At 49.7% G+C, this 102,699-nt stretch overlaps 3 protein-coding genes across 6 annotated transcripts; 1 reads left to right on the top strand and 2 right to left on the bottom strand.

Moving 5' to 3' along the window:
• Nucleotides 1-10,313: 10,313 nt before the first annotated feature.
• L3MBTL2 (L3MBTL histone methyl-lysine binding protein 2) lies at nucleotides 10,314-35,535 on the top strand. Its single transcript, XM_066257115.1, has 17 exons — nucleotides 10,314-10,415; nucleotides 15,953-16,193; nucleotides 18,094-18,227; nucleotides 20,760-20,883; nucleotides 21,687-21,766; nucleotides 24,363-24,480; nucleotides 24,888-25,022; nucleotides 25,306-25,394; nucleotides 28,893-29,124; nucleotides 29,562-29,638; nucleotides 29,753-29,857; nucleotides 30,496-30,643; nucleotides 30,765-30,847; nucleotides 31,183-31,417; nucleotides 31,872-31,937; nucleotides 32,715-32,831; nucleotides 33,317-35,535. The coding sequence occupies exons 1-17, from the start codon at nucleotides 10,392-10,394 to the stop codon at nucleotides 33,427-33,429; spliced, it is 2,121 nt and encodes a 706-aa protein (XP_066113212.1). The 5' UTR covers nucleotides 10,314-10,391; the 3' UTR covers nucleotides 33,430-35,535.
• A 2,000-nt stretch (nucleotides 35,536-37,535) lies between these two features.
• CHADL (chondroadherin like) lies at nucleotides 37,536-46,741 on the bottom strand. The gene is made up of 6 exons (XM_066253075.1): nucleotides 46,653-46,741; nucleotides 44,966-45,134; nucleotides 42,143-43,837; nucleotides 40,149-40,315; nucleotides 39,247-39,433; nucleotides 37,536-37,693 (listed from the first exon to the last, which is right to left on the bottom strand). Exons 1-6 carry the CDS (start codon nucleotides 46,658-46,660, stop codon nucleotides 37,583-37,585), a joined length of 2,337 nt encoding a protein of 778 aa, XP_066109172.1. The 5' UTR covers nucleotides 46,661-46,741; the 3' UTR covers nucleotides 37,536-37,582.
• Nucleotides 46,742-59,960: 13,219 nt separating this feature from the next.
• On the bottom strand, nucleotides 59,961-94,314 carry RANGAP1 (Ran GTPase activating protein 1). 4 transcript variants are annotated; one of them, XM_066257066.1, is made up of 16 exons: nucleotides 94,219-94,314; nucleotides 88,799-88,948; nucleotides 81,529-81,656; nucleotides 80,020-80,079; nucleotides 77,835-78,014; nucleotides 74,472-74,606; nucleotides 72,524-72,682; nucleotides 71,297-71,410; nucleotides 70,832-70,931; nucleotides 70,662-70,746; nucleotides 68,901-69,093; nucleotides 66,545-66,664; nucleotides 63,757-63,859; nucleotides 62,515-62,603; nucleotides 62,130-62,251; nucleotides 59,961-60,988 (listed from the first exon to the last, which is right to left on the bottom strand). In XM_066257066.1, the coding sequence occupies exons 2-16, from the start codon at nucleotides 88,908-88,910 to the stop codon at nucleotides 60,919-60,921; spliced, it is 1,770 nt and encodes a 589-aa protein (XP_066113163.1). In that variant the 5' UTR covers nucleotides 88,911-88,948; nucleotides 94,219-94,314; the 3' UTR covers nucleotides 59,961-60,918. The 4 variants fall into 4 exon arrangements, with proteins under 4 accessions (XP_066113163.1, XP_066113157.1, XP_066113180.1 ...); XM_066257060.1 differs by having other exon boundaries at nucleotides 94,035-94,277; XM_066257083.1 differs by lacking the exon at nucleotides 88,799-88,948 and having other exon boundaries at nucleotides 94,035-94,278.
• Between the last annotated feature and the right edge of the window lie 8,385 nt (nucleotides 94,315-102,699).

Raw genomic sequence — 102,699 nt, 5'->3', positions numbered from 1 at the left:
AAAATTAATCTCTTTTTTTATGTGTACGAGTCAATAATTTTTAGTAAATATACAGAGTTGTGCAACCATCATCACTAACCAGTTTTAGATTTCATCAGTCTGGAAAGATCCCTCCTGTCTGCTTGCATTCAATACCTTTTCCCACCTACACCCTAGGCAACCCCCGGCTGTGCAAATGCCTTTCCACCAAATGCAGGAGAGGGGGAGGACATGATCAGATTTTTTTAAACAATTTTTTTTATTCATTTTAGAGGAGAGAGAGAGAGAGAGAGAGAGAGAGAAGGGGAAAGGAGCAGGAAGCTTCAACTCCCATATGTGCCTTGACCAGGCAAGCCCAGGGTTTTGAACCGGCAACCTCAGCATTCCAGGTCGACGCTTTATCCACTATGCCACCACAGGTCAGGCTGATCAGATTTTTTTTAATCGCTCAGAGTTGTGGCGATCAGTTGGAGAAAGGGGTTCAGACTGAAGGCAGCCTCTGTCATTATTTCCCTTAGTGCCCAGATTTAAACAACACTCTACAAATCCCCTTTCTTACTAGCCATGTTAACATATCCACATGGTTATTTTTTTATTAGTTACACCTAATTTGTCCAAGAATCAGATCAATAGTTAATTCCATTAGTCAATACTGTGTGCATTTAGCACAGGAAACCAATGGCATTTTCAGATTTAATTGTAATCAGTGAAAGAAAACACTCTTCTTGCAATTCACTTTGTAACCTAATGCCCACATTTTTGTTTTGCGCCATTCTTTTTGAGATGTCAGGAGTGTATTAAAGGAATTGATGCTGTTGATACCCCCACAGCACCACATCATATTTAGAAAGGCGGCTCTAACATAATAATGGATTTGCAAATGCTTATCTCCTGTGCTATGTAGGTTATTGTGTGTGTGTGTGTGTGTGTGTGTGTGTGTGTGTGTGTGTGTGACTGAGACAGAGAAAGAGACAGATAGGGACAGAGACAGGAAGGGAGAGAGATCAGAAGCATCAATTCTTTGTTGCAGCACCTTAGTTGTTCATTAATTGCATTCTCATATGTGCCTTGACGAGGGTGGGGAGTACAGCAGAGCGAGTGACACCTTGCTCAAGCCAGCGAGCTTGGGCTCAAACCAGGGACTATGGGGTCATGTCTATGATCCCAAGCTCAAGCCAGTGACCCCCCACGCTCAAGCTGGTGAGCCTACACTCAACCCAGATGAGACTGCGCTCAAGCCGGCGACCTAGGATTTCAAACCTGGGTCCTCTGCGTTCCTTTTCGACACTCTATCCACTGGGCCACCACCTGGCCAGGCTTTATTTTAAGGCTCATTAATTGGTTTCAAGGTGATCAGCTGAAATGAGCAAAAGGCATGGTGGGTTGTCGTGAGGACTAAATAAAACACTCTAAAGCACCTGTCATAAATCAATGTTCATTAAATATCTGTGGACTCTGAACCTGGACCAACATTGTGAAAAGTATTGTTTAGTGACAAGGTTTTTCCGGCACCAACATGGGCTGGTTTACTTAACTTTCCTAAACTCAGTCTGATAAGAACTCCTCCAGTGTTTTAAGTTTGTTTTGAGAATAAACGAGCTTACATATGGATAGGTGAAAATCCAGGAAACACCTGGCACACATCACACACATGAGGAAACACTTGGCCTCTCTTCCCGTTCACAGGCCTATAGGGACTAGAAATCATGGCATCTAGTGTATTTGTCAATGTTTGTGGTGACAAGCAGCTACCTGTGTAATCTCTCTGCCTGTATTATGAGTAAATATACTCAAAAAATGGGTATTTGATAGGCACTTGCCTATTAACTTTATACACCCAAAAACAGTATCACCAAATTAAATACTACTCTATAAATAAACAATTTTGGTTCCTTTAACTGATACTTCAAAATCCCTACTTACATGTCTCATGATCCTTCCAATAATTTGCTAGAAGATGAACCTATCAATAGAAAGGACAAAAATTATTATTCACCACCAATGCCCTCAAAATAATTATTTCTCAGAAAACCCAAAACACTTAGTTGGAACTTTCTGAATTCAATCAACTCCCCCACCCAACTACCTCCCAGTTTGACTTTGCCTAAAGGACTCTTCATAGTTGGTCCAGCCCAAATCACAAAGAAACATTTGAAAATATTAAGCCTTACCTGTGGCAGTACAGCAATAAAGCATCAACCTGGAATACTGAGATCGCAGGTTCAAAATCCTGGTCAAGACACATATGAGAAGCAACTTTGATGCTTTCCACCCCTGCCCCCCTTTTTTCTGTCCTCTCTAAAATCAATAAATAATCAATCTTAAAAAATAATATTGCCTGACTGGGTGGTGGCTCAGTGGATAGAGCGTCGGACTGGGATGCGGAGGACCCAGGTTCGAGACCCCCAGGTTGCCAGCTTGAGCGCGGGCTCATCTGGTTTGAGCACAGCTCACCAGCTTGAGCCCAAGGTCGCTGGCTCGAGCAAGGGGTCACTCAGTCTGCTGTAGCCACCCCTCTGCCCCGGTCAAGGCACATATGAGAAAGCAATCAACAAAGAACTAAGGTGTCCCAACGAAAAACTGATAATTGATGCTTCTCATCTCTCTCCGTTCCTGTCTGTCCCTATCTGTTCCTCTTTCTGACTCTCTCTTTGTCTCTGTAAAAAAAAAAATAATAATAATATCAAAACTTCTGCAGTCTGGTAATCTGGGTTGCTGGGCTACAGTTGTTGGTAGTTGGGGAGGGGCAAACAGATCCAGCAAAGCATTGTTTTAAATTGGTAGCTAGGAACTCAGATAATGAGGTCACAGGGAGGTTGTGTTTTAGAACTTCATGTTCATCCAAGGCATTTATCCTGAAAAATCTTTGAATTGTTCGATAGTACTGCTCCATCATTGCTCCCTGATCTAATAAACCTTGTAGTACATAATTTCTTCAACTGTAAAAGGCAGCTAATAAAAACATTTACTTGGTGAGTTGTGTGAAGCATTATCTATGACGTCATTGAAAGTGCTTTATACACCATAAAACACTACTTATATTATTAGTTCTTAGTTTTCCTAAGTCTCCAGCCATTCTTACGGAGGAGGGAAGCACGGCCTATAAAGACCAAACGTCTTCCCAAGGTCCTAGGGCAGAGCTCGCTCAGTTATCTCCACCCATCAAACCCTTCCCAATTCTCAAAGTACTACGTTTTTCTCAGCCTAGCACTGTGGGTCAAGAGCCAAATGTCCCAGGCTCGCGTCCCAAGTCTGCGTCTTTCACCATCCTAGGGCACTGGGAACTTAACTTAATAACGGCAGTTACCCTTGGGCAGCCCAGTTATCGAACACTCCCTTTCCTGGTTTCTGCCCGGGCTGCGTTTGCAAAGCCAGGATACTTTGAGGGCTCGCTCCGTGCCAGGCACTGTGCCAATTACTCTGGCCGAGCGCTGCCCCTCACCTCAGTGTAAGACAAAGTCGGGGGGATGTTTCGCCGTCCATTCAACAGCTCTCGGGTCTTGCTGCCTGCTCCGCCCCCCAGCGCCTCCCTCCTACACGGCTATCTCTGACCCGCAGACGGGACCCAGCTCTTCAGCAGTCCGAGCGAGACCACGCCGCGCTCCAACCCGTTCTGGCTGAGCGGGCAGGGGCAGGGTCTGCCTTCCATACGGTGGTGGGGGTGGGTGAAGCGCGCGGCGCGGGCTCGCGCTCGGGGCGGGGCGGAACGGCTGGCGGTTGGAATTAGGAACCCTCGAGCACCGCCAGGCACTGCACGGTCGACCCGGCGCCGTGGGAACAGGGGGTTGGCAGAAGTGGGAGTGGCAATAGGATGGGGTGCGGGGGGGGGGGGCTGGGTGGCACAACCACCTCTGATTTAGGCCTGCATCCACCCCCTACTAAGGGGGCGCTGGACTCTGGAGCTGCCGGTGATCAGCCCTTTTTGCAGATGCGGCGAACTGAGGCCTGCTCAGGGTAACAGGTGGCGGGCCGGCTGTCAAAGCGGTCAGCACCATGCGGGCCCATTGTTTGGACCTGAAAGCGTTGGTCTCCTTTCCTTTGGATAACATTGGAATGGAAACTCCGTGAGAGTAGAAACTGTACAGGCCTCTCGTTCACTGCTCCCTCCCTAAGGTCTTATAAAATGATTGGGGGAAGGCCAGACAGAAGTGAGTGATGTGATAAAGCAAACCCAGCAGGCTCTGACCGGTAGCTCAGTTGGTCAGAGCATCCTCCTGATACACCAAAGCTGTATGTGTCCCTAGTCATGGCACATACAAGAATCAATGAACGAATGCATAAATAAGTAGAACAACAAAATGATGTTTCTGTGGCTCTTCCTCTCTCTAAAAATCAATAATACATTTTAAAAAGATTTTTAAAATTAAAAACAAACAAAAGAACACCTGCCTGCAAATTGTTGATGCAGGGGAGTTCATTGATCCAATTTATGAAACAGGGTAGGAGAGGAGACCAGCTAAGAGTCTTCAGTGGAATCCAGAGGAGGAATGATGGTAGTCTGGATTGAAGTGGTGGCAGTAGGCATAGAAAGAATGGAAAGTATTCGTTGAGGATGGTTTCGGAGAAATAAAGGGATTTGCTGATGGACCAAAAGTGAGGGATGGAGATGGAAGAATCAAGAGGAAGTATCTGCCTGACCCGTGGTGGTGCAGTGGATAAATTTTATTAATTTATTCACAGAGAGAGGGACAGATAGGGATTGAAGGACTGGAAGAGAGAGAGATGAGAAGCATCAACTCTTCTTTGCGGCACCTTAGTTGTTCATTGATTGCTTTCTCATATGTGTCTTGATGGGGGGGAGGCTACAGCAGAGTAAGTGATCCCTTTCTCAAGCCAGCGACCTTTGGGCTCAAGCCAGGGACCATAGGGTCATGTCTGTGATCCCATGCTCAAGCCAGCGACCCCATGCTCAAGCTGGTGAGCTAGTACTCAATTTGGATGAGCCGGTGCTCAAGCCTGCGACCTCAGGGTTTCAAACCTGGACCCTCCACGTCCCAGCCCCATGCTCTATCCACTGTGCCACCACCTAGTCAGGCATAATAAAATATTGACCTGGAACACTGAGGTTGCTGGTTTGAAACTCTGGGCTTGACCAGTCAAGACACATGTGGGAATTTATGCTCCCTGCTCCTCTCTCTCTCTCTCTCTCTCTCTCCACCTCTCTAAAATTAATGAATTAAAACATTTTTTAAAAGAAAAGAAAAAAAAATCCCTGCTTTGGTGTGAATATACAATGCAATATACAGATGGTGTATTGTAGAATTGTGAAACAACAAAATGATGTTTCTGTGTCTCTTTCTCTCTCTAAATATCAATGCATTTATAAAAGATTTTTAAAATTAAAAACAAACAAACAAATAAACACCCTGCCTGCAAATCACTGATGCAGGGGAGTTCATTGATCCAATTTCTGGGACAGGGTAGGAGATGAGGCTTTGCCATGAACCTGTATAATTTTTTTTTAAAGATTTTATTTATAGCCTGACCAGGTGGTGGCACAGTGGATAGAGCATCGGACTGGGATGCTGAAGACCCAGGTTCGAGACCCCGAGGTCGCCAGCTTGAGCGCGGGCTCATCTGGTTTGAGCAAAAGCTCACCAGCTTGGCCCTGGCCGGTTGGCTCAGCGGTAGAGCGTTGGCCTAGCGTGCGGAGGACCCGGGTTTGATTCCCGGCCAGGGCACACAGGAGAAGTGCCCATTTGCTTCTCCACCCCTCCGCCGCGCTTTCCTCTCTGTCTCTCTCTTCCCCTCCCGCAGCCGAGGCTCCATTGGAGCAAAGATGGCCCGGGCGCTGAGGATGGCTCTGTGGCCTCTGCCTCAGGCGCTAGAGTGGCTCTGGTCGCAACATGGCAACGCCCAGGATGGGCAGAGCATCGCCCCCTGGTGGGCAGAGTGTCGCCCCATGGTGGGCGTTCCGGGTGGATCCCGGTCGGGCGCATGCGGGAGTCTGTCTGACTGTCTCTCCCTGTTTCCAGCTTCAGAAAAATGAAAAGAAAAAAAAAAAAAAAAAGCTCACCAGCTTGGACCCAAGGTCGCTGGCTTGAGCAAGGGGTTACTTGGTCTGCTGAAGGACCGCGGTCAAGGCACATATGAGAAAGCAAACAATGAACAACTAAGGTGTCGCAATGCACAACAAAAAACTAATGATTGATGCTTCTCATCTCTCCATTCCTGTCTGTCTATCCCTCTCTCTGACTTTCTCTCTGTCTCTGTAATATATATATTTTAGAGAGGAGAGAGAGAGAGAGAGAAGGGTGAAGGAGCTGAAAACACAACTCATAGTAGTTGCTTCCCATACATGCCTCGACTGGGCAAGCCCAGGGTTTCAAACTAGTGACCTCAGCATTCCAGGTCGACGCTCTATCCACTGCGCCACCACAGGTCAGGCTGAAACCTGTATAATTTTATTAACCAATGTCACCCCAACAAACTCAATAAAAAATTTAAATAAATAAATAAGTCCCTGAGGAGGTGGGATTGAGCTGAAATCTGAAAAATGAAGAGCCATGGAAAGAATGTCTCACTCAAATGGAATAGCAAGTGCTAAGGCCCTGAGGTCAACTCAAGCGGACAAGTCAAGAACAGGAAGAAGAAGTGAGTGAATAGATACAGTGGAAAGGTGAAGAGAATGGTTCAGAAGGAGGTTGGAGAGAAAGCTGGGGCCAACGTCGTTCAGGGTCTTGTGGAGTGTTTGGAGTTTACTCAAGTGCAAAAGGAAGTTATTAGGAGCTTTAAACAAGTGAATAAACACGACCCAGTTTATGATTTTAAAAGATCATATGTATGGCCTGACCAGGCAGTGGCACAATGAATAAAGCGTCGGACTGGGATGCAGAAGACCCAGGTTCAAAATCTCAAGGTCGCCGGCTTGAGCACAGGCTCATCCAACTTGAGCGCAGGGTCGCTGGCTTGAGCGTGGAATTATAGGCATGACCCCATGGTCACTAGCTTGAGCCAAAAGTCGCTGGCTTGAGCCCAAGGTCACTGGTTTGAGCAAAGGGTCACTCACTCTGCTGTAGCCCCCCCAGTCAAGGCATATTGGAGAAAGCAATCAATGGACAACTAAGGAGACTAAGGAGCCGCAATGAAGAATTGATGCTTCTAATCTCTTTCTTTCCTGTCTGTCCCTATCTGTCCCTCTCTCAAAGAAGAAGACCAGTTGAAGGGCTGTTGCAGTGCACTGGTGGCTTGTATTAGGATAGTAGTAGTGGGGGGATAAGGATATATTTTGGAGGCAGAAAATCAACAGTACTTACTGATAGCATGGATATGGGGTTGCAGGTAAAAAGATTGAAGGAAAGAGTTCAAGGAGGATTTCACATCTATGTGGTGGACCTCAAATCTGGAAATATATTTAACACATATTTGGTCTCCATTTACTACATTTAGATTCTCAATTAACCAGAGCACAGCATAACATAGGTAAAGAATAAGGAATAATTCTTTTTTTAGAGAGAGAGAGACATGAGGGGAGAGAGATGAGAAGTATCCACTTGTAGTTGTGGCACTTTAGTTGTTCATTAATTGCTTCTTATACATATCTTGAGGGTGGGGGGACGGCTCTAGACATGTCAATGATCCTATGCTCAAGCCAGCGACCCAGTGCTCAAGCTGGTGAGCCTGCACTCAAGCCAACAACCTCAGGATTTCAAACCTGGAACCTCAAGTGTCCCACGCTGATGCTCTATCCACTGCATTACCTCCAATCAGGCCAATCCAGTGTGATCTTATAAAGTGTCTAAACCCAAAGAGCCACTCTTTCTTAATTTTTCATAGGGTTATGAGCGTCTTGGGTTTGAGATGTTTGTAAAAGACAGCACCCAGCCTGACCAGGTGGTGGCGCAGTGGATAGAGCGTCGGACTGGGATGCGGAAGGACCCAGGTTCGAGACCCCGAGGTCGCCAGCTTGAGCGCGGGCTCATCTGGCTTGAGCAAAGAGCTCACCAGCTTGGACCCAGGGTCGCTGGCTCCAGCAGGGGGTTACTCGGTCTGCTGAAGGCCCACGGTCAAGGCACATGTGAGAAAGCAATCAATGAACAACTAAGAAGTCGCAACGCGCACAACGAGAAACTGATGATTGATGCTTCTCATCTCTCTCCGTTCCTGTCTGTCTGTCCCTGTCTATCTCTGCCTCTGTAAAAAAAAAAAAAAAAAAAAAAAAAGACAGCACCCAGAACTTGGAGTGTGTAATGAGGCTGTGGGAAATCCAAACGGAAAGAGGCAGAGAGCCTCATACTGGAGGTTTTATTTGGGAGATAGAGGTAGGGCCAGTGTTGCAGGGTTATTTTTTATTTTATTTTATTTTTTATTTTTAGAGAGAAAGAGACAGAGAAAGGAAGGGGAGGGAGGGAAAGAGGGAGAGAGAGAGAGAGAGAGAGAGGGAGGGAGAGAGAGAGAAGCATTCATTTTGTTGTTCCATTTAGTTGTGTATTCATTAGTTACTTTCCCTAAGTGCCTTAACCAGGTATCCAACCAACAGCAGCCTTGGCATTTGGGGGTGACGTTCTAACCGACTGAGCTACTGGCCAGGGCCAGTGTTGCAGGATTTTAAACATGCGGGACATTTATAACATTGGATATAAGAAAATTCCAGTTTCTACCTGACTTGGAAATAAGTCTCTCTGCTAGGTAGCTGGGCCCAAGAGCGCCTTAAATTTCTAATCAGGAAGAATGAGAGATTATTACCCAAAGCAGTATACAAATTTAATGCAATCCCGTTAAAATCCCAATTTTATTTTCTAAAGAAATAGAATAGCCTGACCAGGCTGCGGCGCAGTGGATAGAGCTTCAGACTGGGATGCCGAGGACCCAGATTCGAGACCTCAAGCTTGCCAGCTTGAGCGCAGGCTCATAGGTCTTAAGCAAAAAAAGCTCACCAGCTTGGGACCCAAAGTCGCTGGCTCAAGCAAGGGGTTACTCAGTCTGCTGAAGACCCGCAGTCAAGACACATATGAGAAAGCAATCAATGAACAACTAGGGTGTCACAACGAAAAACTGATGATTGATGCTTCTCATCTCTCTCCATTCTTGTCTGTCTGTCCCTGTCTATCCCAGTCTCTGACTCTCTCTCTGTCTCTGAATAAAAAATAAAAAATAAGAAATAAAAAAAAGAAATAGGGGAGGGGGAGAGGCACAAAGAAAACTAGATAAAAAGTGACAGAGGACAATCTGACTTTGGGTGATGGGTATGTAACATAATTGAATGACAAGATAACCTGGACATGTTATCTTTGAATATATGTATCCTGATTTATTGATGTCACCCCATTAAAAATAAAATTATTTTTTAAAAAAACAAGATAGAATCAACATGACAACAAGGAACAGGGTAGTGCAGAGCTAAAGCACTGTAATTTCTATTTCTTCAGTATGCTTTTGTCTTTTTGAAATATCCTATTCCTATATGTGCATTGTTTTTGTGATCAAAATAAACTAAAAATGCTGGGGGGGGGGGGGAAGAAATAGAACAAAAAATCACCAGATTTGTATGGAACCATAAAAAACCCCAAATAGCCAAAACAATCCTGAGAAAAAAGAATGAAGTCTCAGGGGAGTAAAGAGGACAAATATACAGTGATGGAAAATGATTTGACTTTGGGTGATGAACACACAACGCAATCAACAGTCATATATTATAGAAATAAATGTTTATCTGAAACCTCTGTACTCATTGATTAATGTCACCCCATTAAATTTAATTTATTGTTAAAAAAAAACAGAAAAACAAAAAAAATGAGAGATTATACCTATCGCAGGTACTCGATAATTGATTTAATGCGAATGGGATCTGAGTGATGGAAAGAGGTTGTCTTAGAGAAATAAAAACCGGATGTCCCGGATTGGATTCCCCATCAGGGCACACAGAAGAATCTCTCTCTCTCTCTCTCTTTCTCTCTCCCTCAGCCATGGCTTGATTGGAGCCAGCCAGCTGGGCGCTGAGGAGGGCTCCAGGCCTCTGCCTCAGGAGCCAAGAACCCAGTTGCTGAGCAAGGGAGCAACGCCCCAGAAGGGCAGAGCTCCGCCTCATTGTGGGCTTGCTGGGTGGATCCTGGTTGGGGCGCATGCGCGAGTCTTTCTGCCTCCCTTCCTCTCACTGAATTAAAAGAAAAAAATAGAGAAATAAAAACAGACTAAGGGAGCCCAGACAAAAGCAGCGCCCATTATTTTCACGTCGCTATAATAACACCCCGGTCATATGCACCCAACGGAACTACAAGTCCCAGAAAGCCTATGGCTTCCCCGCCCCTGAGGGACGGAGGGGCCTAGGCAAGGACGGCACCAGTTTTCCTTTTTACTGAGGCGTGATTGGCTCGAGGCTCTGGAAGACAGCCAATGAGCGCACTTGGGGAAAGCGGCGAGGCTAATATGGCTTCTTGCACCTGGTGACGGTTGAAGAAATTGTATTAGGTCTCATGGAGAATTCCCGGGGTGTCGAGGTGAGAGGGAGAGGACTTATGGTGTCTGGAAAAAGGAACTCCGAGAGCCTAGCTTGGGGGACCTTTCTTTAGGCCTTTTTAGAGACGCTTTGAGAGTGGAGGGTGGAAGCATGGATAAACTGAAGCAGAGCTGGGCCAGAAGAGATTGTTGTTCCCTTTTGGTCCGATACTGCTGGAGCCGATGCCTGGCGAGTAGTTCGGGGAAGAACAGCCCCGCTGGTCTGGAAGAAGGGGAACTGGGATCGGGTTCTGAGAGCTCCTCAATCTTCTTCGTCCTTCCTGTCGCGTGGTTGTGTTCGTGGTCGTGGTAGTGTTTGTTAGGGCTTGCGAGGCCTGTCACATCCTAGTGTGATGTGGACATTAACGTTTAATAAACACTCCATGTGTAGAGCGTCCACGTGCACGGTCTCCCAGTATACTTCACAACAATTCTGTGTTGTTGTTTCGTTTTTATGGTTAAAGTTGCTGAGGCTTAGAGAGGTGGTGAGACTCTCCAGGAAGTTCACACAGCTGTGAGGTGGAGGAGGCGGGCTCCCAAACTTTACCTGTCATGCGGTACCCGTTCTCCTGCAGCCTGTACGTTCACTCGTTAATCATTTGGATTCTGGTCACCTTGTATTTGAATTCGGCTTCCTTTCTGGCACAGTTGCATGTGTAGTTGTACATATAAAATGGAATAGTTCAAAAATTCTACAAGAGTAAAGGAGAATAATGGAAAAGTAGAGAAGAAGAATAATAGCTCACACTTTTAGAGCTGTCACTAACTACTGGAAACAGATCTAGGCTTTACATGTCTCAGTCTTCATAACAAAGTTCTAAAGCAGGCTTATTGTTATCTCCACTGTACTGATGAAACTGAGAGTCCCAAGGTTACCAATCTTGCACAAAAGCACACAGTTAGTAAGTGGCAGAGCCAGGATTCAAACCCAGGCAAATTGGGTTTGAAATGCCATGCTGTTTATTATGATGATGATGATTTTAGAGAGGAAAGGAGAAAGAAACATCATTTTGTTGTTCCATTTATTTGTGCACTCCTTGGCTGATTCTTGTATGTGCCCCACCTGGGGATCAAACCCAGAACCTTGGCGTATTGGGACAACTCTCTGATGGAGTTAAATGGTTAGGGCTGAAATGTCATGCTTTTAAATTATTTATTTATTCATTCATTCATTTTTATTTTTTGTATTCTTCTGAAGCTGGAAACGGGGAGAGACAGACAGACTCCCGCATGCGCCCGACCGGGATCCACCAGGCACGCCCACCAGGGGCGACGCTCTGCCCACCAGGGGGCGATGTTCTGCCCGTCCCGGGCGTCGCTCTGCCGCAACCAGAGCCACTCTAGCGCCTGGGGCAGAGGCCAAGGAGCCATCCCCAGCGCCCGGGCCATCTCTGCTCCAATGGAGCCTTGGCTGCGGGAGGGGAAGAGAGAGACGGAGAGGAAGGAGAGAGGGAGGGGTGGAGAAGCAGATGGGCGCTTCTCCTGTGTGCCCTGGCCGGGAATCGAACCCGGGTCCCCCGCACGCCAGGCCGATGCTCTACCGCTGAGCCAACCGGCCAGGGCCCATTCATTTATTTTTGAGAGAGAGACAGGAACATGGAGCTGCTCCTGTATGTGCCCTGACTGGGGAATTGAACCAGCAACCTCTGCACTCTGGAAGGAGGCTCCAACTGACCGAGCTATCTGGCCAGAGATTTTAAATGCCATGCTTTTAACCAGGAGTAATTGCCAATGTTTATTGAACACTTACAATGTACAAGTCACTGTTCCCAGTGCTTTACATGAATTGACCCTTACTTTTCCCCCAAAGCCTCTTAAATAAGTGGTATTATCCTTATTTATGGATGGGGAAACTGAGGCACTGAAAGACTGGGTAGCTGCAGATCATACAGCTAGTGAAAACTAGAGATAATATTTGAGCCCTGGCCTAGAGCCCAAACTCTTCACACCTTTTCTACTATGTGCCAGACAGATTTATATACACTAGCTCATTCACATCTCACACTCTGTGAGCCAAACATTTTTATTATTTTATAGATGAGAAAATTGAGGCCTAGAGAGGTTAAATGACTTCCTTCAGGACCCCCAGCTAGTGAGTATTAGAACTAAGTTCAAAGCTGTGGTACATACCACTATGCTATAGTTAGTGTGTCTTCTGCCTTCCAAATCCTTCTTACAGCAGTCTGGGTCTCAAATTTGATTTTACAGAGAGGGAGGTGGGATGAGAAGTAGTTACTTCACTCTAGCTGTTCATTGGTTGCTTGTCATGTGCCTTGACCCGGCAAACACAGGGTTTCAAACCAGCAACCTCAGCATTCTAGGTCGATGCTTTATCCACTGTGCCACCATAGGCCAGGCATCTCTGACTTAAAATTTGAAGTTATTTTGGCGTACATATGCTGAAGGGGGAAGAATGAATTTCTAGTGATTCGGTTCCAGACCACCGCAATAATGCAAGCCACAATCTTTTTGCTGGGTGAAGGTCTTGCCTTCAGTTTGTAAAAACTGCAATATCTATGAAGTGCAATAAAGTACAATAAAACTAGGTATACCTGTACAGTTGTTTCTCTGTATCCTTGGGGGATTTGTTCCAGGACCCCCTCACAGACACCAAAATCTGTAGATGCTTAAGTCCCTTATATAAAATAGCATAGTATTTGCATATAACCTACATACATCCTCCCATATACTTTAAATTATCTCCAGGGCATTGGCTGGTTTGCTCAGTAGATAGAGCATCAGCCTCGCATGCTGATGTCCTGGGTTCAATCCCCAGCTAGGACACACGTAAGAAGTGTCCATCCTCTTTTTTTTTTTTTTAATTTAATTTAATTTTATTTTTACAGAGACAGAGAGAGGGATAGACAGGGACAGACAGACAGGAATGGAGAGATGAGAAGCATCAATCATTAGTTTCTCGTTGCACATTGCGACACCTTAGTTGTTCATTGATTGCTTTCTCATATGTGCCTTGACCACGGGCCTTCAGCAGACCGAGTGACCCCTTGCTTAAGCCAGCGACCTTGGGTCTAAGCTGGTGAGCTTCGCTCAAACCAAATGAGCCAGCTGCTCAAGCTGGCAACCTCGGGGTCTCGTACCTGGGTCCTCGGCATCCCAGTCCAACACTCTATCCTGTGCCACCGCCTGGTCAGGTGACCATCTGCTTTTCTTCCCCTCTCTCCCTCCTCTCTCTTCCCTCACAGCCAGTGGCTTGATTGGTTCAAGCATTGGCCCTGGGCTCTAAGGATAGCTCAGTTGATTCAAGCATCGGTTCCAGATGGGGGTTGTTGGATGGATCCCTGTTGGGGCACAATCAGGAGTCTGTCTATCTCTCCTCCTCTCATTTAAAAAAAAAAATTGGTCCTGGCCACTTGGCTCAGCAGTAGAGCATTGGCCTGCTGTGTGGAAGTCCCAGGCTCAATTCCTGGTCAGGGCACACAGGAGAAGAGACCATCTGCTTCTCTACCCCTCCCCCTCCCTGGCCCTTCCTCTCCCACGTCTCTCTCTCTCTCTCTCTCTCTCTCTCTCTCTCTTTCTCTTCTCCTCCCACAGCCATAGCTCGAATGGTTTGAGCAAGTTGGCCCCAGGCACTGAGGATGGCACCATTGCCTTGCATCAGGTGCTAAAAATAAAAACTCAGTTGCCATGCAATGGAACAGCAGCCCCAGATGGGCAGAGCATTGCCTGGTAAGGGGTTTGTTAGGTAGATCCCCATTGGGGCACATTCAGGAATCTGTCTCTCTGTCCCTCCCTGCTTCTTTTTTTTTTTTTTTTTTTTGTATTTTTCTGAAGCTGGAAACGGGGAGGCAGTCAGGCTGACTCCCGCATGCGCCTGACCGGGATCCACCCGCACGCCCACCAGGGGGCAATGCTCTGCCCATTGGAGGGGGTCGCTCTGTTGCGACCAGAGCCACTCTAGCCCCTGAGGCAGAGGCCATGGAGCCATCCCCAGCGCCCGGGCCATCTTTGCTCCAATGGAGCCTTGGCTGCAGGAGGGGAAGAGAGAGACAGAGAGGAAGGAGAGGGAGAGGGGTGGAGAAGCAGATGGGCGCTTCTCCTGTGTGCCCTGCCTGGGAATCGAACCCGGGACTTCCGCATGTGAGGCCAACGCTCTACCAATGAGCCAACCGGCCTGCTTCTTACTTAGTTTAAAAAAATATATCGCCAGATTACTTATAATACCTATACAATGTAAATGCTCTGTGAACAGTTGTTATACTCTATTGTGTAAGGAATAATGAAAAGAAAATAAAGTATCTCCTGACCTATGTTAGCGCAGTGGATAAAACATCAACATGGAATGCTGAGGTTGCAGGTTCAAAACCCTGGGCTTGCCTGGTCAAGGGACATTTTGGAGTTGATGCATCCTGCTTTTCCCCTCCCCTCTCTCTCCTCACTAAAAGGAATAAAGTCTTAAGAAATAAAGAAAAGAAAGCCTCATGCGGTTAAGTATAGCTGCAGCCATCATAGGCCTAACTATATAGTACATGTCAGCAACAATGTAACATTTTTTTTGGCATTTTCTTTCCACAAATGTGGAACCCATGGCTTAGGGCTGACTCTGTTCATCTTTCCCAGAAAGTCATCATGAGGCACCTCACTTAAGATATTTTCAGCCTGACCAGGCGGTGATGCAGTGGGTAGAACATTGGACTGGGATGCAGAAGACCCAGGTTCGAGACCCTGAGGTCGCCAGCTTGAGCGTGAGCTCATCTGGCTTGAGCAAAAAGCTCACCAGCTTGGACCCAAGGTCGCTGGCTCCAGCAAGGGGTTACTCGGTTTGCTGAAGGCCCGCGGTCAAGGCACATGTGAGAAAGCAATCAATGAACAAAGTGTGGCAACAAAAAACTGATGATTGATGCTTTTCATCTCTCTCCATTCCTGTCTGTCCTTATCTATCCCTCTCTCTGACTCTCTCTCTGTCCCTGTAAATAAATAAATAAATAGAAATTAATATATATATATTAAAAAAAGATATTTTCATATCATTGTATTCTATTTGAATCATATTAAGGCCTGACCTGTGGTAGCGCAGTGGATAAAGCATCGACCTGGAATTGCTGAGGTCGCCGGTTCGAAACCCTGGGCTTGCCTGGTCAAGGCACATATGGGAGTTGATGTTTCCAGCTCCTCCCCCCTTCTCTCTCTCTGTCTCTCTCTGTCTCTCCTCTCTGTCTCTCCCTCTCCTGAAATGAATAAATAAAAAATTTTAAAAAAATTAAAAAAAGAAAAAAAAAGAATCATGTTAAAATATCATCACTTACAAATCCACAGGAGGAACTTGGTTAATTCCTAAAACATGTTTTTTTTCTGTCTTTGTTAAGCTGTTCTGTTGAATTGTGGTTGAGAAATGTATGAACAAGAGTAATGATTTCTGGTGTTTGCAAAGGAGTATTTGATTTTGCCTGCCATTTTGCGCAAAAGTGTTTACTGGACCAAGAACTGGAAAGGGAGCTGATAGCAGATCTGCAGCCACCCTTCCTAAACACTAAGCCAACCATGATTCCTGTCTGTTTTGTGTCATTCTTTTGTGCACTAGGAGATTCCTTCTTCAGAACCAATGGAGGAAGAAGAGGAAGATGATGACTTGGAGCTCTTTGGTGGCTATGACAGTTTCCGGAGTTATAACAGCAGTGTGGGCAGTGAAAGCAGCTCCTATCTAGAGGAGTCAAGTGAAGCAGAAAATGAGGAGCGGGAAGCAGGGGAGCTGCCCACCTCTCCACTGCAATTGCTTAGCCCTGGGACTCCTCGCTCCTTGGACGGCAGTGGTTCTGAGCCAGGTGCCTTCAGAGTGTCCTTGAAGATGGGGAGGTTTTAGGAGACTGTGGAGAGGAGGGGGATATAGGCCATGTGGGTCGAGGCATCCAGGTATAAAGGGCTGTTTGATCTTAAGTGTAAGGGATCAGATGTCTAAGGACCTGTGAGAGAGACAGAAGTATCCCAGGTATCCCCAAGGATCATTTCTTCTTCTGCAGTCTGATTTCAAATTGTGCTTTCATTCATTATTTCATACAACTAATTTTATTTAGCACAAACCAGATGCTAATCATTAACATGGCTACTTTTTCATTTGTGTGAATAGCTGTTGAATTTTTTTTTTTTTACAGAGACAGAGAGAGAGTCAGAGACAGGGACAGACAGACAGGAACGGAGAGAGGAGAAGCATCAATCGTTACTTTTTTGTTGCGCATTATGACATATTAGTTGTTCATTGATTGCTTTCTCATATATGCCTTGACCGCGGGCCTTCAGCAGACCGAGTAACCCCTTGCTCGAGCCAGCGACCCCTTGGGTCCAAGCTGGTGAGCTTTTGCTCAAACCAGATGAGCCCGCGCTCAAGCTGGCGACCTCGGGGTCTCGAACCTGGGTCCTCTGCATCCCAGTCCAACGCTCTATCCACTGCGCCACCGCCTCCTCAGGCAATAGCTGTTGAATTTTTAAGCCTGGATGTTGAGAAGATAAGACACCTAAAGTATTCTGATTAATATCCCAGAAGCAACAAGAAATAACTTGTGGGTGAGAAGTGACAAGCAGGGAAATACAGAATAAAGTGACCCCTGGGTAAGAGGGTTAGAGTGGGGCTGGGCAGATAAGAATCCTTATGGAATATCTGGAAGCTAGATGGCTTTCAGAGATATGATGCTTGGACAGCTGCTAGACCTATGTCAGGGTCTCTAGCCGGTGCACTGTCTGTGAAAAGAGGCAGGCTAGATGGTCTGTGAGGATGCTCCTGTTTGGTGCCTAAACTCTTTAAAGAATTATCTAAGATCCTTTGTCAGTTGAATCTTATTTCCTTTCTATTCATCCTGTTTTCTGTTCCTCTCTTCCCTTTATTCTATTTTTCTCCCTTCTGCCTTCTCATTGTTCTCTTAGAATTGTAGAACTTTAGAAATAGAAAGACCCAAGAGAAACCATCTAGTCCAGGGGTGTTCTCTATCATGGCTATACATTAGAATCTCAGGCTTGGGCATTTTTAAAAGTTCCCCAAGTTATTATTATTATTTTTTATGACAGAGACAGAGAGAGGGACAGATAGGGACAGACAGACAGGAAGGGAGAAATGAGAAGTATTAATTCTTCATTATGGCTCCTTAGTTGTTCATTGATTGCTTTCTCATATGTGCCTTGATGGGGGGGGCACTACAGCAGAGTGAGTGACCCCTTTCTCAAGCCAGTGACCTTTGGGCTCAAGCCAGCAACATGGGGTCATGTCTATGATCCCATACTCAAGCCAGCAACCCCACACTCAAGCCAGATGAGCCCGTGCTCAAGCCGGCAATCTTGGGGTTTTGAACCTGGGTCCTCTGTGTCCCAATCTGACGCTCTACCCACTGCGCCACCGCCTGGTCAGGCTCTTCAAATTATTCTAATGTGAAATTAGGATTGAAACACTGATTTAGTTCAGTCTCTTTATAGATGAGAAGAAAATAGAATCATAGAAGTGACTTCGGTACTTTTTTTCTTCTCCTTTTCCTCTCTGCAAACTTTCCAACTCATGTTTCCTCGTGTATTTTCCTTAGCCCTACTGTTGACACATAGCCGAGGGAGAGCAAGCAGTGTATTTTAGGCAAAATAGATTGAGGACTTACCTGGTTAAAGCAGTGATTTTGAAGGGCTCATCATTTTATTTGATTTGGGGTGACCATAGCAGGTGAATCATATGCTAAGTTCTTTTCTCAGCTGTCTGTGAGATGTGTGGTATCGTGGGTACAAGAGAAGCCTTCTTCTCCAAAACCAAGAGATTCTGCAGTGTCTCCTGTTCCAGGAGCTACTCTTCCAACTCCAAGAAAGCCAGTATCTTGGCTAGATTACAGGTGAGAGGCAGTCACTTGGGAAGACCCTTCCTGGGGCCCAGGGTGCTGAGACAGGAATAACCAACTGATGGCAAGGGGCCAAGAGGGCTTGGCAAGGACCCTGCTTGTATCCATCCAAGGTTGTAAATTTCTTGGTATTTATTATGATCTCAAACTCTAGAGCAGGGGTCTCAAACTCAACTCAGCATGTGGGCCGTAGAGCAAGATCACAGCTGTTGGGCGGGCCGCACTAGGTCTACAAAAGGCAACTGTTACGCAACACTTTTCTCACTGCAGTTGAAAACAAAAAAAAATCAGTACAACAAGCATAATCGTACATGCAGTTTACTCAGTGTCACAAAACGACCAGAAACTGTAGTTCGCATCACAACTGTTAACTAAGCTAATATCTAGCTAGGATGCTAGAGAAATGAAAAATACAAGTAGGCCCCTAGGCTTACTTAATTTTATCCAAAATATTTTGAACTTCGTGGATTAGTCTGCGGGCCGCACAAAATTGTTCAGCGGGCTGCATGTGGTCCGCGGGCCGCGAGTTTGAGACCCCTGCTCTAGAGGGCAGAGGCATGCATCTATTGGGGTTTGTTAAATTGCAGAGTCCTGGAGCTTCATTCCCTTCCTTCCCCACCATCACACCTCAAAGTCTGATGTGTTCAGTAAGTTTTAAACAAGAACCTCTGGGGAATCAGATGCCCTTGATCTTTGCACCACACTTTTATAAATATTCTGAAAGGAAGCTAACAAGCTTCATTAACCACACTGGGTTTAGATAGTTGATGCCTCATCTCTGACTCAGTATCACAGGCAGCTACCCAGAAAGTCTTACCAGTCTCTAGTTAATTATTGACATTCATAGAGTTTTTTTAAATGGAAGCATTCTTGTGTGTTGTCTAACCCATACATTATTGATAAGTGTGCTGAGGTCTAAAGAGGAAGAATGACTCACCTAGGGTAGCTCTGTGGGACAAAGGCAGCACAATGAGGCTGGAAGCCAGTCTCGGATGCCTGGCATTGTGTAATTTCACTGTAATCATGGCCACTGTCCACAATACTGGTTCTCAAACTTGACTTACATTGGGATTACCTAGAAGGTTTTAAAAATATCGATACTTGGGTCTTACTCCCAAAGATTCTGATTTAATTGGGATGAACTGTGGTGTGGACCCAGGCTTGAAAGAGCTCCTTGGGTGATGCTAATGTGCAGAAAGCCTGAGGCCTCTGCCCTGGGGTTTACTGGGAGTTAGTGAGCCAGGTCCTCTGCTCAGTGCCTCATATACTTTCTCCCCTTCATGACATGGTTACTGTTGTTTCTCTCATTATGTGAGCTGTAGTCAAGACATAGAAAAATCTTTCCTCAGTGAGCTGATAATATTGTTAATAGCTACAGTGTAGGGGTACTTACTAAGGGCTTAGCACTCTTGGTTTAACCAATGCATTTAAAAAATTTTTTATTTTAAAGGGTATAAAATTTTTGGTAACTTGCTCGAAGGTACACAAATAAAAGGAGAAGCCAGGATTTGGTGCCAGGTCTGTGTGGGTTCTAAACCCACATTTCTGAGTCATTGATCTAAAACATTTTCTGGGCCTTTCTTTTTTCTTTTTTTGTATTTTTCCAAAGCTAGAAACGGGGAGGCAGTCAGACAGACTCCCGCATGCACCTGACCGGGATCCACCCGGCATGCCCACCAGGCGGCGATGCTCTGCCCATCTGGGGCGTTGCTCTGTTACAACCAGAGCCATTCTAGTGCCTGAGGCAGAGGCCATAGAGCCATCCTCAGCGCCCGGGCCAACTTTGCTCCAATGGAGCCCTGGCTGCTGGAGGGGAAGAGAGAGACAGAGAGGAAGGAGAGGGGGAGGAGGAGTGGAGAAGCAGACGGACGCCTCTCCTGTGTGCCCTGGCCGGGAATCGAACCCGGGACTCCTGCATGCCAGACCGACGCTCTACCACTGAGCCAACCGGCCAGGGCCAATTCTGGGCCTTTTTGATCAGTGCTTAAGTTACAAATTACAGATCAGATCAGTATCTTTCAACTTTGGGGGAGGACCCCTTTGAGCACCTAATGAAAGCCAAGGACTGTCTCCAGAACATTCATGTGTATACAGAATGTTGCCTCCTGGTTCGGTTCACATATCCCACAGAAGCCCATTCTCTGCCGTGAATCTGTAGAGGTATAGGGGTAAGGAATGGCTGAGAGTTCAAGCCACTAGGAAAAGGTTCCTGAAGAAAGCAAAAGATTTAAAAGATGGAACAGGTGTCCTTCCCTACCCTACTGCTCTGCCACCTGCCCCCCAGTTTCTCCCCAATGAACTATAGCTAAGCCCTTAATGAGTTCCAGGCTCATACAGTAACTCACATCCTTGCAACCTCCCTCCGAGGTAGGCATTGTTATTAGTATTGCCTGATTTACAAATGAAGAGGCTGAAGCCCCATAGAGCTTAAGTAACTGGACCCATGCCAAGATTTAAACCTAGGCGGTCCAAATCTAGAGCTAGGTTCTTAGCCAATAGGCCACATACATCCTGTCTTCCCTGCAGGGAAAACCACCTACCAAGAAAGCCAAAGTCCTGCACAAAGCAGCCTGGTCTGCCAAAATTGGAGCCTTTCTCCACTCACAAGGGACGGGACAGTTAGCAGATGGGACACCAACAGGGCAAGACGGTAAGATGGCAGAGGACTGTGCTCAGGAAGCTGCAGGGCATGGGTGTGGGGCGCCGGGACTGGGTGACCCTCCCAAGGAGCAAGAAGTGGAAAAGATGGCCAACCAGAAAGTGCTCTGACCCAGGCTTACTGTGGATTGCATCTCCTCACCCGGAAGGTATTGTGGGAAATTACTCCAGAAAATTCCTTTAATCACTGTGATATGGCAGGACCCCTACTGATCATTCAAAAGTCAAGAACTAGCCTCTGTTTTGCATTGATGAGTCTCCCTCCAAAGGTCTCCCTCCCTTTGGCTTCTCTTTCCTGGGGGCAATGGAAAACCAGATCTAGTTGGGAGTGATGGGATACAAATAGGAAACTTTCTGAGTATGTGTAGCACTTTCTGAGCAAATTAAAGTAGGCACAAATCAACTGCTCTAGGTGGTCTGAGTGCCTGATGGAAATTGAGCTCCACAGGCACCAGAATGGGGAGGCCTAGTTGCGTTACCTCCCACCTGTTTAGTTGGCTATAGCCAATGACAAGTCAGAAGAGATCTGAGAAATTTAAGCTCAAGGGTCTTTTTTTCTTTGGGGGAAGAAAGGTCAGACTTTTCGTTCTTAATGGTACCTCTGCCAAGGGTGACAGCCTTTGGATAAGGTCCTAATGGCCACTAGTGGGGCAGGTATGGGGAAAGGTAACATCAAGATTTTGATGTGGTGGGAAAGGAACTGCTTCTCCAGGTCCTTAGGGGCCAGGTTCCTGTGTGGCTGCTGCTTGAACTACCAGCCTGCGTTGTCTTCACTGCCTCCTCTTTGCTCTGCAGCATTGGTGTTGGGTTTCGACTGGGGAAAGTTCCTGAAGGATCACAGTTACAAGGCTGCTCCTGTTAGCTGTTTTAAACACGTGAGTGCCCTGGAGGTGAGGGAAGGGAGAGAGGGAACCTAGGTGCCCACCACCCATCTCACCCAGCTGTTTCACAAGCGCTGTTCCAGGCTCTACATTACATTGGCACTAGGAGAGAACAGGGGTGGGTCTGGGTGGTAGAAGTCCAGCTTTGCCTTTCCTGTTTACCTTTCTGTTCACTGCTTTTCAGAAGCCCTCCCTCTCCCCTACTTAAAAAAATACTTATTCGATTCCCGGCCAGGGCACACAGGAGAAGCACCCGTCTGCTTCTCCACCCCTCCCCCTCTTCCTCTCTTTCCTCTCTGTCTCTCTCTTCCCCTCCCACAGCCGAGGCTCCATTGAAGCAAAGATGGCCCCGGGCGCTGAGGATGGCTCTGTGGCCTCTGCCTCAGGCGCTAGAATGGCTCTGGATGCCGCAGAGTGACGCCCCAGATGGGCAGAGCATCGCCCCCTGGTGGGCATGCTGGGTGGATCCCTGTCGGGTGCATGCGGGAGTCTGTCTGACTGCCTCCCCGTTTCCAGCTTCAGTCAAAATATTATTTAAAAAATAAAAAAAAAATTTTAATTTATTGATTTTTTTTTTTCAGAGACAGTCAGAGGGACAGACAGGAACGGAGAGATGAGGAGCATCAATCATTAGTTTTTCGTTGTGCATTGCTACGCCTTAGTTGTTCATTGATTGCTTTCTCATATGTGCCTTGACAGCGGGCCTTCAGCAGACTGAGTAACCCCTTGCTCAAGCCAGCGGCCTTGGGCTCAAGCTGGTGAGCTTTTTGCTCAAACCAGATGAGCCCGTGCTCAAGCTGGCGACCTTGGGGTCCCAAACCTGGGTCCTCGGCATCCCAGTCCAACGCTCTATCCACTGCGCCACCATCTGGTCAGGCTATTTATTGATTTATTTATTTTTTTTTTTTAGAGAAAGGAGAGAGAGCAGGAAAGGGGAAGAGGAGCAGAAAGCATCAATTCATAGTAGTTGCTTCTCGTATGTGCCTTAGCCGGGCAAGCCTGGGTTCTGAACCAAGGACCTCAGCATTCCAGATTGACACTTTATCTGCTGTGCCACCACAGGCCCGGCTCACACTTGCATTTAACATATCTGATACATATACTCTGTGAAAAGCCCAACCCTGTGTGTCTGGGTAGCATGACCATTTCTCGGTTCTGTGATGAACCCAATCTCTGTGGCCAGGGAAATGGAACAGGATACCCCGATTGGCTTAAGCTAGTGCTAAGAATGAAGAAAAAATGAATTTCCGCCTGACCAGGCGGTGGTGCAGTGGATAGAGCGTTGGACTGGGATGCGGAGGACCCTGGTTCGAGACCCCAAGGTCGCCAGCTTGAGTGTGGGCTCATCTGGTTTGAGCAAAACTCACCAGCTTGGACCCAAGGGCACTGGCTTGAGCAAGGGGTCACTCGGTCTGCTGAAGGCCCACGGTCAAGGCACATATGAGAAAGCAATCAATGAACAACTAAGGTGTCGCAACGAAAAACTGATGATTGATGCTTCTCATCTCTCTTCGTTTCTGTCTGTCTGTTCCTATCTATCCCTCTCTCTGACTCTCTTTGTCTCTGTAAAAAAAAAAAAAAAAAAGAGAGAGAATTTCCTCAAAGGAGAATCAAGGGGCCATTGGCAGCAAAGTGATGATTAGTTATTGGGAAGCCACCTTAAAAATGGTCCATTTCTTGGCCCTGGCTGGCTGGCTCAGTGGTAGAGCGTCAGCCTGGCGTGCAGAAGTCCCGGGTTCGATTCCCGGCCAGGGCACACAGGAGAAGCGCCCATCTGCTTCTCCACCCCTCCCCCTCTCCTTCCTCTCTGTCTCTCTCTTCCCCTCCCGCAGCGAGGCTCTATTGGAGCAAAGATGGCCCCTGCGCTCGGGATGGCTCCTTGGCCTCTGCCCCAGGCGCTAGAGTGGCTCTGGTCGTGGCAGAGCATCGCCTCCTGGTGGGCGTGCTGGGTGGATCCCGGTCGGGTGCATGCAGGAGTCTGTCTGACTGTCTCTTCCCGTTTCCAGCTTCAGAAAAATACAAAAAAAAAAAAACCCAACAACAACAACAAAAAAAGTCCATTTCTGTCAGGGTATTTTAACAGGAGAGGACCAGTTAGTGAGGTGGAGAGAAAGGATGCCAGGAGTAATGTGTGGGTGGACAGCTCTGTGACAGATGGCATGGTGATGACTGAGAGACCAGGGGATCGTGATCCTTACTGCCCAGGTTTGAGTGATGATTGAAGAAGGTGATATTTCTGCCAAGAACAGTACTTGGCACGTGGTAAAAACTAGCAACTTTTGTGTGTCACACAGGCTAGCACAGGTGATACAGTTCAGAGCTGGTCCTATAAAGATTAGTGCCTAGGGCTGTCTGGTAGATATCTGACCATTGCCCCTGCCCACCCCCATCTTCATCCTGACTCCACTCTTTAGGTCACCAGACGCATCTTGCTCATATTTTCATCCTTCATCCTGTGCCTGGCTTTCTGCACACAACACATGATGTGAAAAGGCAAAGGACGCGATGGCTCAGGAAGCCATGAGGCTGCACTCTGCTCTGCCAGCCCAGGCAGTTCACTGTTTCCCTCGGGTTCTCTCATCCCCTCCAGGTCCCACTCTACGACCAGTGGGAGGATGTGGTGAAGGGGATGAAGGTGGAGGTGCTCAACAGTGACGCAGTACTCCCCAGTCGGGTGTACTGGATTGCCTCTGTCATCCAGGCCGCAGGTGGGTGCTCCTCCAGCATCTCCAGACGGTTGGCAGTGCTGTGGCAGAAATTGGTTTCATAAAACAAAAATCTTACCTGGAGTTTCTGGCTCCCTTTCAACTCCACTTTGCCTACCTTGGAGATTACAGAGCTTGCTGAGTTTGGAAACTCCCATTTTTAAAGTTTATTCCAGGGATAATGAAGCTATAGAAAATTAATTCTCTCCACTGTGTCATACTGCTTTCCAAGTAAGTGGCATAGGTTTATTTTGGCCATGACTCTGTGGACAGCAGAGACCACATTGCCTGGAAGGAGTCCTTGGAGTAGGCAGTGGAAAGTCTAGGTTAGGCTGGAGTAGGAGGAAGGCCTAAGAACATACCTTTCCCCATCCTATCCTCCCTCACTGGCACTCTTTTTCTCCTTCCAGGGTACCGAGTACTGCTCCGGTATGAGGGCTTTGAAAATGACGCCAGCCATGACTTCTGGTGCAACCTGGGAACTGTGGATGTCCACCCCATCGGCTGGTGTGCCATCAACAGCAAGATCCTGGTGCCGCCACGGAGTGAGTTATGAGAAGCTTCCCTATGCTGTTTCTGCAAGGCCCTTGGTAGAACGGGTGTCTTAGATTAGACCAGAACAGAACCCACTAGCCTCTTCTGTCCCAGAGGCCCTGTGGCAGCTCCAGCTTGTATAGTCGGGTTCTACAGAATGAGGTGACTGCTGACCAGAGAAGGCAGAAGAAATGTTAGTTTTTCAGTCTCCTCTGCAGCTCTCTCGGGCAGCTCTGGCACCCTCTGTTGGTAGGAGTGCTATCAGCGTATAACCAGGAATCTTCTGTCTCGCAGCCATCCATGCCAAATTCACGGACTGGAAGGGCTACCTCATGAAACGGTTGGTGGGCTCCAGGACTCTTCCCGTGGATTTCCATATCAAGGTCTGGCAGTGAGCCCTTTGGGTCTATCTCCTAAGCAATCTCCTTCCTGCCCCTCCCATGTTATGTACTTCCTACTACTCATTGGAGTATTCTTCCTGAGACTCCTCGTTTAACAATCTATAGTGACTCCATGTTTCTCAAGGAAGGATGGTGGCTTCTGCTGCCTTCCCAATCTGATGTCCCCCGCCCAGACTCTGATCTGGCCACATCCACCATACTGCGTTGTTGCTATTTGTTATTCCAGACCCTTACCTTCGCTCATAGCAGTTTTCAGGAACATTCATTCAATAGATTTTACCAAGTACTTGATGTATACAAGGCACTGTGGGATACAGACCCTGCCATCCAGGACTCTAGTCTGGCAGTAGGAATGAAGTCATCCACATGAATAATTATAAAATAGCCTTGGTTCTGAACCAGGGATGTGCTTCAGCATCACCTATGCAGCATTTAATTTTAATTTTTAAAAATTACATATTTCTTTAACCAAAAAACCATGCACATGATAAAAATTCAAAGAGATATCAAGGGTACACAGTGAAGACTTAGTTTCCCCCATGCATGTACCAGATCTTCTGCTGTGAGGCTTGCTCACCTGGGTAGCTGCCTCAAACTTCAGGTCTCCTTACCCAGATGCTCACAGCTGTGGTTTCCTTGTCACCCAGGTGTCACAGAAGTGAGCAGGGGAATGCCATGACATGAAATTGAACTGGCTTTGTGGCCTCAGGAAGAGCAGGTATTAAGGAAGCCTTCATGGAGGAAATGGCATTTGAATTCAACCTTGATGAGTAGGGCATGGGTGGTATAAAAGCCAGTATTGGAAATCAAGGATGGAGTGGAAGTTCAGTTTGTCTCACCCAAAACCACAGACACCGGCCCTGGCCGGTTGGCTCAGCAGTAGAGCGTTGGCCTGGCGTGCAGGGGACCCGGGTTCGATTCACGGCCAGGGCACATAGGAGAAGCGCCCATTTGCTTCTCCACCCCGCCCCCCTCCTTCCTCTCTGTCTCTCTCTTCCCCTCCCGCAGCCAAGGCTCCATTGGAGCAAAGATGGCCCGGGCACTGGGGATGGCTCCTTGGCCTCTGCCCCAGGTGCTAGAGTGGCTCTGGTCGCGGCAGAGCGACGCCCCCTGGTGGGCAGAGTGTGGCCCCTGGTGGGCGTGCCGGGTGGATCCTGGTCGGGCGCATGCGGGCATCTGACTATCTCTCCCCGTTTCCAGCTTCAGAAAAATACAAAAAAAAAAAACCCCACAGACACCAGGTATAAAGTTGCTGCCATAGGCCTTAGTGTGAAGAGCTGGCCTTTAGCAAGCACCTCAAAGAAGCACTCTCTGACTTTTTTTCCCTAAATAGAAATGATTTTTCTCTTATTTGAACTCAGTGGGTACTACTCATTTGCTGTTTATCTCTCTGTATGTTATCTTCTCATATTCTCTTTCCAGCAAAATTTAAGCTTTTCTCCTACATTTCCCATAGTGCCTTGCACAGTTGACAGATTGTCCATTGTAGATGACAGCTTTTTCTCAGCTGGGCCTTGTCTTAAGATGAGGCAGATGGTGGCCCTGGCCAGTTGGCTCAGTGGTAGAGCGTCGGCCTGGCGTGCAGAAGTCCCGGGTTCGATTCCCGGCCAGGGCACACAGGAGAAGCGCCCATCTGCTTCTCCACTCCTCCCCCTCTCCTTCCTCTCTGTCTCTCTCTTCCCCTCCCGCAGCCGAGGCTCCATTGGAGCAAAGATGGCCCGGGCGCTGGGGATGGCTCCTTGGCCTCTGCCCCAGGCGCTAGAGTGGCTCTGGTCGCAACAGAGCGACGCCCCAGAGGGGCAGAGCATTGCCCCCTGGTGGGCAGAGCGTCGCCCCTGGTGGGCGTGCCGGTGGATCCCGGTCAGGCGCATGCGGGAGTCTGTCTGACTGTCTCTCCCCGTTTCCAGCTTCAGAAAAATACACACACACAAAAAAAAAGATGAGGCAGATGGTTGTGGTGGTGCAGGCCACTGTTGTGAGTATCAAGGGGGCCTCTTTTCTGTCTAAATTAAAGGAGTTTAGTTCTTGGTGGCAGAACAGGATTCCATTTGAACCAGTTGGCAAGCACATGTTCACTGTCAACTACCCAGTCATGCTGCATGCTGGAGGGGACACAAAAGTAGCTGCCTGTGAAGATTGGAAGTGGGGAGGGTACAAGGGCATGGGTTTGTGGAGGAAGCTTCAGTCCAAACATACCCTTTGATGCCTGCAATATGGTAAGTGCTTAGTAAAATGTTTTGAATGAATTATTCATCAGCCATGATTAGGTGTGTGCCTGTGTTTGTTCGTTGTTGAGAAAAATCAGAACTGAGCTCTAACTGCCTAGTTCTGTGCTCAGGGCTAAGAATGTAGACACAAATCAAGCCAAACCTAACTCCTGTCCTTATAGAGCTCATGTTCCAGTGTGACAGAAACACAACCTGTGGTGGTGTTGGGTTGTGGGCTGCACTGGATGGGTATAGAGGAAGAGAATGTCAGGAGGGCCAGGTGGGGAGGCGGCCCAGAGGGACTCCAACCCCGATCTCACCCCACATCTCTCACTGTCCCAAATGGGCCAGTCAAGCAGTCGTCCTGGGGTGGTGGATTCCAGCTCTTGACTCAAACACTGAGGGTCTGTGGTGGAGGACTGTCAGCTTTTTTTTTGGTGGCTGCTTTACAGCCCCTGAGGTGCCTCCCCTGCTTCCCCCTTCTGGTGGGATTTGAAGTAGTGCAGCTCAGTCCCCACCATGCCAAGGCTGGGCTGGTGCTTCCTGAGCCAGCAGTGCTCTGGGGCTGAGATAGCCCTGCAGAGCTCACTGTGCTGTTTCTTACCAAGTTACAGTAAGAATCGCCTACCCCTTCACGCATTCCTGCCATAAGTGCTCTTTAGAGCAGCTGGTGGGCCTCGTGGTCACTGTTGGTTGCTGCGTCCAAGAGGGCTGGCATTGCTACTGGGTTGCTATGAACGCCATTCAGAGCCACAGCCCAGTGAGGCCAGAGCTAGAATTAGACGTATGGAAGTAAAAAGGGCTCCATTCTCTGAACTTAAGGCTTGTGTGTGCCATCAGCAGGGGGCCAGGAGGGAAAGAGGACTGGGATACCTGCAGGGTCGGAGTGCAGACTCTTGAAAGAGCACAAAGCTGGATAGTAGGACTAGGTTCAAGGCTCAGCTCTGGCACTAATGAGTGTGTGACTCTGGGCAAGTCACTTGATTACTCTGAGGACCTATTTCCTTAGTCTGAAAAGGGTTTTGTAATTCCCATCAGACTGACTTTCTGGTGTTGTGGTGAGGACGTTGTAAACTGTGTCTTCTCTCAATATTCTCCTAAGGACTTGGAGGCCAGGGTTGAACCTGGCAGCACAGGAGAGCTCACTTCCTGACTTAGTGTTTGGGTGGTTCTACCCCACTTTCCCTGTCCTCTGGTTACTTGTAAGATATAGACTAGGAAGATAGTAGGAGGGTCCCTGTGCCAACAGCAGGCCTATGTTCTGACGTTGCAGATGGTGGAGAGCATGAAGTACCCCTTTCGGCAGGGCATGCGGCTGGAGGTAGTGGACAAGTCCCAGGTGTCTAGGACCCGCATGGCCGTGGTGGACACTGTAATTGGGGGTCGCCTACGGCTCCTCTATGAGGATGGCGACAGTGACGACGACTTCTGGTGCCACATGTGGAGCCCCCTGATCCATCCAGTGGGTTGGTCACGGCGTGTCGGCCATGGCATCAAGCTATCAGGTTAGCAGAGCCCCAGACCAGTGTGACCCCAGGCTCTGCTGCTCCAAAGCCTGGGTCGAAGCATCTCTATACCCCACAACAACACTCTGTGGTAGAGCTGATCATCTCTACCCTGCAAATGGCAGCTCATTGCAACCAGAGAAGTTGAGTGACTTGACCAAGGTCACTCAGCTTGTAAGTGGTAAAATTGATTTGGAAATAGAGACTACAGGTCCTATTTTCTCCTTTGTTACATGGAAAGAGCCTGGGGCTTAAGGGCTGAATAGTTCCTACAGAGAGGACCTGATGTTTTCAGCCTTCTAGTCTAGGTGAGGTGGGGGCTGAGATACAGATGAGCACATATGCAGGCAGCACCCACTTTTCGGAGGGAGATCGAGCAGTGGCCTGTTAGCAGCCTTCAACTCCCTTCTTTCTCTGACTCTGCATCTTCCCAAAAGAGAGACGCAGCGACATGGCCCACCATCCCACCTTCCGGAAAATCTACTGTGATGCTGTTCCATACCTGTTTAAAAAGGTGAGGCACAGCCCTTGGGCATTCTTCCCCTTGACCATGGGTCCATTTCAGGCCTGCCCCCGCCCACCTTCACTTGGGCTGGCCCAAATTCCCCAGTGATTTCATTCCTTTAAGGTTCGAGCTGTCTACACAGAAGGTGGTTGGTTTGAGGAGGGGATGAAGCTGGAGGTCATTGACCCCCTGAATCTGGGCAACATCTGTGTGGCAACCATCTGCAAGGTGAGCCTGTGGCTGGCCCTCCAGCCTCCAGTATGACTTTCTGGGGGGAGGTATATGGTGCAGAGCCCAGACCCCATGTCCATTCCACATTCCAGGGCTAGCTGCTCCTGGAGTACCTGATTTTTGTGAGCAGGGGACTCGTGCTCCTTGCTCAGAATCGGCCTTCATGTGAGACCGATTGCACATCGCACAGGTGTTCCTGGTCTGAGCCTGATCTGGGGTCAGGCACAGGCCCTACGTTATCACTTTCCTGGGGGCTGAGAGCCACAGCTGGCCTGACTTTGCTGCAAACCTCCTCCATTACTGCTGCAACTTGAAGAGCAAATGACCTTGGCCCTCGTGGGGAACGTGCTGATTTGTCCATCTGGCCAATCTCCAGGCAGGGTTCATGCACTCACCACTGAGAGCACAGTGGCAAAAAGGCAGGCCTAGTGTCTGTCAACACGGATTGCCGTGGGGGGAAGGCCAGTAATCTCACACGCACAGGCCACAGAAGTGCTGGGAGCTCTGGAGCAGCAGCTCAGGGAAGCTGACATCCCACTCTGGGTGGCTCTATGGCCTCGTGTGCCCACCATGGCCGCCTGGCTGTGGAGTGGTGGTGCAGCTCATGATACCATGTTCTCTATCCCCCTATCCAGGTTCTCCTGGATGGCTATCTGATGATCTGTGTAGATGGGGGGCCCTCCACAGATGGCTCGGACTGGTTCTGTTACCATGCCTCTTCCCATGCCATTTTCCCAGCCACCTTCTGCCAAAAAAATGACATTGAGCTTACACCTCCAAAAGGTAAGACTGGCCAAACCAAGGTGTAGGCATTCCTTTGGCAGTGTACTGCCTCTTCCCTCTTCCCTCTTCCCTCTTCCCACTTCCCCTCCTCCCTCTGCATCTGCGCCTTCTGTTCCTCCAGGGTACGAGACACACACTTTCAACTGGGACACCTACTTGGAGAAGACCAAATCGAAAGCAGCTCCATCAAGACTCTTTAACATGGTGAGGAGACCAAGGATGGGGAGGGTGGTCCAGGTTGGCCTCAGGACTCGCCCTGCCCAGAATCAGCGAGTCTCTGCTGCTGAGATCAGCCACTTCCAGAGAAAAGTCATCCCACATAGGTTCTGTGCCCAACAGTTTAGCCTGTCCCTTTCCCATGGGGACTGGTGCTTGGGCACAAAGTGCAGTGGGGCCATTAGTCAAAGGAACCTCGCCCCCCCCCCCCCCGCCACTTGCACTCTCAGCCCTGTGCCCTCCCCATATTCTCTCCCCTCAGCTTTGTCCCACTGGGGGAGGGAACTGGTTGGCTTGGTCACTGCTTTCTTCCTCCTCCCCAGGACTGCCCCAACCATGGCTTCAAGGTGGGCATGAAGCTAGAGGCCGTGGACCTAATGGAGCCCCGGCTCATCTGTGTGGCCACGGTGAAGCGGGTAGTGCATCGGCTTCTTAGCATCCACTTCGATGGCTGGGACAACGAGTATGACCAGTGGGTGGACTGTGAGTCTCCGGACATCTACCCTGTTGGCTGGTGTGAGCTCACCGGCTACCAGCTCCAGCCACCTGTGGCCGCAGGTCTGGGTTCATGTGGCCCTAAGGGGCTCTTCACTTTCCTTTTTCCTTCCTGCCAACCACTCTCCCTGCCCCGTGCCCACCTCGTTCTTTGGCATGAGATCAAGAAGTCTCCTGGACCACCCTTGCTCCTGACTTCTCTGTCTCCCTTTCCCTCTGGCCTGCAGAGCTCCTTCCTTGATCTTGCCCACTCTGTCATATGCTCGTGCCCTTATGCACCCAGGTAAACTACCCAGGTCCCTCGAAGCAGCCCTGGTGACGAGGGTGGGAAGGGACAGCTGTTCTCCAGTCCCTCCCCCAACTCCTCCCCCATTCTCATTGCCCAACTTTGGCTTTCCTTCTTTGGGTGTCCCATGTGTAAGGGAGGCTAGTGAAGGGGGCAGGGGTCTTGGGACATGCCTTGACCCTGTGTCCTCTCAGAACTCTCCTCACCGCTTGTCCTTGTCTTTTACAACAGAGCCAACCACACTTCTAAAGGCCAAAGAGGCCACGAAGAAGAAAAAGAAACAGTTTGGAAAGAAAAGTAAGCAGTGCTTAACGCAGCCTGGGCTGGTGTGGGACCTGGGAGAAGAGCTTAGGCGTTGTCAGGTAGTGACAACAGTTCCTCCATCTTTTCCCCTTTTCCTTTTGGCCATCATCCTATCTTCAGAGATCCAGAGCATAGTAGGGAGTCTTCAGTCTCTGGCAGTGGTCAGGGTGCCAGGAAAAGACAAGAGATTGTATCTGAGAGAGAGAAGGGGAGGGCTCCCACCCATGCTGCTCCATGGCAGGAACTGGCTCCCTCTGCAAAGCACAGCTGCCAGGTGTGAAAGTCGAAGATGCTGGAGGAAACCAAAGGTGCTCCCCAAGGCAGCCAGTTTTCCCTTCTGTCCCTCTAAGGGGTGGGGGCAAGGGCAGCCACAGAGCTTCAGGGTCATTTCCCTAGGCAAGGTCCCACTCTAAACAGGTCTTGAGTTAAGCACAGGCTCAGCTCAGGGGCAGCAGGTTGGAGGGGGGTAGGGAGTAGAGGAAGCAAAGCCATTTGGGCTGGTGGTGGTGAGGTGGTCTCCATAAGCTGAAACCACACAGAGAAGAGGATGTCCCAAAATGGGACAGAAAAGAAACAGATGTGTCCCTGAGCAGGATTAAGATTGTGGGAGAGTATGCAGGGCCCTAAAGGGTGATGTCAAAAGTTCAGGCCAATTTCTTCAAATTGGTACTATCCCTTATGCTCTGCTCTCTGACTGCTAGATGAGACCTAACCCTCTAGCCTCACATGGATATAACCTTAATGCTGGTTTAATGCTATTTTTATTCAAAGGGAAAAGAATACCACCGACCAAGACCCGGCCCCTGAGACAGGGGCCCAAGAAGCCCCTGCTGGATGAGAACCTGCAAGCCACAGAGAAGATCTCGTTGGGGCCCGTTCCCGATGAGAGTAAGAACCCCTGGTGGGTGAGGCTGGGCCAGCCTGCTCCAGGGCTCAGGGGCAGTGCCTCTCCTTCCCTACCTGGCACAGAGGAGTACAGTCAAATTGGAAGGAAATTTTCTGGGCACCAAACAGCCTTTCTCAGACCACTAGTCCGAAAGAGCTTCCCAGCACCCCCCCCCCCCCCCCCCCCGATCTGAATGAAGCTGAGCAGCTCCAGCCTGGCCTCTCTACCACTGCCCCCACCACATGTGCCTGGCAGGGCAGGCAGCAGAAGGACAGGTGCCAGCATCTCTGGCACAGCCTGCCTGGCAGTTTGTGACTGAACCCCGGGCCTTCTTCCCCCGTTATCCTGAGGCCCCATCTGCAAGAAGCAAGATCCCTTCCCTAGGTCCTGAGCCCCCACCTTCCCAGAATTACATGCAGTCTCTCTCTCTCTCTCTCTCTCTCTCTTTCTCTCTCTCTCTCCCACCAAACCCCCGCCCCCCCTTCAGTCATTGCTGTACGCGTGAAGGAGGAGCATGTGGATGCAGCTCCGTCGGACAGGGCCCCGAGTCCAGATCTGCCAGTTTCCCTTGAGAACATCAAACAAGAGACAGACGACTGACTGAGCCATACCTGCTGTCAGCCTGGCCACCAAAGAAGCCAGCCAAGGGTTTCTCTCTTGCCACCACCCCTCCACCTCACTTAGTTTGGAGACTGAGCTTTTTTGCATAAATTTGGCCCAGTGCTGAGGGCCCAGCACTAAAGTGCAAGCTAGCTTGGGTCTCCTTTGACCCACCCTGTGACCTCTGCCCTTTTTGTCAAGGTCTAGTAACTGGGGCTGCCTGGGGTCCCCACACTAGTCTGTGAGTGGCTTCCTCTCCAGGTAGGGTTCCCAAAGCTCTCCCTTCCTGTAGCCTCCCTCCACATCCACCATACCCCTCAGTTGCTGGGGGCAGGAGGCTGTTGTCCAGTTATTGCAAGACAAGACAGTGAAGTGTGTGTGTATACACATGTGCACTCATGTGTGTGGATGCCCAAGTGAGTCACATAAAGTCCTGCAGCAGTTTGAGGGAGACAGTCACCAGATTGATGGTGAGTGATATGATGGGTGCAGCCTCTACCTAAAAATTTAACCAAGTGGCTTGTCTTGCCTCCTGGGTTGGTCTCCACTGCTCCTCACACCCCAGGGAGGTTGGTGAGCCGCATGTAGACACCTCTCTGTGGCAGGCAGCTGAGAAGCAGTGCTTGGACTTGAATTTCAGTAATTAGTGAGGCAGCTTTAAGCTGTTTTCTCTGTTGGCATGAGCACCAACTCCCATTTCTAAAGGGAACAGTGGGAGAGGAGAAAGATGGGTCTGCTCCCTAGGGTAAGGGGCTTGCAGAGGCCTAGGGAGGGGAAGACCACACTGGCCTGTAGGAGGGTTGGTGGTGGAGGGCATTGGGGGCTGGCAGGGGCAGCAAGTCTGGAAGGGGAGCTCGGCCGGGGTGGGACCTGCCCTTTTCACTCCCCTTCTGTTCACCAGGGTCAGGGACAGCCCTGCCAGAGTCCCAAGCCTGCAGCATAGGGGTGGCCAGCCCTGCTGGCTGAGGTGGCCCTGCAGGAGCTCCTGGGCGAAGGGAGAGAAGGCACAGGACACACTTCCTGGCTTTCTTTCCTTTACTGTCCAAATCCTCAACTCTTTAGCATAGATTTTCCTGCCCCTCTGTGAAATTACCTCCTAGATCACCTAGTGTGCCCAAATTACAGCTTTTGTTTCCCCAGTCAGTCTCCTTTGAAACTGTCTCCATCCCAATCAATCCTGTCTCTTCATTAACTCGCTTTCTGGCACCCAAGGCAGAAGCTGCAGTCCTTGGCCTTTTTTTCCCTCCGATGTTTTGGGTAGAGAATTGCACTGCCACATGGGTCAACTTTTAATGGCTGCAGCCCTGCTGGCAGGGAATCCAGCTGCCTCTGAGCTGGTTGGTCAGACTGCCAGGGCCTATGCTTGCCATGTGGGGTGCTGTGTGCTCAGTACCTGGGCTATTTGGTGTCATTCCAGAGATGGGTGACTGGTCCAAGGAGAGCCAATTTGGTCTGGTCTTTGCTGAAGGCAGTAAGTAGCCCCACATAGTACACAAACCAGGCCCCAAAAGTAGCCTGTTCAGCCAGAATTCTCTAAAAAGTGACAAGATTTGGAACACAGTAAAGACCAAAAATGGGACAGGTCTCTCTCACACATACATACATACATACACTCCCCAGACTTGGGTGGGACTGGTCAGTGGCATCAGTCCCCAAGGTCAGTGGCATCAGTCCCCAAGGGTAGGTGAGCACTCTAGCCCCTCGGCCTGCCCAATGGAACCCTGCTTTCTTTGAGAGTAATGTGCCCAGTAAAAGTGATTCCCCTGTGAGTCATGGAACCTGTTGTGACCAAAGGGCTTCTGGGAAAACTGGACTTGTATGGCATTTTGGCATTTTATTTGAATGAAAATGTGATGCCTACAGGTGCCATGGGCACAGAGACCCCATGATTCCAGTGGCAGAGCTGGAAACCAGTTTAGCTGCCACTTGACCCCTGGACTGGCCTCTTCAGACAATGAGACAAATTTCTTACTTGCTGAAGTCCAATTTGTCAGATTTTTGTTCCTTATAGCAGCGTGTATTCTGATATGCCACCTCATAGCAATTATGAAGTGAGTTCCACATGGAGAGAACAATAAAGAATAAATGTTGCCTGTCATCTCCTGAGCACCTGTTTCCCTAGCAACCACTGGTATTCTTTGTTCTGCCAGTCCCCTCCCCCAAAATGATAAGCTCCCCAAAGGCCTAGTCTGCTCATCTCTCATGCCCTCTGCACAGGCCTGGCATGATGAGTGTGTATGACATGAAAGTGTATATAACTGTGGCACTGGGGCCTAAAGGTCAATTGGATTTGTTGCAGATGGAAAATTTGACTTTTGGGACATTTCCACTTAAGGCACAGAATGAACCTATGCTTCAACTCCCTTGGGTGGTCTCAGCAGTGTGGCTACTGGCTGTGGAGCCCTTCCCACTCCTGGCTCCCGCTGCTTAATATGCAATGGCTTCTGGGTACATAATAACATCTAAATGGCCCTGGCCGGTTGGCTCAGCGGTAGAGCGTCGGCCTAGCGTGCGGAGGACCCGGGTTCGATTCCGGCCAGGGCACACAGGAGAAGCGCCCATTTGCTTCTCCACCCCTCCGCCGCGCTTTCCTCTCTGTCTCTCTCCTCCCCTCCCGCAGCCGAGGCTCCATTGGAGCAAAGATGGCCCGGGCGCTGGGGATGGCTCTGTGGCCTCTGCCTCAGGCGCTAGAGTGACTCTGGTCGCAACATGGCGACGCCCAGGATGGGCAGAGCATCGCCCCCTGGTGGGCAGAGCGTCGCCCCTGGTGGGCGTGCCGGGTGGATCCCGGTCGGGCGCATGCGGGAGTCTGTCTGACTGTCTCTCCCTGTTTCCAGCTTCAGAAAAATGAAAAAAAAAAAAAATGAAAAAAAAAAATAACATCTAAATGCTTGAGGAAGCTCCCTCTGCACCTCACACCTACCCTGTCACCTAGTCCAGACCCTTGGCTATGCTCAAGGGACCAGGAAGCAAAGGAAGGGCTGTTCCTGAGTCTCATGCCAGGCCCTGGTTTACAGACATTTACATAGCTTATGTCCACAGTCAGCCTGAGAAGTTCATGACTTCATTTCACAGGTGATGAAAAGAATAGCTCTTTAAGGCCATTCAATTGGTTGTAGCAATAGGATTAAACCCAGTTGATCAGCCATATTACTGCTGATACTCTTCGTTTTTTCATTCACTCAACATTACTAAGCATCTTCCACATGCCAGACACCAAGCTAGAGGTCAGGCCTCGAAAGAGGGGGCATGCGGGGTCCAGCCTCATGCCCTCAGTATTGTCAGCACCCCTACCAAGAACACCCTGCCAGGGTGTTCACTCTCCTCTGATGTCCTGTGAGCTTTTGCTACAACAGAGCTTTCAAGGGTGGATGTATTTGACAGGATGGTGAACATAATATCAAGGGCGTGATGAACCAACACAGTGGATTCCAACCTGTGGCCGAGAAGCAGTGGAGGCACCTGCACTGCTGCTCTGCCCACCCCAGGGATGAATGAGCCAGGCCCTTGTGGGAAATGGTTGAGTCAACAGTAATCCAGTGATTATGGTAACCATGGGATTGATTTCATGGACACACTGGTCCAGTATGCTGTGGCTTAGCAGAAAGGCCACTGTCTTACAGGATGAAATAACATGAAACAGTGAGCCCTTACAGACCCACTCTTGGCCAGCCCAGATGAGGTGAGGAGGAGAGGATGGGCATTACAAATGGAAGCAACAGAGTCATTGTCCAGATAAAGAACCACCAAGAGAAGTCAAAGCCCTGTCAGGACCCTTCAATTCCTTTGTGTGCCTGGGAGAAAACTGCCACTTTGAACAAAATAAAAATGAAAAACCTAGAACTCCAGGGCTGGTCTTTGGTAGAATATCTTCATGTCAGGAAGGGTGAGGCCCTGATCGGTTAGCTTAGTTGGTTAACAGCATTGTCCTGAAACAAGTTTGCAGGTCTGATCCCGGTCAGGGCACACGGGAAGCAGCTGATGAGTACATGACTGAGTGGAACAACAAATGAATGCATCCCTTCTTCCTTTCTCTGTCTGAATGATTGTTTTATTTTTATTTTTTAATTTAGTGAGAAGAGGGAAGGCAGAGACAGACTCCAGCATATGCCCTGACTCTGTTTAAAAAAGAAACCCTAGCCAGATAGCTCAGTCAGTTGGAGCATCCTTCCAGAGCTGCTCCAACTGGTTGCTGGTTGGATTCCTCGGTAAGGACACATATAGGAGCACCTCTATGTTCCTGTCTCTCTCTCTCCCAGCCTCTCTGTCAAAAAAGAAAAAAAGAGTGGCTGGATGGAATTGGTCTGATATGTCCCAATTTCTGCCATAGCCACCATACTGTGTGTGTGGGGGGGGGGCTCCCCTTTGAACTAAACCGTGAGGCCTGACCTGTGGTGGCGCAGTGGATAAAGCGTCGACCTAGAACACTGAGGTCGCCAGTTCAAAACCCTGGCTTGCCTGGTCAAGGCACATATGGGAGTTGATGCTTCCTGCTCCTCCCTCCCTTCTCTCTCTCTCTCTCTTCTCTAAAATGAATAAATAAATAATAATAATTTAAACCGTGACCTAGAGGTGGACCCATCAGCTCTGCTCTTTGAGCTCCCTGGGCTGACACAGAGAGAGGCTGGCAGCGGTACCTCACGAATGTCAGCTGACACCCACTCTGCTGTGGTGGTCATTGACACTAGTCCCAGGTCTTTCTTCTAAGGCAGAACTGCTCATCTTCAGCTTGGGGTCTTTTTAGGGGTTCTCTCCTCACTCCCATCCTACATCCACAAGGGACACTGTTAGAGGTTAAATTATGTCTCTCTAAAGGAGATATACCTCAGAATGAGACCTTATTTAGAATAGGGTCTTTATAGAGGTAATCAAGTTAAATGAGGTCATTAGGGTGGACCTAGAAAATAAAGGGGGGAAAGGGGAATTTGGACACAAGGATATAGCGAAAGGATGATGTGAAGACACAAGGAGATGCCATCTGAAGTCGGAGGCAGAGAATGTAGTTGTGCTGCCTCAGGCAAGGAACATCTAGGGCTGCCAGAGGGGGAGCATGGCCCTCCCTGCCTTGGTTTCAAACTTCTAACCTCCTGGGAAATATATCCCATCTAATGGTTCCCAGCATCCCAAATCTTCAAAATGTAGGTCTTCTCTCCATCTTCCCAGTGCCCCCTTTTCCTGTTCTCATTTTCCCTCTAAGGACTGGCCACTCCCCTATGCACCACTCCCCATGTGCCCTAACCACACTGCACAGGCTCCCACACAGAGGGGCTCCCACACAGAGAGGCATCCACTCCTCTGATGTCCTGTGAGCTTTTGCTACAACAGAGCTTTCAAGGGTGGATGTATTTGACAGGATGGTGAACATAATATCAAGGGCGTGATGAACCAACACAGAGTGGATTCCAACCTGTGGCCGAGAAGCAGTGGAGGCACCTGCACTGCTGCTCTGCCCACCCCAGGGATGAATGAGCCAGGCCCTTGTGGGAAATGGTTGAGTCAACAGTAATCCAGTGATTATGGTAACCATGGGATTGATTTCATGGACACACTGGTCCAGTATGCTGTGGCTTAGCAGAAAGGCCACTGTCTTACAGGATGAAATAACATGAAACAGTGAGCCCTTACAGACCCACTCTTGGCCAGCCCAGATGAGGTGAGGAGGAGAGGATGGGCATTACAAATGGAAGCAACAGAGTCATTGTCCAGATATAGAACCACCAGAAACTAGGACCAAGAGAAGACAAAACCCTGCCACCCCAGGAGCTCTGGAGCCTTACCCACTTACCAAAGCCTGCCCTGACTTGCCCCGTAGCCAACCTTGTCTGCTCCCCGCCATTTTCCCTTCATGCGGGTTCTTCTGGCACTGAGTGTCTGCTTGGCCTTCCTGGCAGCCCAGCCTGGGCAGGCTTCAAAGACAGCAACTGCAGCCTTCACCCTCTGGCCCCGGGCACTGGGAGGGGAGGCACAGGTCGCCCCCACATGCAGGTTTAGCCCAGTGAGCCACCTGAGGAGAAAGAGAGTTCAGGGAACCCATGGTGCTGAGCTTTCTTAAGGAGAGGGGTGGGGTCCTCAGGAATTTGCGGCAGTGGGGCCTAGTGCATGAGAATAGACTCGAGAGAATATTGGTTCCACCACTCACCAAGTATGTGACCCTGAGCAATTAATTCACTTCCAACCTCACATCCCTTCTCTGTAACAAGGAGGTATATAGTGATAAACAGTTATAGAGGGTTGATGATCCATGTACCCTTCAAACCAGTCTGTACTAATTCAATGTAATTCTAACAAGCCACTGCCATAAGGTGTCACTGTCACCATCTTCCCTTTCACAGATAAGGAACTAGCACAGAGTAGTAATGAGTCCCAAATTAGATGGTTAGACAGGAAGACAGAGCTAGATTTCAGCCAGGTCTGCAGGAATCCAAGGTCCTTGTTGCTTTCTTATGTAATTATGTGAAGTGCCCACAGATATTGATTGAGTACAGCCCCACAGCGCTGGGCAGATCTTATTCCCACTCTGTGGATGAAGTACTCAAGGATCAGAAAAGTCCACCCCAATTCTGCATACTAGCTCCCCCAGGAAGGGTAGCTGGCCCTGTCAGAACCCTGCCCCCAAAAGCTCCTCAGCCAGGCAGACATAATGCCACAGGGAGATAATGGGAGCTTGACTGAGAGCAGCTGCTGGGTCCCCAGCTGAGGGTTCAGATCAAGGTGCTCACCTGTGAAGTGGGAGCAGCTGGCAATCACAGTGGAAGGGATTGCCACTGAGGTCGACCAGCTCCAGCTGGCTGAGCCCAGGCAGGGCAGGCAGGACCTGTAGCTGGTTCTTCTGCAGGTGTAGGCTCTGCAGCTGGGTCCCCAGACCCGAGAAGGCCTCAGAAGAAATCTGCAAGGAGGTGCGAGGCCCTGGTGTGAGCTCCTGTCAGGCCAGAGAGGGAGACCTATGTTCTCCTAGCTCAGGGGTCAGGAAAGTTTTTGGCTGAGAGAGCCATGAATGCCACATATTTTAAAATGTAATTCCATGAGAGCCATACAACGACCCGTGTACGTTACGCATTATCCAATAAAAATTTGGTGTTGTGCCCTGGCTGGTTGGCTCAGTGGTGGAGCATCGGCCTGGCGTGCAGAGGTCCCAGGTTGGATTCCCGGCCAGGGCACACAGGAGGGGCGCCCCTCTACTTCTCCACCCCTCCTCCTCTCCTTCCTCTCTGTCTCTCTCTTCCCCTCCCGCAGCCGAGGCTCCATTGGAGCAAGGATGGCCCAGGCGCAGGGGATGGCTCCTTGGCCTCTGCCCCAGGCGCTGGGGTGGCTCTGGTCGCAACAGAGCGATACTCCGGAGGGGCAGAGCATCGCCCCCTGGTGGGCAGAGCGTTGCCCCCTGGTGGGCGTGCCGGGTGGGTCCTGGTCGGGCGCATGCGGGAGTCTGTCTGACTGTCTCTCCCCATTTCCAGCTCAGAAAAATACAAAAAGGAAAAAAAAAATTTGGTGTTGTCCCGGAGGACAGCTGTGATTGGCTCCAGCCACCCACAACCATGAACATGAGCAGTAGGAAATGAATGGATTGTAATACATGAGAATATTTTATTTATTTATTTTTTTTTTAAAGAACTCTTTTTTTTTTTAATCTTTTTTTTTTCTTTATTCATTTTTAGAGAGGAGAGAGAGAGGGAGAGAGAGACAGAGAGAGAGAAGGGGGGAGGAGCTGGAAGCATCAACTCCCATATGTGCCTTGACCAGTCAAGCCCAGGGTTTCGAACCGGCGACCTCATCATTTCCAGGTTATTTTATATTTTTAACGTTATTTTTTTTATTATTGAAGATTTGTCGCCCTGGCAGGTTGGCTCACTGGTAGAGCATCGGCCTGGCGTGCAGGAGTCCCGGGTTTGATTCCCGGCCAGGGCACACAGGATAAGCGCCCATCTGCTTCTCCACCCGCCCCCTCCTTCCTCTCTATCTCTTTCCCTCCTGCAGCCAAGGCTCCATTGGAGCAAAGTTGGCCTGGGCGCTGAGGATGGCTCCATGGCCTCTGCCTCAGGCGCTAGAATGGCTCTGGTTGCAACAGAGCGACGCCCGGATGGGCAGAGCATCGCCCCCTGGTGGGCATGCCGGTGGATCCCGGTCGGGTGCATGCGGGAGTCTGTCTGACTGCCTCCCCGTTTCCAACTTCAGAAAAATAAAAAATAAAAAAATTTGTCTGGGAGCCAGATGCAGCCATCAAAAGAGCCACATCTGACTCGTGAGCCATAGGTTCCTGACCCCTGTCCTAGCAGAAGGGAAGTGGGGACCCTAAGGTGGCCAGGCAGAAAGGGCAGAGCTGAGGCGGAAACATAGTTTCATCTGATGCCAAAGTACTTGCCCTTTTGCAAGTCACCTGGACTCCCAGTTCATGGTTCTGTCTGCTTTGCCTGAATCTGCCTCTTGGGGGCTCTAGCCCTGCCCTCAAAGCGTACAACAGTAAGTGATTCTGTGGGCCCACATTCCTCCCTCCTCTGCACCCCAGCAATACCCTCCCTGACAGGCCTCTCTGTGTAGCTCTGGATTTTGCCTGCTGTCGCCCACATCTGAGTTCCCTGGGGGCAGACATAGGATGGCTTATGTCCAGGTCCCCAGGCCCTGCCTCAGACCTTGCACTGCAGGGTTGGGAGTGTTTGTTGAGTGAATGCTTGCTGCATAGGGCCATTCTGCCTCCCTACCCCCACTCCACTGTGCCCACCTGCTCCAGGTCACTGCTGTTCAGGAAGAGGTGCTGTAGTGACCGGCCCACGGGCTGGAAGGCCCCATCCTGCAGGGCCCTGAGTGGGTTCCCTGAGAGCTGCAGCTCCAGGAGGGCAGGCAGCCCCTCCAAGGCCCCAGTGGGCACCTCTCGCAGCTGGTTCCTGTCCAGGTATAGCTTCTCGAGCTCTGGAGCTGGGCTCAGTGCCCTAGGAGACACCTGGGTAATACGGTTTCCACTCAGGTAGAGCCAGCGCAAGGCCTGCACGCCTGTCAGGGCCCCATGTGCTAGGTGGTCTACAGCGTTATCCTGCAGGTGAAGGGAGAAGAGTCGGGGCAGGGCGCGCAGGGCTGCCCCAGGCACCTGCAGGAAGCGGTTGCGCTCCAGGTACAGGTAGCCAAGGCGGGGAGCCCCTTCCAGGGCAGCGGCGGTAAGGTCTGAGAGCTGGTTGTCAGAGAGGTAGAGGTAAAGCAGGCTGCCCAGCCCAGTCAGAGCGCCAGCCTCCAGCTCTGCGATGCCGCAGTGTTGCAGGTGCAGTGACACCAGATGGCCCAGGCCAGGGAAGGCGGCTCGGGGAACCAAAGGGAAGTGGTTCTGCCTCAAGTCCAGTAGCTGGGTGTTGTTAGGGAAGCCGCGGGGCACGGCCTGCAGGCCCTGGCTCTCGCAGCCGCTGTGCCGGGACTCAGAGGTACACACGCAGGCGCGCGGGCAGGGCCAGGCTGCCCCATCTGTCTCCTTGCGGGCCGCAGGAGGGGCGCGGGGCCGCGCAGCCACCTGCAACTCCTCTTCGTCCTCCGCTGGGTCTCCAGGACAGCGCAGGTCCGAGCGCCTCAAGGCCTCCAGAGCTTCGCCTCGCAGGCGCCGGGGCCCCCGGCAAGCGCCATCCGAGCGCACGCGCGCACGCGCCAACCACTCGAGCAGGGGCCGGGCCTGGCAGCCACACCACAGCGGGTTCCCCTGCAGCCGCAGCTGGCGCAGCTGTCCCGGACCCTGCAGCGGCGGCAGAGTGTCCAGCTGGTTCCCGCGGAGATCCAGGGTATGCAGGCGAGGGCAGCGGGCGAAGGCCCTCTGATCCAGGGCCTGCAGGGCCCCGTGGTCCAGCATCAGCTCCCGCAGACCGGGCAGCGCCAGCCCGTCCTCCTCGCCTGCATAGGTGAATGGGTTGTGGCCCAGCTCAAGACGGGCCAGGCCGCGAGCCTGGGACAAGACTGACCCGGGGAGGGCCTGCAGCTCATTGTGGTGCAGGCTGAGCCGGCGTAGAGCGGGCAGGCCAGCCAGGGCCTCCGGGGCCAGCACACTGAGTGCGTTGTGGGACAGCTGCAGCCAGCGGATGCGCATCAGCCCATGGAAGGACATGGAGGGCAGGTAGACGAGGGCGTTGTGGGCCAAATTGAGTGTGGCCAGTGCGCCCAGTGCCCCAAATGTTCCCGGCCGCAGCTCCTCCAGCATATTCCTCTCCAGCTCCAGCCGGCGCAGCGAGCCCAGCCCGTCCAGTGCCTCCTGGGGCAGTGAACGCAGGCGGTTGTAAGCCAGGTTAAGGAGAAGCAGGCGGCCCAGGCCACGGAAGGCACCCTCAGCCACCAGCTCCACTTGGCAGTGCCGTAGGTCCAGATGGGTCAAATAAGGCAAGTCCTGGAAGGCAGCTGGAGCGATCACCTTCAGCATGCTGCCTTGGAGGTCCAGCCTCTGGGTCAGCTGAGCAGGGAAAGGGAAGGGAAACTGAGTAGCACAGGAACCAGGCCTGTGCCCCTTGCTAAGTTCCCTCACCTGAAATATTCTTCTCCCCCTCACCTATCTCTTTCTCTTCTTCCTGCTCCCTGACACCTTTTCCAGGAAGCCTTCCTCCCTACCACCTGGGCATCCCCCACTCTGGCACTTTTCACATTGAATTGTCATTGCCCATTTACTTTCTTGCCCACTGGCCTTGACTCCATGGGGCAGAGACCATATCTTCTCCCAGTATATCCCTAGTTCTCTGCCACAGGCTCTGTAATTGATTCAATATTTATCTATGAGTCACCTACTTGTGCCAGTCACAGAGGATTTTTTAAAACTTTTTTTTTTCAGAGGGAGGGGGGAGACATGGAGGTGAAATGGGAAGCATCAACTCTTAGTAGTTGCTTCCCATATGTGCCTTGACCAGGCAATCCCCAGGGTTTTGAACTGGTGACTTCCACGTTCCAGGTCAATGCTTTATCTACTGCACCAGCACAGGTCAGACCACTGAGGATTTTTTTTTTTTTTTTTTGTATTTTTCTGAAGCTGGAAACGGGGAGAGACAGTCAGACAGACTCCTGCATGCGCCCGACCAGGATCCACCCGGCACGCCCACCAGGGGCAACGCTCTGCCCACCAGGGGGCGATGCTCTGCCCCTCTGGGGCGTCACTCTGCCGCGACTAGAGCCACTCTAGCGCCTGGGGCAGAGGCCAAGGAGCCATCCTCAGCACCCGGGCCATCTTTGCTCCAATGGAGCCTTGGCTGCGGGAGGGGAAGAGAGAGACAGAGAGGAAGGAGAGGGGGGTAGAGAAGCAAATGGGCCCTTCTCCTATGTGCCCTGGCCGGGAATCGAACCCGGGTCCCCCGCACGCCAGGCCAATGCTCTACCGCTGAGCCAACTGGCCAAGGCCAAGACCACTGAGGATTTTAAATGGCTTGTCTCCCTGTTTTTGGTTATTATCATTACCATTTTACAGTTGTGAAGACTGAGGCTCAGAAAGAAAAAGTAACTTCCTAAGGCTTCCTCCCAGCCAGGCAGTGGCAGACCCTCTTATACCAGCCTAGGTTCCTCCTTCTGTCCTCCCCAAGCCCCTCACCCTGCTCACCTCAGGGATGGCGTTGGGCACTTCAGTGAGGTTCTGGTGTCGACAGGTCACGTGCCGCCTGGAGTTGTCGCAGATGCAGGTCCGTGGGCAGCGTTGGGCAGCTGCATGCCAAGTTGGGCCCAGGGGCAGCAGCAGAAAAAACAGCAGGACCAAGGAGACGCTTTGGGGCCTGAGAGAGAGAGGGAGAGTCTGTTGTTCATAGGAACAAGGGTCCTACATTGTCCACTCACTGAGCCCAGGCTCTGGTCCTCTGGCCCCAGGGAAGGTGTCATTTCCCTGCAACTCCCCAGCTCCCATGTGCAGCAGAGCTTCTATTGTTATCCTGGTTTTACGCTGGAGGAATCTGAGGCTCAGAAGAGTGACCTGGCACATCCCTTTGGCTGTCTGCCCAGTGGCTCGGTGAGGCCTTGCTCAATGCAAGAATGACTCTGGGGTCCAGTCTGTGCCCAGGCTGTGGTGAGGCTCCCAGGTCCAGGGGAGGCCTGGATCTCCAAGTGTGAGGTTGGTGGTGGAGGGAAAAGCAGCCAGTCCTGACAGAAGCAGCACTATCCTCACGGTGTCTGGGAGCATCAGGGCAGTCCACCTCAAGAAGACAGCCTGGCAGCCAGAGGGGAGGACTTAGGCTTGGCCCAAGTTGTGGGATAAGACTAGGGGGACTTGGTATTGTGGGGCCCAAGAGCCTTGGGGGAATTGAATGGCTGATCAGAGTCACCCTGACAGGTGAGCTGGTGGCTCAGCCCTCTTCTCCTGTTTACTCCCTTCTTCTCCTCCCTTCATCATAATGCCACCAGCTATCCATGACTGGGATGGGGAACTGAGGGTTTGGGTTTGAGGCTGAGTTTTGCGGAAGGTCTATTCACTTACCTGTCTGTTCACTCATCTGTCCATCCTCCCAATTATCCATCCATTCCCTGATTGGACTCCTTCATGTCACAACTTCAGCTATTGCCTGTTGCTACCTGGGGATGGCTGCTGTCACAATGGGTCTCCCTAATGCTCTACTCACCACCAACCAAAGGGAACTTTATAAAATGCAGGCCTTGACACTCCCACTGAAAACCCTCCAGCATCACTTCCTTGCCGGTGGAGGGAAGTCCTGGCTCCTGATTCCCCAACGGGAATCTATCTGCTCAAACTCTTCAGCACCAGCCCTTGGCTCCCCTATTGTAAGCCCAGAGCTCCCTCCTCGCTGCCTGTCACATCTCATGCACCCAGCTCTTCCTTCTATTTTCAGCTTGGTCAGCCTTTCCTGATCCCTGAGCTGAGACCCCACTCTGAGTCTCCCCCATTTCCACTCACTGTTTTGTCACCATCTGTTTTTCATTCTCCTCAGGGTCCCAGGGTCCAGCCCTGGCCTTGGGGCTGGTGGCATCCCCCAGTCTGTGATGAGGCTGAGGCTCTGGGTAGGAAAGGAAGGGGTACCGGAGGAGAAGCAGAACCCTGACGGACAGGCTTCCAGGGCTCAGAGTGCTGCTGACTGTTCACACAAGCCCCCAGGAACTAGCCCACAGGAACAGCCCCCTCCCCACACATTGCCTTCCTCAGAGCCCACTTTGAGGAGACCCTTGGAGGATCTTTGCCCAGACAGATCCCAGAGGCCCAGAGAGTGGCAGAGCCTGACAGCAACCACTCAGCTTCTCTACGCTCCCCCCTGCCAACCCCCCTGCTCCCAGGCCCAAAGACTCACCCCTCCATGACACCTCACAGGGCCAGTCCAGCCTGGAAGTGCAGCACAAGAGAAAGGCCACGTCTGTGCCTGTCTGGATGCTGGCAGGAGCCCCTCTCCCCGCCTGCCGGCCTGGCAGCAGGGACAGGGCTGAATGGGAGGCATTGTAGGCAGCCCAGCCAGAGGCTGAAGTGAAGGAGGGGTGGGCAGGGGTGGGTGCAGCGGCTGAAGTTACAGGGCCTCCTGCCTAGTGCCAGCTCAGGTTCTGGGCCCAGGCCTGAAGGACAGCCAATTCTCAGGGCGGTCCAGCAGGGAGGGGCCCAGAGGGGCCTGGAGGGGCCTGGAGGGGCCTGGAGGGGCCGTGGGACCTCAGGCTGTGGGACCCTGAGTTGTGCTGTGCTTCACGGAGCCTCAGTTTCCTCCTCTGTGAGAAAAAAAACAACATAATAACTAGCTCAGAGGGTTGCTGTGGGGATTAAGGTTGGCACCTGGCACACAGTAGGTGCTCAAGACTGGTTAACTCTATCTTTTCTGTTTGTGGTTATACATTTACATACATTGTTTAATATTGTAGATACAACATCCTGAAAATTTTTTTTTCACTTGACATCAGATAATTAGGAGCTATCCAAGTTGATTCTTAATCAAACTTATTCATTTTGACAGCTGACTAGTTTTTCATGGTATAAATCAGGGGTCGCCAAACTTTTTACACAGGGGGCCAGTTCACTGTCCCTCAGACCGTTGGAGGGCCAGATTATAAAAAAAAACTATGAACAAATCCCTATGCACACTGCATATATTTTAAAGTAAAAAAATAAAATGGGAACAAATACAATATTTAAAATAAAGAACAAGTAAATTTGAATCAACCAACTGACCAGTATTTCAATGGGAACTATGGGCCTGCTTTTGGCTAATGAGATGGTCAATGTCCGGTTCTGTATTTGTCACTGCTAGCCATAACAAGTGATATGACGTACTTCAGAGCCATGACGTGTGTGTCCCGCATCACTGGAAGTAGTACTGTACGTGAGTGACGCAGCGCTTTGGGTCACTGACCACCAATGAAAGGTGCCCCTTCTGGAAGCGGTGGGGGCCAGATAAATGGCCTCAGGGGGCCACATGCGGCCTGGGGGCGGTAGTTTGGGGACTTCTGGTATAAATGTATCAACTTTACTTACCCATTAATCTGTTACCTCCCAGTTTTGGCTATTACAATGTTGCCAAAAAGATACAAATAATTACTTTCTTGGATACAAGCATTAAAATTTTTTTTTCCATTAGTTTGAGATGAGGGGGAAGGAGGAGTGAGAGAGAAGAATTAAGTTGTTCCACTTAGTTGTGCATTCATTGGTTGCTTCCTATATGTGCCGTGACCAGGGATCAACCCTACGACAATGCTCTACCTACTGAGCAACCTGGCCAGGACAATCACATGCATTTTTTTTTTTTGTATTTTTCTGAAGCTGGAAACTGGGAGAGACAGTCAGATAGACTCCCGCATGCGCCCGACCGGGATCCACCCAGTACGCCCACCAGGGGCGACGCTCTGCCCACCAGGGGGCGATGCTCTGCCCCTCCGGGGCGTCGCTCTGCCGCGACCAGAGCCACTCTAGCGCCTGGGGCAGAGGCCAAGGAGCCATCCCCAGCGCCCGGGTCATCTTTTGCTCCAATGGAGCCTTGGCTGCGGGAGGGGAAGAGAGAGACAGAGAGGAAGGAGGGGGGATGGAGAAGCAAATGGGCGCTTCTCCTATGTGCCCTGGCTGGGAATCGAACCCAGGTCCCCCGCATGCCAGGCCGACGCTCTACCGCTGAGCCAACCGGCCAGGGCCCACATGCATTTTTTAAAGAAATAGTTCATCTAGACCAGGGTAGTCAACCTTTTTACACCTACCACCCACTTTTGTATCTCTGTTAGTAGTAAAATTTTCTAACCGCCCACTGGTTCTACAGTAATGGTGACTTATAAAGTAGGGAAGTAACTTTACTTTATAAAATTTATAAAGCAGAGTTACAGCAAGTTAAAGCATATAATAATAATTACTTACCAAGTACTTTATGTCGGATTTTTGCTAAGTTTGGCAGAATAAATCTTTATGAAACAACTTACTATAGTTAAATCTATCTTTTTATTTATACTTTGGTTGCTCCGCTACCGCCCACCATGAAAGCTGGAACGTCCACTAGTGGGCGGTAGGGACCAGGTTGACTACCACTGATCTAGACCAGGGGTCCCCAAACTTTTTACACAGGGGGTCAGTTCACTGTCCCTCAGACCGTTGGAGGGCCGGACTATAAAAAAAAACTATGAACAAATCCCTATGCACACTGCACATATCTTATTTTAAAGTAAAAAAACAAAACGGGAACAAATACCATATTTAAAATAAAGAACAAGTAAATTTAAAGTTATTTATTTATTTATTCATTTTAGAGAGGAGAAGAAGAGACAGAGAGAGAGAGAGAAGGGGGCAGGAGCTGGAAGCATCAACTCCCATATGTGCCTTGATCAGGCAAGCCCAGGGTTTCGAACCGGTGACCTCAGCATTTCCAGGTCGACGCTTTATCCACTGCGCCACCACAGGTCAGGCAAGAACAAGTAAATTTAAATCAACAAACTGACCAGTATTTCAATGGGAACTATGCTCCTCTCATTGACCACCAATGAGAGAGGTGCCCCTTCCGGAAGTGCGGCGGGGGCTGGATAAATGACCTCGGGGGCCATATGCAGCTTGCAGGCCGTAGTTTGGGGACCCCTGATCTAGACAATAGCAAACATTTATGTCTTATAATTTTTCTGATGAAATTGCATCTTTCATTATACCATTTGGCTTTTTTGTTTGGTTTTGGAGCAGAAATAGTGCCACATCATACATAGCCTTCTGCATGTGCCGTTTCACTCAGCAAATTCCCTATCAACAGATTCACAATGCATACTCTTATGTCTAGCTCTCTTCACACAACAGTATGTCTGTGAGATTCACCTGTAATATTTATTTATTTATTTATTTATTTATTTATGTATGTATGTATTTTAAAGAGACAGAGAGAGTCAGAGAGAGGGATAGACAGGGACAGACAGATAGGAACAAAGAGAGATGAGAAGCATCAATCATCAGTTTTTCATTGCAACACCTTAGTTGTTCATTGATTGCTTTCTCATATGTGCCTTGACCCTGGGGCTACAGCAGACTGAGTAACCCCTTGCTCAAGCCAGCGACCTTGGGTCCAAGCTGGTGAGCTTTGCTCAAACCAGATAAGCCCGTGCTCAAATTGGCGACCTCGGGGTCTTGAACCTGGGTCCTCCGCATCCCAGTCTGACGCTCTATGCACTGTGCCACCTCCTGGTCAGGCTGTAATACATATTTGAAAAATTTGTCCAGGCCCTGGCTGGGTGGCTCAGTTCGTTGGAGCATCATCCTGATACACCAAGGTTGTAGGTTCAGTCTCCAGTCAGGGCACAAACAAGAATCAACCAATGAATGCATGAAGAAGTGGAATAACAAATTGATATTTCTCTCTCTCTCCCTTCCTCTCTCCAAAATCAATAATTTTTAAAAAATCTTAAAAAAGCCTGACCAGGTGGTGGCACAGTGGATAGAGCGTCGGACTGGGATGCAGAAGGACCCAGGTTCGAGACCCCGAGGTCGCCAGCTTGAGCGCGGGCTCATCTGGTTTGAGCAAAGAGCTCACCAGCTTGGACCCAAGGTCGCTGGCTCCAGCAGGGGGTTACTCGGTCTGCTGAAGGCCCGCGGTCAAGGCACATGTGAGAAAGCAATCAATGAACAACTAAGAAGTCGCAATGCGCAACGAGAAACTGATGATTGATGCTTCTCATCTCTCTCCGTTCCTGTCTGTCTGTCCCTGTCTATCTCTGCCTCTGTTAAAAAAAAAAAAAAAATCTTAAAAAAATTTATCCATTTTCATTTTTATATAGTATTCCAACATTCCATTCTATAAATACTCCCCAACAGTGGCATGGAGTTGAGGCAAAGAGCAATCTGCCCCAGACACAGGCAATATGGGGGGTACCATTGGTAGAAAATTTAAATATAGTGGAACCAACTTAAAGCTGGTCTTTTTTTCATCAACATGCACTGACAATTCTAAACAAGATCAATACTGAACTATCCCTCCCTGCTTGGGTGAACCATTCCCACCTCTGCCTCACTATGCTGCAATTCTTATTTTCTTTTTCTATTTTTTGTATTTATCTTGAGAAATGGGGGTCAGAGAGATAGACTCCTGCATGTGCCCAACCAGGATCCACCCGGCAAGCCCACTAGGGGGTGATGCTTTGCCCATCTGGGGCTGTTGCTCCATTGTAACCCAAACCATTTTAGCACCTGAGGCGAGGCCATGGACCCATCTTCAGCATCTGGGCCAACTTGCTCTAGTGGAGCGTTGGCTGTGGAAGGGGAAGAGATAGAAAAAAGGGAGAGGGGGAGGGGTGAAGCAGATGGGTGCTTCTCCTATGTGCCCTGACCAGGACTCAAACCTGGGACATCCACATGCAGAGCCGATGCTTTACCACTAAGCCAACTGGCCAGGGTCTATGCAACAATTACGTTTTTTTCCTCCCCCCGAAGTGAGAAGCTGGGGGTGGGGGGTGGGGGGTGGAGGCAGACAGACAGACTCGTGCATGCGCCCGACTGGGATCCACCCAGCATGCCCACCAGGGGGCGATGCTCTGCCCATCTGGGGCGTTGCTCTGCTGCAATTGAAGCCATTCTAGTGCCTGAGGCAGAGGCCATGGAGCCATCCCCAGTGCCCGGGCCAACTTTGTTCCAGTGGAGCCTTGGCTGTGGGAGGGGAAGAGAGAGACAAAGAGAAAGGAGAGGGGAAGGGTGGAGAATTAGATGGGCGCTTCTCCTGGGTGCCCTGGCCGGGAATCAAACCTGGGACTTCCACACACTGGGCCAACACTCCATGACTGAGCCAACCAGCCAGGGACCACAATTCTTTATCCATTCCACTCTTGATGGACTCTGGGTTGTTTCTAGGGTAGGGCTAATATGAAGTGCTGCATACCATGTTGGCAAATTTTTTTCATGAACATATCACAACCCATTTCTGTAAGGATATACCTAGGGGGGTGGAATTGCTGGTTTTAGAACATGCTTATTTTCAGCCTCAATGAATACTGCCAGTTTCCCAAAGTGGTTGTACCAATTTACAAATTCACTAGCAGAGTCTGAATTCTAGTTGCTTCACATCTTCACCAATGCTTGGTATCATCTATCTTTTGTCATTTTTTGTTTGTTTTTATTTTTTAATTTTTTAATTTTTATTTTTTTTCTAGAGACAGATTGAGAGTCAGAGAGAGGGATAGACAGGGACAAACAGACAGGAACAGAAAGATGAGAAGCATCGATCATTAGTTTTTCATTGTGCATTGCGACATCCTAGTTGTTCATTGATTGATTTCTCACATGTGCCTTGACCGCGGGCCTTCAGCAGACTGAGTAACCCCGTGCTCGAGCCAGCGACCCTGGGTCCAAGCTGGTGAGCTTTGCTCAAAGCAGAGGAGCCCACTCTCAAGCCAGCGACCTTGGGGTCTTGAACCTGCATCTTCTGCATCCCAGTCCGATGCTCTATCCACTGTGCCACCGCCTGGTCAGGCTTTTGTTTTTTTGTTTTTACAGCGACAGAGAGAGAGGGACAGACAGACAGGAAGGAAGAGAGATGAGAAGCATCAATTATTCATTGTGGCTCCTTAGTTGTTCATTGATTGCTTTCTCATATGTACCTTGACTAGGGGGCTACAGCAGAGCGAGTGACCCCTTGCTCATGCCAGCGACCATGGGGTCATGTCTATGATTCCACACTCAAGTCAGCAATCTCTGGGTTTTGAACCTGGGTCCTTTTGTGTCCCAGTCCAATGCTCTATCCACTGCGCCACTGGATTCTCAAGCTCATGTCTTTTGTATTGTAGCCATTCTAGTGAAGATTATAACGGTAGATATCATATTGTGGTTTTATTTTTTTCAATTTTTACTTACTGATTAAAAAAAATTTTTTTTTTTAATTTATTTGTTGAGCCTGACTGGTGGTGGTGCAGTCAGAGCCTTGACCCGGAATACTGAGGTCCTGGCTCGAAACACCGAGATCGCCACTTTGAGCATGGGGTCGCTAGCTTCAGCGCGGGTTCATCCACGATTCCCAAGGTCACTGGTTTGAACCCGAAGGTTGCTGGTTTGAAGTCCAAAGTCGCTGGTTTGAGCAAGGGGTCAATGGCTTGGCTTGAGCCCCTGGTTAAGGCATGTATGAGAAACAATCAATGAACAACTAAAGTGGAGCAACTACAAGTTGATGCTTCTCATCTCTCTCCTTCTCTCTCCTTTTCTCTCTCTCTCTCTCTCTCTCAAAAAAAAATCATTGATTTTAGAGAGATAGGGAGAGAGAGATAGAAAGACAGAAACATTGATATATTCCTGTATGTGCCCTGACTGGGAATTGAACCTGCAACCTCTGCACACTGGGACAGTGATTTAACCAACTGAGCATCCAGTCAGGCCTATTTATTGATTTTAGAGGGAGGAAGTGGGGGAGAGAGAGAGAGAAACATTAATTTTTGTTGTTCCAGCTTTCAACAGTTGATTATTTTTTAAATTATTTTATTTTTTTAGAGATTCAGAGAGATAGAGACAAACAGTAATGGAGAGAGATGAGAAACATTAATCATCAGTTTTTCGTTGCGACACCTTAGTTGTTCATTGATTGCTTCCTTATATGTGCCTTGACCGTGAGCCTTCAGCAGACCAAGTTACCCCTTGCTCGAGCCAGCGACCTTGGGTCAAAGCTGGTGAGCTTTGCTCAAAGCAGATGAGCCTGAGCTCAAGCTGGTGACCTCGGGGTCTTGAACCTGGGTCCTCCGCATCCCAGTCCCACACTCTATCTACTGTCCCACCGCCTGGTCAGGCCATCAGTTGATTTTTTTTTTTTTTTTTTGCCACACCTCCCTCCCCCCCACCCTGAGCCTCTCTGACCACTCCTCTTCCATCAGTTGATTCTTTTTTTTTTTTTAATTTATTTTTATTTTATTTATTTTTTACAGAGACAGAGAGTGAGTCAGAGAGAGGGACAGACAGACAGGAACGGAGAGAGATGAGAAGCATCAATCATTAGTTTTTCGTTGCACGTTGCAACACCTTAGTTGTTCATTGATTGCTTTCTCATATGTGCCTTGACCGCGGGCCTTCAGCAGACCGAGTTAAACCCTTGCTCGAACCAGTGACCTTGGGTTCAGGCTGGTGGGCTTTTGTTCAAACCAGATGAGCCTGTGCTCAAGCTGGCGACCTCGGGGTCTCGAACCTGGGTCCTCTGCATCCCAGTCCGACGCTCTATCCACTGCGCCACCTTCTGGTCAGGCCATCAGTTGACTCTTGTACGTGCCCTAACCAGGTATCAAACCCACAAGCTTAGTGTATCAGGATGGTGCTGTAACCAACAGATCTATCAGGCCAGGGCCCACACTGTGATTTAAATATGTATTTCTCTGAAGACTAATGAAATTAAGCACCTTTTTCATATGCTTTTTGTGAAGTGCTCATTCTACCCTTTTGATCTTTTATTGTCTTCTCTTAATTTTTAGAAACTATATATTCTGAGTTTAAAAGATACAATTATTTTCTTCCTTTCTGTGACTTGCTTTAAGTTTTATTCCCTTAATAATGCCTTTTGGTGTACAAAATCCTGTTCTCATTGCTATGTACTATCCATTGCCTGAATATCCTACAATAATAGCAAACCAAGTTAAATGTATTTCATCTTTTTTTTTAATTTTTATTTTTTTACAGAGACAGAGAGATAGACAGGGGCAGACAGACAGGAACAGAGAGATGAGAAGCATCAATCATTAGTTTTTCGTCACGCATTGCAACACCTTAGTTGTTCATTGACTGCTTTCTCATATGTGCTTTGACCACGGGCCTTCAGCAGACCGAGTAACCCCTTGCTTGAGCCAGCGACCTTTGGGTCCAAGCTGATGAGCTTTTTCTCCAACCAGATGAGCCCGCGCTCAAGCTGGCGACCTCGGGGTCTTGAACCTGGATCCTCAGCATCCCAGTCCGACGCTCTATCCACTGCACCACCACCTGGTCAGGCTGTATTTCATCTTTTTTTTTTTTTTTTTTTTTTTGTATTTTTCTGAAGCTGGAAACAGGGAGAGACAGTCAGACAGACTCCCGCATGCGCCCGACCGGGATCCACCCGGCACGCCCACCAGGGGCGACGCTATGCCCACCAGGGGGCGATGCTCTGCCCCTCCGGGGCGTCGCTCTGCCGCGACCAGAGCCACTCTAGCACCTGGGTCAGAGGCCAAAGAGCCATCCCCAGCGCCCGGGCTATCTTTGCTCCAATGGAGCCTTGGCTGCAGGAGGGGAAGAGAGAGACAGAGAGGAAGGAGGGGGTGGGGGTGGAGAAGCAAATGGGCGCTTCTCCTATGTGCCCTGGCCGGGAATCAAACCCGGGTCCCCCGCGCGCCAGGCCGACGCTCTACCGCTGAGCCAACCGGCCAGGGCCTGTATTTCATCTTTTTCTCACTTCTGAGGTCTTAATGACATTTCCTTACACTATCTTCTAAAACATCTATAGTTTCATTTTTTTTTATTATGGTAAAATATACATAACATAAAATTTACAATTTTAAGCATTTAAGTGTAGTTTAGTAGAATTGAATATATTCACAACGTTGTGCAACCATCACCACTACCCATTCCCAGAACCTTCTCATCAACCGGAACGTAAACTCTGCACCCATTACACTAACTCCCCATTCCGTACTCTCCCCAGTGCCCTGGTGACCTCTCTTCTCTTTCAATGAATTTGCTTTCTCTATGTATTCTAGGTACATCAGATAAGTGGAATTACATATTATTTGTCCTTTCATGTCTGACTTTTTACCCTTAGCATAAGGTTTCAAGGTTCATCCAGGTCGCAGCAAGTATCAGATTTTCATTCCTTATTACTGAATAATATGCCATTGTATATACAGAACACATTTTACCTGTCCATCTGTTGATGAACATCTGAGTTGCTCCACTTCTGAGCTACCAAGTAATGCTGCTGTGCATATGGGTGTACAAGAATTGGAGTCCCTTTTTTCACTTTTTGGGGGTATATCAGATTCAGTTGCAGCCTCCCTCCTGTTTTTTTCCCACCCTTATTCTCTCCTTACCAGAGGTAACCACTTTCATGAGATAGTATAATTTTAATACAATAGATGGCAATAATTTTAAAATTAAACAGTGCATATTATATTGCAACTTCTTTTCACTCGATGTTTTCAAGATTCATTCATGTGGATGCAGGTAGCTTCTGGTTGAAAGGTCACGTATTATTCTCTGCACACATTTGCCATTGTTTTTTCATTCTACTGATGACCATTATGTTTACCTTTTATTAAAAAATTTGATTAAAAATATTGGATTTTGGCCCTGATTGGGCAGCTCAAGTGGTTAGATCATAATCATGAAATGACGAGGCTGCAGGTTAAATCCTAGGTCAGTGCACATACAAGAATCAACCAATGACACTGGCATGAATAATTGGAATAACAAATTGATGTTTCTCTCTCTCCCCTCCTCCCTCTAAAATCAATTTTTTAAATGTTATTTTAAAAGAGAGTGGGGTTTTATTTTGCATCTCCTTGACTACCATTAAGGTAGAACATTTTTGGGGTTTCTGTTCTAGTTCCTTCTGTGAAATACCTGTTCATATCCTTTGCCCAATTTTCAGTGGATTTAGATTCGCAACCCTAGTCCTAGTTTTATGCTCTAGAAGTTGCTAGGTCGTGTGTGTGTGTGTGTGTGTGTGTGTGTGAGAGAGAGAGAGAGAGAGAGAGAGAGAGAGAGAGAAAGGGAGAGGTAAGCATCAATTTTTTGTTGTGGCACCTTAGTTGTTCATTGATTGCTTTCTAATGTGTGCCTTGACCGTAGGGCTACAGCAGTGAGTGACCCCTTGCTCAAACCAGCAACCTTAGGCTCAAGTTAGTGAGCCTTGCTCAAACTAGATGAGCCTGAGCTCAAGCTGGCAACTTTGGGTTTCAAACCTGGGTCCTCCACATCCCAGTCTGATGCTTTATCAACTGCACAACCTGGTCAGGCTATGTTGTTAGGTCTTTTTACTCTATCACCTTGTGTTCACTTTTGTGGTTTTCTGTAATTGCTTTACACTTTTTTTTTTTTTTTTTTTTTACAGAGACAGAGTCAGAGAGAGGGATAGACAGGAACAGAGAGAGATGAGAAGCATCAATCATTAGTTTTCTTTTTTTTTTTAATTTTTTTTATTTATTCATTTTAGAAAGGAGAGAGAGAGAGGAAGAGAGAGAGAAGGGGGGGAGGAGCAGGAAGCATCAACTCCCATATGTGCCTTGACCAGGCAAGCCCAGGGTTTCGAACCGGCGACCTCAGCATTTCCAGGTCAACGCTTTATCCACTGCGCCACCACAGGTCAGGCAATCATTAGTTTTCATTGCCCGTTGCAACACCTTAGTTCATTGATTGCTTTCTCATATGTGCCTTGACCATGGGCCTTCAGTAGACGGAGTAACTCCTTGCTGGAGCCAGCGATCTTGGGTTCAAGCTGGTGGGCTTTTTTGCTCAAACCAGATGAGCCTGCGCTCAAGCTGGCGACCTTGGGGTCTCGAACCCTGGTCCTCTGCATCCCAGTCCGACGCTCTATCCACTGCGCCACTGCCTGGTCCGGTTGCTTTACACTTCTTAAATAGACAAACTTCCTTATGGTTTAAGCTTTTCTGTGTCATAAAATGCCCTCTTGTGTGTATGTGGCTAAGGATTCTACTTACTCATTTTAGAGGAGAGAGAGAAAGAGGAAGGGGGAAGAGTAGGAAGCATCAACTCCCATATGTGCCTTGACCAGGTATGCCTAGGGTTTCAAATTGGCGATCTCATTGTTCCAGGTCAACGCTTTATTCACTCCACCACCCCAAGTCAGGCTCTCCCTTGTTTTTTCTTCTAATAAGGCTTTTAGGTGGGTGCACTCATATCATTTGAATGCTTGCTGCTCCCAACCCGCCCTGTCCCCTTTTTCCAAAGTCCTACCATGAATGCTGGGTTTAGCACCTCCTTTATTATCAGCATTGTCACATACATACATGTGCCTAAACACATTAACTTACTAATGGTATTTATTGCACTGTTTTTTTGTTTTGTTTTGTTTTGTTTTGATTTTATTTATTCATTTTTAGAGAGGAGAGAGGAGAGAGGAGAGAGACAGAGAGAGAAGGGGGAGGAGCTGGAAGCATCAACTTCCATATGTGCCTTGACCAGGCAAGCCCAGGGTTTCGAACCAGCGACCTCAGCATTTCCAGGTCGACGCTTTATCCACTGCGCCACCACAGGTCAGGCCTGCACTGTTTTTTGTTGTTGTTTTTACAGAGACAGAGTCAGAGAGAGGGATAGATAGGGACAGACAGGAACAGAAAGATGAGAAGCATTATCAGTTTTTCGTTGTGACATCTTAGTAGTTCATTGCTTTCTCATATGTGCCTTGACCGTGGGGCTACAGCAGATAGCAGACCAAGCAAGCTCTTGCGCAAGCCAGTGATCTTGGGTCCAAGCTGGTGAGCTTTGCTCAAAGCAGATGAGCCTGCGCTCAAGCTGGGGACCTCGGGGTCTCAAACCTGGATCCTCCACATCCCAGTCCGATGCTCTATCCACTGCACTATCGCCTGTTCAGGCGCACTGAGATTTTCTTCACTCAGCCTGCCCGGGATTCATCTGTGGTGTGCATATAACCCTAGCTGATGTGTTTTCACTAAGGTGGACTGTTCTCTGGGACATAGTGTACTTGATACATGTCTCAGTATTGGCCTGGGAGTCATCTCTAGGTTCTTGCCATCAGGATGTGCTTCTAGAAGCACCCTGGACCACACTTCCTAGGCTTTTCTAGTCCTAGTTTCAGAATGGAATTGGTGGTTTAGCCCTAAGCCAATGGTCAAGTTCCCTTTAGTGGGAACAGCCTGGTTCTGAGCAGGCCCTTCACAGGTGGTGTTTCCAGGCCAGGGCATCTATGAAGACCTCAAATCATGGTGCTTAGGGACCTGCAGCTTGTGCAATCTTAGTGCTGGCTGTAGTTCTCATGAGCATATGGGTCTAGGGGGAAATTCCAAAGACTGCAGCTTTCTCAGTAAGCAAAAAGTTAGAGCACACCCGCATCCCCCTTTCCCTGCACCTGGAGCTAGTTTGGGGTCCCAAATGCTGAGCTGGTCTGAAGGTTGAGTAGGGACTGGGGTAATCAGAGTCTGCATTCCTGGACCAAGTGGAAAGGAGAGCCAGGCCAGAGAACGTTGGACAGGCCCCTACTCAGCCTCAAGCCTATTTCTCCATCTGTCAAATATCACCCATCAGAAGTCCTATTTGAATCTCAAGAATTCTTGAATCCCTAACTTTTGAAGGCTTCCCCGACTTCCCACTGTCCCCATGGTGGGACATGATTGTTGGTCTCCTACACAGGACTGGGAGCTCCCCAAAGGCAGGCTCCAGTCCCAGAGCTCAGGACAGAGCATAGCAAGGGGTGGGGACTGGAGTTGGCCAAACCTCCATATGCCTCCTGCCACATTATCTGCCTTTTATGAAGAGGAACAGGGCAAGATACCTCTGCCACCTGGGCAACAAAGAAGTCACTTGAGTGGCCCATAGTAAGAAAATGCTACCCCCTAAGAAAACTTTGGAGGAAACTCTTCATTCCTGTGGAGACACAGGCTCCTCAGGTAAGCCTGCTGTCTGGGGTACATGATGAGGAAGGTATGCTGGCTTGTCTGTCACCATATGCAGCAGCGGCAGGGAAGAATCTCAAAGGAAGTGTCCTCTATTACAGGTCCTATGGCCCAACATCCTTCAGTGGCTTTCCAGCCAGGACCAACCCTGGGAAAAAACTTTGCTAGCCAGACCCAGGGGATCCTGTGTAGACAGCAGGACCTGTGGCAAAATCTAGTGTCCAGCCCGGCCAGGTCCAAAATGGAGTGATGCAAGGACCAGTGGAGAGCTGTGGCCTAAAGATGGGGTGGAGAGTGAGATGAGGCCAGGCAGGTCCTGAGTCCCCACTCAGGACCAATGCCCAGAGAAGGAGAGCCCTCCATCCTCCCAGTTCCCACGAGCTGGTGCCCAAGACCCACTCAGCTTTCACAGGGGAGCGGGCATGCCCACATGGAGTTAAGTATCCAGGACTTGGTAGGACAGACCTGCCCCAGCTGAGGACACAAGGTTGGCATGGGGAATCCTTGGTAAGATGGACTGCTCCTCACAGACTGAGGTGGGACTCTAGGCACTCAGGCCCCGAAAAAGGTCCACTTCAGGTAAAAAGTTTCAGTTTCTACTGTTATCACACGACTTTATTTGTGAAGCTCGGGCACAGCCCGGACACAGAGCACAAAGGGGAAAGCACAGGGCATGGCGGAGCAGCTGAGGGAGGCTAGGGGCGTCGCCAGCCCCGCCCCAGGTCCTGTAAGAGCTCCCCAGATGTAGCTCAGAAGCAGTGGGCCTGCCCCTGCCCGCGACTGGAGAACAGGTTTGGGCCTGTCCAGAAGCCTCTCCAGCTTGGCCTGTAGGCCAGTCACAGACATCTCCTTAGCAGCCAGAAGACACGATGGGTCCAGAGCCAGCACCATCTGGGCACCTCCTGCTTCAGAACCCTCTCATGTCTGCCCACTGGCTTCTTATCCTGTCCACAAGGCATGGGCACCAGGGTCCTGCCCTCTGCTGACCACCCCATGGTTCTACCCATGGCAGTCTGCCTCTCATGCCAAGGGACTGGCACAGCAAGGATGGAGGGTAAGGGACTGTGGTGGTTGCAGAACCAGGACATGGGGACAGGGAAGCAGAGGCAACCGGGAGTGAGCGGTGCCCCAGGGAACAGCAGCCTAGCCACGACACAGAGGGAGGGGATAGCACAGGACAGCTATGTCCTAGGCTGTGGTGCAGCCTAGGAGGCTAAGAGAGGCAAAGTGGGTGGGAACAGCCGCGGCCTCTCCGAGGCCCAGGTCAGCAGAGCGCCCTCAGACAGAGGTGAATTTAATGGCAGAGCAGCTCGCAGCCCTTTGGCCGGGCACCAGCTCTCCCTCGCGGGCCAGGGCCAGTCCAGGAGGGAGACATTAAAAACCCAAACCCCAACAGGAAGCACACACTGGCACACACACCACACTGACACACATACTCAAGGGACCAGCACAACACACGCGACAAAGACCCTTCCTGCCTCTGGTCAGAGTCCTTCATCTGAGTCCCTTCCCATGTCACTGGTCCAAGCCGCTTCATGTCCAGGTCTACACCTTGTACAGCGTCTGCAGCAGACTGTGGCGGGCAAAGGAACAGGACTCCAGGGCGCCATTGGGCCTGTGGGGATAGAGGGGTCAGTGGGTGGCACGGGCACCTTTGGGTCCTGGGAGCTCAGGCTGCAGCAGAGGAGTGGGGACCATTTTTGAAGCTAGAAATGTGCCAAACTCCACTTTCCTTTTATTTTTTTTAAAGAAGCATTATTTTTTTAAAAACCAGCTTATTTATTGATTTTTTAGAGAGAGAGAGAAATGGGGTAGGGAGGACCAGGAAGCATCAACTCACAGTAGTTGCTTCCTGTATGTGCCTTGACCAGACAAGCCCAGGTTTCGAACCAGCGACCTCAGCATTCCAGGTCGATGTTTTATCCACTGAGCCACCACAGGTCAGGCCAGACTCCACTTTCCTAATTTTCACAATGACTTTTCAAAAGGGGTGCTCCTGCGGGTGGGGTAGCAGGGGCAATTCCTTTCTCCTCCTGGAGGGTCCTGCGGCTCGGTGTGGCACGGTCACAGTCAAGTAATAAGGAACCTGCAGGCCCCATCAGAGCCCACCAGGATGGGTAGGGAGTCCCCCTCACACTCTCTCCCAAGGCACTGGATTCATTAAGTGTGGCTGGTCAGAGCCCTTGGAGATCAAAGGTCACCTGGGACCAACAGGGCCTCAGTGAGGACCAAGGACAAGTCTCCCCACCCATCCCTGGTGAGCCTGAAGGCTCCTCATTTCTTGGCTGTGGCCAGTGCCCCATCATGCCGCAGGATCCTCCAGGACAGGGCCAAGGTTTCCAGGTCTCTGATCCCCAGGGAGGGCCTGTGGCTGTGGAAGGCCAGCATGACCAGGGCCCCAGCCTAGGCTTCTATGGGAATGGACACAGAGCTGCTCTCAGGAACATCGCCGAGTGTGAGCACAGGTCCTTGACCAGCAGTGTGATGTGGGCAAACTCCTAACTGACCTGGCTTCTTCATCTGGAAAATGGGGGTGTGACATGTCCTGTCTCTCACAGGGATAGGCTCTGTCCCTGAGTACTGTGTCCTCTGTGGGGCACAGGGGAGAAAGCTTCACAGGGGTGGTGGCCACACAAGAACAGTGAGACCCAAACATAGATGCCAAGAGCCTGGGAAGCATAAGAGCCTCTCACAAACCCGAGTGACCAGCCAAGGAAACCTCCGCTGACCACAGCAGCTGACATGGGCATACTCACTTGGTCATGAATGCCAGTAGCAGGGGAACAAGGGCCTTGGGGAAGTAGTCCTGCTGCACCATGTGGTTCAGCACCATCAAAGGGCCGTACAGGTTGGCAATGGCCTTGACCTTGTCTTCACTCTGCAAGGGGAATGCACTGAGCAGGTGAACATCAAAGTCCCCTGCAAGGCTCTAGGTCTCCACCATCCAGCCCCTGCTCAGAGAGCCCCAGGGCAAGGGCAAGCTGAGTCCCACCATGAAGACCAAGGCTGTTGAAGCACAGCAGGCCCAGGACAGTGTGGGTGACAGGCCCCAGCAGGACCTGTGAGGCGGATGGGCATGGCCAGAATACCCAATGGCACACTTCCCCCTCCCCTCCTGGCCACCATTCCTGCCAGCCACACCTTGAGCAGACCCATGTGGATGAGGAGCCTGGTGAGGAAGACGTTCGAGTTGAAGGAGGATGAGCTGAAGGCCTTCTTCATCAAGGCATCTGCAAGGGAGAAGCAGCATGGGGCAGAGTGCTTACTGCAAAAAGAATAGGCCATGGGCCAAGGGCACGCCAACAACACCATCCCAAGCTGGGCCCTGCCTCCTGCCCTCTTCAGGAGGTGAACACAGAACACAGGATGTAGGATGTGGGAAGTGGACACAGGTACCAGGCTGAGGGGACAGTTAGTATCTGGGGAAGGGTTGGATCTACCAGCTGTGACACTTCGGCCCTTCCCTGCCCTGGCCTCTCAAGTAAAACGGGCTCAGGGACCTTGCACAGCTGGGGTGGAGATCAGATGAGGTAGATTTGCCCCCTGGGGAAGGTTTCAGCCATTTTGTAGAGGTGAGGGAGAATGAATAGGGAAAAGAAGAGTGGGGCCAGGGCCTGCAGCGACATCTGTGGCCACTGGCTTCTGTGCTAAGCTGTTCTGGGAAACATTACAGATATCTTATTCTCACAAATGTCCATGGGTCTGGGATCTCAGGGAGCAGACCTGGAAACTCCCACCTGCCTTAATGCCACCCACAGCATGCCAGTCCAGAGAAAACATCAGACGTGCTTCCATTTTCTACCCTTTTCCATGTGCTGGGCCCCTCACCTGCAAGCCCTTCTTCTCTGTCTAGCAGAGCCTGGCTCACCCCAGGAGGCTCAGGCACACATTGACAAGGTGGAAGGTTAATGGAGGTAACAGAGAACAAGGTGGGGAAAGAGGAAGTCATGACAGAGTTTGAGGGAGTGGGATCAGAAATCCCAGAAAGCCTTGTGAAAGATATGGGGAAAGCAGGGGGACCTCTAGGTGGAGGGGATCACGTATACAGAGGCTCAGAGGTCGGACAAAGGCTCAGTTCTCACTGCCCTCCTCTGGGAGGAACACCTCCACAAGGGTCTTGGGGCTGTAACTAGCTAGTCTTCTTGTTGTGGATGCCACCTGGCCTGAGCTCTAACTGTATATAGCTGTACAACTTTGGAAAAGGCATTCACAAAAAACAGAAAAGAAAGCACCCACAATGACCCGACAGAGGATCAGGTGGGAGGGGCCGAAGAGCACCTCATATATTAGCACTGGAGCAGAGAGAGTTCAGTAACTAGAACTGTCACCAAGCCCTAGCACAGTGAAGAGGGAGGAGCCATCCAATACCATACCCCACGTTACCTACTGCATCCTCTACTGCCGTCCTCACTGTGGCTTCATCCTTGAACACAGAGGACACCTTCAGGAAGGCAGAGACCACCTTCTCTGGGTCAGATGTGTCAGTCTGAGGGCACAGAAGACAATGGGACAATGGCTAGTCAGCAGGGGCTGGAGCCCCAGGGTCTGACTCACAGTGGAAATGTGCTTGGGCTTTGCCACTGGCCTGGAGGCCTTGGCAAGATGTAGGCCTCTGCTAGACAAGGACAGGTCCTGCCTTGGCTCCAATTGTACCCTCAGAGCCAGGCATGGACCTGGCCCATACCGGCATGCCACGTGTAAAGAGTGAATTAAGAAACAATTATTATCCCTGTGACTCAGGAACCCCTTGTTTTTTGTTTTGTTTTTTTAATATATTTTATTTATTGATTTTACAGAGAGAGAAGGCAGGAGGAACAAGAAGCAGCAACTCACAGTTGCTTCACTTTATTTGTTCTTTGATTGCTTGTCATATGTGCCTTGACCAAGCAAGCCCAGGGTTTTGAACTGGTGACCTGTATTCCAGGTGTGTGCTCTATCCACTGCGCAACCACAGGTCAGTGAAGCCCTGCTTGTAATCTAACCTGAACACTCTAGGAAGTAGACAGCATTCCAATGCAAGGAAGCTGACCTCAACTTTCCCAATAACAGAGAAAAGTAGAAACAATGTAAATATCCTCAAATAGGGGACTGCCCACATGCTCCACCCACTCACTGGGACAAAGGGCATGAGAAGTTTTTTGTTTGTTTGTTTGTTTGTTTTGTATTTTTCTGAAGCTGGAAACGGGGAGAGACAGACAGACTCCCACATGCGCCCGACCGGGATCCACCCGGCATGCCCACCAGGGGGCGACGCTCTGCCCACCAGGGGGCGATGCTCTGCCCCTCTGGGGTGTCGCTCTGTTGCGACCAGAGCCACTCTAGCGCCTGGGGTAGAGGCCAAGGAGCCATCCCCAGTGCCTGAGCCATCTTTGCTCCAATGGAGCTTCGGCTGTGGGAGGGGAAGAGAGAGACAGAGAGGAAGGAGAGGGGGAGGGGTGGAGAAGCAGATGGGCACCTCTCCTGTGTGCCCTGGCCGGGAATCGAACCTGGGACTCCTGCACACCAGGCCGACAAGTTTTACTGACACATGAAAATGATGGATCACAGTAAAGGAAAAGGTGGGCCACAAAAAGGTTTATATCAGCCTGACCAGGTGGTGGCGCAGTGGATAGAGCGTCGGACTGGGATGAGGAAGGACCCAGGTTCGAGACCCCAAGGTCACCAGCTTGAGCGCGGGCTCATCTGGCTTGAGCAAAGAGCTCACCAGCTTGGACCCAAGGTCGCTGGCTCCAGCAGGGGGTTACTCGTTCTGCTGAAGGCCCACGGTCAAGGCACATGAGAGAAAGCAATCAATGAACAACTAAGAAGTCGCAACGAGAAACTGATGATTGATGCTTCTCATCTCTCTCCGTTCCTGTCTGTCTGTCCCTGTCTATCTCTGCCTCTGTAAAAAAAAAAAAAAAAAAAAAAAAAAAAAGGTTTATATCATACAACCTCATTTATCATGAAAAAAAGTAGATACATAAGAAAATCAGCCAAAATGCCAAGCCAGCTCAGTGGGCCCATTTTATTTATATTTCTCTCACCCTTTTTTTTTTTAAAGATTTTATTTATTTATTTATTTATTTATTTTTACAGAGACAGTGAGTCAGAGAGAGGGATAGACAGGGACAGACAGACAGGAACGGAGAGAGATTAGAAGCATCAATCATTAGTTTTTTGTTGCAACACCTTAGCTGTTCATCAATTGCTCTCTCATATGTGCCTTGACCGTGGGCCTTCAGCAGACCAAGTAACACCCTGCTGGAGCCAGTGACCTTGGGTTCAAGCTGGTGGGCTTTTGCTCAAACCAGATGAGCCTGCGCTCAAGCTGGCAACCTCGGGTCTCGAACCTGGGTCCTCTGCATCCCAGTCCAATGCTCCAACCACTGCGCCACCGCCTGGTCAGGCTCTCTCACCTTTTTTGAGCCTGTTTTCTCATCTGTACAATAAGAGAGCAGGGTCTCCACTTCCAGTTACCAAGATTGTTAAATAAAACTGTGGCCAGCCTGACCTGTGGTGGCGCAGTGGATAAAACGTCAACCTGGAAACACTGAGGTTGCCAGTTCAAAACCCTGGCTTGCCTGGTCAGGGCACATATGGGAGTTGATGCTTCCTGCTCCTCCCCTTTCTCTCTCTCTCTCTCTCTCTCTCTCTCTCTCCCCCCCCCCTTCTCTCCTCTCTAAAATGAATATATAAATTAAAAAAAAAAACAAAAAACTGTGGCCAGATTCAGAACAGTGCCTGGCAGACAGGAGCTGCTTGACAATCATCTCAGAATGAATCAGTGAAGGAATGAATGAGTGACTGAACCAACTAGCCAACCAACAAGTGAGACTAGAGCAAGAGCAGCCTCCCTGCAGTGCATGTGTGATAACCACAGGAGTCCTGGGCAGCAGGATGTTCTAGAAACAGCTGGTCCTACAGAACATGTAGAGGAATGCCTAGGGGTGTGCGCGCGTGCACGTGTGTAAAAAAACCATTCTCTAATTCCAGCCTTCTGAGGTGTGGCAGGTCTGCCTATCCCACACTCATTTACACATCTAATATATAAAAAGGAATACCTGGCAGCCCCCACTCCCATGGATAGCTCCCCTCCCACCCCCCCAGCCCTCTGTGCTCTGCTTGTCCCTGTTCTCCAGCAGCTCCAGCAGGCACGGCGCATGCAGGTTTGCAGTCAGTGTGCTCTTACCTGCTGGGCTATCAGCACAGCACTCTTGGGCCCTAGGCGCAGCAGCTTCTCTGGAGAAGGGAAAGCCAGGAAGGTGGAGATGTCTGCGGGAGGCGGGAAGGACAGCACGGGAACTGGTTCCTGAGGGATGGGTGGCACAGGTAGCACTACAATAGTCCAAAACCACTCTTCCCTCAGAACACCTGCATGATGGCTTACTAGAGTCTAGAATCCTTCCTCCCACTCACATGTAGTTCCCCAAAGGGCGGAGCCCCAGACACTGGCCCTAGCTGGCTGCCAGGACACAAACCTCTGTGGTGGGGGCAAGCCACCTCCCTAGGACTCCAAGAGCCTGGCGAGAGCACATGGGTCCTCGCCATGACAGATGATGCCCCTCAAAATGACTTGAGGCACATGGGGATTAATGTGGACCCACCAGAAACTGGAGTCTAGCTCAAATAAGCACTGCTAGTGAACACCAGAGTACCCAGAGAAAAACTAAAACCTGAGAAATGCTGAATATTTGTTGAAATGTTTCCATAAAACTGGAAAAGCTAGGCCCTGGCTGGTTGGGTCAGTGGAAAGAGCGTCAGCCTGGCATAAGGACGTCCCAGATTCAATTTCTTTTCTTTTCTTTTTTTTCATTTTTCCAAAGCTGGAAATGGGGGAAGCAGTCAGACAGACTCCCGCATGCGCCCGACCGGGATCCACCTGGCATGCCCACCAGGGGGCGATGCTCTGCCCCTCTGGGGCGTCGCTCTGCTGCATCCAGAGCCATTCTAGCACCTGAGGCAGAAGCCACAGAGCCATCCTCAGTGCCCGGGCCATCTTTGCTCCAATGGAGCCTCGGCTGCGGGAGGGGAAGAGAGAGACGGAGAGGAAGGAGAGGGGGAGGGGTGGAGAAGCAGATGGGCACCTCTCCTGTGTGCCCTGGCCAGGAATTGAACCTGGGACTCCTGCACGCCAGGCCAACGCTCCACCGCTGAGCCAACCAGCCAGGGCCCCAGGTTCAATTTCTTGACAGGGCACACAGGAGAACTACCACCTGCTTCTCTGCCTTCTCTCTCCCCCTTCTCTATTTCTCTTCCCCTCCCAGCCAGTGGCTTGGTTGGTTCAAGTGTTGGCTCTAGATGGGAGCTGCCAGGTGGATCCCAGTTGGGTTTCATGCAGGAGTCTATTTCACTATTTTCCCTCCTCTCACTTAAAAAAAATAAGTAAATAAAACTGGAAAAGCTAAATCAACAAGAGTTGGAGGGGTATCCTCATCCAACCTAAAGTTCTCCAAAAGTTTGATCTAGGAACCTATGAAGGAACAAGAATCAATGAAAAGGACATGACAGTCTGATTTCCTTCCCTCCTGGGCAGGGAAGGGGCACCAAGTGCCTAAGCTGGGTCATCGTCCTAGCCAGTCTATGGGATGGGGGGCTGTCTCTACAAGATAATCTACTGATGGGAAAAAGAATTTTTACTCACGCTTATTTTCTTTTATTCTTTTAAAATACTTATGTATGTCTTATACATAACAGTATTATACATTATAATTCCTAAGTAACCACATCTATACGGAAGTCAATACAAACAAAGCAAAAACAGTTTGCAGTCGCTGTATTTATATAGATTTCACCTCTATCATGTGGCCTCGTGAGAATGTCTCAGGATTTCTTTTTTTATTGAGAGGTGGAGAGACAGAGAGACAGACTTTCACATGCACCCTGACCAGGATCCACTCAGCAAGCCCCTCTGGGGCAATGCTCTGCCCATGTTGAGCCATTGCTCAGCAATTCAGCTATTTTAGTGCCTGAGGTGAGGCCATGGTGCCATCCTCAGCACCCAGGGCCAACCTGCTCGAATGAGCCATGGCTGTGGAAGGGGGAGAGGGGTGGAGAAGCAGATGGCCACTTTAGTGTGCCCTGACTGGGAATCGAACCCAGGACTTCCACACACCGGGCCAACACTCTACCTCTGAGCCAACTGGCCAAGACCAGTCTCAGGATTTCATGGTCAGGGGACCCAGGCTCTGACCCTGGCAAATAACAAGAAACTTACTCCGCCTGACCAGGCGGTGGCACAGTGGATAGAGTGTCGGACTGGGATGCAGAGGACCCAGGTTCAAAACCCCAAGGTCACCAGCTTGAGCGCTGGCTCATCTGGTTTGAGCAAGGATCACCAGCTTGAGCCCAAGGTCGCTGGCTTGAGCAAGGGGTCATTCGCTCTGCTGTAGCTCCCAGTCAAGGCACATAAGAGAACACAATCAATGAACGACTAAGGTGCCGGAACACAGAACTGATGCTTCTCTCTCCCTTCCTGTCTGTCTGTCCCTATCTGTCCCTCTCTCTGTCTCTGTCAGACACACACACACACACACACACAAACTTACCCCACTGTTAGGGTTCAGAATCTTCCTTGACGGTGTGGATGACTCCTCTCCTTGCCCTTCCTGCTGTGGCTCTTCTTCCTCCTCCTCTTCCTCTTCCTCCTCCTCATCTTCCTCTTCATCTTCCTCCTCCTCCTCCTCTTCTTCTTCCTCGTCCTCCTCATCCTCGTCCTCCTCATCTTCACCCTCATCATCACTGCAGAGTAGAGTTGGCTAAAGCAGATCCTCCCTGCCCAGTGGCCCATGTTGGCTCCAAGGCCTGGCTTTGTGAGCCCACAGACCCCAAATGGGCAGCTGCCCCATGGTGGAGTAAGTGGGGTCACCAGGGAGCCTGTCACTCATGTCTCCTCACCTACGGAAGCCCATGCTGAGAACAAGAACTCCTCCCTGTCAAAAAAGAGCCCCCAGGTCCAGTAGAGGTACATAGAAAAGGAAGAGAACTGCCACGGGGGACCAGGGTCTGGTAGGAATATGCTCAGGCTGAGATGCCCAGGACTGTGCCACCAATATCTTGCTGCCCATAGGAAGCTACAGATGAGTGGGAGGGGCCTGCCCACTGAAAAAAGCTATTCTATTTCCCCTGGACCCTGAACCTCTTGAGTCTATCTTCGAGTCCCCAGTTCCTAGCAGCAGCATAGGCTCTGGTCTTTATTCAGATCTGACCACTGAATAAAGCCAACTTTGAGATTAAACAGAGGGAGATGGGTGCTATCTATTGAAGGAGACAGACATGTCTCCTTCACCTGCCCCACCCCCACCCCCACCTCCAGTGGGCTCTGCAAACCCAGGAACTTCACCATCCTGCATCCATCCCTTCCTTTCTAGGGTCAGTCTCTGAGACTGATTTTTTTTTAACTTTACTTATTCATTTTAGAGAGAAGAGAGAGAGAGAGAGAGAGAAGGGAGGAGCAGAAAGCATCAACTCCCATATGTGCCTTGACCAGGCAAGCCCAGGGGTTTGAACCAGCGACCTCAGCGTTCCAGGTCGAAGCTTAATCCACTGCGCCACCACAGGTCAGGCTCTGAGACTGATTTTAACAATTCTGAGCCTACCCCCATTGCTATCTGGCCTCACTGCTAGCTACCCTGCCTTACCCATCAGCATCAGATCAGCCACCATCCCTTCAGGGCGCTCCCCAACTCACCCTCTCTAAAGGGGACCATCCCCCAGTCCTTTCTTTCCCTCTGCTGAACATATAATAATCTAATTATTCTTGACCCCTTGCCCCATAAAAATGTCAGCAACCTTCGCTGCTTTATTCTTATATCCCCAAAGCCTAGCACAGCACCTGGCACATAACCGTTTCTTAAATGAATAAAACAGGCCCTGGCCGGTTGGCTCAGCGGTAGAGCGTCGGCCTAGCGTGCGGAGGACCCGGGTTTGATTCCCGGCCAGGGCACACAGGAGAAGCACCCATTTGCTTCTCCACCCCTCCGCCGCGCTTTCCTCTCTGTCTCTCTCTTCCCCTCCCGCAGCCAAGGCTCCATTGGAGCAAAGATGGCCCGGGCGCTGGGGATGGCTCTGTGGCCTCTGCCTCAGGCGCTAGAGTGGCTCTGGTCGCAACATGGCGACGCCCAGGATGGGCAGAGCATCGCCCCCTGGTGGGCAGAGCGTCGCCCCTGGTGGGCGTGCCGGGTGGATCCCGGTCGGGCGCATGCGGGAGTCTGTCAGACTGTCTCTCCCTGTTTCCAGCTTCAGAAAAATGAAAAAAAAAAAAAAAATGAATAAAACAAATGCGTCACTGACCACCCAGAGGGCCCTACCTGAGGGATGCCAGCACCTTGGCCATGTTGAAGCCATCCAGCACCTCCTGGAGCTGCTCACAGCCTTCTTCTCCCAGGGTGTTGCCTGCTCACGGGGGAAGGAATAGAGGGTCAAAATGGGCACTGGGCCCACCCAGCAGGCCTGTGCTAAGGTTACCGCCCCTAGTTACCATTGAGGTCCAGTTTCTCCAGCTCGGCCTTATCTGCCACGGCCTCAGCTACAGCCAGGGCAGCATCTCTCTTGATTTCACAAAATGACAAGTTCAGCTCCTAAAAATAAGAGAAAAGGACAGTGGCAGGCAAGAACGTGGGCCAGGAGATCCAGTCCTACTTTGAAGCCTCTGCTTCCCAAGGGAAGGGAAGCAGACTCTTCCTCCAGCTGGATAGCTGGTACCAAGAAAGAAAAGTCCTTTTACCCAGAGCTGTGCCAGATATTTAGTATGTGTACTTAACATTCTACTATGATGGCCTTCACCACTCTCCTCCCCCATTCTAAAAATGAAGAAACTGGCTCAGCAAGGTGAAAGGATGAGGGAGGTGTGGAAGAACCCAGGCCCATGTGCCTTGGCAGGCCAGATGCTGTGCTCTCCCCTATCCCCCACCAAGTGTGGGGGAACCTCAACCCCAGAGGGCACCTTCAGCTTGGGCAGGCCTCCACGAACAGCGTCTGCAATGGCCACAGCACCCTTGGAGCGCACCAGGCAGTCCCCAAAGTTGATTACTTCCACCTGCCGCAAGGTCTTCAAGGTCTGCAAGGAGAAAGGGAGGGCCAGGGTGAGGGGCAAGCCTCACCCCAGTCCCCCGTGTGCCAATGTCATACCCCGTAGCAGTTGTGAAACCCTGTTCTCTTCTGTACCCATTCTGGTCTTCTGGTCCCCTCAGCTCTTCTCATCATCTCCCTATTGGCCTCCTGGCCTCTAGCTAACCCCCCTCCCTATTCCCATGCTACAGTCAAAACCCTTTTCCTGAAGCACAAATCTGACTACACTACATTCCTGCTTAAAACCCTCCGTAGCTCCCTATTACTTACAAGAAAAAGTCTCAAGGACTTAGCAAGGCTGCAAGGTCTTGCCTCCCTCTCTTCATCTCCTCCAGCCTTAAATACTTTGAGCCCCAGTCATTTCAAACCAGGACCAATTGAGCAAGGCTCTCTACCTTTTCTGGGCCTTCCTACCTGCCGCTGATCCCTATGCCTAAACAACTCTTCCACACTCTTTGTCCAGAAAGAGTCCACTGGCCAAAATGTAACCTCTTCCAGGAAGCCTGCCTCAAGTCTGAACTGAACTTCCTGTGTGCTCCTGAACACTCGCATACATCTCTGCTAACGCCAACAGCAGCAGGACTAGTCTTCCACGGGGTTGTGGAGTCTGTGAGGCTGGTGGAGCCCTACATGCAGATGCCTCAACACCCAGCCAGCCACCATGTTCACTGCCAGGCACTGTCACCAAGCAGCCACTCTCTTCCTTCCTTGAACCAGGGCTTTTTGAAGGCTGAGTCTTTGACTCAACTCTGTGTGGTCTGTGATTGGCACAGGGGCTCAACAAACAGAACCAATGAAGGAAACTATTAGGTTAGAGCAGCCTTAAGTGCAGCCTCTAAGAACAAAACCAGCACCAACTGCTTGGTCACATGGAAGCAGCTCAGGAGGAAGGCAGTACCGACCCTCAAAGCTGCCCAAGATGGGCAAGCAAGCTCCTGACAAGCGCCTCATTCTGGGCATGTTTACCCAGCTGGACCCCTGAGGTACACACCAGATAGGCAGGGAGGGGGGCAGCAAAACTACCTGCTGACGGGTTCCTTACAAAGGCAGCACCCAGACCCTGTTACTGGGGCCCAACCTGGCCCTGCTGAACCCACCTCACCTTGGCCATGGCCACAGCGCCCTTCTCAGTGAAGGTGTTGTCATTCAGGTTGATGACCCGCAGCAGGGGGTTGATGGCAAAAGCCTGGGCCAGGGCAGTGATGCCAGGGTGATTGATCCCATTCTGTGGCATGTGGACCTCCTCCAGAGTCCCAATGATCTGTGAGGGGCAGGAGAAAGAAGGCAAAGAAGTGGACCCGTGAGTACCAGGTACAGGCCCAGGACAGTGACATCCAGCAGGCAGGAGGGCCGCACTGCACATAGAAATGGGTAAGGGCTAGCCCTGGCCGGTTGGCTCAGTGGTAGAGCGTCGGCCTGGCGTGCAGGAGTCCCAGGTTCGATTCCCAGCCAGGGCACACAGGAGAAGCACCCATCTGCTTCTCCACCCCTCCCCCTCTCCTTCCTCTCTGTCTCTCTCTTCCCCTCCCGCAGCCAAGGCTCCATTGGAGCAAAGATGGCCCGGGTGCTGGGGATGGCTCCTTGGCCTCTGCCCCAGGAGCTAGAGTGGCTCTGGTCAAGGCAGAGCGACGCCCCAGAGGGGCAGAGCATCGCCCCCTGGTGGGCAGAGCGTCACCCCCTGGTGGGCGTGCCCGGTGGATCCCAGTCGGGCACATGCGGGAGTCTGTCTATCTCTCCCCGTTTCTAGCTTCGGAAAAATACAAAAAAAAAAAAAAAGAAATGGGTAAGGGCTGCTGTCAGCACAAGCAGGGGCTTGTCTGTGAATATTCAGGGGAGATTAGATCTCAAAGCATGCTTTTGGACATGGCTGCATCTGAGCCTCTCCACAACCTCAAGAGGGAGATCTACCCGAGATTAATATCTCTACTAAACGGAGAAGGCTGAGGATTAGAGAGGCTGTGACTTAACTACGGTCACACAGCTTGAACACAAGTTTCTTAGTCAGATTCCTCCACACTGTGGAGGCCTTGGGCTCTGGTGCGGTACTCAGCATGGCCCTTCTCTGCATAATGCATCTCCTCCACGTAGCCTTCCTTTTCCCGGGGTCCTCCTGCCCTACTTATAAATTATGACTGGCATCCTATATGCCATGACATTTTGGGGCCCTTTTGTATCCCAACCTTTTGACACTTCATTCTTCTTGACTGGAACACTCCATCTCCTTATTTGTTGTCATTTTCTTGATAGGCTGACTACTATGCATTCTACAGGTCTCATCTGGATGTCTTCCACTGCTCCATGGGACTGAGGACAGGCCTGGCATAACTCTGTGTCTAGGCACCTTTTGTTGTCCCTGGGTGCTCAGCATGGGGGGGTTCACACATAAAACACAGGCCAACCAAGGCACTTAGCGGTCAGGGCTTCTTAACATTTTCTGTGCTATGGGCCCTTCAAACAGTCTGGTAATGCCCCTGACTCCCTCAGAATAATGTTTTTAAATTTTAAGCTAAATTATATAGGATAACAAAATAAATAAATTTGACTAGAAGACAGTTATAAAGTGATATTCAGAAAAACTCCCCAAATGTGTGCTGTAGCAATACTTGTGCTTAAAAAGGCACCGAGTAACATGACCTAAGGTTAAAAAAAAAAAAAAAAAAAAAAGACCCAGGAGCAAGTCTGTAACCTTGATGAATAAAAAACAAAGATTTCTATATATTTGTAACAACTATAATTTGGCATGAAACATCTGCGATTTCTATTGGTAACAAAGTCACAGACATTTCTGAAGTCTGCATTCACAACTGAAGTAATACCATATTTTGGCTGTGTCACCTCAAAGCAGCCCCATCATCTCCTCAGAGCACACTTCAGGAGCCACTGCCACCTCGCCTGCGTAGGGATCTGGCAACTTTCAGACACACACAGCAGGAATTCGCCCCAACACAGGACGAACCAGCAGAATCAGAGTGGGAAAGTGGCTTGCCCTGGGTCTCTCAGCCAAGTTCCAGAGCTGGGACACACTCCTAGTAAAGGCAGAAACCACTCACCCCAAAAGCTTCTGCCAAGGCAGTGGCTCCGTCATTCTCTAGACGGTTCCTGCCAGCCACGAAGACCTGCAGGGCCAGCGGCTTGCCCTGAGCACTGGATTTTCGGTGACACTCAGTCAGAGCTGCTGCCAGGATCTGTGGGGAAAAAGGCAAGGAGCCCAGGCCTAAGCAAGAGGTCCTTCTCCCAGCAGGTCAGCCACGCCATTAAACTGGTCTTCAATATCCCACATCACCCACTGGTGGTAGGTACAGGGACAAAGAACTGCTCAAAAGCTCAATGATCACCCCTCACATGTGCCCACACCCTACAGTTTACAAAGAACTATTGACATTTACTGCGTTATGTGGGTCCCACCATCCTGGGGGTTTAGTCTCATGTTAGACATGGCTGACAAAGGCCCAGAGGCAAGGCAGAGGCCAACACTGAGTGGCCACCTTTAAGCCAGGTCTGGGGAAAGGGTTTGACAATTAGTCTACTACTGCCATAAGCTCTCTATCAGGTGGGACCATCATGAGTCCCTTTCCAGCTGAAGCAACTCAGGCACAAGGAGGAACAGAAACTTTCCTATAGACATTAGCCAGGTAGCTTAATTGGCTGGAGCACCACCCCAATATGCTAACATTGTGAGTTCTATCCCCAGTCAGGGCACATGCAAGAATCAACCAATGAATGCATAAATAAGTGGAACAACAAATCAATGTTTCTCTCTCCCCACCCCCCTCTAAAGTAAATTAGTAAGTGAAATTTTAAAAAATAAATAAAAAACGGCCCTGGCTGGACAGCTTGGTTGGTTAGAGAGCATCGTCCCAAAGCACAGAGGTTGCCAGTTTGATCCTCGATCAGGGCATATCAAAGAGAAAGTACAATGTGCCTGTCTCTCTGTCTGTCTCTCCCTTCCTCTCTCACAAAAATCATTAAATAGAAAAATATTTATAATTTTTTAAATTTTTTATTTATTCATTTTAGAGAGGAGAGGGAGAGACAGAGAGAGAGAAGGGGGGGAGGAGCTGGAAGCATCAACTCCCATATGTGCCTTAACCAGGCAAGACCAGAGTTTCGAATCAGCGACCTCAGCATTTCCAGGTCGACGCTTTATCCACTGCGCCACCACAGGTCAGGCAGAAAAATATGTTTAAATGCCTGACCAGGCCGTGGCACAATGGATAGAGCAGGGGTAGTCAACCTTTTTATACCTACTACCCATGTTTGCATCTGTTAGTAGTAAAATTTTCTAACCGCCCACCAGTTCCACAGTAATGGTGATTTATAAAGTAGGGAAGTAACTTTACTTTATAAAATTTATAAAGCAGAGTTACAGCAAGTTAAAGCATATAATAATAATTACTTACCAAGTACTTTATATCAGATTTTCGCTGGTTGGCAGAATAAATCTTTATAAAACTTACTATAGTTAAATCTTTTTATTTATATATACTTTGGTTGCTCTGCTATTGCCCACCATGAAAGCTGGAACACCCACTAGTGGGTGGTAAGGACCAGGTTGACTACCACTGGGGATAGCACACTGGACTAGGACATGGAGGACCCAGGTTTGAAACCCTGAGGTTGCCAACTTGAACACGGGCTCCCCAGCTTGAGTGTAGGGTCACTGGCTTGAGCATGGGATCATAGATATAGACCCAAGACTGCTGGCTTGAGTAAGGGGTCACTGGCTCTGCTGTAGCCCACCAGTCAAGGCACATATGAGAATGCAATCAATGAACAACTAAGGAGCCTCAACGAAGAATTGGTGTTTCTCATCTCTCTCCCTTCCTGTCTGTCCCTAGCTGTCCCTCTCTCTGTAAAAAAAAAAAAAAAAAAAGCTTTCCTATAGTTGCTAAGCAAGAAGACTGGACCAGAAGCCACATCTTCCAGTGTCTCTTTCAATCTTCTCAATATCCAAGAGGAGCAGGCCAAGGAGACCCTGGCCCCACTGCATCATCTGAGACAGGCTGATGCCCAGGCCAGTCACATAAAGCAGAGCAAAAACCTAAAACCCAGTTTTTCCTGGCCTTGGGTGGTGCCTGGATCTAGCTTCTAAGCCTCAGTTCCCTGGGCAGAAGTGAGGTGATGGGTGGAAAACAGAAGCATTTCACAGGGATGCCTTTGGTTTCCCTGGTACATCACACTCTAGGCAGGGCTGGACCTGTTTTCTATGCAGATTCAAACCTATTTAGGTCATAATACAAATGAAACTTATTGCCCAGTCAGGCTGGGGGGGGGGGGGAGGAGGGCTAAGACGGGCACGGGAGCATAGCCTTTGCTCTCCTACCCTCTGCAGTAGAGGCCACTCTGGCTCCTCAGCCTAAGGAAGTGCAAGCATCACACGGGCTCTTCTTGCTGCTCTGACAGGGCCAAATTGATTCAGGCTCAAATCACACACCAGTCCCACACTAGCTACATCATCCAGGGCACTCGACCCAAGATCTCTAAGTTCAAATCTATTTATCTGGAAAAATAGCAACAGCATCACACACCTGTCAGTGTGGGTGGGAAAATTAAGGTTATGCACATAACACATCTTCAAAGAGATGTCCCAATCGCTGTCAATTCCTATCTCAGCCCTTTTCTTTAAAAAAAAATAAAAATGGATTTTTTAGTGAGAGAAACATAGATTTCATGTTCCGTTTATTTATATGTTCATTGGTTGATTCTTGGATGTGCCCTGACCGGGGATCAAACTCATGACCTTGGCTTATTGGGACAATGCTCTAACCAACTGTACCCACACAGGACCACCAGCCCTTTCCTGCTTTCGGTCAGAACGTGAGAGGGAAGGGAAATGGGAATCAGACTGGCACTCATTCTTTCTAGAACCTGGGCCTAAAGAAGCCAGAAAGCAAGAAGAGAATAAACCACCACTCCTTCTGTGCAGGTTCTGGGAAGAAAAGATGAGTTTCTCTACAGTGACCAGCCTGGTGACAGGCAGGATGCGGGAGGTATCCTGGGGCGTTCAGAACAGTGCGTCTCTTTCTGGGCCCTCTCCCCATGTGTACAGTCTGACCTCACATGGCTCTGCCAGCTGCTCTAAGGGCACAGCAGGTCTAGGGATACTCAAAGCACTGTGTTCTGCAGAGCTAGTAGGTTAGAGCACGTATGTGGTGCTGCCTGTGTTGCCAAGGCAACATAAGAATCAGGATGGTTGCTTGGCAACCCCACCCTCATGAACTCCATCTCCTCTCCCCACTGACCACAGGCTGCTGCCTTTGAGGTCTTTCTCCTTTGAAGAGAAAAACAGGCCAACCAACCCAGATGGAGGGGGGCTAGGGCACACATTTCAGATGGAGGCAAATATAGTAGGGAACTGGCCATGAAAAAGGATAAGACAGGGGGGACGTGAAGGACGGGGGCACGGCACCCACCTTGCCGCCACCGATGCCCATACCACAGTTGTTGAGCTTGAGCTCGTGCAGGGTGAAGCAGGCGGAACTCTTCAGCAGGGCCTCGAAGCCTCGCACACCGTCAGGCCCAAATGCATTGTCACTTAGGTCCAACTCCACCAGCTGGGCCCCAGCTGTAATGAGTCCCTCCCCTAGTGAGATCTGGGCAGAGGGAACTCAGGTCAGTGTCACAGTCACCTACAAGGTGCTGCTTCTGGACCAGGGGGCACTCAGGCTGGTGGGAAACTGGCAGAGACACAGACCACTTCAATATAGAGCCAAATTATGTACCCAGGACTGGAAACCCTGCAAAGCGCTCCCAATTCTTCTGGGCTTATTGTATGTGCCATGGTTGGGGAAGGCTTACTATAGATGACATTTGAGCTCAGTCTGGATCAGAATCAGCCAATTACACGTGTGTCTTCAGGTAACAGTAAAAACATGAGCAGAGAGACATAAGCATAAAGCAGTATGCGTGTGCCTGGGGCAAGCAGCTGGTAGACTCCAGGAGAGGCTGAGGCTAGAAGGGAAGTGGGATTTTGCTTTATAGGCAGATGAAGGCTGGAGGGCAAGTGTCCACCCAGAAGTGTGAGACACTCTAGAGATCAGAGGAGGATGCTGGCTGCCCAGTGTGGTGGGAGATGGAGGAGCGCAAACCAAGCTTCAGCCCAGGACTAGATGTGGTAAGACGACGCTGAGCAATCCTGGGAACCTCCTAAGCAGGGGGTATCAGCAGTACTCCAGGAGAAATGAGGCTTGGCATAGATCAGGGAGGTGAGGAGTGAGGGAGGGAAGATACTGCCTGGCCATCAAAAAGGGTAGCAGAGAGTTTCCACTGTCCTCCCCCCAGTGAGTGGAGGACATTCTCTGACTGCCTGACCCACAGGAGAAGGCCCAGCCCTGGAAACTGGCCCCAACTGACATCTCATCCTCAAGCAGCCAGAAGTGCTCAAACCCTCTGTGCCTGCTTCACCTTCTCTCATTCCATGTCTTTCCCTGACCCCCAATTCTCTTAACCCCCTTTCTAAGACTCATTCCTGTCATTGGTAATATGAAGATAAGAACACCTCCCTAGAAGCTTGCTAGAACTTAGGTAAAACAATGTGCACAGATGCCCACAGCTAATGTCCAACAATAAGTTTTTTTCTTCACCCCCTTTTCTGACTTAAAATCTTTTTACTTACAATTACCCAAATGAATTCCCTTAACCTGCATTCTAAATCCTAGCTCCACCTAGTTTACCCTTTGAGACTGGTTACTAACTCAATCCCCCACCCAGAAAGCCCACCCTTAGGGCCCCCCCCCATTTAGGCACCTATGACACCTGCTTGCTATACTGAGTACTTTAGAAATGAGGTCAGTAAACTGGCAACTCAGGAAGCCCAGTGCTGGTGAGGTGAAGAGAGCCCTGAAAAGGCAGTGCCAGCATGACCAGAGTGAGGGGTCAATAATATGGATGATCATGCCAATAACTGACCCAGAACCTCACCCTAAGGGCACCCTGTAGGCTAGACCCTGTGTAGGGGGAGACACTGAGAGGCTGCCTCCTCCCTGGAGTACCAGGCAAGCCACGTTCTGCTCTGGGATGCCCCTCCCCACCCCCTCCCACACATACACCAGCGTGTGTGCGCGAGCCCACATGGAAGCTAGAAACGACCCCAGCAAAACGGAGCCTTGGGAAGGGAGAAATGGAGAAGAGCAAAGGTAAGCCACCCACAATGAGAACCAAAGCAGAGAAAGTGATATGGAGAAAGAAAGGAGCTGGAACGAGACCAGGATGGCCACAGCAAGCTGTACTACGGTCGTGAAAGAGCAGAAACTCAGGGTCCAGGGAAGGGACCAGGGCCAGGATGAGGCATTCACAGTGCGAGGGAAACCACGCAGCTCAAGAATAAACCCCAGGAATCCCGGTCTCTGTTGTCCTTCCTGTCGCCGGGTTTCCCAGCATCAGGGCCCTGAGTTCTCCTCTCTGGCTCCCGGCTATCACCTGCACTCTGCCAGCCCATTCTGACACAGAGCAGATGCTATGCTTGCCAGACTTCCGTCTCAGCATTTCAGTCACCCACAGCACACATCTTAGCCTCCAGAGGTTTTAGGAAAAGTCCTGGGAATTAGCAAAGGGGCCCCTGTGTCCAGGCGGGAAAGACGCAGTGGCCTGCTCACTTACCAGGGCTGGCGGGATCTCGGACCGCAGCCGCCCCGTGAACATGTCGCTCCAGTGGCATCTCTTTGAGAGGAGGAAGAAAAGAGTTACTGAGACCCTCAGAGGGCCCTGCAGGCAGCGCTCCCCTCATGGACTTGGACTACTGAGAGATTCTTAATTTGGCCTTTGTCAGCAAAAAGCTGGACCAGCTCTAGCCAAAGCTGGTGAGATCTGGAGGCCCACAACGCCAGTGGGCTTAGCAGAAATGTCAGGAAAAATCCCCCAATCTCTCCAACCCTGTTTTCTGAGAGGGAAATAGTATGAGAGAAAGGAGGTGCTCTGGACCTCATGGCAAGGCAGTGGCAGGACCAGGGCCACGGTGGCCAAGTGCCCCTTCTGAAGACCAGTTTCCCATGTGGTGTGGGGCCCAGTGCCATGTGACATGATTCGGGGTGGTGGAAGAACAGAAAAGTAAACAGTATGGGCTCCAGCAGGAAATTACTTTATTCACAAGTCTCCTTTCAACCCTTCTCACCCACTCCAGGAGTTAATCTCACTTTGAGGATCAGGGGTCATGCCTACCCCCCCAACCCCCCCTTTTTTTTTAAAGAGAGAGAAACAGTTTGATCAAGAGGTGGTGGCACAGTGGACAGAGCTTTGGACTGGGATGCAGAGGACCCAAGTTAGAAACACCGAGGTCGTCAGCTTGAGCGCAGGCTCATCCAGCTTGAGCGTGGGGTCGCTGGCTTGAAGCCCAAGGTCACTGGCTTGAGCGAGGGGTAATTCACTCTGCTGTAGTATAGCCACTTCCCCCTCCTGTCAAGGCACATATGAGAAATCAATCAATGAACAACTAAGGAGCTGCAGGAAGAATTTATGCTTCTCATCTCCCCCTTCTTGCCTGTCTGCCCCTATCTGTCCCTCTCTCCATCTCTCTCACTGTCTCTGTCACACATATATACACACACACACACACACACACACACACAAGAGAGAGACAGACAAGAAGGGAGAGAGATGATAAGCATCAACACATAGCTGCAGCACTATAGTTGTTCACTGATGCTTTTTCATTCATGCCTTGACTGGGGGCGGGGGTCCTCCAGCTAAGCCAGTCACTCTTTGCTCAAGCCAGTGTCCTTGGGCTTCAAGCCAGTGACCTTTGGGGTCAAGTCAGCGACCATGGAGTACTATCTATGACATTATGCTCAAGCCGATAAGCCCGCCTCCAAGCCAGCAACATCGGGATTTCAAAGCTGGGTCCTTAGTGTCATAGGTCAATGCTCTATCCACTTCCCCACCACCTGGTAAGGGTTATTCATGTGCCTTTCGATCAAAGAGAGAGCAGACCTCAGGTTCAGAGCCTCTGGGTGGCCTTGTAGGTTGGGACACCTTGTGGATTGTATGCATGAAGCCTCCCAGGACAGGTAAAACACTTCCACCAACAAGAGAGGGGCCCAAGAAAGTCTGTGGCCATGTGAGTGGAAGCTTGTCCCTAACAATGCCTGGCCTACTTGCCATTGCAGATCTCACCTTCAACTCCGACTTCTTCTCCAAGGACTTGGCGATGACCCTGGCTGCTTCCACGCCCACTGTGTTGCCCTCCAGGCGCAAAGCCTCTAAGCCATCAAAGTCTTCAATCTCTTTAATCACATCCTTGGCTGCCCAGGACCAAAGAAGAGAATATTAGACTTTTGAAGTCATGAACTAAGGCAGGAGAGCCCAGATGCTACCTTGTCATTCACAACTCTAACAGCTATGATGTCCCTACCTTATGCCAGGTCCTGGCTTACAAAGGAGAAACAGACAGGCATATAGTCTAGCAGGGAACACAACTACATAAACAATTTTTCTGTAAGGAGTGTTAACACAAGGCATGGCCTGACCAGGCGGTGGCACAGTGGATAGAGTGTCGGACTGAAATGTGGAGGTCCCAGGTTTGAGACCCCGAGGTCACCAGCTTGAGCGCAGGCTCATCTGGTTTGAGCAAAGCTCACCAGCTTGAACCCAAGGTCCCTGGCTTGAGCAAGGGGTTACTCGGCCTGCTGCAGCCCCACAGTGAAGGCACATATGAAAAAGCAATCAATGAACAACTAAGGTGTCGCAATGAAAAACTAATAATTGGTGCTTCTCATCTCTCTCCATTCCTGTCTGTCTGTCCCTATCTATCCCTCTCTTTGACTTTCTCTGTCATTGTAAAAAAAAAAAAAAAATTTAAAAAAAACAAGGAATGTGTGAAAGGTCTAGGAGCCAAGGCCTTTATGGCTGCTTGAGGTAAAAAAAAAAGTACTTGGGACACCTTGTGGGTGGTGTGCATGGAGCCTCCCAGGACAGGAAGGGCACCAGGCCTGGGAAAATAGCACCCAAGTCAAGAGGGTCAGCAGGTATGATGGCACGAAGATTTCAAGTGTTCAATTATTCATGTTTGGGGAGTTCATTACTGCATTGTTTTATTATGATGAAAAATTCCAAACAACTAAAATGTCCATCAATAGCAGACAGGTTGACAGCTTAATTCACTGGGGTACAGTTACATTAATGTCATTATGAATAGTGACACAGGTGTTTGACTTAGAAAATATCCATGTTATAGTGGTGGTAAGTAAAAAAATGAGGTAGGTCCTGGCTGGTTGGCTCAGTGGTAGAGGGTCAGTCTGGCGTAGGGAAGTCTCGGGTTCAATTTTCAGCCAGGGCACACAGGAGAAGTGCTCATCTGCTTCTCCACCCTTCCCTCTTTCCTTTCTATCTTTCTGTTCCCTTCCTGCAGCCAAGGCTCCACTGGAGCAAAGGTGGACCTGGCGCTGAGGATGGCTCCATGGCCTCACCTCAGGTGCTAGAATGCCTCCAGTTTCAACAGAGTAATGCCCCAGATGGGCAGAGCATCGCCCCCCTGGTGGGCATGCCGGGTGGATCCCGGATGGGTGCATGCGGGAGTCTGTCTCTCTGCCTCCCCACTTCTCACTTCAGAAAAATTAAAAAAAAAATAATAATAATGAGGTTGTCTCCTGGTATTTGGGCTGATAACACTTTTATTTTATTTTATTTTTGTATTTTTTTTTTTTTGTATTTTTCTGAAGCTAGAAACGGGGAGGCAGTCAGACAGACTCCCGCATGCGCCCGACCAGGATCCACCGGGCACGCCAACCAGGGGGCGATGCTCTGCCCATCTGGGGCATCGCTCTGTCGCAACCAGAGCCATTCTAGCGCCTGAGGCAGAGACCACAGAGCCATCTTCAGCGCCTGGGTCAGCTTTGCTCCAATGGAGCTTTGGCTGCAGGAGGGGAAGAGAGAGATAGAGAGAAAGGAGGAGGGGAGGGGTGGAGAAGCAGATGGGCGCTTCTCCTGTGTGCCCTGGCCGGGAATCGAACCCAGGACTCCTGCACGCCAGGCTGACGCTCTACCACTGAGCCAACCAGCCAGGGCCGATAACACTTTTAAAATGTTATAGGTATTCGCCTGACCTGTGGTGGCGCAGTAGATAAAGCATCAACCTGGAAACGCTGAGGTTGCCAGTTCAAAACCCTGGACTTATGGGAGGTCAGGGCACATATGGGAGTTGATGCTTCCTGCCCCTCCCCCCTTCTCTCTCTCTCTCTCTCTTTCCTCTGTATAAATTTTTAAAAAATGTTATAGGTATTCCATCCCCCACCCCTCACACACACACAAACAGTCCAGAAAGACAGAAACCAAGTGTTAAAGCAGTTATGTTTAGGTGGTAAGATTATGAGTGATTCAGGTTATAAATTAGCTTTTTTTTTTTTTTAATTTATTCACTTTAGAGAGGAGAGAGAGAGGGAGAGAGAGAGAGAGACAGAGAGAGAGGAGAGAGAGACAGGGGGTGAGGAGCTGGAAGCATCAACTTCCATATGTGCCTTGACCAGGCAAGCCCAGGGTTTCGAACCGGCGACCTCAGCATTTCCAGGTCAACGCTTTATCCACTGCACCACCACAGGTCAGGCTATAAATTAGCTTTTAAAGTATTTGTAATATGTTCCTAAGTATATTTTTTAAAAATGTAAAGAGAACTCAGAAATGTTTTTAAAAACAAAAATGACTAGAAAATGTACCAAAATTAACAGTAATTATACTCTTGGACTGTGTGATAATGAAGTTATAGGTTTTTCCCCTCTTGCAATGTTTCTGTATTCTATAACGTACATGTATTAACTATAATCTGAACAGAACACACTGGTTACATGAAACAAACAATCCAGTCTGGCTGGTGCAGGAAAGTGCTGTGGGGTGACATATAGAGAAGAGATGGAGATATATGTGGGAGATAAAAAAGTTTGAACTTGACCTTCCAGATTACAAAGCCCACCACAGAGGGTGTCGCAAAAGGTGGTAACTTATGACCTATAAGGGGCTCCCTCAGCAGCTGTCCGAATCGGGCCTCCCTCCCTCCATGCCCCTCTGCTGCACATCCTCAAAAGCCCTTCCTAAGCTCCCAACAGGCAGCACAGAACCTGCTCTTCCACGTGGAGCCTGCCACTATTTATACCCATCTAAATGATTACTCACTTCATCATGGTAACTTTGATATGGTGACTATTAATACTGTCTTCCCACTGGTCATGAGCTACATGAGCAAAGGGGCTCACTCTGCCTTTGCTCACTACCATGTATGGATAAGTACTTAACACACTAACGTGTATTTTACATACACTGACTCATACATTCCCCACATCATCTAATGAGGTATGTCTATTTTACAATTAAGTATATTGAGAAATAGAGAAGTGAATGAATGCTTACCAAAGTCACACAGCTAGAAAGTAATGACCAGCATTCATTGTCCATTTGTCATTTCATTACCAGTAAGGCTGGACAGGTATGAGCCTCCCATTTTATAAAAGAGGAAGCTGAAGTTTCAAAAAATGAAGCAACTCTGCCCAGGAGTTCAGGGAAAACAGCAGAGCTAAAAGCTAAACTTCAGACTGCTTTTCCAAAACTGAATCTACATGTTCCTCCCCAAACCCTTGCTTATGTACACAACCATGGACTTTACGCAGCCCTTCCCAGCAGAGAAGCCCCTTAATCGCTCCCCTTGGCCTGACCTGTGGTGGCACAGTGGATAAAGCGTCGACCTGGAAATGCTGAGGTCGCCGGTTCGAAACCCTGGGCTTGCCTGGTCAAGGCACATATGGGAGTTGATGCTTGCAGCTCCTCCCCCCTGTCTCTCTCTCCTCTCTGTCTCTCTCTCTCTCCTCTCTAAAATGAATAAATAAAAATAAATAAATAAATAAAATAAAAGCTTTATATAAAAAAAAAATCGCTCCCCTTTCCTCCTCCCCTCTCCTGGGTGACTGCTCTGGAGCTAGCACACCACGCAAGGGCTGCTGTGCAAGGGCCTTTTGGAAGGCCTATTGCAAAAGGGACCTCCCCTTAACACCCACGAACTAACCAGGTCAACAAGGGGGAGAGGAAGGCTGCTTAAGGCCAGCTTATATAATCCTTAAAAGCAAGGCAACAGAGATGCCAGGACCTAAAGGAAAGATAACCTTTGCCACTAGTTTTCAACCACCTGTCTGTGAAACTGTGCTAGTCTGCCAGAAATTTTGTGGAGTCTATAATCTTCACACAACATCAGGCTGGTTAACTGCTTCATGGACCAGCACAAAAACCACTGACCTACTCTGTATAAGTGACATAAGCACAGAAACACACAGATACTGCACCTTTCCTGAGTGCAGCGTAGACCAGCCTGGGGAGGGGATGCACCAAAACGGGAAGAGCAGGGATAGGAGAGAGTGGGGGTCACATGTGAGTTGCTCCTCTCACTTGGTTTTCAATCCAAATGGAGTTATACCTAACTTAAATACAGGTTAGAAATGGGCCCAAACCAACTGTTGTGTGGCTGTATGGCAGAGATTTCTCTCTCCAGCCTCTGCCACTTCACAGAGTAACACGTTCCAGGTGTTTATTATCACTGTGCCATGTAAAATAGAAGAGCCTTTCTTTGGTCCTTAAATGACTTTCCAGGGAGAAAAGGGCCTTGTTCTAATTATTAAGCTCGTGGCTTCCTCACATAGACCCTTGCCCACATCTGGCCGTGCTGGCACACTCTCAGCCAAGACAGAGTCCCTTTCTGGGGCCCAAGGTAAGGCTACCAGACTCCTCAGCAGAGTACTCAACAACCTCTGTCCTGGGCTCCCTGTGGGATTCTGACTTTTCTTCCAAGCCTACCCTGTGTGTCTAGCTCCTGTGCCTTATGTGATTCTCCCTGCCTGCAGTGCCCTCTCCCCTTCAAATCATTCTTCAAGGACAGTTCAAATACCACCTCATCCACAGGGACTTCCTGGGCCCTCCTAAGTGATCCCTTTCTACCACCTTCCTTCCCAGAGCCTTCTACTCACATCTCTCAAGAGTATATTTCACCTTCAGCCTCCTGTTATTTGAGCACATCATTCCCATTCCCGGTTACAAGCTCCTCAGAGGCCAGGGCTATAAGCTGGCCATCCTAGTGACCTTTTAATGGGAGGCAGCATGTCCAGCCTATGCTAGTGAAGTGGTTATCTGCACTGATTTTAGGGCCAAACTTGAGTTCTAATCCCAGCTGCACTACTTATACCTGTGCCATTACACAAATCATACCACCTCCCTGAGCCTTAATTTTTCAATCTGCAAAATGGAGATGAAACCTACTTCAAGGACTTTTGTGAAGCTAAAATATTATCTGTATGGCACCTACGACTCTGCTTGACATGGTGTCTAGTGAATAAAACTTAATAGCAAATCTACGTTTACTGCATTGAGCTGAACATCTCCTGAGAAGCACGGGCATGGGGAACCGTTGGATCTCTGTTAACATCCTGGCTCTGCTATTTACCAGCTGTACAACCTTGGGGAAGTTATTTAAGTTTCCCAAGTCCTTTTTCTTTATTTATAAAATAGTAACATTTGTACATCAGGGATTATGTAAGCACTGGAAATAATAATAGCACAGGGAGGAACTTGGTAAATTTCAAGACCCTATAGAGATGTTAGGAACGTGCATCACCATGTTCCCAGCAAACCACGACTCAAGCAGTCCCTGACCCATCAGAGGGAAGCAAGCCTGCCCACACACCAAGACAACCAGGCAAGTCCAGACCAGTCTGTTTGGTTGGGCCAAAAGCTCAAGCCCTTACAAGTACTGGAAGTGTCACAGTTCACTTCTAGATACTAGAGGATTCAGGTTGGTGAGTGTAAGTCATGCCTTGGCCAGGGATGAAAAAAACAGGGTATGCATTCCGATTCCTAGTTCTGTCCAGTCCTGGTACCTGTACATAGACAGGAGCATCCACCTTCTCTCAGAGAGATTCAACTGCATCGACCAGACCTCCAGATACGGAGGGACTAGACTGCCGTTTTAATACAGCTCCAGGAGGGCCTCAGCTCTGGGGAAGGTGACAGGTATTCCTAGACCAGCTTGGGAACTTAGACCAGCTTGGGAATCATGGCAGTGAAGGTGGGGATGGATCTGAAGTAAGAAGTTAACAACTGGGGGGGAGAGGGAGGGGTACAAAGAAAACTGGATAGAGGGTGAAGGAGGACGATCTCTCTTTGGGTGATGGGTATGCAACAGAACTAAATGACAAAATAACCTGGAAATGTTTTTTTTTTCTTTTTTTTCTTTTTTCTGAAGCTGGAAACAGGGAGAGACAGTCAGACAGACTCCCGCATGCGCCCGACCGGGATCCACCCGGCACGCCCACCAGGGGCGAAGCTCTGCCCACCAGGGGGCGATACTCTGCCCATCCTGGGCGTCGCCATGTTGCGACCAGAGTCACTCTAGCGCCTGAGGCAGAGGCCACAGAGCCATCCCCAGCGCCCGGGCCATCCTTGCTCCAATGGAGCCTTGGCTGCGGGAGGGGAAGAGAGAGACAGAGAGGAAAGCGCGGCAGAGGGGTGGAGAAGCAAATGGGCGCTTCTCCTGTGTGCCCTGGCCGGGAATCGAACCCGGGTCCTCCGCACGCTAGGCCGACGCTCTACCGCTGAGCCAACCGGCCAGGGCGAAATGTTTTCTTTGAATATATGTACCCTGATTTATTGATGTCACCCCATTTAAATAAAAATTTATTTATTAAAAAAAAAAAAGTTAACAACTGGCCCTGGCAGGTTGGCTCAGTGGTAGAGCGTTGGCCTGGCGTGCAGAGGTCCCGGGTTCGATTCCCGGCCAGGGCACACAGGAGAAGTGCCCATCTGCTTCTCCACCCCTCCCCCTCTCCTTCCTCTCTGTCTCTCTCTTCCCCTCCTGCAGCCGAGGCTCCATTGGAGCAAAAGATGGCCCAGGCGCTGGGGATGGCTCCTTGGCCACTGCCCCAGGCACTAGAGTGGCTCTGGTCGCAACAGAGCGACGCCCCGGAGGGGTAGAGCGTCGCCCCTTGGTGGGCGTGCCGGGTGGATCCCAGTCAGGCGCATGCGGGAGTCTGTCTGTCTCTCCCCATTTCCAGCTTCAGAAAAATACAAAAAAAAAAAAAAAAAAAAAAAAGAAGTTAACAACTATATCTTGGGACTGCCACTAACTGTAGTCCCTCACAGCCTCCATCCCATTGAAGAGATAAAGAGCTCTTCCCATGTGCCATCTTGAGCTGTCATGGCAGGAATGTCTACTACAAACATGAAGACTGGCAGGAAAGCGTGCACATGCTCAAGGGCAAATCACCTTCGAGTCTTACTGTTAGATGGGTCCAATAACACCTCATTGAGCTGCAGGGATAAAATGTGATAATATAGCTAAAGGAGCCTGCCAACTAGTAAGGGTAAGTACTCGCTCCCATGCCCCCTTTCCACCTTTGGGTTAGCCCATGCAGGAACTCACCATCTTCTGCAGTATTGAGTTTGAGGCTCTTGCCCTTGAAACTCAACTGTCCCCCGGCCACCTGGGTTTTGGCTAGCGTCTCCGCCAACTTGGCAATGTCTTCAGAAGCCATGCTGGACACGTTGGTGGGCTCCCCTAGAAATCTGCAAACTGAGGTAGCCAAAGTTTCATTAAGAGAGAGGAGGCTCGCCTGACCAGGCAGTGGCGCAGTGGCTTGAGCGTCGGACTGGGATGCGGAGGACCCAGGTTTGCGACCCCGAGATCGCCAGCTTGAGCACGCACTCATCTGGTTTGAGCAAAGCTCACCAGCTTGGACCCAAGGTCTCTGGCTTCAGCAAGGGGTTACTCAGTCTGCTGTAGCCCCACGGTCAAGGCACATATGAGAAAGCAATCAGTGAACAACTAAGGTGTCACAACAAAAAACTAATGATTGATGCTTCTCATCTCTCTCCGTTCCTCCGTTCCTGTCTGTCCCTATCTATCCCTCTCTCTGACTCTGTCTCTGTAAAACAAAAAGAGAGAGAGAGAGAGAGACAGAGAGAGGAGGCTCCTGGTGTACCCTGGTTGGGGAGAGCAAGGCAGGACATCAATCAAAGTTCTGAACCCAGCTTTCTGAGAGCTAAGCCACTGGGAGAATGAAACAGCATTGGGAAAGAAATAATTCTAGAAAAATGGAGAAGGTAGCGAGAAAATAGGAAAATCATGTTTCAACTCTGAAGAATTATCATCTCACTTACCAGTCCTCCTCTGCCCAACTGCCCCAGCTGGGACACTGGGACACCTAGCAAAGCTGTGTGAGTTTCCCAGTTCCTGAGTTCCCAGTGAGAGGCAGTTAAGTCCCAGACCCAAGGCTGCAAAGAGTCTGCCCCAAGCACAAACCTGCCTGATCATCTTGGCTGCTCTCTATTTGAGGGTCCCATTCCTCAAACAGGACATAAATGGCTACAGGATCCAGGTCATCCATCCCAAAGAATCCCCACCACCCACTCTGGCATGGCTCTGGGGGTGAGGCACAGGGGTCTGCTCACTCACTGCACATCTGGTTTCACCCTTGGCCAGGAGACCAGGCAGCCCAGTGGCCAGACCTCAGAGGTTCCTAGGAGATCAGAGGTCTCTACATCACAACAGCCACCATCACAATCGGCCAGAGGCAGAGTTGATGAAAAAAGGAGCTTCCAGCTTGAAGCTCAGCAGACGAAGGAAGAACCACTCCATTTTCTCCAAAGAGGAAATGGCAGGTAATCAGGGGAGACCAAGGAAAATTGATACAGGAGACATAACTAGGAGATGCGCACAGATACTTGTTCCACCCAGACTGCTTCCTCCCCCAGTCTACTCGTCCTCAAGATGCAGCTGGGGGCCCTGGCCGGTTGGCTCAGCAGTAGAGCGTCGGCCTGGCATGCGGGGAACCCGGGTTCAATTCCCAGCCAGGGCACATAGGAGAGGCTCCCATTTGCTTCTCCACCCCCCCCCCCTGCTTCCTCTCTGTCTCTCTCTTCCCCTCCCGTAGCCAAGGCTCCATTGGAGCAAAGATGGCCCGGGCGCTGGGGATGGCTCCTTGGCCTCTGCCCCAGGCGCTAGAGTGGCTCTGGTCGCCAGCAGAGCGACGCCCCAGAGGGGCAGAGCATTGCCCCCTGGTGGGCAGAGGCTTGCCCCTGGTGGGCGTGCTGGGTGGATCCCGGTCGGGCGCATGCGGGAGTCTGTCTGACTGTCTCTCCCCGTTTCCACCTTCAGAAAAATACAAAAAAAAAGATGCAGCTGGGCTAGCTCCTCACCCTCCCATTCCCCTAGGCTTCTTCTGGGCCCAAACAGCCTGCTTGCTATCCCCTTCTCCTTATCTTAACCTTATCACCCTGGTTTTTATCAATAAACATGAATTATTCTTGTGGGTAAGGAGGCATCTACTCATTCATTCAACATTTCTGAGTACTACCATGTGCTGGGCATTGTTCCCAAGAACCAGGTAGTACAGCAGTGAATAATGAAACAAAAACCCTGCCCTTTTGAAACATATGTTCTAAACAAGATGTTTAGTATCCTAAAAAAGTTACCCAGTATCTGATAAGAAAAAGAAACAGGAAGGAGGTAAGAAATTTGGGGGGGAGGGGTATGCAATTTCAAGTAGAATGGTTAGAGAAGGTATTAGGAAAAAAAAGAAAAGAGTTAGGCCCTGGCCAGTTGGCTCAGTGGTAGAACATTGGCCTGGCATGCAGGAGTCCCGGGTTCGATTCTAGCCAGGGCACACAGGAGAAGTGCCCATCTGCTTCTCCACCCCTCCCCCTCTCCTTCCTTTCTGTCTCTCTCTTCCCCTCCCGCAGCGAAGGCTCCACTGGATCAAAGTTGGCCCGGGCGCTGAGGATGGCTCTATGGCCTCTGCCTCAGGCGCTAGAATGGCACTGGTTGCAATAGAGCGTCGCCCCCTGGTGGGCATGCCGGGTGGATCCCGGTCAGGCGCATGCGGGAGTCTGACTGCCTCCCCATCTCCAACTTTAAAAAAATACAAAAACAAAAAAAGAAAGAAAAGACTTAAAAGGTATCAGGGATTGAGTCAGGCAGATATCTGGAGAAAGAACTTTCTTGCAAATGAAACTAACTGTTCTTGGGAAAGGGATGGTGAAGAGGAACATCAAGATCAGTGAGGCTAGAGTACTGAGAGGGATGGAGAAAGGAGACAAATGAGAAAAGAAAATGAACAAAAGGCTCAAGTCACAAAGGTCATTTTAAGAACTGTGGCTTTGACCTTGGCTGGTTGGCTCAGCGGTAGAGCATCAGCCTGGCATGTGGAAGTCCCAGGTTCGATTCCCAGCCAGGACATACAGGAGAAGCACCCATCTGCTTCTCCCCCCTCCCCCCCCCTCTCTATTACTCTCTCTCCCCCTCCCACAGTCAAGGTTCCATTGAAGCAATGTTGGCCCGGGTGCTGAGGATGGCTCCATGGCCTCTGTCTCAGGTGCTACAATGGCTCCAGTTGCAACAGAGCAATGCCAGAGCATTGCCCTCTAGGGGGCTTGCTGGGTGAATCTCAGGTGCATGCAGGAGTCTGTCTCTCTGCCTCCTCACTTCTCACTTGAGAAAAATACTAAAAAAAAAAGAACTGTGACTTTGCCTGACCAGGCGTTGGCACAGTGGATAGAGCACCGGACTGGGACGCGGAGGACTCAGGTATGAAACACCAAGGTCACCAGCTAGAGCACGGGCTCATCCGGCTTGAACATGGGCTCACCAGCCTGAACACAGGCTCACCAGCCTGAACACGGGCTCACCAGCCTGAACACAGGGTCACTGGCTTGAGCATGTGATCATAGACATGACTCCATGGTCGCTGGCTTGAGTTCAAAGGTTGCTGGCTTGGAGCCCAAGGTCACTGGCTTAAACAAGGGGTCACTTGCTCTGCTGTAGTCCCTAGTCAAGGAACATATGAGAACGCAATCAATGAACTAAGGAGCCATAACGAAGAACTAATGTTTCTCATCTCTAGCCCTTCCTGTTTGTCCCTAGCTGTCTCTCTAACTCTCTCTGACTCTCTCTGTCAAAAAAAAGAACTGTGGCTTTTATTCTAAATGACAAGGAGCCACTGAAAGGTTTCTAGCAGAGGAGAGGGGGTGATATGACATACGTTTTCACAGGATCAGTCTATCTGCTGCATAGGGCACATCACTTAGAAGGTGTTCCAATGACAGGATGAATACAAATTAGCCTGAGGTGCTGGCACCTTAGCTCAGTTAGTTTCCTCCTGAAACACCAAGGCTGTGGGTTCATTCACCTTTCTGGGCACATATGGGAAGTAACCAATGAATGCACACTAAGTGAAACAACAAATGAATACTTTTCTCTCCCCCCCCCTTCCTCTCTCTCTAAAATCAATCAATTAAAAAAAAAAAAAAAGCCTGAAACTCCACCACTTCTTGTAGTTCTGGGAGGAAACAATTCGAGGCTAGAAAAATGGTGGTAGGACCTCCAAATGGAATAGGCACACAGAACTTATCAGTTGGAGGAGAGTTGCTCTTTCAGTCAATCTAGTGTTCAGCCACGATCCTCTACACTAGACTAAGAAACAGAAGCACAGAGAGATTAATTCATTTGTCCAAAGTCTGCAAGTGAGCCATGGCCAGACAGCTCTGTTGGTTAGAGCTTTACTCTGAAGCAAGATGTTGCCCATTCAATCCTCAGGGCACATATAGGAACAGACCAATGTTCTACTTTCTTTCTCTCCCTTCCTCTTTAACTAAAATCAATTAAAAAAAAAAAAAGTCTGCAAAGGGCCTGACCTGTGGTGGCGCAGTGGATAAAGCATCGACCTGGAAATACTGAGGTCACTGGTTCGAAACCCTGGGCTTGCCTGGTCAAGGCACATATGGGAGTTGATGCTTCCAGCTCCTCCCCCCTGTCTCTCTCTCCTCTCTCTGTCTCTCTCTCTCCTCTCTAAAATGAATAAATAAAATTAAAATTAAAAAAAAAAAAGAAGCTGAAAAGTCTGCAAAGGACCAGTGTCAAAGACAAACGGTAAATACACAAACAGTGCTCTACCTTCTCAGCATGAGCGTCACACTTTCTTTTTGCTTTTTATTTATTTTTTTTCTTTTTAAGAGAAAGGGAGGAAGGGATAGTAGGAGGGACATCGATCTGTAGTTCCACTTATTTATGCACTCCCTGGTTGACTCTTTGTAAGTGCCCTGACCTGGGATCGAATCCGCAACCTTGATGTATCCGGGACTATGCTCCAACTAACTGAGCCAGCCAGCGGGCGTCACAGTCTCGTACACGCACGTCCATCGCTCCTGTGAAGCGTTAGCAGTGGCTCACGCCGATTGCCAAGAGCTGCGCCGCCAGCCTTGGCCCTCGGCGGGTGTGGACCTATCGGGAAGCGGCTGCGAGGGAGCGACGAGCGAGTGCCCGCCGCAAATGACAGGCGGGCAGCGCGGGAGCCCTACCCGGGATCCCTGGAGGAGGCGCACCACCCCCAGTTGACACCGACGCTAAAAGGAAACGCCACTGCTGGCAGCAGCGTGCTGGGCAGTCAGGCGAGCCAAACGCCCTCTCTAAACCTGTTTCCCTACTTGTGATAGGGGCCAGCACCCCCACTCCCACCCGGTCCGCGCCTAGCCGTAGAAGGCACAGGGGAGAAGACGCTCAGGGGTGGCCCGGTTTCCACGTCCAGTTCCCTGGGCCGCGCCGCCCACACCCCCGCCCCCATCCCAGGCAGGTGACGGGGAAAAGAAAGGGACCCCGATCCTACCGTAAACAGACGGCGGCGCCGCGTAGGGAAACCAGAGCACGCGCGTCCTCCCGCTGGAGCGCGGCCTGGTATAGGGTCCCGGTCAGGTCAGATTGGGGTCGCTGCTTCCGAGCCCAGCGGTCCCTATGCCCAGCCCGCCTGCCCGTCAGTTCTCCCCACTCGCGACTCAACACCACCTGCTCACTTCACGACGGAGGATGATGGCGGAGGAGGAGGATTTTTGAAAGCCGGCAGTTTCTTTACTTCAATTTGATTTGTTCGAGGTCCAGACGGCTTCCCCTGCCCCCGCGCGCATAGCCTATCGGGTATGGTAGTCCAGTTCTCCCACGTGGGGCGCAGAGGAGAGCGACAGGAACTACCAGTCCCGTGATGCAGTGCGCCCAGAGTGCCTCTGCTGGTTCCATCCCCGCCCTCCTTTTTCAGCTTCTGGCTCTTTCTCCGGGAGACCACAGAGCGATGTTTAGCCACAAGCGCCCAGGAAGACTACAATTCCCTTAATGCCTTGCGGTTTACCATTCTGCCTCTCCGGAAAGGCGCGCATTCACGCAACTTTATTGACAAAGGCTGGTGTAGCCAAGGCACGCCGCTAGGTCTATTCAGCAAAAAATAGGTAGTTTCTGAGAGGAAAGTCTGGCCTTTTATTGTTCCATAAAATTGAAAGGGCATTAGAAGCGTTCTATATGAATGGTCACAAATTGTTTGTTAATTTAAAAGGGGAGCTTGACCAGGCGGTGGTGCAGTGGATAGAGCCTCGACCTAGGACTCTGAAGACCCAGGTGGAAACCCCGGATGGTAGGCTTGAGTGTGGCCTCACCAGCGTGAGTGGTGGGTCTCCTGCTTTGAGCGTGGGATCATAGACATGATCCTGTGGTCGCTGGCTTGAGCCCGCTGGCTTGGGACTCCCACTGGCTGAGCTGGAGTCCCCCCACCCACCCCCCAAGGCACGTATGTGAAGCAATCAATGAACAACTTCAAGTTCTGCAAGTACCAGTTGATGGTTCTCATCTCTCTCCCTTCCTGTCTCTCTGTCCCTGGCTGCCCCCCACCCCCTTTCTCTGTCTCTTGCTAAATAAATAAATAAAAATTGAAAAATTGAAAATAAAAAGGGGAGGCCTGACCTGTGGTGGCGCCGTGGATACAGCATCAACCTGGAATGCTGAGGTTGCAGGTTTGAAACCCCAGGCTTGCCTGGTCAAGGCACATATGGGAGTTGATGCTTCCTGCTCCTCTCCCTGTTCTATCTCTTTCCTTTCTCTCTCTCCTCTCTCTTTCTAATAAAAATGAATAAATAAAAATCTAAAAAAACTTTCCTAAAAAAATAATAAAAAGGGGAAATAGTACCCCTGTAGTAGAGAAAACTCTGTGACACCACCCTAATCCCAAGTGATCCACATAAACATCAATAACAGGACAAACTGGCCCTGGCCGGTTGGCTCAGCGGTAGAGCGTCGGCCTGGCGTGCAGAAGTCCCAGGTTCGATTCCCGGCCAGGGCACACAGGAGAAGCGCCCATCTGCTTCTTCACCCCTCCCCCTCTCCTTCCTCTCTGTCTCTTTCTTCCCCTCCCGCAGGCGAGGCTCCATTGGAGCAAAAATGGCCCGAGAGCTGGGGATGGCTCCTTGGCCTCTGCCCCAGGCGCTAGAGTGTCTCTGGTGGGGGCAGAGCGACGCCCCGGAGGGGCTGAGCATCGCCCCCTGGTGGGCAGAGCATCGCCCCCTGGTGGGCATGCCGGGTGGAACCCGGTCAGGCGCATGCGGGAGTCTGTCTGACTGTCTCTCCCCGTTTCCAGCTTCAGAAAAATACAACAAAATAAATAAATAAATAAATAAATAAATAAATAAATAAATAACAGGACAAACTGGCATCCATCACACCTCCCAATGTGATGCACTGAGCACACAGCATCACCATCCAGTAAGCAATGCATACAATTAATAAAATCATGAGGAAACAACAGACAAATGCAAACTTGTTACAGACTAACCTGTACTCTTACAAAAATGTCTGTCATGAAAGACAAAGAAAAACTGAGGAACTGTTGCAGATTAGGGGAGGCTAAAAAGGACAATCCAGTATACCCTGGATTGAATCCTGGAGAGGGGGGAAATTACTATATAGGCCCATATTGAGACAATTAGCAAAACTTGACTGTATATTAGATAATAGTATTGTATCAATTTTTATTACTGTACTGGGTTATGTAAGAAACTGCCCTTGTTCTTGGTAAATACATACTGAAGGGCACAAAGTCTGCAAATTACTGTGAAATGGTTCAAATATTCCTATGAAACCTTCTATAAGTCAATGGTGTAAAATGAAGAAGCAATTGCCATTAATTTATATGGGGAAAATTTTTTACTGTTCTCAGACTCAAACATAACCTACCAAATCATAGCAAATAATACATGAAATCTAAAATAATACAGACATAGTAAAAGCCGGAATGATGTGATAACACAGCCTATATAAAGTAGAAATGATGTATGTACAGTGTAGTTCCACTCACCAGTGCATGCTGCCTCTATAACAGCTCACTGCAAAACCCACAAACACTAATGCAATTTTCACTTTTCAGCCATTTTCCGAAAAGCAAAACCCCTCAGGGGAAGAGAGAGACAGAGAGGAAGGTGCGGCAGAGGGGTGGAGAAGCAGATGGGCGCTTCTCCTGTGTGCCCTGGCTAGGAAACAAACCCGGGACTTCCACATACCAGGCCGGCACTCTACCACTGAGCAAAATGGCCAGGGCTAAATAAAATCGTTTTTTAAGATTGATTTTTAGAGAGAGGAGAGAGATAAAGGTGAGGAGTTTGGAGGGCAGGAGTTGGAAGCATCAACTCGGAGTAGTTGCTTCTCTTATGTGCCTTGGCCAGGCAAGCCTTGCTTTTCAAACCTGCAACCTCAGCATTCCCAGTAGATGCTTTATCCACTGCGCCACCACAGGTCAGGCCACATGATCTTTTTAATCATTATATACATAACATGTTCATCATAAACACTTCAACCAAGATAGAACAGGACAAAGAGAAAAATAAACAGTACCCCAGAAACTCTAGCACCTAGAGATAATCTCTGTCAACATATGCAGCTCTCTTTTCCAAAGTTACCTTTCACACCTCAGCCCACACACATACTTTTGCTCTACCTGCAATTCAGTTACATACAGGGTTGAGCAAAAGTAGGTTTATAGTTGTGAGTACATGAAACAGAGTTTATTCTTATATTATTATTTATTATGTATTACTTGCGTTACAACTGTAAACCTACTTTTGCCCCACCCTATATGTCGAGAGCCAGATTCTTTCACACACAGCTAATTTAATCTTTACAACCACAAAGGAAATGGGCATCATTACCTCCCTGCCCAGCACAAAGATGAGAAACCAAAGCTCCAGCCCAGTTCATACAACTACTCAAATGTGGGTTGTCCTTCCATCTTTCTCATCCTCTGTCTACAAGGACCATATCAAATGGCACTCCTTCAGGAGGCTTTCCTACAGCACTGCAGCTAGGGTGAATCACTTTCCTCTGGGCCCCCATAGCAAGTTGAAAGCCCCCACAGTCATCGGTCTGTGGGTTTTTCACAGTCAGAGTTAATAGTGTTCTTGGCAGCTTCCTCCTGAACCTGGGAGACCCTCCAGTATAATACTATATCCATCTTGGCAGCATCCTCTGGAACCAGGCCTGTCATAGGTGCTTAGGTTTCCTCATTTGAACTGGGTTCAGGTCAGAGTCATTGGATGTTTACTTAAAATGAGTCTTCATCTGAGAAGGCTAAGATGTTCCCAATTAAGCCTGACGTGATTCCTGTGCTGATTCCAGCTAGGATCTATCAGGTCAGTCTGGGATTATCTTGGGGTGATCCCCAGGCTCCCTTTTCCAGTTTACTTCCCGAGAGTTTCCTGGCCCTCTGACACAGACCTCCCAAAGAAAAGAGGAAGGTGAGCGGTAGAACATCTCAGGTGATCTTTCCTTTCCTCATCCAGCTGTTGAATCAGGGGTTTCAGAACTGGAAGGGAATGCTTAGCAGAAACTCAATGGCTTCCTAGGGCCAGAGAGATAATGGCAGGTCATGGGGGCCAGTGGGGCTTGTGGAGAACTTGAAAATAGATGTCCTGCTTGAAGATGTTCAAATTCTAAGCTAGGAAATCACAAACGCAGTGGATGTCCCAGGTTTAATTTCTGGTCAGTACACACAGGAGAGGTGACCATCTGCTTCTTCCTGATCCCTGTCCTCTCTCTTTCTCTCTCTTTCCCACCCACAGCTAGGGCTCCATTGGTTCAAGAATATCATCTCCAGGCACTGAGGATGGCTTCGTGGAGCCTCTGCCTCAGACACTAAAAATAGCTCCTTTGCTAGTGTGGCCCCAGATGGGCAGAGCATCGGCCCCAGACAGGTGTTGCCGGGTGGATTCCAGTTGGGGTGTATGTGGAAGTCTGTCTCTCTATCTTTCCTCCTCTCACTTGGAAAAGAAGAAAGAAGAAAAAAAAACCCAGAAATCACAAACCTAGCCCTGACAGTACCCTTTAGCAATCCAGATTCTTTGTTTCTCCTGAATCTAGATTCTATCTCAGGCCCTGGCCGGTTGGCTCAGCGGTAGAGCGTCGGCCTAGCGTGCGGAGGACCCGGGTTCGATTCCCGGCCAGGGCACACAGGAGAAGCGCCCATTTGCTTCTCCACCCCTCCGCCGCGCCTTCCTCTCTGTCTCTCTCTTCCCCTCCCGCAGCCAAGGCTCCATTGGAGCAAAGATGGCCCCGGGTGCTGGGGATGGCTCTGTGGCCTCTGCCTCAGGCGCTAGAGTGGCTCTGGTCGCAACATGGCAACACCCAGGATGGGCAGAGCATCGCCCCATGGTGGGCGTGCCGGGTGGATCTCGGTCGGGTGCATGCAGGAGTCTGTCTGACTGTCTCTCCCTGTTTCCAGCTTCAGAAAAATGCAAAAAAAAACAAATAGATTCTATCTCAAATCCCCTCAAAATAGAGACTGAAGTTTGAAAAGAAGAAAGGGAGGGGGCTACCCATGGGTGCACAGTGAGTCAGAAGAGTTCAGAACCATCAGTGTGTTACCCAGCAACCCATTTGTCATTTTCGTTCCTTCTCTTTCTCCAATTTTCTCTCTTTTAAGTTCTCACAGGAAAGCTCATCTAGTTGCCTGGCCCTAGAAGTGGAATCATAGTCTTTGAAAGACGGATAAAACCATCTTAGGCCTTTCCTCTTTTCAACAGATGAAGAACTGCAGCCCAGAGAGGTCAAATAACCTGCCCAAAGTACACAAAAATTTAGACAATAGGTAGTAGAAGCCAGATCTCTTGACTTCTTTTCAACACACGCACACACACACACACACACATCACTCTGTGACTGTGAGGTCGGAATAAGGGACAGTGGAATGTTCCAGACCTTTCCCTCTCTGTTGTGCAGTGCATTTTATTTTGTTGTCTTTTTTAATATTTTAAAGAGAAAAGCAGGCCACCTCTGATTAGTTCAGTTTGCTTTAACTGAGTATTTAAAATTCCATTCTGGTGCCTGAAAACAAACTTAATTGCCAAGTGTAAATTGTATAAATAATATTTACACTGGTTTCCTGAAGAGCTACCAAGGCTGCAGACTTGCCATTTAGTCACATCAAAAATAAATGCCTTAAGTATGCCAGACAATGAGGAATGTGGGAGAAATCCCTAAGATCCAAATGAGTGCTGCCCGTGGGCTCTTGGAGAAAGATGTGTGGGCCTGACCTCTGACAATGAAAGGGAGCCAGCCCCACCGCCCAGGGGTCATGTCCTGGTGGGAGGGGGTCTCTACATTCTTTTTTTTCTTTTACTTTTTTTTTTTCAGAGTCAGAGAGAGGGATAGACAGGGACGGAGAGATGAGAAGCATCAATCATTAGTTTTTCGTTGCGTGTTGCAACACCTTAGTTGTTGATTGCTTTCTCATACGTGTTTTGACCGCAGGCCTTCAGCAGACCGAGTAACCCTTGCTCAAGCCAGCAACCTTGGGCTCAAGCTGGTGAGCTTTTGCTCAAACCAGATGAGCTTATGCTCAAGCTGGTGACCTCGGGGTCTCAAACCTGGGTCTTCCGCATCCCAGTCTGATGCTCTATCCACTGCGCCACCGCCTGGTCAGGCTCTTTTCTTTTTTTCTTTTTTTAAACTTTGATAAACAACCATAATTAAAACAATTAATTAGGCCCTTGCCGGTTGGCTCCGTGGTCAAGCGTCTGTCTGGCGTGTGGAAGTCCAGGGTTCGATTCCCGGCCAAGGCTCACAGGAGAGGCGCCCATCTGCTTCTCCACTCTTCATCCTCTCATTTCTCTCTATCTCTCTCTCTCTCTCTCTTCCCCTCCTGCAGTCAAGGCTTCATTGGAGCAAAGTTGGCCAGAGCACTGAGGATGGCTCCATGGCCTCCCCTTGGGTGCTAGAATGGCTCCGGTTTCATCCAAGCATCATCCCCTGGTGCGCATGCCAGGTGGATCCTGGTTGGGCACATGCGGGAGTCTGTCTCTCTACCTCCCTACTTCTCATTTCAGAAAAATACATACATACATATATACATACATACATACATACATACATAAAATAATTAATGAATGACAAACAGTTACCAAGCATTTACTCTGTTCCAGCTCCAGAGCATCCAGTGATGAATGAGAAAGAAAAGAACAATGTCTGCTGAGGAGCTTAAATTCCCAACTAACATTTGTGAAGGGTTTCCTAGTACCAGACGCTTTGGGTAGATTATTTTCTCATATTAAGTATCTTGTTCCAAAATGTCAATAATCTTTTTAAAAGGAGAACTGATGGTAATTTTAAAACACTAGCACAGCCTGACCTGTGGTGGTGCAGTGGATAAAGTGTCGACCTAGAACCCTGAGGTTGCTGGTTCAAAACCCTGGGCTTGCCTGGTCAAGGCACATATGGGAGTTGATGCTTCCTGCTCCTCCCCACTACTCGCTCTCTCACTCTCTCTTCTCGCTAAAATGAATAATTAAAATCCAAAAAAAAAAAGTTAAAAAAATATTTTATGGATTACTGAATTGGTGGAAGGATGACTACATGATAAAGCAAATACAACAAAATGTTAACAATACCGGTATTAGCATAATCTAGGGCATACGAATATACAGTTCTCTCAACTTTTGGCACACTTGAACATTTTTACAATAATACATGGGGGACACATGTGACTATGTTTTTTTTTGTTTGTTGTTGTTGTTTTTTTAAAATATGTTGAAGACTTTATTCATTTTAGAGAGGAGAGAGAGAAAGAAGGGGGGAGGAGCAGGAAGCATCAACTCCCATATGTGCCTTGACCAGGAAAGCCCAGGGTATTGAACCGGCAACCACAACATTCCAGGCCATGCTTTATTCGCTGCACCACCACAGGTCAGGCCGTGATCATGTTTTGTTTTGTTTTTGGTATTTTTCTGCAGTTGGAAACAGGGAGGCAGTCAGACAGACTCCCGCATGCACCCGACCAGGATCCACCGGGCACGCCAACCAGGGGGCGATGCTCTGCCCATCTGGGGCGTCGCTCTGTTGCAACCAGAGCCATTCTAGCGCCTGAGGCAGAGGCCACAGAGCCATCCTCAGCACCCGGGCCAACTTTGCTCCAATGGAGCCTTGGCTGCGGGAGAGGAAGAAAGAGACAGAGAGGAAGGAGAGGGGGAGGGGTGGAGAAGCAGATGGGCACTTCTGCTGTGTGCCCTGGCTGGGAATCGAACCCGGGACTCCTGCACACCAGGCCGACGCTCTACCACTGAGCCAACCAGCCAGGGCTGTGACCATGTTTTATTGACTGCATTTCATCCACTGTATTATAGGATGACTTAACTCAGCCTCTAGGCTCTAGCTCCTCTCTTCTCTGTTTTTAAGTCATCTTTGAGAATCTGAATACTATAGACAGTTTCCCAGAATAATGTATTTTTTATTTATTTTCTAATTAACCACACATTTATTAGTGCTTTGCATGCTTAATCCTCCCAATGACCCTATCAGGAAAGCACTCTTACTATCCCCAACCTAAGCCTAAAATTGTGTATACATCCTTAGGGTCCTTCCCTATAACCCAAAGTAAGATCCTTTGTTAAAGGACTGGAACCTAGGACTTTGCTGTAGCTGTGGGGACATGGAGTTTCTCTGCAATCCCAGGACCCAGCGTGGAACTGAATGTTGAGCGAGTAAAGAAACACTGCACATGGTTGCAGCTTAGGTTGCCACGTGCTCAGGCCCTGCCCAGGACACAACAAGGCCTTTCTGGGGCTGGGCTGTGGCAGACCTAAGTCTGGAGCAGGAGGTACTCACTGAAGAAAGGATAAATGAATGACATGTACCTGTCAGTCTCTCAAAGGTCAGAGCATGAGTGTCTGGCTCCCATTCTCCAGCAACTCACTCATGTGATAGACCTGCGTGATACATTCAGATTTAAGATGTCCACGTCACAGTGCAGTGGTCAGACCTTTCAGGTGGACAGGCGTGGGACTGAATTCTGTCTTGCAGCCTCTTTTTTAGCTGTGTGATCTCGACCAAGTCACTTCCTACTTTGTATCTGTTTCTTCACCTGAAAACATACAAAAACAACCCCTACCTTACGGTGCTTGGGGGTGGGTAAAGAAGCAACATGTGCAGCCTGATCTGTGGTGGCACAGTGGATAAAGCATTGACCTGGAACA

This window comes from Saccopteryx bilineata, chromosome 1 (genome assembly GCF_036850765.1).
Source record: "Saccopteryx bilineata isolate mSacBil1 chromosome 1, mSacBil1_pri_phased_curated, whole genome shotgun sequence".
NCBI lineage: Eukaryota > Metazoa > Chordata > Mammalia > Chiroptera > Emballonuridae > Saccopteryx > Saccopteryx bilineata.
Note: the sequence above shows the minus strand (reverse complement) of the source record. Positions and strands in the feature narration are given on the sequence as shown.

Bases quoted from the DNA above. Each gene is read 5' to 3' on its own strand.
- CHADL (XM_066253075.1), bottom strand. The intron at 43,838-44,965 runs GTGAGCAGGGTG...TTCCCTGCTCAG, and splicing joins TGCCCAACGCCATCCCTGAG to CTGACCCAGAGGCTGGACCT. The intron at 39,434-40,148 runs GTGAGCACCTTG...CTTTCTCCTCAG, and splicing joins CAGCTGCTCCCACTTCACAG to GTGGCTCACTGGGCTAAACC.
- RANGAP1 (XM_066257066.1), bottom strand. From the start codon at position 88,910: ATGGCTTCTGAAGACATTGCCAAGTTGGCGGAGACGCTAGCCAAAACC. The intron at 81,657-88,798 runs GTGAGTTCCTGC...GGTCCTGGGCAG, and splicing joins ACTCAATACTGCAGAAGATG to CCAAGGATGTGATTAAAGAG. The intron at 80,080-81,528 runs GTGAGATCTGCA...CTCCTCTCAAAG, and splicing joins AGAAGAAGTCGGAGTTGAAG to AGATGCCACTGGAGCGACAT.
- L3MBTL2 (XM_066257115.1), top strand. From the start codon at position 10,392: ATGGAGAATTCCCGGGGTGTCGAG. The intron at 16,194-18,093 runs GTGCCTTCAGAG...TTCTTTTCTCAG, and splicing joins CGGCAGTGGTTCTGAGCCAG to CTGTCTGTGAGATGTGTGGT. The intron at 21,767-24,362 runs GTGAGTGCCCTG...CATCCCCTCCAG, and splicing joins CTGTTAGCTGTTTTAAACAC to GTCCCACTCTACGACCAGTG.